Source organism: Halichoerus grypus, chromosome 10 (assembly GCF_964656455.1).
Source record: "Halichoerus grypus chromosome 10, mHalGry1.hap1.1, whole genome shotgun sequence".
NCBI classification, from domain to species: Eukaryota; Metazoa; Chordata; class Mammalia; order Carnivora; family Phocidae; genus Halichoerus; species Halichoerus grypus.
The window spans coordinates 116,025,982-116,147,877 of NC_135721.1; the positions used below are offsets into that span (position 1 = coordinate 116,025,982).

The 121,896-nt window shown below is 41.9% G+C and overlaps 6 protein-coding genes and 1 pseudogene across 20 annotated transcripts; 3 read left to right on the plus strand and 4 right to left on the minus strand.

Moving 5' to 3' along the window:
- Positions 1 to 5,170: 5,170 nt before the first annotated feature.
- Positions 5,171 to 9,563, plus strand: SPAG4 (sperm associated antigen 4). Of its 2 annotated transcripts, none has more exons than XM_036084398.2 (12): positions 5,171 to 5,480; positions 5,978 to 6,082; positions 6,374 to 6,440; positions 6,608 to 6,669; positions 6,910 to 6,953; positions 7,271 to 7,296; positions 7,417 to 7,525; positions 7,786 to 7,861; positions 8,034 to 8,149; positions 8,501 to 8,668; positions 9,177 to 9,266; positions 9,379 to 9,563. In XM_036084398.2, the coding sequence occupies exons 1-12, from the start codon at positions 5,171 to 5,173 to the stop codon at positions 9,526 to 9,528; spliced, it is 1,323 nt and encodes a 440-aa protein (XP_035940291.1). In that variant the 3' UTR covers positions 9,529 to 9,563. The 2 variants fall into 2 exon arrangements, with proteins under 2 accessions (XP_035940291.1, XP_035940285.1); XM_036084392.2 differs by having other exon boundaries at positions 5,330 to 5,461.
- Positions 9,564 to 12,636: 3,073 nt separating this feature from the next.
- On the minus strand, positions 12,637 to 47,865 carry CPNE1 (copine 1). 8 transcript variants are annotated; one of them, XM_036084386.2, is made up of 17 exons: positions 47,664 to 47,742; positions 42,103 to 42,155; positions 18,441 to 18,569; positions 18,163 to 18,342; positions 17,939 to 18,013; positions 17,784 to 17,855; positions 17,550 to 17,630; positions 17,292 to 17,381; positions 17,092 to 17,178; positions 16,874 to 16,960; positions 16,721 to 16,780; positions 16,511 to 16,644; positions 16,354 to 16,408; positions 15,819 to 15,870; positions 13,576 to 13,709; positions 13,187 to 13,423; positions 12,637 to 12,986 (listed from the first exon to the last, which is right to left on the minus strand). In XM_036084386.2, exons 3-17 carry the CDS (start codon positions 18,567 to 18,569, stop codon positions 12,846 to 12,848), a joined length of 1,614 nt encoding a protein of 537 aa, XP_035940279.1. In that variant the 5' UTR covers positions 42,103 to 42,155; positions 47,664 to 47,742; the 3' UTR covers positions 12,637 to 12,845. The 8 variants fall into 8 exon arrangements, with proteins under 8 accessions (XP_035940279.1, XP_035940281.1, XP_035940280.1 ...); XM_036084388.2 differs by lacking the exons at positions 42,103 to 42,155; positions 47,664 to 47,742 and adding an exon at positions 47,782 to 47,865; XM_036084387.2 differs by lacking the exon at positions 42,103 to 42,155 and having other exon boundaries at positions 47,705 to 47,819.
- On the minus strand, positions 34,053 to 39,161 carry RBM12 (RNA binding motif protein 12). The gene has a single exon (XM_078057139.1). It carries the CDS (start codon positions 39,159 to 39,161, stop codon positions 36,345 to 36,347), a length of 2,817 nt encoding a protein of 938 aa, XP_077913265.1. The 3' UTR covers positions 34,053 to 36,344.
- A 2,655-nt stretch (positions 47,866 to 50,520) lies between the features above and the next one.
- On the minus strand, positions 50,521 to 73,967 carry NFS1 (NFS1 cysteine desulfurase). Of its 4 annotated transcripts, XM_036084418.2 has the most exons (13): positions 73,832 to 73,967; positions 73,110 to 73,219; positions 72,267 to 72,383; positions 70,662 to 70,745; positions 63,526 to 63,678; positions 60,287 to 60,380; positions 59,481 to 59,615; positions 55,813 to 55,970; positions 55,011 to 55,116; positions 54,850 to 54,931; positions 53,880 to 53,963; positions 53,391 to 53,480; positions 50,521 to 51,202 (listed from the first exon to the last, which is right to left on the minus strand). In XM_036084418.2, exons 1-13 carry the CDS (start codon positions 73,926 to 73,928, stop codon positions 51,139 to 51,141), a joined length of 1,374 nt encoding a protein of 457 aa, XP_035940311.1. In that variant the 5' UTR covers positions 73,929 to 73,967; the 3' UTR covers positions 50,521 to 51,138. The 4 variants fall into 4 exon arrangements, with proteins under 4 accessions (XP_035940311.1, XP_035940315.1, XP_077913270.1 ...); XM_036084422.2 differs by lacking the exon at positions 63,526 to 63,678; XM_078057144.1 differs by lacking the exon at positions 59,481 to 59,615.
- ROMO1 (reactive oxygen species modulator 1) lies at positions 73,951 to 75,610 on the plus strand. The gene is made up of 3 exons (XM_036084423.2): positions 73,951 to 74,091; positions 74,280 to 74,410; positions 75,421 to 75,610. The coding sequence occupies exons 2-3, from the start codon at positions 74,280 to 74,282 to the stop codon at positions 75,527 to 75,529; spliced, it is 240 nt and encodes a 79-aa protein (XP_035940316.1). The 5' UTR covers positions 73,951 to 74,091; the 3' UTR covers positions 75,530 to 75,610.
- A 2,649-nt stretch (positions 75,611 to 78,259) lies between these two features.
- On the minus strand, positions 78,260 to 108,525 carry RBM39 (RNA binding motif protein 39). 4 transcript variants are annotated; one of them, XM_036084409.2, is made up of 17 exons: positions 108,205 to 108,525; positions 107,519 to 107,582; positions 105,714 to 105,763; positions 101,079 to 101,273; positions 98,660 to 98,725; positions 98,510 to 98,563; positions 96,454 to 96,571; positions 95,855 to 96,007; positions 93,850 to 93,987; positions 91,430 to 91,495; positions 88,037 to 88,241; positions 87,558 to 87,635; positions 83,398 to 83,430; positions 81,246 to 81,327; positions 79,197 to 79,302; positions 78,604 to 78,682; positions 78,260 to 78,514 (listed from the first exon to the last, which is right to left on the minus strand). In XM_036084409.2, the coding sequence occupies exons 2-17, from the start codon at positions 107,567 to 107,569 to the stop codon at positions 78,414 to 78,416; spliced, it is 1,575 nt and encodes a 524-aa protein (XP_035940302.1). In that variant the 5' UTR covers positions 107,570 to 107,582; positions 108,205 to 108,525; the 3' UTR covers positions 78,260 to 78,413. The 4 variants fall into 4 exon arrangements, with proteins under 4 accessions (XP_035940302.1, XP_035940301.1, XP_035940304.1 ...); XM_036084408.2 differs by having other exon boundaries at positions 83,398 to 83,448; XM_036084411.2 differs by lacking the exon at positions 98,660 to 98,725.
- Positions 108,526 to 112,664: 4,139 nt separating this feature from the next.
- LOC118530760 (cytochrome b-c1 complex subunit 9 pseudogene) lies at positions 112,665 to 113,094 on the plus strand (annotated as a pseudogene).
- Positions 113,095 to 121,896: the final 8,802 nt, after the last annotated feature.

Genomic DNA, 121,896 nt, shown 5'->3' on the forward strand with positions numbered 1-121,896 from the left:
TTAACTCTTATCATCCTTCCATTCAAAGTTCAACCACTACTTCCTCAGGGAACCCTAGCTGACCCCCAAATAGGTTACATCCCTCTGTTATACACTTTCCCAACCCCCTACCAGCTCTTTTGTAACACCCATCAGTGACAATTTTGCATTTATTCGTGTGAATATTTGTTTAATGTTTGCCTCTCTCTTTAGATATAGAATTCTAAGAGGACAAATCCTTATCTGGCTGTGCTCACCACTCAATCCTCATTGCCTGGCATAGCTTACAATCAGAGCTCAACAAACAACAGACTGAAAAGTTCAACATTTCCTATGACTCCACATAATGTAAATGAGGAAACAGCTTAGTGAAGCTAAATAACTTGTCCAAGTTCTCAGCTGGGAAATGGTGTATCTGAGATTGGAACCCAGGTCCATTGCTAGCAGGTTATATGACCCTCCATGAAACACCAGGAAAATCCAGCCAGGTTCATATTTGCCTCCCAAAAGAACTTAGTCTGGTCCCAGGCCAGGGAGCAGAACAGAACTTCTCTTCCGCCATTGCCACACCCCTGGTCCTCAGAGCTGAGCCTGGCCCTTAGCCCATGTAGGGGCTAGCCCGTGTAGGGGCCACAGTGAAAGGAGTCCTGGCTGGGTGGCCTTGTTATCACTCCTGTCTGGATCTCAGTTTTCCCCTCTGAAAAATGGAACTCTCTGTCTAGAGGGACTCTCAGGCTTGGGGATGGCAGGCTGAGGACTGGTGGGACTCACCGGGGTCACTCACAGATTCTCATCCACTAGGGCCTCCCATAGCACCAAATGCCCAGTACTCTGTAGCTGCTGCAGGGAGATCACCAGTGTCCCGAGAGACCTGCGGGTGTGGCAGGGAGCAGAAGAATGACCCAGGGGGATGGCCCCACGCCACGTCCAGCCCTACCTGCATCCTTGGCTCCCCCAGGCCTACTCACCTGGGGCTGAACACATGGCTGCAGTTAACCACTGCACAGACAGGCACTCCCCAACCAGCGGAGCCCCATGGTGTGGCCAATGGAACAGCTGCGGACAGGAGGAATCTTGGGATACACAACACTGGGCTGACCCTGACCGCCAGTCCAGAGCCTATCCTAACCCTGAAACAGGATCCAACCCTCCAAACTTGGAGCTAATTCTATGACTAATGTCCCAAACCTGGAACCAACTCCCCCTTCCCCAACACAGGGTTGACTCCAAACTAGGGCTGATCTGAGGGTAACTACCAGTCAAGAACTAATCCCCCCCAGTCTTGATTCTGACTGGGTCTGGCTTCTCAAGCCTGAGACTGACCCCACTTCCTGAGAATACAGCTCCCAAAACCCAGGAATATGCCCCCAACTCATAAAGAGGGACTGGGATGGAGCAGAGATCAGCTTCTCCACATCCAGGACCCAACCCCACTCACCTCACCGATACCTGCTTCTTGACCACAGTGAATTCTCCTTGTTTTTTGGGTGAAGCCTGCTCAGAATTGAAATAGTCATTTATCAGTCCCTCCCCACAAAAAAATCACACACACACACACACACACACACACACACACACACACACCACAGACGCCCAGCCCAGGGTCCAGTCCCCCAGGGTTCACCCTTAAAGAAAGGTAGAAGATGGACAGGGAAAGAGGCAGAGAACTGGGCTGGGGGAGGAAGGAGACAGGCTAGAGAGATGCCTAGGCCCTGGACTGAGGGCCTAGGAAATGGAGAAATGGGAGCCCCCCCAGTTCCAAAATCCTTAGAGCACCCCTACAAAGCCTCACCCCAAAAGCTGAGCCTCACTTGTCGGTCATGGGTGCCTGGCAGCCCTGTCAGTCGCCGCACACATGCAGTCAGAGCCATTGCTCCAGGGCCGCTGGCTCTCCCTCTGCCCGTCTGCCCTCCTGCCCACCTGCCCACTCACCCCATTCACCTCTGATTCAAGTGGACTCACCCAGCAGGTTCAGCAATCCCTGCCCTTTAGTCAAACACACAGGCAGGCCTGGAGGTCATGGGTGGAGAGGGAGCCGAAGGACTGAGAGAAGGGGGTAAGGTCCCTGTGGTCAGCTCAGTCCTCCCTGCCTGCACCAGCTTTAGCCTCCATCCTGCATGCATCCTGATGAAGTGGGAGCTGGGATAAGGTGGAGATGGAGTTAAGGAGAGAGACAGAACCCTAGTCTGTCCCCACTAGCCAATAAGACCTCAAGGGCACTGGTCTCATGATGCTCCTTAATCATCTCTCTGTCCTCAATGCCCCGCTGAGGGTCTGGTATGTGGTAGACCCTCAAAAAACTGACTAAATAAATGGATGGATTAATAAATGAATCCCCTAGCCCCCAGCATTAGTTCGGTAGGCACTCAACACATTTGAATTAATGAGTGGTTGAATGTATGTCCCTAGCTTGCACACAGCAGGTGTTCAGAACATTTCTTAATCAGGAGCCAGAGGCCCTTAACTTGGGGACTTGGGGTCTTACTAGTGGGACCAGAGATAAGCTTCAGGGTGTCTGAAAATTCTTGAAATTGTCTATAAAATATTGAACAATTGTGCGTTTTTCTGGACATAGAGCTCCTTGCTTAGGTTAGTAACCCTTAAACAGATGTGCAGTACGTTTACCGAATGAAGGAATGAATGTATGTGGGAGTCTCTAACCATGTGTGATTGTAACTGTGTGTTGAGTGCATATCCTGGCCATCCATTTAATCATTCTGTTTAATGACACCTGCTATATGCAAGACTTGTGCTATGCCACCATGTAGGGGAAGGGTGCAGCCACAGAGGTGAATCAGACATGTTCTCTGTCTTCCAGTAGCTTCACAGATTCCAACACCAAACAAAGTGTAGGAAGACTGCAATTCCCATCAGACCACGATAGGGTCAGGACTCAGGAACTCAAGAGGAGGGAGGCCAGAGGCGCTTTCCCTGAAGAGACAGTGTTTAAGATGGGCTTTAGAGGGGACACCTGCCTGGCTCAGTCGTGGAGCATGTGACTCTTGATCTCAGGGTCATGAGTTCAAGGCCCCCATTGGTCATGGAGCCTAGTTAAAAAAATAAATAGGTAAAATAACATGGGCTTCGAGGACAGGAGTTGAGCAGAGAAGGACATCCAGGGGAAGGAATGCAGGGTGGGTTCCAGAACCTGCGATTTGTCATTTTGGCCTGTGTACAAGGAATGTATCAGGCAGCAGCAGAGATAAGATTAGACCTTCAGAGGAGCTGGGTCTTGCTGTGTGGCCTTGAGCCAGACATAGTCCCTCCTTGTGCTTCAGCTTCTCCAACTCAACAGAGGGGTTGGAAAGCCCTGTTCTACCTGTTTCCCAGGTGTTAGCTGCTCAAATGAGCTTTGAGGTCTACAGAACACCAGACAATCCGGCATGGGTTGTTCTGTTTTTAAGTAAGGTCCAGGTTAGACCTTAAGGCCCCAGATGTTGGGGGAAGGCTTCACCTCCCCAGTTGACAGATAGGGGCAATGGGATCCAAAGGAAGGCAGAGAGGGGACCAGAATTCTTAGCTTGCCGTGCCTTGGCCTTTCCCTCCCTTCACCCCTGAACTCTGTGGCATCTAATCAAGCAGGGTATTGATGCCACCCCTCTAGAAACTAATGTGGGCATTTCCCCTTCTTTTCTTTTTTAAGATTTTATTTATTTGAGAGGGAGAGAGAGAGCAAGCAAGAGCACAAGAGCAGGGGGAGGGAGAAGGAGACTCCCCGCTGAGCAGGGAGCCCCATGCTGGGCTTGATCCCAGGATGCTGGGATCACCACCAGAGCCAAAGGCAGACGCACTCAACCAACTGAGCCACCCAGGCATCCTGGGCACTTCCTCTTCTGGGCAGGAACACAGCCTGGCAAGTTCTCGCTCCCCCTCAACCCCTCTAAGAACTGTCACTTTCTCTTCCTAACATTCCAAAGAAGATGGGATGTGGCAGAAAGTACTGGGCTCGAGGGCAAGATTTTGGAATTCTAATCTCTATCATACACTGTGTGGACCCTAGAAACCCCTTTCCCCTTTCTGGATCTATTTACCTAGCTGTGTAATGTGCATAGAATGTACTGCATTGCTTTTCAAAGTGTGGTCCTTAATCAGGATCAACATATGGTTGTTAAAAATGCACATTCCTGCTCCCACTCAAGAAATGCTGAAGTAGAACCTCAAAATGTACCTGGGAACCTGAATTTCTATTCTGTTGCACAGTAGGAGTGTGGGAACCTCTGGTCTCTTGGCTGTGACCATCTGGGATTCCTCATTCCATTTTCCGCAATGCAAGACGGATGGTCTGAGTGTGGGTATGGTGGTTGATGGGTACTGAATTCTCACACCACGGACCTCTGGTGAATATGGGTTTGAGAGAGGGAAGCACAGATCCCAAGGTCAGAGTTCTCTGGCCTGAGGACTAGGACGAGTGGAGGGGCCTGAAGGGTCGGGTGACTCCCTGCCTCTTCTCCTTCTCCTTCTTCTTCTTTCTCCTTCTCCTTCTCCTTCTCCTTCTCCTTCTCCTTCTCCTTCTCCTTCTCCTTCTCCTTCTCCTTCTCCTTCTCCTCCTCCTCCTCCTCCTCCTCCTCCTCCTCCTTCTTCCTTTTTTTTTAAAAGATTTTATTTATTCATTTGACAGAGAGAGAGCGCGCGCACAAGCAGGGGGAGCAGCAGGCAGAGGGAGAGGGAGAAGGAGGCCCCCCACTAGGTCCTGGAGGATACACTAGTGAACAAGACAAAAATCCCTGCCTTCATAAAGTTTACGTTCTGGTGGGTGTGACAGGCAATGGATATGATATGTATGTAAGTAAAATATGCAGCATCTTGGTGATATGAGCTGAGGAGAAAAACTAAGCAGGAAGAGGGATAATCTTTTATGACAAGTGCGTAAGATAGGGCGTTCTAGGAAGTGATGTGATGTCATCTCTTGCTTTAACATGGGAAAGAATAAGAGACTGCCATGGCTCCCAGGGACGTCACGACTAGCTCTGTGACGCACCCTCAGGGAGTTCCGTAGAGACCCTAGGCTCCTTTATGACGTCAGCAGCCAGGCTCAGCTACAGGGGAGAGGGCTGAATCCGGCCGGGGGGCCCGCCGGCTGCACACAGGGTCCGTGGCGTCCCGGCCGCGCACATCGGCTGAGGGAGAGCCGAGGGCCTTGGCGGCGGCGGCGGCGACTTTGGCGTCCGTGAGAGGGCGTCCCGGGGTCAGGATGCGGCGGAGCCCTCGCCCGGGCTCAGCCACGTCCCCTCACAAGCACACGCCCAACTTCTACAGCGACAACAGCAACAGCTCAGTGAGCGTCACCTCGGGGGACAGCAGCGGGCACCGGTCAGCTGGGCCGGGGCCCGGGGAGCCCGAGGGCAGAAGAGCCCGGGGCTCGAGCTGCGGTGAGCCCGCCTTGAGCGCAGGAGTGCCCGGAGGAACCACATGGGCTGGAAGCTATCGGCAGAAGCCGGCGCCTCGGAGCCACAATGGGCCGACCGCCTGTGGCGCGGCAACCGTGAGGGGCGGGGCCTCGGGTGCGGGCGGGGTCGAACCCGGGAGAGCTGAGGGAGGGGGCGGGGCCCAGGGGCGGGGCCTGGCATGGAATCGGGATTAAGTCTATCTGGACACCTCCTAGGGGGCGGGGCCTGTAGGGCGAAGAGGGGAGGCACCAAATACGATTCCCTAAGGGGCGGGACCTCGGGGTGTTGGACGGTCCTGGGAAGGGGCAGGGAAATCCTGTGATTGGACACCACTGAGGAGGCGCGGCCTCGGTGTTAGCATAAGTAGCTACAGAGAAATAGGGCAGCGCCAAGACTTGCCTGGGGGCGGGGCCTCCGTTCCGCAGGGGGACCAACGTCTTGATTTAGCAAGGGGCCTCAGAGTGCTGAGAGAGACCTAGGGTGGGGATGCGGTGGGACCAGTGCCCGTGGAGGCTGCCCCGCTTCTGGGCTGGGGAACCTGCGGCGCGGTCTCGGGGAAAGAGTAGACCTGCCTTGCGCAGGGCCCCAATGGCGCCCTTGGGCTCCCGCAGAACCGGCTGGCTCTCCCGTAGTCTCTGAGGAGCAGCTCGACCTTCTCTCAGCCCTGGATCTGAGGCAGGAGATGCCTCCACCGCGCGTGTCCAAGAAATTCTTGAGTACGGGCCAGGCCAGCCTGGAACCCCTCTGACCCTCTGGCTCCCCTCTCTGAACTCCAGTTCTCATTTCTGAGAGACCCTGCTCGTTCTGAGTCCCGATGCCATGTCAGTCTCCAGCCCTTTCCCTGAGCCCGATCCACCTTCCCTGAGCCTGAACTCATTCTCCTTGCCCCCATCTAATTCTCCTAGACCACCCCTCTCTTCCCAAGCCCCTCCTGAACCTCAAACCCCACGCTCTCTGAGCCCTTCTTCATCCCTGCCCTCCCTCTAAGCCTCCTCTCCTCTCCCCAGACCTGCTGTTGCAGGTGCTGAGCGTGTTGCTGTCCCTGGTAGGAGACGTGCTGGTCATTGTGTACAGGTCAGAGGGAGGGAATGGGGCGGGGAGCAGGGCCGGACCCGCGGAGGCTTGACCCTGACTCAGTCAGACCCGGCTGAGTCGTGTCCGCGGATGCTGGGTCTAGGGCCCCGCATGGGGCTGCGGGGTGCATTAGGGTCCGGGGCCTCAGTCTCCCTCTGGTTCTTCAGGGAGGTCTGTTCCATCCGCTTCCTGCTCACGGCTGTGTCACTGCTGAGCCTCTTTCTGGCAGGTGAGGGGGTGGAGAATCCCCTGGGGCCCCAGCCCTGGCTGTTTTGCAGCCAAACCCGGCACATTTTCTTCTATATCCCTCAGCCCACTCAACAACTTCAGCTGCTCACAGTCCCCTTCAGAGCCCGCTAGCCCCCTCAGACGCAGCAGCCCCCCTCAAGCCTTTTCTCTCCTCACCACCCCTTTATGCCAGGGAAACCCTCTCCCTCGGCTTGCCCTTAGACCACTCCTCTTTCTCCAGCACTCTGGTGGGGGCTGCTGTACCTGGTCCCTCCTTTGGAGAATGTGAGTCAGGGCAACTGTATCCCAGGGTGGTTGGTTGGCAGGGTATGACCCTGGAGATTGTGGGGGTCCCCTTGGCTGGTGGGAGGGGGACAGCGCTGGAGGCTCTCATCCTAAGGAAGGGATATAAACAGATCTCTGAAGGACTGTGCCCAGAGATGGTTGGGGGTCTCTGAGAGGTCCTGGCAGGTCAGGGAAGGGAGGGGGGCAGTCCTCAAAAAGAAGGCCCTTTGAGTCCAGCTGCTCCCAGGCTGATGTGGGAGAAGAGAGTGGGTGGGAGCTGAGCAGCGCTGTATTTTGTCCCTCCCTCCCTCCAATAGGAACCTAAGGAGATGCTGACTCTAAGGTGAAAGAGGGCTACTGGGGTGGGGAATTAGGGGGCTCAAAGGCGCTTCTGTGCGGGGCCTTACGGGAAGTGCCCAGGCAGACAGTGAGCCAACCGCGCGCGCCAACCTCCCGCCCGCAGCGAGTACCACGAGCGCGTGCGCTCCCAGGGGCAGCAACTGCAGCAGCTCCAGGCCGAGCTGGAGAAACTACACAAGGAGGTGTCCAGCGTTCGCGCAGCCAACAGCGAGGTGAGGCCTGCAGCCTCCTGTCTGTCCAAAGTGTCGCCGCGTGGCTCCGCACACTGCTTAGTCCAAGGTCCACCTTGGAAGCCCCTTGCGGAGCCCCGTTCCGTGGGTCCCGAGCGGTAAACCCCGCCCCAGAGCCCTGACTTGGGATTTCTCCCAGGGCCCACAAAATCCAACCCAGAGAACCGAGTCCCAGAACTCTGCCCCCCAAAAAATCTGCCTGCAAGTTCCATCCCTCCAGGACCCGCCCTCCCTCTTTTCAGAGAGTGGCCAAGATTGTATTCCAGAGGTTGAATGAAGACTTTGTGAGGAAACCCGACTATGCGCTGAGCTCTGTGGGTAAGACCCAGAGACACTGCAAGACTGAGACTCAGAGACACGGAAGGGGGCGGAGACATTGACACAGACAGACCTACGCACATGCCCGGACAAAGAGACCGACCTCGGAGACCCTGCCCCAGCTGTCTGTCAGGCCTGGGAGCCTCTGAATGATTGCTTCTCCCTGCTCCAGGGGCCTCCATCGACCTGGAAAAGACATCACACGACTATGAGGATGCGAACACTGCTTACTTCTGGAATCGCTTCAGCTTCTGGAATTACGCGCGGCCGCCAACGGTTATCCTGGAGGTGGGCCTGGAACCTGGGTCCCAGAACCAGACCAGGGGCGGGATGCTTGGGAAAGGACCGCACAGCTCCTTGGAGGTGGGACCCAGCGGAACTGAGGGCGTGGCGCTAGGCGGGGCCCTGCCTGGCAGAGGATGGGAGCGGCTGGAGGCGGGGCCTGGTGGTGCTAGGGACTGGGGCACCGAACAGGATCTGGCTGGACACACACCCGGGCTCCGGGTGGAGGACTGGGCGGGGCCGACGAAGACGTTGAGCTGAGGGGGGGCAGGGGGGCTACCTGAACCAATGCCCAGGCTGGGGAAGGGCCGAGTAGCTCTGTCGGTGGGTTCTGAAGGTCTACCTGCTCGCCTGCAGCCAGATGTGTTCCCTGGGAATTGCTGGGCTTTTGAGGGCGACCAGGGCCAGGTGGTGATCCGGCTACCGGGTCGTGTGCAACTGAGCGACATCACCCTGCAGCACCCACCACCCAGTGTGGCACACACCGGGGGAGCCAACAGCGCCCCCCGCGACTTCGCAGTCTACGTGAGTGGGGCTGAGGCTAAGGAGGTGGGGGATTTTGCCTAGAAAGTACCAGTCATGAAAATTGGTGTCACTATCTGAGTCTTCGCTTGCTTATCTATAAAATGGAGATACTACCACTCGCCTCTCAGGCCTATAGGTTATAATTACAACCATATCCAAACATTAGGTATGGCTTTATTGAGCGCTTATTCTGTGCTTTGCTTTACATGGATCATCTCCTTGCATCCAGTCAACAACCTAAGAAGTGCTATCATCTCCCCCCTCACTGATGAGGAAAGTAATGCTCAGAAAGGGGATCTTATTTGCCAAAGTCACATAGCTAACAATTGGCCAGACTAAACTGCAACCTGGTTTCTTGGAGCCCTCATCCCACACTACACTACCGTAACACCAAAAGAGAAATGAGAGCGTGCATACAACTACTGCCATAGTAGGTCCTCCATGAAGTTGCTTTCTCCCTCTCCCACCTGTGCCTCACTGTTCCCTCTACTCACTCTTCACCCACCAGGGCCTCCAGCTTGATGATGAGACTGAAGTTTTCTTAGGGAAATTCACCTTCGATGTGGAGAAATCAGAGATTCAGACTTTCCACCTACAGGTGTGTGTCTCTGGGGGCGAGGGTGCTAAAGGAACGGGCCAGCAAAGGAAGACTGGAGAGGAAGGCAGCCCTTGGGACAGCAGGCCTTGGCATGATCCATTTGTCTCCCCAGAATGACCCCCCAACTGCCTTTCCCAAGGTGAAGATCCAGATTCTAAGCAACTGGGGCCACCCCCGTTTCACATGCTTGTATCGGGTCCGAGCCCATGGCATGCGAACTTCAGAGGGGGCAGGAGACAGTGCCACAGGGGAACCCCATTAAACATGCTGATTGTTGAAGTAGAGTGCAGGTCTGTGTTCAAAGAAGCTGGATCCATGCTGAGGTGGGATGGGGAGGGCTCTGGTTGCCTTTGGTATATAAATATGGTGTGTGGGGGGGTCTACTTTACAATGCACCCTCTTAATTTGGAGAAGTTCAGATCAATATGATAGCAGCTCATGTTTATGGAGTACTTACCATGTGCAAGAGATGGTGCGCTGGACATTCTACACATTATCTAACTAATCCTCATAACCCCAGAGGGGGAAACCGCCCAAGTCACAAAACACTCAAGGGAACAGTGCCACAGTGGAACCCAAATCTACCTTCTTCCAGAGGCCACCCTCTGTAACTCAGAGCTGCCAGTCAACCTGAAGCCATATTTGTGCACCTCGCTTCCTGCCCCTACCCTCTGGGAAAGTCCCCCCAACTCCTGCTAGGTGCAGGTGGAGAAGCTAACTACCCCTTTTCTTGAAGTAAACACTCAAAAACTAAGGAGTCTTGAGAACCTCTAGGAAGCATCAGAGTCAGAGGTGATGCAGGCCTGGCAGCCCCATCTCAGGCTGTCTTTACTGCAAGGCCCAGTACAAGTGGTGTAGTGTTCATCAGTCCCTGCCATCAGGGAGCCTGACGGGAGGGAGGATGCTCCAGCAAACAATTTCTTTATTGATCCAAGAATTCTTTACTCTAAGGATCAAAGTAGAATTGGAAGAATAAAAGATGGAGACAGGCATCAAAAGATTAAGGAGTTCTACCTGGGCAGAGAATAGAAAAGGGGGACCAGCTTGAGCAAAGGAACATGCACCATCTTGCCTCTTAGGATCCTTCCCAGTGTGTTCATGCATTGGAAGAATATACATATAGATTATGAACAGCGGTTACATCTCTAGGAAGTGGAATGCATGAGTATGTGTTAGGGTGAACCACATATCCATTCGTTTAAATTTTCAGGATATTACTTTTGTAATTTAAATTACTCTACTGAGGGGTGCCTGGGTGGTTCAGTTGGTTGAACATCTGCCTTCAGCTCAGGTCATGATCCCAGCATCCTGGGATCTCCCTCCTGCTTCTCCCTCTCCCTCTGCCTGCTGCTCCCCCTGCTTGTGCTCTCTGTCAAATAAATAAATACAAGATTAAAAAAATAAAATTAAATAAAATTAACTAAATAAATAACTCTACTGAGTGCTCTCAAAGCCTAAGTTTAGAAATATTAACTAATACAGCTTTTCTGGAGGACAGTTTCACAAGAGGAACCAAAAGCCTTAAAATTTTTTACATTCTTTAATCATAGTAATTCCATTTCTAAGAATGGAGCCGAAGGATATATCAATGTAATCAAAGATAATACTTTTAAGGATATTCATCACACTGTTGTTTATAAAGAGAAAACTGGAAATAGTATATAAGAAGATAAACCAATTTTTTAAAAAAGATTTCATTTGAGAGAGAGACAGAGACAGAGACAACACGAGCAGAGGGAGGGGTAGAGGAAGAGGGAGAAGCAGTCTCCCCACAGAGCAGGGAGCTTGACATGGGACTCAATCCCAGGACCCCAGGATCATGACCCGAGCTGAAGGCAGATGCTTAACCAACTGAGCCACCCAGGCACCCCATACAAGAAGATAATTTATGCTACAAAAATGTGTCCAAAAGAAATGGTAACATTTAAGGGAATGTTTAATATCATGGAAATTAATGATATATGGATAATTTCTTAAAAAGCAAGCTAGATTGGTATACATAATAAACTTCCATATCAAAAGAGTTCTACGGATCAGAAGATACTATAAATGAAAAGGCAATAACTTGGGAGGAAATATTTTCAACATGTATAAGAATAAAGGCTTAAACAACAAAAACACCTATAAATAGGCTATTCAGAAGAAATATAACTCACAAACACATGAAATGGTACCTCGCCTTCAAAATTAAATAAATTCAAGCTAAAAATGAAAGTATTTTTTGCCTGTCATGTTAACAGATAAAGGGACAAAAGACTGTTGTTATGGAGGGCAATTTACAGTATCTATTAAAAGTTTAAATATTCATATTCCTAGCATTTCTACTTCCAGGAACATCCTTCAGAAATATTGTGGTAAATGTACAAGGATATTCATTACAGCACTTTGTAATATTGTAAAATTGGAGGGGACCCAAATCTCAATAAATAAGGGATTGGCTAAATAAGCTATAAGATACTCATACACAGAATAATATATATGCATTAAAAAGAATAAGGTCACCAGCAAGTTCTAATGGGTAAGACACCCAAAATATTATAAAAACAAGGTGCAAAGAGTATGTATAATATCCTTAGGAAAAAAAAAATGTCAGACCTAGGAAAGAAAGGAACCCTCACTTGCTCTGTTATACAGTATTTATATTTGAAATAATTTTGTACTAACTAGCAGACATTTTAAAGCATCTTAAAATAGTATGTATAGGGGGCGCCTGGGTGGCTCAGTCGTTAAGCATCTGCCTTCGGCTCGGGTCATGATCCCGGGGTTCTGGGATCGAGCCCCACGTCGGGCTCCCTGCTCTGCGGGAAGCCTGCTTCTCCCTCTCCCACTCCCCCTGCTTGTGTTCCCTCTCTCGCTGTGTCTCTCTCTGTCAAATAAATAAAATCTTTAAAAAAAAAAAAAAAGTATGTATAATATGATCCTATTTTTATAAAATAAAAAAACATGTATACAGTTTTGCATGGTGGACTAAAAAATACGCACCGAATATTTTTTTGGCACATGGGAGTTTGGATATAATTTTTTCTGTATTTTTTTTATATGAAAATACATATTAATTTTCTAGTAAGAAAAAAATTAGCTGTTAAAAAGATTCAGGCTTGTAGCCTATCTTTAGGATTAGAACCACCACCGCTCCCTCCTTGTCTGTGTTCCCAGCTCAGCCCTGTCCTAAGGCAGGGCAGGCTGGGTGTTTGGCTCACATTCAATCCTACAGAAGTGTCTCTAGGCTTCTGGCCTGGAATACCCAATTTCTTTGCCTAGGGCTATGATGTCAGAGGCATCCTTCACTCAGCAACCTCTAAGGGGGATAAACTGAGACTCAGGGAAAATAAACACGGCTAATAGTAAACTCCCACTCAAAAACACAGAGTGGTGGCAAAGCAGTGGTCTTCACTGATCTTTATTAAATGAAGGATTCCAGGGGCAAGCAGGAGGGATCAAGAGCAACAGCAAGAGCAAATATAAAAGTATAAAATGTAAAGTGCAGCACTGGGCAATGTGTGCAGGATTGAGCCATGCCCACAGGGACCTTGGGGACACAAGGCTGAGGACGAGCCATAGCCCACCCTCTAAGGGAATCTAGGCCTGAGGAGCCTGTGCAGGGCTCTTGGCTGGGGGTGGAAGTGGCTTGAATGGGGCCCAACCTTGGGCCTTGAAGTAGGAGACCAGTTGTGTGGGTATTTCTGCGAGCACAGTCTGTGCCAGTGTCTCCCGAGGGGCCTGCCAGAAGAAAAAGGGCAAGGTCAGTGGTGATCCGTAATAGCTTCCCAAAGTTTACATTTCATACCCAAAAAAGGATACAAAGGATATAAACCCCAACACCCAACCCTGCCCCAATGCAAGGGTGAGTATCCCCACTCGAGAGAGGTGGAGGGATAAACTCCCAGCTCTGGTCTGCCCCCAGGCTTGTCCCCACTCACATTCTGGAAGCGGCGGTAGGGCACGAACTGCACTATGTCACGGGCAGCTGCCTCCCCGGAGCGTGCACGCAGGGGCCCATCATCAGCATCCAGCTGCTCCATGGCCTTGAAGTCAGCACCACCCACACCCACGATGATCACTGACATGGGCAGGTAGGAGGCACGCACCACAGCCTCACGTGTAGCCTCCACGTCTGTCACAGCGCCGTCAGTCAGCAGCAACAGCACCAAGTATTGCTGGGGATAAGTCCATTCACAAACTGAGGCAGACCTTCTAAACACCCCAGCCACACATTCCCATACTGATAAGAAGTCTCTTATTACATATCCCTGAAGGGAACCCTTGACCAAGACAGCACACCACCACCACTACCTCCCATGATCCTCACCGAGGCAGTCCTCTGATGTGCAGCCTGGGTTGCCAACCTGGCCACATGGTTGATGATGGGTGCAAAGTTGGTGGGGCCATAGAGGCGAACTTGGGGCAGGGCTTGGCGGTAAGCATCCACAATGCCCTGAATGCCTAGCAAACGAAGGCAAAAAACACTGTAAAATACCAATCTTGACATCAACCCACCCTGGCCGAGGAGATTTGGGAACCTGGGTGCATTTCATTCAATCACCCCTATAACCCAAGGTACTTAACTTTATCCTACAGATGGGAGAACTAAGAACAAAGAGAAGGGCACTTGCCCTAAATCACAACTTGAGTTAAATCTGATTGAGGGGGTCCCCTGAACAAATCTAAGATAGTTAAGCATCAGATAACCCACTTAATAAAATAATGAATTATAATCCATTTAATAAGAATCTCTACATAATTAATTAATGGGAAAGAAGAGGAAACTCTTAATAAATGTAGGAGGAATTACAAAATCTTTGACAATCACTGATTGCAAAGATCATCAATAGGTGCTAAAACTATAGGGTACTAGTTAATGAGTAACTGGATTTTTTTTTTTTTTTTAAGATTTATTTGACACAGAGAGACACAGTGAGAGAGGGAACGCAAGCAGGGGGAGTGGGAGAGGGAGAAGCAGGCTTCCCGCGGAGCAGGGAGCCTGATGCAGGGCTCGATCCCAGGACCCTGGGATCATGACCTGAGCCGAAGGCAGACGCTTAATGACTGAGCCACCCAGGCGCCCCTGAGTAACTAGATATGGATATAGCCTCATGCTATCTTCCCCAAAGATACTTATTAATTACAAATAGCGGACAAACCTGGTGGACTCTACCTTAACCAAGTGATCAAAGTTAACATGACTGGTAATAGGATAAATCAACATCAGGGCCTCCTGACATGGGGTACTAAGAGAACACGTAGCATCGCTTCTATAATATGCCCACCAAAAGTGCATAATCTGAATCTAATCATAAAGAAATATCAGGTAAACCCAAACTGCAGGACATTCTACAAATTATCTAGCCTGTAATCTTAAAAAATGTCAATATCATGAAAGACAAGAACAACTCTGGAAGACAAAATAAACAAATACATTATGTGATCTGAGATTTTCTTTTACTGTAAAAGACAACTGGCAAAATGAATAAATCCTAGATTGGATAATGGTATTGATGTTAATCTCCTGATTTTGAGAACTGTACTGCAGTTACATAAAAGAATGTCTTTGATTTTAGGAAACATACACTGAAATATTTAAGGGATGAAGGGTGCAAAGTTGGTGGAGGGAGGGAGAGGAAGGGAGATGGAGAATCTGAGTGACAGAGAAGAAGGTAAACAATAGCCCCTGTGACCCAGGCCCTGACCCCTGAGCTCCAATGACCTAAATCCCCTATAACTACTCTCACAACTTTTCTCTAAGTCTGAACTCAGGTCAAAAACCCAGGTCAGATCAGGTCAAGTTTTCCCCTTTAGTTTGTTGCCCACGTGGGGGTAACTGGGGAATCATGAGGTTTGGCCATCTCTAGACAAAAGAGCTTGGGCAAAAAGCACCCTGAAAAGAGCCGCACCAAGGCTTCCACTGATGCCCAGACCGGTACCAGTGAGCTTCCAGGCAAAGATAATGATAACAGCTACCATTTTTTAGAGAGTGCTTAGTATGTGCCAGGCTTACTGCTTCAAAGTTTATATTAAATACTCAATATCCTATGGTATTTATCGTTTTTATGAGGCCAAAGCACACTGGTCCCAAGTCACATGGTTTTAGAAAGAGGCAAGATAAAGATTTGAGACCTAGATTTGAGTCCAGAGACCTAGCTCTAAAATCCACTCCTTGGGGGCGCCTGGGTGGCTCAGTCGTTAAGTGTCTGCCTTCGGCTCAGGTCATGATCCCAGGGTCCTGCTCCGCGGGAAGCCTGCTTCTCCCTCTCCCACTCCCCCTGCTTGTGTTCCCTCTCTGGCTGTCTTTCTCTCTGTCAAATAAATAAAACCTTTAACATAAAATAAAATAAATAAAATAAAATAAAATAAAATAAAATAATAAAATAAAATGAAATAAAAATAAAATAAAATAAATAAAATAAAATAATAAAATAAAATAAAATAAAATCCACTCCTCTGGACAACGGAGTCAGGTATCTGCCCCATTACCCCCACACTCCCTTGTCTGCATAGGCTTGGCCTTCTAGGTGTGGACAGATCTGCCTTATGGTGGAGGTTGAAGGAACTTACCTGGGCAGTAGGGGTTACTGGGGTTGAAGTTCAAGGCAAATTCATGCGAGACCTGAGGGCAAGAATGAAAATGAGGTTCTTTCTCCATGACCATCTATGTGCAAAGAAAAAGGACACTATGGTATATTCCAAGCATTGTATAGGAGCTATGTAGTCCTGAACATTTATTTATTTATTTTTTATTTTTTATTTTTTTTAAAGATTTTATTTATTTATTTGACAGAGAGAGAGAGAGCAAGAGAGGGAACACAAGCAGGGGGAGTGGGAGAGGGAGAAGCAGGCTTCCCGCAGAGCAGGGAGCCCGACGCGGGGCTCAATCTCAGGACCCTGGGATCATGACCTGAGCCAAAGGCAGACGCTTAACGACTGAGCCACCCAGGCGCCCCTGAACATTTATTATACACATGCCTGTAGGGATGCATCCCTGCATCTCCACATCCACATGTTGGGTGCCACACAGCAAGTCGACCACATCCCCCCAAATCAGGACCCTGACACTGAAAATAGGAGTTGGGGAGGCAAAAAGAGTGCTCACCTGCCAATCGGGGGGTACCTGGGCCCCAAATCCAAATGCTGGGAATAGCTTGTCCCTGTGGGAAGACAGTGAGTTGGAGAAGAGACAGGAGGGGACTGTGAGCCCAGAGGCTTAAGCATCTGCAGGGAGGGGGATGGGCAAGAGAAAAGTTACTCACGAGTCATAGTCCTGAATCACACTGCCCACACTCCACAGTGCTGTCAGGTACTCGTTGACCCCTGTTGGGCTCAGGTAGTGCAGGGAGTCCGGGGAGGAAGGATCTCCATTGGAGCCTGTGAAGTCAATGCCTACCTAGGAGGGGAGGTGGGGAGCTGAAGACCACTCTGAGACCCAGATCTGTTCTCTTATCCCTGATAAAGCAACTTACAGTGAAGTTGATTTGACAGCCTCCCATCACATAGTCCAGGAATGAATACTGTGTTTCTACCTGCAGATGAAACCAGGATCATGGCTGGGGTGAAGGGGTTGGGGCCATGGAGCACACGGGTCAGAGCCTGGGTCACATGGGCTATTGCCTCACCTGGCAAATCTTGACACAAACAGTCCCAGAGTTCTTGTAGCTTTTCTTTTTCTGCTGTTTCTCAGGGTGGATACATTCAAACTCAGCCTGGTGAGGAAAGAAAAATTAGGGTAGGAAACTCCCAGAGCATCAGCTGGAACTGGCCTGCCCTCCCTCTCCCCCTGGGGCTGCACTCCTTTAGGCCCACCTTAATACCCCTGAGCAGGGCTGGCACTCACCGGAACTGCTTGCAGCTGGGCCAAGCTGGTGTAGAAGGTACCAATGAGATCATGTGAACCATCACTGTCATAGTCTGAGCATCGCACCTGTGTGTGTCAGGGGAGTGGGGGAAGGTGTGTATGTGTATACAGAGACCAGGGGTAGGGGGCAGGTGAGAATAAATCCCTCCCCATGTCCAGTCAGGAGGCAAACTCCTCACCTGGATGGGTGTGCTGGGGTCTCCCCCACAGAAATGCTGAAGGGGAACAGAGAAGCGCTTCCATGTAGGGTTCAAGTTGTTCTTGATTACCTGAAGGTGGAGAGCAAGGCCTCTAGTGAGCTCTGGGCTGGCATATGGGGAGCTGTCATCCTTCTCTATCCATATGCAGTCTCTTTCTCCCTGTTCCAAACCTTGGTAATCACAAGCCCCAGGAGAGTCTCTCCTACCCCACTCCACCCAATCCCAGGGGTCTCACACCTCAGATCTGTATGCCAGGTGCCATTTCCCATCACCCTGACAGAAGAACTCCAAGAACGGGTCCGATTTCCCCAGGAAGTCCTGTCAATGCCACAGAGACCCCAGTATAAGACTCAGGGAGAGATAACCATTTTGCCAGTCCCCAGCCCCACCCCCCCCTTAGTTCTTAAACCCCCAGGAACACCATCCCTGCCCCTTAATTCTTAAACCCCCTGGGCTTCCTTCCAGACACACCTTCTTATCTAGGTTTCTGGCCTCCACCTCCATGGTCACTATACGATTATCCTTCATCTCTTGAGCAGATACCTAGGAAGGGGAGGCAGGAGACTGTATCCCCTCATGAGTTCCTCATTGATGTAACCCTCCTCCCCCACAGAGTTCTTCCTTACCGTGATGGTCCCCCGCCCAGCAGGTTTTCCAGGCTTCAGCATCAAGGGTAGAGTTATTATCCCGCTGGACACAATCTGGCGCAAAGCAGGGGTGGGTGGGGGAGCAAAATCTCAGGCAGGGTTAGGTCTTGCTTGGCCCCCACCTCCACATTCCAGACAGTCTGGGCTGTTAGGGCTCTTACTGAACATATGTCTAAAGTATTTTAATCCCTAGCCCTACATACCTGTCCTAGGGAACACTCAGCCCCTCCTAGGAAGTCATCATCCCCCAGCTCAGGTGTCTTGTTGTCTATGTCATAAACGCCAAATCGGAGCTTCTGGACTGTTTCAAAGTGGTACTCAAGCTGCAGAGTCTTGGAGAACTCAGGGCTCGAGCAGTTCCGTACTCGCTCAGTTCGGCCAAGCTGTGGGCAGAGGCCAGTACCATCACAATCACACACCCTCTACCCTCAAAACAGTTCTAACCGTCCTCCACAACTTTAACCCCCAAGGCCCTTCTCACCTCAGCCCAGCTGCCCCCTCCCACATCCTGTAAAAGGACGCAGAGTGGGTCAGACTTGGAGCCGATGTCCTTGTCAATGAGGTGGTCACAGGAAATGGATAGTTGAACCAAGGTCACGCAGTGGGCCATCTGGGAAAGAAAGGACCTGAGTCAAGCATTGAGGACCCTTCTCTACCCTTCCCTGACTATATGTCCCAGCTTGGGAAGGCCAGCAGGCTTCCCCCAGGCAGGGCTGAGCCTGTATCCAGCTCCATGACACTGAAGGAAGAGAAGGCCTTAAAGCCTCCATATTCCTCTAATCCCCTCAGGTGAGCTCAATGGGACAGGACATGGTGAGTACAACCAACCCTGATATGATGGGAAGATGCAGAAAAAGTATATTGGCCTTCATCAACAACTTTGAGCCCAAACTGGTCCTCACCCCAAAAATCCCTATAATGTTCCCAAGACCCAGAATCCAACCCTGATCTTCTGAGACCAATGAATCTCACTCTGACCCTTTACTGGCCCCAGATCAGACCCTAATCAAAATTCTAATCCCAACATGACCATGATCCAGATCCAACTCCCCAAAAAAGTTTCTTCCTCCAATGATTTCTCACTAACTCTCAGGCCCTGCATCTTGAGGTGGTGTTAGGATCCCAACTGATTCTCCTAGTGGGTAATCAGCTACTCATGGCCAACTCACTAGTCTCACTGCCACTACACAGTCCAAGCCACTGGGCTTATCGCATTAGCCTCTTTAACTGGTCTCCCTTATCCTACGCCATCCCCACCTCCACCTCCATCCTCACACCAACAGACTATTCCCAATACAGCAACCAGGGTGATCCTGTTAAAACGTAGATCAGGGTATGCTACACATCTGCCCAAACCCTCTAATGATTTCCCATTACTTAGAAAAAAATGCAAACTCTACCATGGTCTCCAAGGTTTTGAAAGATCTAGATCTCTCTAACCTGATTTCCTAACACCTCTCTTGCTCACTCCATTCTGAACACACAGGTCTGCTTGCCTGCCATTCCTCAAAGAAGCTTGTTTCTTCCCTCATATTATCCACATGGCTTGCTGTTTCCTCACTCCTTCTAAGTCTTTATTCAAATTCATCTTCTTATGAAGAAAAGGCTCTCCTTTTCTAGGTACTTAACATTTCAACCTTACTACTACTGAGCATCACATACCCGTTTCCTGCTTTTTCTTTTTAGCATTTATCATTGATTGTCTAATATATAACCTCTCTTCCCCACTAGAATGTAAACTGAAGGAATGTAAACGTGAGGGAAGGGATATTTGTCTGTTCTGTTTATTGCTCTATGCCAAGCACCTAGATAATATTTGCTGAATGAAATCCAAAAGGCCATCTGCAGCCTCAGCTCCCAGCCCAGCCATCTCCAAACTGGCAATCAAGGAGCACCAACTTTTCCAATTTACTCATCTCCTCGGCTGAAACACTATCTTCTTGCATGGATCACCATAACTCCCATGTAACCCCTCCTCCTACAGTCCCCATAACAATTACCCTCAGACTCCTTACTATCCCTGCGTCCCGCTGACCCATACACCTGCAGACTGTCTGTACCAAAAGTGCAGATGACGTCAGATCTCTCACCCAGCTTCACTCAGCACTCCAGGTTTCCCAGCGCTATACCCCAGGATGCCTCCAGCCTTAGCCTCCCCTAAACTGACCCTCAGTCAATCCTTCCCCCAACCTAGCCCACAGTTAGTGCTGTTCCCATCTTGGCGCCTCATGGTCTCCATCTGGAGTGCTATTATCAACCAACATTGGAATGACTCTTACACTTTGGCTTGCTTCACATACTGCCTGTTCTTAGCACCTCAGTCTCTGCTTGAAAGCATCCAATGATGGAAAATCCACCACTCTTCTAATCCATTTAGATAGTCCTGCTCCATAAAGTCCTACCCAAACCAACTCAAGTCTGTTGGAATTCTCATTTCTACACATTTGTCCTATTTCTCCCCAGTCTAATCTTCCACAAGGAAAGCCTTATTCCATCTCCCTCTGAGAACCCATCTGATACTTGGAAGCAGTGAAATCCCCAGCTAAAATCTGGAAAAAGAGCCCCAGTTCTTTTCAGTGTTGCCCCTAGAATGTGGCCTGTAGACTCTGACCTGCCTGACCATCCCCCCTTTGGAAGTTCCCTACGAACAGATCCAGAGAAAAACACATACTCCCAAAGGAGTGGGACCACAACTTCCCCAAGTCACAATCTGACTCCATGCTTCTCACTTCACATGTTCTCTGAGGCAGTGTTTGCACAGAACAGAAACAAACGAAGAATGTTCATTTCATTATTGCTGAAACCAGTAAAACACCTGAGAACACTTAAAGGTCTATCTATTGGGTACTAAGTAAATTATGGTACATTAAAACAATGGAATGCTGAGTAGCAGGTAAAATACAAGGCAGAACTATATTATATTGGTATTATATGAAAAAAATAAAGTCACAAAAAATGGTAAGAAAAGTATGACTCCATTTTAAACTTCAACTGTATGTGTATATACAATAGATTTGAATAGGTACACAAAATAAATATACAGAAAAATGGAAGGCACACCAAAAATTGCAACTCGGAGGTACACCTCAGGGAAGGGGAATGAAGGTGAGGATTTTATAATCTCTATATACTTCTGTATTATTTCAATATTTTATAGTTTATTTTGTGTTTTTTAAAGGACTTCATTAGCTTTTTCCCCCAATCCACAACTCAAGTCCTCTTGACTATTCAAAGCCCTCTGGTTTAACAACCCCTATCTAACTTCAGGGCTCAATGTCTCTTGCCTCCTCACTGGCTTCTCCTCCTTAACAATGCCTCAGCTAGTCTTCCTTGTGTCAGCTTCCAGAGTTTCTACCTTAACTAGAAGTCCTGCACAGACACCCATGGCCCTTAGGTTCAGAGCCAAACTCCTCAGCAAGGCCACCTTGTGGCACAACTCCAGAGAGTACATCTGCACAGAATTCAGTAGTTGTGTAATATGGTGACCCTGCATCCCTAATTCAACCTTCAAAGCCCTTCCCAGTCTGCTCTACCTCCTGCTATTCCACCACCCAACCAACTAGTCATCCAAAGCTATTTCTGGTTCCTGGAACATGCACATGCTGATACCTCTGACTTTCCTGTCTAACAAATGCCTTGTCATCCAAAGTTCTGCTATATTATTGCTTTATGAAGCCTCGCCCACAATCCCCAAGTAAAATTTATTGTTTCTCCTCTAGATGATTACATGGTTTCCTCATCATCTTCCTTCAAACACACACAGACACACTTCTGTGTTTATTAGCCAAACAGAAACTAGACCATACCATTTCTCTGTTTAAAACTCTGGGATGGCATCCCCAAACACTCAAAAGTCCAAAGTTCTTACTGTGGTCTACAAGGCCTTCCCTGAAAGACCTGACACTTAACTAATCACCTAGCCACACAAGTATGTTCCAGCCAGGTTTCATTTCTGACCCACATACACACAACATCAATCTCATTCCCTGTATCAGAGCTTCTGCACTGTCTTCATCCATAGACACCCGAGAAAGTAAGCTGTATTAGAGTAGGAACCATGTCTGGTTTGCTTAATCTCTCTATCTCCAGTATCTGTAACAGTACCTACCCAATAGCAGGTACTCAGTAAATTAAATATTAGTGATATAACATTGAAACTGCCATATCAAAATTTTGACTTTTGTCTACCTTCATAATCCATGGGCTCCTTGGAACTAGGGCTGGGTATTATTTCTGTATCCCTAGTATCAGTGCTTAGTAGGTAGTTAGTACCCATAACCATTTGCTGAATAAATGGTAACATTTGCTTTTGCTCAACTCAAACTTTGAGGCCTTTTCCATTTGAAATACTGTTCCAGCAGTAAGTCTTCTCTATCCTTATCTTATACAACTGAGCTTTAAAATTTAAATTCAGGACTCCTGGAACTCAATATTAAGTGACAAATTTAAAATGGGCAAAAAAATTTTGATCAGATACTTCATAAAAGAAAATAGATGAATTGGAAATATGCAAAGGAAGAGTGATCAACAGCACTAGTCATCAGGGAAATGCAAATTAAAACCACAAGATACTATCACATACCCACCACAATGGCTAAAAGTAAAAAAACTGACAATGCCAAATATTGGCAAGGGCATGGAAATCTCATACATTGTTAGTGAAAGCATTAAATATACCACTTTGGAAACTGTCTGGCAGCTTATTAGAAAACCAAACACACATCTAGTCCAAGAGCAATTCCACTCCTAGATTTTTATCCGAAAGAAAACATTATGTCCACAAAAAGATTTGTACAAGAATGTTCATAGCAGCTTTATTCATAATAGCCAAAAATTTGAAACAGCTCAAGTGTCCATCAATATGAGAATGAATAAACCATCATGTTTATACATGTATTAGAAAACTGCTTGGTAACAAAAAGAAACAAACTATTAATATCTGCAACATGGATGAATCTGAAGCATAAAATACACAGATTCCACTTATAAAGTTTTAAGACAGGCAAAACTAATCTACAGTGAAAAAAATTCAGAATACTGGTTGTTCCTCCCATGTCCCCCAGGGGAGGGGCAGGTATCAACTCAGAAGCAACAGGAGATAACTCTAGGGGGAATGGAAAAGTTCCTTATCTTGATAGGAATGTGAGTCATGAATGCATTTTTCATTTTCATCTAATGGTACACTTAAGGTGTATACATCTTATTGTATGTAAATGTTACCACCTCCCCCTGCCCAACAAGCCTGTACGAAATAATCAACGCAAGACATGTTGAAATATTTATGGGTGAAGTGTGATGTTTGCAATTTCTTGAAATGCACCAAAAAAATAAAATGGATGGTTATGTGGTAAAACAAATATAGGAGCATTTAAATTGTAGAATCTATTTCCTGTATAATTTTTTTAACTTTTCTGTACACTCAAAGTTTTCACAATAAAATGCTGCGGAAAAATTTAAGTGGAGGACTCAAAGTGGAGAACTCTGGGTTTATCCTTGACACTTTGTTGAGAACTACAAAAGTATTAGCAGTAATTATCTGTGGTGGTGAGGTTACAGGCAACAACGGGAGCTGCTGCCTTTTCCCTCACTCTGACTTCTCAGAAGATCCCAGACAGAGAGGCTTTTGATCTGGGGAAGACACACGGGCAGTGGGCCAGGCGCTTCTTCTGGTGCTAGGCCTCAATTTCTGGTAGACAAGAGCATTCTTTCCTAGTCTATTACCATGTCTACCCTCTCTTTCCCCACGATTGGTCCTGTTCTATCCTTTCTCAGTTTCTTCTTGGACCAGACTAAAACCCCAACCAGAATGTTGTGGGCCTGCATGTGCATACGGGACTGGATTCCATTTCTAAGAGACCAGAACTTCCTGTGCTACCAGTTTTATTCCCAATCTCCTTGCTTTGCTTCTCATTGGAATTAGCAATTCTTTATAAGCAAATCTTTACAATATGTACTTTTCTATCCTTTGAGTCATAGTCCCTTTAAATTATCTAATGCCTGGGATTATTAATCTCTCCCAAATCCTGTTGATCTCCTTTAGAATTTATTTCTAAGCCTACCTCTGTTTAGAAATCTTACAGAATTAAAATTCCTAGTTCATGTCACTCTTCTGTCCTATATCCTTTGAACAGCTACATCCTTAAGCCAGACTCATTTACTTTTCACCTAGTGCCATCATAATTAATCTCATGGGGGCTTTTACTCCAATTTTACAAAACCATATTAAATATCACATTTAAGTGAGTCAATAAAAGTATCAGAAATTTTCTCACTTATTTCTGTAAGAGAGGTCTGGCTAATATTTGCCAGGTGTGTGCGCGCTCTCTTCTGAACCAGCATATCTTGCCTGGATGCCTGTAAGTCTCCTAACTGGTCTCTTCATTTCCATTCTCAGTTCAACAAAGTCACAGACCTTCTCTGACTCCAAACCAACAAAACTCAGCTTCTCATAAACCTATCAAAATGTGCAACTTGTTTATCTATTACCTCTAGTAGACTATAAATTCAACAAGAGAAGGGACCAGAGATCTGTCTTGCTCCCATTCTAGTGACTCACACATAGCAGGTGCTTTGTAAATATTTGTTGAATTACTGCTAGGAAAGGAATGATAATCCAAGGATCTTCGAAATGACCCAAATCTAGTCCTAGCCTGCTGCTGAAGCCATCAGGGGAGAAATGAGCTTTTTAGGAACACTCAACACAGAAGACTAGCTTATTTCTATGTGCTCCCAACACCCCCAACCTTTCCATTTGGTGCTAGTCAGGAATTGCAAACAGAAACCACCAAGTATATAGCACCAATCTTTTCTGCCTTTGCTTTCTAACACTTGAAGCTTTGTTCCCTTCTGCTCTCCCTTGCAGGTTGCTTTCCTCTGCTCTTCTCCATTGTTAGAAATAAAAAGGAACCGAGTGATCCTTTAAATCCAAGTCCCTCAATTCAAGTCAGAGAGATAAAATGTGATTTAGCTAAGGCCACATACATGGCTAAACAAAATGAGGACCAAAACTCAAATATTCTGACTCCTATCTCGTCTAGAACTTTGGACTATAGTCATACCCTCCTCTCCTGAAGAAGTTTCCTTCTTATATCCAACAGCAACGTGATGTAGTGGGCAAGAGTATGGGTCCTGTGGTGAAGTGACCAGGCTCCAAATACTGGCCTTATGTCTCTCCCTAGCCACAATGAGATACTACTACACACCCACCAAAACGATGTCCTACCTATGTAATTTAGGCAAAATACTAAGCCTTAGGTTCCTCAAAACTGGGGGATATTATCTTTTTTTGGAAGATTCATATAATGTATGCAAGGTGCTTAGCACAGTCTAGAACTATTATTACCAATCAGTGTTAGCTATTATCATCATTCTTCAAGCCTAGCTCTCATATGCTCTTTTTCACAGTATCTCCATCACTCAACAATTTCTCACTCTGGACTACTATACTCAATCCACACCACAACTATACTGTCAATTTTTCCAGCTCCTCACCTGTCTGTAAAATAACATCCTTAGAACAAACACTGCTTCAGCATCTCCTATTTCGCACAGCATAGACCTAAGCACATGATAGCAATTCAAAGCACCTCGAGGGAGGCTTGCAGCAGTGTGCTGGAGCAGGCTTGTATGGTTTTACAAGAGACAAGTGTTAAATATTAAGTAATTTTGTAAATTAATTTGGTAAAGTTTTAAGCCACAGAAATTGGGCAAATGATAAAATCAGAGCTTTCCTTCCCACAGCTAGCTGGTTTACCATTGTTGATAGGGAAACCCACTCTGCCAAAAGGGAGTGACTTGTCCATTTTCTAGGGCATCCCCTCCCCTGCCTTGGAGATTCTAATTCTGGTCTTCATAAATCCATGAACACATCTCTTCTCCTGGATCCAATTCAGTGCCAGTCAAGCTGAAACTCATTGGTCTTTCATGCTCAGGTATTACACTGCCCTCTTCCCTTCCCAAAAGCCTAACAAAGAAAGGAACCAGCCTTCAATCCCATTTCCAGGCTTTGAAGAGGAAGAATACAGCACCACAATGTCCGGGTGCCAGGATCACTCCTTCAACAAACCAAAGCCATGATCACACTCCTGTTGCCTACCTTGGCATGCTGGAGCAGCTCAGATGCTCGATCAAGTCTTGAAAGCCAATCAGGAAATTCTCCACAGGCTCCCAATGGGCAGAGCACCACCCATGGAATACTCTTTTCCCTTCAGATTGAAAAGATGAACTACGCCCATCACCACTGTTCCTTTCCTTCTCTGCCTCAAGGGACATGGGTAAGGTCGACAAGTTTTTCTTTACCCCTGCTTATCCCTTTATAACTCAGAGATTCCCCAAATTTAAATTAGCAGCCCCAAAGACAGTCCTCACAGGTCACAAACTGAACCAAATATGTAAATCCTTACTATAAAACTATATTCTTTTTTCACACATATGACTACAGGCTATAAAAATTGTGTTTAAACTAAAATTTTAAGCAATAATTTAGTTTAGATCCACATTAATACTAAGTAGTCTGGCTGCTACTGTATTTGGCAATTCTAGAACGCTTAAAATGTGAATGTCACACAAAAAGTGAAAAGCAGGAAAATATGGTACAGTAAATGGTCATAGGGTGTCCCATCCCGCTATATTCTGTGAAGGTCAAAAAAGTTTGGAAGTCAAACTACAACATCCCCAGAAGACTTACCCAAAGTTGAACAACCTGTGTCCAACTCTTCAAAGAGAACCTAGCTTGAGGAGCAAATTGGATATGGGGAAAGAAGCAAACTGAAGAAGAACATATGGCCTTCAAGCAAGACAGGACAGTATCGGAGTGAGAGTTCTTCTCTGCCCTAGGACTCTGAATGTGTTTACACGAAGCCTCCACCCACCTACTTCAAAATAAACATCGGAGTACTGGAGCAAGACCAGAATCCCTTCCCCAGCAGGCTCAAGACCGCTGACAGAAGAGTGCTGCCAGTGGCCTCCCACATCTCCCAGAAGTAAGGGACAGGCAATGGTTGAAGGAGGGGCTCTGCCTCTGGAGTCAGGCAGGCAGCCTATGACTGAATAATCTCGGTTTACCCTTACTATTAATGAGACTTTGAGCAAGTTACTTTGCTTCTCTTCCCCTGGATTTCCCCACTTGTAAGGTGGGGAAAATAATAATAGTGTCAATTTTACAGGGTTATTGTGAGGATAAAATGAGGCCAACCATGCAACCATGCAAAGTATCCCCTCCCTGACACTAACAGAGTAAGTGCCCAATAATGTGTTAACTGCTCCTCTTCTCAGGGCTCATAAATGGATCCTTTGTACCATTATCTAACTTGTTGGTTCATGGGACAACCAAGAAAAATGCCTCTGGTCTACCTGCTCCGGAGGACCTAACTGGAGGGAATGAAGAACCTCCCTACTCTTCTCTCCTAATGAAATTCTCAAGCTGCAGTGTGAGACTGTCCAACTCAGAAAAAGCAGCAGAGCAGTAACCAGACCAAAATTTTGAGTTCCACTGGCCTTTCTGTAGTTTAAGGTTCAAATTACCTACAAACTTCCAGAAAGAAACAGAATGTCTGGGTTCAAAGAATCACAGAACCTTGAAACTGGGCATAATAAGATTATCTCGTTTAATCTTACCTAAAACACTGAGGCCAGAGAAAGGAAATGACTAATCCTGGGACATACAGTAACTAATGAACCACAACTCTTAAGAATATGATTTCTATTCCATCCATTTTAGCAACAGCTCACACCTTGTAATCCAATCTGAAATCCACCTGGCCACTACACATGAGCAGTGAGGCTCATGTGGCCTCTTCCCATGACCTATACCAACTAGCCTTATACTAGATGGAAAAGAATTCTGCATCCACCACGTTTCCCCTATTTGTCCGTCAGGGCAGGAACAGAGGAACTGCTAGACTCCACCACATTTATAGGACTAGAATTTAAGTTTATTCAAAGGAATAAACCTTAAATAACAAGCACAAACTCTGCAAAGTAGAGCTCAGCTGAGGAAAATGGGATTTTTATCAAAATTTTCAGAGAATATCTACCAGGCAGCCAATTCTGCCCCCAGTCTGCCCTGCTGGAATCTACAGTCCGTTAATCTACCTTCTTTAAAGAGCCTAGTAGGGTGTATAAGACAACAGTACTGGACCACCTTCCTGAGCATCTCCTGGGCAAGGACATCAGCAAGAGCTTGTGCATTTCCAGTGTGCAATGTAATCTATGGCATAAAGAAGCCAAGTGAAAAGCAGCAGACCGGAGCCTTGGGAAAAGAAACCTACCTATTGTTCATAGTGCAAGTCCCTCTTGCACCATGCAAGTTCACAGTGCCAACTACCCATTTCATAGTGCAAGGAATAAATCCACTTGGGATACATAGGAAGTCTTAAAATGGGTTGTTCTTCAGAATTTGTACGTTAGGGAAGTTGAGAAAAGAGAGGGCTTTAATAAGGAAATTGCATTACAGACACACAATGACTTGCCCACTTGCCATTGCAAATGGGGTGCAGGGCGGGGGCCGGCGGGGGATGGGGAAAATTCTAGTTCTGCTGCTGGATTCTGGTGGATTAATAATTTCACAATATAAGACCCTTTAGCGAGTGAAAAAGGTAACTGTAGTCCATGAAAACGGTAACTGAGGTAAGTTAACTGCTTCAAAAAAACTGCCAACATAACAGGAATGGGGAAGGTTAGGAGGAATGCAATAAAATTCAAATACTCAAAAGTAAAGAAACAGCTGAAAGAGGCAACACAGCTAAGAGAAATGACGGGATAACTTTTCTCATATTCTAAATCTGTACTGTCCAGAAGGATGGCCTCCTACCCACAAGTGGATATTGAGCACTTGAAATATGCTTAGTTCAAATCACAATGTGCTGTAAAGTATAAATTGAAAACAGTACCCAAAAAATCTCAGTCATTTTTATAGAGTATATACTGAAATAGTAACATTTCAGATATACTGGGCTAAAATTTATTAATTTCACTTGGGTTTTTTTTGCCTTTTTCATAGCTACTAGAAAAATTTAAATAACTTAAGTGACTCTTACTTCTATTGGTCAGTGTTGCCTAGCGTGGTGATCTCCAAAGACCAGATATGGAAGAGTAAATTTTCTGTTGCTCTGTGAATCTAGAATTGTGCTGTTCAATATAGCAGCCACTAGCCGGCTTTTTAAATTTAATAGTAGCTACAGTGGTGAGGCGCCTGGGTGGCTCAGTCAGTTAAGCATCCAACTCTTGACTTCAGCTCAGGTCATGATCTCAGGGTCATGAGATTGAGCCCCACTTCGGGCTCCATGCTCAGCGTGGAGTCTACTTGAGATTCTCTCTCTGGCCCTCTGCACACCCCCCCCCCCGCCCCGCTCACAAGCTCTCTCAAAATAAATAAATAAAATCTTAAAAAAAAATTCTCTTGGAACAGCACTGGTGTAGAAAAACAAGAACAAAGAGGTGGACATTTAATATAGAAAAGCTGAAACTCTATTAAATCAATGCAAAATTAGAAAAGAACCAATTTCAGATAGTGGACTGTGTAAGTGGTGAAATGGATGGAGAAATTCACTTAATTCTGAAGCATTTATGAATGTCTTATTAGGCCATCTGTTTGTAAGAAGTGGTAATATGGCAGCTAATCAAAGGGTTATTAAAAAGATAAAACATTCTATCCCTCTGGTAGGTCAGGACACCCCAGTACAACCTTCACCTGCCTGCCTTACTCACCATTCAGCTCAGTCACGCCACTCAGGCTCACTGTTATAGCACAATTTTAAGAGCTTCCAGGACAAACACATTTTAGATAGTGCCACTGTGTTCCCTCACACTATTAAACATCTCATTTTACTAAATTAACATATTGTGTCCCCAAGAATCTTGGTTAGAGATCATGCCTTTCCTCAGCTTACACACAAGGCTTCCATTATACTTCCATCATACTTGTTCAGCAACTATACAGGAAACCCTTATCCATCCAGTTCCTGTAGGTTATGAGTGTACCTCATACATGCACAAGTACAACAGAGCACTTACTTGTATAATTTAAAACCTTAGGTCTTTAAGAACAAGCATCTTATTTTGCTTCCTTTTCTATCACAGAGTGGAAGTGCTGGGTGTGTAACACTGCTCAAAAAATTTAGTTAACATGGGTTACTGCTATGGCAAAGCTGATTATCCATGTAAAACTGTCTTAAAAGCTTGGAGGCAACAGACATTTCCAATTCCAACCTGTCAATTCAGTGGTCACAGAAGTAAAGATAATTGACAATATCTACTTCAGAAAATAAGAGCTGCATTAGTCTTTCCACTTTAGCCAGATTTAGAGCAGAGGGACCTGCTGGTCCCATAGGCCCGTACCACAGAAGGGAGTTATGTATAAAGGACATAACCATCTCTGTACAGCAACACCGTATGTGGGGGAGTGTAGTGGAGGATAGCATTAACTCACTCCCAAGTGGAACAAAAGAAAAATGAAAGCAGCAACAGCACCAGTTAGTATGATTTAAGAGCCCTTAAGTAGCTGAATATCTTTACCCTTAAGCCTTCCCCACTCTGCAAGGACTAACAGGTGACTTACGGTAGCACAATGTGGCCGTTACATCTGGCATGTAACACACATGCTTAAGTGATAAATCTTATTCACTAATCAAGAACTGTGAGTGAGCTCACATTCCTCCCCCCACCCCACCCCGAGTTAGGCGGCTAGGCTACAGAAATAGCAGTGAGAAACTCATAGCCCTGGTTACCAACAGACTTACTATTATAAGCAGGGAAAAGGGAAAAACTGGCAGCATCAGCACAGAGAGGGAATGAAACACTAAGGGGCAGCCTGTTTGAATATAGCACAGCTCACTCCTGGGAGTGTTTTATGCTTCTTCAATATCTGACTGTCCATATTGAATTATGTTCTCTTGCTGGTTATGGCTCTATTTTTCCCCAATAGTCACCTCCTCCTCCTCTCAACATGAAATAGCAAGCCACTGGCTCACCAGGAAAAATGACCTCAAATATTAAGCTACTAAAATCAGAATCCACTTGTCTGGTACAGCTGGGATGCCAATTCCAATGTCTGCTGTGTCATTTAACCCACAACTGGTGTTTCCTTAGTCTCTAGGACTTAACTATCAACATTTTCACTAGGGGAAGGTCCCTGGGCCTCTCGGAATTAAAAGATAATGGGTAGGGGCACCTGGGTGGCTCAGATGGTTAACCATCTGCCTTCGGCTCAGGTCATGATCCCAGGGTCCTGGGATCAAGCCCCACGTCTGGCTCCTGGCTTGGTGGGGAGCCTGCTTCTCCCTCTCCCTCTGCCTCTCCCCCTGCTCATGCTCTATCTCTGTGTCTCAAATGAATAAATTAAAAAAAAAAATCTTTAAAAGATAATGATTAATGAGATTTTCCCCAGCACTATTTGCTGCCCCCAGATTTTTAGAGTGCTACCCTTCTGCCCCTGGGGCTAGAATGCTTTCACCAAGTGGCTTTTTTGCCCCTTCTGGACTCTTCAGTAGTAGAGCAGTATGTAGAAAAGCAGTGCCACCTTAGTTGCTCGTTGTTAGTTATGTTGATCCAGAAAAGGAGCCATATTCTAAGATGCTTGTGAGATCCTCTGGCACAAAGTAGCACAAGGCAACAAGAATAAATCCAGTAACAGCACAATAAAGAATTAACATTTACATGAACAGGCACCATTAAGAGATGAACTTGCTCATACTGTCGGACAGAAGGGTTTTTCCAGAAAAGTCACTACAGCATCAGAGAACTGTGCCACCACCAGAATACACTCATTCCAGAAATTTTAGAGTAAGTCAATGTGATCTATCAAATTTTATACTAAAAAGACAAAACTGCAATCAAGCAATTTTTTCAGTCGTAAGTTTGGACTCTATCATATCCTATAAAAGCTCTACTTTTGCGGGGTAAGGAGAATGGTGGCGATGCTCATAACTGATAAACCATTTCTTGTTGTAAAACACTGGAAAGCAGACAACAATGAATTAAAGTGAGAGTTTTCTCCTGAGCAAGAAAACAAAACATATTATTAGCATACAGTCTATCCTTTTAAGATGGTAAAGGCCATTCTGGGTATCTGTAGGCAGCTGATTTCACTCTGCGATTTTTCAAATGCTTAGTCAAACCTTCATAATTTTAGAACAGTTCAGCAACCACCTGGAATTAAGTATGTTTAAGTCTAAACCCCTCTAAAACAACCTGGGTATTGAAACTCAAATACAGGCTAAAAACTCATGATAGAGATAAAAGTTATATATATTTTTCAAGAGCTTTGGTTAAAAGGAATAGCCCACTAATTTCTCTGCAACTCCAATCCAGGTTTTTTTAAAAAGGACTCTGGAGTTCATGGAAACTTTTCATTTGCTACTTTTTTTTTTTTAGCAGTTGAACAAATGTGGAAGGGACAAAACCAGAACATTAATGTCAGAAAGCAGCAGTATTTTTGATTCCTCTCCCCACTTCCCCACCTCAAAATACATACTAATGCAAGAGTAAGTAAACAAAAAAGAAAAAGCTCTAATTAGAAGTATGTGCAATTGACAATGTATTCTGAAGATTTCTTTTCCCATTTCTTAAAGTAATCCGTTTTTTAAAAAGACAATTCATAGCCTCCTTTAAGACACCTTCTGTAAAAAGGAGCACCTGGTTTCTGGTTCTTTCTGAGTCCACATAACGAAGTGGCTTGCTAGCAAAGCATACAAGATAAAAGTCTGAAAAGGTGGATACCACAGATTTGACCTAGAATCAAGTTTCCTCCCTGCCGTTCCAGGTATCTTCTTTCCACACTTGAGCATTAGCAGACAAGGATAGCAACAATGGTTACCTCCAAGATCACCAAATCCACCTTTCCAAAGGCACAAAATATTTGTAGGAGTTAAAAAACAACAACAACAACAAAAAACCTGATGGTATAGCTCAGTAGAGTACTCTTGTGTAAAGCATTAAAAGCATCAGCCTCTTTTATTTTGTGACAAGTTTATTGAACAGTATTCAAGACTTCATCTTTATAAACAAAAACCTCTGCTGAATGATGCCACGGCAGTATTTGCTGGCAATGTTGTGGCCATATTGGCAATGAATCATTTTATTGTGTTTGGTTTCTAACGCTTGGACTACTATAGAACTGCCAGTAAAACTAAATGTGGTAATTTTGCAAGAGTGGGAAATAAGTTTTAAAAGTGATCACTGCTAGAAATTCTTTACAGATTTAACTAGCAGCAACTTTATGGTTTCTTTACTCATTAAGTGTTCTTGAAATTGATGAGTGGATTTATTTTTAAACATTTGACCCACACCTGTACACAATGACAGAATCCAATAAAAAGGACTTTGAGTTTGATTAAGGCTTTCATGGATCCTTATTTTATCCAAGGTATGTTTGCTTATGTCCATATACAGCCCTAGATTTTCATCCAGTGGGTTAAGACTGACCTAATTACACTGAACATTACTCTCTGAAATTTTGAATAAAAATTTCCCTAATGAAATTTTCACGGTTGATGCTTTGACAACTTGGAGCACAAAGCTAGGACCTACATTTCACTTAATAGTGTTGCATTTTTTTTTTTTAAGCCACTAATAATTGTACATCCAAACTACAGTATTAAACACAGAATACACCTCCAAATTTTGCTTGTGAACTAAATGTTTCACTGAAGTTCAGAAAAAGTTTACAAATTTGCTTATTTATAAAATACATTTCGTAGATATCTCTAATCCTTTGAACTAAAAAAATCCAAAAACACCCCGGCAAGGGGGTGGGAGGAATTAAACCTAATGGAAAAGATTCTCTTCCATTCATGTCAGTCACCAAAGACAAAATTTACACATAAAATTGAAAATATCATGATAGTGTTTACAAATGCACACAACTTTGAGCAAAGCTTTACAAATCCTTCATACCATACAAAGCAAATGAGAAAATAAATTCATTTTCACCCCAAACCTAGTTTTTCTGAGAAAGTTTGCAGGAAGAGAGGTATGAGTGATTGCACAGAACGTATTTTCAAGAATTTTTTTTAAACTCAAACTCCAATGCCCATAACAAGATGAACAGTACGCTTAGCAGTTAGCACTCTATTAATAAGTCTCAGATACACAAAAATCAAGTTCCAGAGGGCAAAGCATTTAATTACATTTCACAACGAGAGAAGCACTGTTGTGACTCAACCAAATATGAAACATAGTTCTCTCCAAATTCTACACAAACCACTATTTTCTTAATTTATTTAATTTGATGAACAATGAAATCAAGTTTTCCTTTTCAGCATTTATCTAAGATGTAGAAATAACAAAGTAGTTGCAATAAAGTATATGAAATATTTAATAAGATTGTACGAACATATAACCAAAATAAACTGTGAAAAAAGATAAAAGGCTTTCATCTTCAAACAACCCATTTTTCTAAAATGAAAATAGTCAGCTCTCCAATGGGAAAATAATCTGCAGTTGAAATAAGACTCCCAAGCAGCGCTGAAGTTTTCTGCACTTGGTCTTTGGAATGAGAAATGATTACTTAACAGAAAACTTAATTGAACAGCATATATAAACATCATATTGCTTTTTTAGTTGAGGAGGCAATATCTAGTGATCTGTCAAAGCAAATTTGTATTCATGAATTGTCAAAAGACCCACAACACAGCCATGTCTTCTTTGAAAGTCTAAACAATCCTTTCCCTAAACAAAAAATCCTGTACTGTCAATCCTCTAAGATTGTAGTGATGAAAAGGCTTTCCAAATCTTATCACGCAATGAAACTGCTGCCACTCTTAACTCTAAATTACACGAGACGCTGTATTTCAGTGTTCCACTAACTTGCAACACCAAAAAGGCACTATTTTCTTTAATAGGAAATACTTCTTTTAAAAGGCTGACCCCTTTGTAAGTACATTGATTTGCAGGAAATGTTGGGGATATTTCAAACCAAGACAGAGGCCCATGTAAAAGACAAAATTTGTTTTTCATGATATCTCACCAATCTCCCATTCCATATGTTTATAATATAATGTGACACATCTTTAGAGCATTTTAACTAAGAAGGAAAGTAACCATAAGTAGAGCCTTTTGTAGCAGTGAGCAGGATGTTGTAAGGCAAATGTTTTCATGACAAGGACACTTACCAACCAGAACCCATGTGGTCCTCCTGCCTTAGTGTCCTGAATACCAAAGAAGAGTATGAAAGGGCAAGGAGTCTCAATTCTCTCCCCTCTGGCAGCTGCACTTGTACTCTGTATGAAGAATTTTTATGAACAGGCTCCTGATCAAACAACTAGACCAAAAAGCCTCCAAGTAACAGGATTAAATGCACATCTATGGAACAGCTTATGAATCTTTTATTCTATAACACTACTGCTAACAAAGCTAACAATTTCAACTTCAGTTTTTAAAAAACCTAGATATAATGCTCTTTCTTATAAATGGACCCTCTTTGTTTAGTTACAGGCCAAAATTTCACACAAATTTGGGACAGAAGGAAATTGCCAGAACATTAGTCCATCATGGACAGGACTTCAAATCTGGCATCTTAAACAATGATTAGAAGTGGTTTCTGGTTTTCAAAGCCATCTAAACAACATGAACAATTTTTAAACTGACTAGACTAAAACATGGCGGTCAAACCAAAAAGGCTCTGGTAGGTAGAGGACTCCATATTTTATTTTTGTGGCAAAAGTACTTATTTCACACAGTTTTAAGTGTGACATTAGAAATCAAAGTTCAAGGTTATAGGACAAACCAAGTGTGGAGTTTTATATTAAAACAACAACAACAACAACAAAACAGTTCTGCTCATTTACAAATGAGTCAATTAGGCAAACAAAAAAGCAGCAACTTCAGAAGCAGGACTGTCTATACAGCAAGAACCCTCAAGAAGCAATAAAGGTACATACAGTGAATCTGTATACAGAGATTTTATTCAATTTTAAAAGAAAATGAGGACTTTAGACAAAGCTTTGACCCTATAACAAAGCAAATCTGTCCAGCTTTAAACCAAATTCCAAGAGTAGCCAACTTCTATTTTTCAGCAGCTGGCAAGAGCACCCTTAATGAGCTCTATTGACATTTCTATTTTCTTCATCCCATATGGTATAAAACAAAACCAATCTAAACTCCTTGATAAGCTTTATGTGGTCATTTGTGTTTTACAAATGGTTTCTCTAATGGTACGCCAAAATCATTTTTGTGTTCTCTCCAGACAGCTTTACTGTAACATACAGCAGTATTTATCCTGGTAGTGAGTCTTCTGTAAACAGTCAACCAATGCTCTATGTTATAGAAACCAATCTATATGCAATTGAAACAATCCACAGGTTCTAACCTGGAAATACTAGGAAAACAATCTGGATGCATTAATCACAGCACTATGAAAATCTACCCTATAAAGAATTGATGTGAACAGCTACCCTAAGACAAGTTTTACTTTCCTTGAGCCTATAGGTCTGTCATTTAAGTCAATGACAGCAGCTGTGGCTTCATCCCGAGATTCGAAGGCCACCATGGCTTCGCCTGTGGGCATACCTTTTTCATTGTATTTTAAACACACTGAGCCTGGGATCACTTGATAGCCATAAAAGAAATCTAAAATCTCATCAATAGACACAGTGAAGGGCATATTCTGCACTTTAATTACTGTTGGTCCTGGTTTTCCAGAACTAGATCCAAAGCCAGGGGGACCACCAATGTGAATTGGGCCAGGGCCAGGCCCAGGGCCAGGCCCAAAGGCTGGTGGCCCACTCAAATGCCCAGGGGCACTTCCAAGACCAGGAGGGCCACTTCCAAAGCCAGGGGGGCCACCTAAACTACCAGGGCCATTTCCAAAATTCTGAGGGCCTCCTCCAAATCCTGGCCCACTTAAATTATTTGGTCCACCTCCAAAACCTGGAACATCCAGTCCTAGACCAGGCAAACCACTATTTCCAACTGAAGGCATACCAGGCCTAGCATCACCAAAGGCCCCTCCTAATCCTGGAGGAGGGAGTGGTGGCCCAAAGGCATTCGACCCACCAAAATTACCAGGAAAGTTAAATGGAGGCCCATTGCTGGCCTCCTTAGATCCTACAGTCAGGAAGGCATGCTCTTCACCTCCTGCACCGGGCATTCCTGCACCGGGCATTCCCGCACCAGGCATTCCCGCACCAGGCATTCCCGCACCGGGCATTCCCGCACCGGGCATTCCCGCACCGGGCATTCCTGCACTGGGCATTCCCGCACCGGGCATTCCTGCACTGGGCATTCCCGCACTGGGCATTCCCACACTGGGCATTCCTGGAACTGGAGGATTACCTGGCACAGGCATCTTTAACCCTTTTTTTCCTTGGGCAGGGGGATTTTTTTCAATCTCTCTCATATCTTCTAGAGTAACTACATGAACAAAAGCTTCTCTCCCATTAAGTTTTTTACGGTGTAAGCGTTCAGACTTACGTGCATCATCTTCATTTTTAAACTGAACCAATGCCTGTCCTAGACCTTGCCCATTGTTATCAACAAGAACATGTACAGCATTTTCATCCACTGGGATTCCTTCTAGGAACTGAAGAACATCCATCTTGGTAATGCTGAATGGTATATTTGTTATGTGAGCACAGACTTTGGCAGAGCTGACATCCCCCTCTGGATTTAACATCATTTCCCTCTGGTCATAGCTGAAGTTCTGCAATCTTTTACGAATCATATCTATCTTTTCTAGCATACCTTTCTTAGTAATTGGATGAACTTGAATAAAGCGATTGCCCATGTACTGTTTATGACGACAGAGAGCAGCCTTATAGTCAGCCTCATTCCTGAATTCTACGAAGCCTTCACCAGTTGCTTTCCCATTGGGTCCATAAGCAATATAAATACTATCTTCCACAATATCCAACTTTTTAAAAAAATCAATGACATGTTTGTTTTCCGCTTCAAATGGTAGCCCTTTCAAGTAAACACAAAAACCAGCCTCATGTGGTGATCTTGACCTTGACCTTTTCTGCCCACTGGGCGATTTTGACCTGGGAAGTGTCTGAGGAGGGGGATGGGTTTGTCCAGAAGGTCCTATACTTTGCTTAAAAGTGATATGGCCTCCAGCAGCTACCCACTGTCTCTCTGTGGCAGGACTAACTTCCACATAGCGTTGAATCATCAGCATTCTGTTTCGTTTCAAAGCTTCAAATGTATCTTGAGGGGAGAGAAACTTAACCAATCCATTCCCATTATTTCGACCTACATGATCTTTCAACAAATGCACTGCATCAACACGGAGCCCATGGAAAAAATCCCTGACATCATTTTCCATTGCAGAAAAGGGCATTCCATGCACACTGACATACAGATCATCGGGGTTGATGGGAAGCGGTTTCACACTGCTTTGAGAGTTCATCTGGATAGGGTTAACAGGATTCAATGGACCCAGAAACACAGGGTTCAAGTTATTGTTCAGATTCATAGGTGCTCCAGAGCCATTCATTCCAGCAGGTAGAGGTGCCACAGGTGGCGGGTTCAAGGGTGGCATGCCAGACATGGGTGGCAGTGGGGTCATGGGTGGCACAGAAGGGACTGGGGGAATAGGGGGCACAGGAGGCACGGGAGGCAATGTAGGTACCGGAGGAGGAACTGGTATTGGGGGAATGGACGGCATTGGTGGCAAAGATGGCATCGCTGGGATTGGAGGAATTGGTGGTGGTGGGACTGTGTTCATTGGAGACGCTGTGCTCGGAATGGTTGAGCTAAACGTTGGGCTCCCAAATGAAGCCCCCATATTTGGAGGAGCCGTTCCTATGCTGGCTGTGGAAAATGTCTGTATGTTTTTGTTGCTTTCATGAACAGATGTGGCGGCAGTAACTACACTGGGTGAAGGATTATTAAAGTTAGGTACTGTTGTAGGCAAGTTTACCCTGCCACTCATTCCTGAGCTAGGTGGCGGTCCTGATCTACTAGCATTTGCTGGTGGTATATCTAAGTTGGCAGTTTCAAAACGCCTACGACTCAGTTCAATCATATTCTGCATTTCCGTTTTACTACTCAACAAAAGTGTTACTTTTGACCCTTTAATTGTACCACCTGTGCGCATCATACCAAGCCTTGCATCTTCATCAGTGGCAAAAACGATGAAAGCCTCACCCAGTTCACCCCCTACAATATGCACGCCCCCATCAGGGATGGTCAATCCAGAGAAGAAGTGGCGAATGTCCATGGTCCCCGCCACAATTGGGAGACCTTGCAAACGGATGACCACAGCCATGCTGCGCTGAAACCACACACACCTGCAGATGAGAAAAGGCAACGGCCAGGTCAGACTCCTGTTTATCACACCAAGTTTTTAACTACAAGAATGACCAGCTACCATATTAGGCCCTCAAATATACCCTCAAACTATCACAAGCAATGCAGGTTTTTTTTTAATTTGAATATCCTAAAAACTGAACATTATGTGCCATTTACAATGTAAAACCTAGACAATTTCAACTTCCAAAAGGCATTAATTCTGTAAACAATTAGAAGTTCAGTCCCATGACTCAAGAGTTTCAGGGAAAAAAAACCACCATAAGAAGTAGAATCACCAATTGCATCATTCAGACCACTAATTATTCAGTAAGATTTAAAAGAAATGTGTAAGTCAAATCAGGACACAAAGTTGAACAATCTGCAGGGGAAAAACATGCAAAGGATGTATCAAAGTTAGTATTTAAAAGTGGCTTAGCATTTTCCTTATAAACATGACAACTTTGTAGAATTATCAGTGTCATTTTATATGACTCAATCTCAAAATGCAAAAAAGAAAGAGAAACCTGGAATACTAATGAATTACAAATAATACTTAACACTAAAGTAGACTCAAGTCTCAAAAGAGAATGGACTCCATATTCAACCTAAAACTCTTCAATCTGCATTACAGCTCTATTTATTAAAGAAAACTATATATGGAATTATTTATTACAGACAAGGTTAATACATACAAAGAATCCAAAAGAAATACTGAATAAAATAGCCAAAATCTTAGTTATCTATATTCATCACGCCAAAAAGTAGAACCTGGTTGCAGTGCCATTCACCATAGCTGTTTTAATTAAAACTCAGATCCAATGACTTATTTCCAAACTCACCATTAAAAAAAAGAAACAACACACACATACACACTGAAAAAAGTCTCGTTTTTCCCAAAGAAGGCTGATAACGAAAAAAGGGTATTTTTTGGTTTTGCTTTTGTTTTAAAAAGAACAAGGGTATGAACTTTATTCAGTGACTGTTATAGTGTTTACTCAACATAACTCCTGTGGTATTTCTGGGAGCCCACTGGTCTCCTTAAATAAAGTCTCATTCTGAACTTTTTCTTTTTGAGAAGTTTCTCCCCGATTTAAATAAAATTTCAGTATTTCAGTTCTTATGGCTTCCAAGAGCAAATGCAAGGGAAGCCCTTTGTAAAGTGATATAAAACAAATTCTTGGGACTGGAAAAAATATTAATTTGAAATTTATGTGATCAACAACATGGGGTGTTTTCCAAGCCATCTTAAAAATCAACTTTTAGGGACGCCTGGGTGGCTCAGTCAGTTAAGCGGCTGCCTTTGGCTCAGGTCATGATCCCAGGCTCCTGGGATAGAGTCCTGCATTGGGTTCCTTGCTCAGCAGGGAGGCCTGCTTCTCCCTCTGCCTGCCGCTCTCCCTGCTTGTGCTCTCTCTCTCTCTGACAAATAAAATTAAAAAAAAAAAAATCAACTTTTAAATATAAACCTCTTAAACCAGTTCTGTGACTTCAGAAAAATTATAAATGATATGAGCTTTGGTTTTATCACTTCCCAAACAGGAACATTAAAAGAGCTACTGCAAGCTCTAAGAATCCTCTAACTCCATGAAAGCAGTTTTTCAATGTTAAATATTGTGTGAATATTAATTTGATAAAACAAAATCTGTAATTATATCTCAACGAATATGACTGCTGTACACAAAACAGAAATGTACTGTTTGGCTTTGATAGTTTTCTCACACACATACACAAAAATAAAAGCCACTTTCAAATTTAATGAAGAAAGATGGACTGGCAAACAGAAAATGCTCTTTGTGAGACCATTATAAAACACTAGAAATTTGGGGGAGGAGGGAAGCTTTTCCTTTTTGGTTTGCAAGAGTCAACAAGAAAAATTAATACTAAAAAAAAATAAATCACACCAACAAACTCTTTTCTTCTTATTTACGACTATTTAGCAGTCTATATGGAAGCTCATCAAGAAGATTTCAAGACATTAAATCAAATTCTCATTCCCTACTGTCTGTAGCATATTGGCTACATGCAAAATTAAGACAGCATTCCTGTTCAACTTCAAAAAAATGCTTGATCACTTTATCACTCAATCATGGGTAAGTAATCTAGGCACCCAAACACTTGAGAGATAGAGAGATGTTAGTTTGCACTGGGACAGTAAAATGGGAATTTAATATAGTCCCAAGAACACAAAAATTAAACACAGGGCTAAAGAGACATACACAGTAATTCTTCAAAACACCATCTGCTACTAAGAGAAGGGCTTTAGTGAAGTCTGCACAAGGTACAAATGAAAACATGATATTGAAAAATCTGCCCAGATTACCAGCTAGAAAAGGGCTGAGGATTAAACCAAAGAACACAAGAGTTATTCATAAAGCCATCTAAAGAGAAAAACAGTTTTTAGGTTCTGAAAAAATATGAAATAAGATATGCTATTCTTCTACCAAGTGCCTGTTTGACAGGTAAGTCATTTCAACTATCTTGAGCCTACCTTTGTTATTTAACAAGAGGGTTAGATTCCAATCACTAAAGTTCCATCTAAAGTCAAAATAGGTACTCTAAAACGTATGACCCATTATCTACACCTTTACCTCTAAGGAATATTAAAAAACCATACCAATAACAAGCACCTATATTTGTAATGAGTCTGGAATGCTACCCTGAGGAAAAAAAACAGCTTACTGCCTAATCAGGAATTCAGCAGAAGAAATGCATCCATATAAAACTGAACCCCGAAGAAAGCAACAACTGTTCAAGGCACCCAGTCCACCCCACCCCCATCCCTCAGATAAGACTGTTAAAAAAAAGAAAAAGAAAATCCCCCACAATTCAGTCAGTTACTACACATATTTTCATGTTACTAAATAAGCTGTCTCATTTTATTTTGTATAAAAACAAACCCTCTATTCAAAATCTCTTACCTGATAAAACAAGAGATGTATTTTCTTAACAAGAAGTAGAGGCCAAGTCAATCCTGTGGGCAACCAATTAAAACCAACTTTTAGACTGCAATAGAGAATAAACGGAGGCAAAAATCAATGCAGGAAACACAAAACAACACGCACAGGCCACACTGAACTGTATATTATGAAGGCGAGTCTGAAACCACCACAGAGTACTTCATTAGAATGAATATTAAAAAAACAGAACGAAAGAAAGAAAGAAACACATGTACCAAAATCCCACACATACTTGTTACTTGGTTTCAAATTGCTTTCAAATTTGAGTATCTCTCAAAACATTATATATTTACATACATCAAGAATGTGCCATAACTTAGTCCAAGAATGAATCAATTAAAAACTAAAACAGTCATAAAGCTCAGCTTCACACCTGATAATTACTTTTTTCACTTGATGATTAAACCAGTCCAGAAAATTCCATTAATACAAGTCCAACTACAACCTATTTCCTCAGGTCCCACCAAACACTTGATGAAAAGCGCAAGTTCACACATAAACAGTTCCAAGACAAATGACAAAGTCATCAATTCAAGGGTTCTTATGGAAATTCTTGCAATTGCTCTTTCAAAATATTTTCCTTTGTACCAAAATAGCATCAAGCACTGAGAAACATAAATGAAGTGAAAGTTCAGGCTATAATGATTAATTCCTATTTAAAACCACTGGGGTTCGAAATCTTAGGGAAAAGTGCTTTCTTTACCTTCTAACACCAAACTGTTCCAAGAAACTTGTAAAAAAAAAAATTCCCTAAAAATGTCTGGCATATTAAGAAGACTCCCCAAAGTAAAAACGAGTCACTCATCTCTTACTGGAATTTCTCCCAAATTGGTGAGGTTGTGAACAATTCACAAGCAATATATAAGACCAAATAATTAAACAACTACATTCAAAAAGATCATTTTTTAATTCAGAGAAACAGAAGAAAATCATCACTGTTAAGTATAAAGATTACCAACAGAACACTACTTAGAATGATGCTCATTTTTAACTATCTTTCAAGTTCGAGATACCACCTGTGAGCTTAATAGTCATCACCAAAAAGTAAAACATATTAAAAAATTTCGGTGTTACTCCAATTTTTTTCTAAAGGACAAGCTAAACATCTTCTAGACAACTACTCAAATTACTGAAGAGTGAGACTGTTTTGTCACAAAAGCTACGCACATATGTCATAAGCAATGCTTTCAAAAGCCCAGAGCACTGTATTAATTTTTTATGTGTTGTACAAATCAGTTCTAATTAGGTCTAAAGAGTTTTAAAACTATTTAAAAGCCACACCTAGAAGTTTATCTGACAGGTCACAAAGGGAAACATGAAACACACAAAAAAGCCTGCTTTTAGGTAAAGGCTATGCTCAATGAGGAAGAGCATGAATTTTGTAATATTTTCTAAATGTACAAGTTTGACTCTATAACCAACAGAACCACAGTAATTTTCTAGTTAAGCATTTATGATTAACAGATGATCCCTCACTGGAGATTACAATTCAAAAGGTCTGGTATGGGGCCAGGATATGTGCCCTGAAGGTAAGGGAAACAGGTTCCTCAGCCTCTTCCCTTCCAGACCCAAGAAGCCTCCAAATGTCCATCTGGATACGAACAAGTTTAGAGTCAGCCAGTTACACCCAAAGGCAACACACTAGACCTACTATCAAAAATTTCTAAACGGTTGCCAGAAATTACTATAACAAGAAGGAAAATCTCATTCCACAAGAAAAAGTTGACATTCCAGCTGAATTCGGCAAATGCCTCAAATTTTACGTTGTTCAATTTAAAGTACAAAATCAATCTAGAAATAAACTCATGAATCTTTTCTATTTAAGCAAAGGGGAAGAAGGCCCACATCAACCCATACCAAAGAAAAGTACGCAGAAAGTTCAGGCTGGAAGCTAGAACTTTGTAACTCTTGGTGTTACACTTCTCCCTTCAAATGGACAAAGTAAATAGAAACTGAGAACTGTAGTAGTACTTTTGTTTTCAACACCTCACTTTGTAAAGAGCACAATAATTTGATAGAGGCACCACTGTTCTCCAGGAACTACTCATTCCTGTGTTCTAAATGTCAGCTAGCAACAGAATGCAGGATCCCAAAATGAAAAATCCATTCCAACCACATTAAGACTTGGTGAATTTTAGAACGGTAAGACTGAAACAGTTCTATGCAACAAAAACAATCTAAAACACATGTTTTACCTATTTGTAAAGCATAAAGGTACAAAGGAGAAAATGGGCCTGATTTGCTATTAAATTCACTGATACATTTCAGAAGATCTAAAACAAAAGGTTGCTCTAGTATACTTTTCCACTTTGTTAGGACTTAGTCCTAACATAGTGGCTTTGCTTCAGCTATAGAAATACCAGATACATGAACAGATTACAAATATCTGCTATGAACATTCAGCATATTATTATGACACGGCGTATTATTTACTAGTCATTTCAATCACTTGGAATTTCAGAGTAAAATGTCTGACAACAATCCTCTTTTATCAGGAAGCCAAAGCACAAATCAGTTGCACTTAACCGTTTCCACTCTTCATCTGGTGATAAACATCAAAAAGTGAATTTTAACTTTGTTGTCAGTCTTTAATCAACAATAACCAGGGTACAGCAGAGCTAAGTTCTTTAGATTGAAAAAATACAAAAACCAGCACCCCTCAAATATTCACCTCAGAGAACCAATCATAATGGGCACAATGCTATAAGCCGCATAATCATATTATGGTAGGCATTATGGAAAAAAACACAGCTTCATCCACTTGATTTTGTCCCCATCCCCAAATGAATCACATTTCAGATTCTGGGATCATTCTTAATGAAACAATTCTTCTGACACTGAGGGACATAAATCCTTTAGACAGCTCATTATTCAACTTTCCCATTAACCTCCAGAGAGTTCTCAAAAGTGGCAAACCAAAAGACATTTCTAAGTAAGATATATATTCTTCCTGCCAAAAAGACTATAATATTAAGTTATTTTTCAATCCCCCCCCCAAATGCCAACAAATATGTTCATTATCTTGATTTAAACTTAAAAGCAACAGTATCACTTCTAACCTAGCCAACCATATTCACCCTCACTGTTGGTCTTAAGACTTAAAAGGTTGCTTGAAACTTAATGAAATAAACTCGCTGCAAACCAAAATGTATGAGTGGTGGTAGTAAAATCTGATAAACTATAAATTAGATCAAGTTATTTTTCTGCTTAGTTGACCTAAACATTTAACAACATTCATTTATACTACGAACATTTATTAAGCACTTGTGGCCGGGACAGGAGATATAGAAATGGACGACAGTCCCTAGATTTTAGAGAGAGATATCTAAGAGCATCTTTTGTGCAATTACTGACACTTAGAAATTCTTTCTACAACATCTATAGAAGAAAATATTCATCTAAACCGAAAGATGGAGTGGCTCTCTACAAAATGGAATAAAAACGTTTTGAACATTGTCACTGGATTCCAGCACCTGGAACACACTGGTCCACAAAATCAAGTTTCACATCTAAAAACTGTACCAACAACCCCCAAACTCTCAATATGCAATCATCAAAACATTTGGCATGTCACAAGAAAGTGAAAGAAGCCAGAAGTATGCCGATATTAGCACATAACAATAGGTTCCAAGTAACTACCACAATGGTTTCTAAAGCTTCACATTTTTCACCTAACAGATATGAACACAAACACAAATTATGCATTACAATCCATAAACAAAATAAGTATTTAATCGAGCATATAAAGATGATATAAAATGCATTCCGTTTCGTTAAAAAAATTTCCAGCAATAATACTGAGCATGTCCTCAACCTTTATATAAACACGCCAAACATTTCATTTTCTAAAAAAAATTACCATAAAATTATTTTAACCACCTGTAACAGTTCTTCCCAACTTTTTAATATTCTTGGAAAATGCCTGAACACAATTACTTCCCACTAAATCCAGAAATGGTCTATTCGGTCAAAACCACCAAAGTTCAAAAACGAGTACAACCAGTCTTGTATTACGTTTCTATAAAACAAAACAAACAAAATCAGCCCGTATGTCCAGACTTGTAGGACATTTTTGAACAGCAAATGCTCTGAAATACATCAACAATATAAACTAGGTAACAAAGTCCAATGCAATTCATTTTACTAATACTGCATTTTACAAAAACTACACGATTTTAAACCATTGAAGCAAGAAGCTCTAAGAACACTCCAGTCACAAGTCCCTCCTTCAACAATCCCTCAGCTGCAATTACATTTTTTCTCAGGTTATACTGACTGAAATTACACTATTCTTGAATAATACAGAATGGTTCCTGACAACTACCACAATTTACATTAAATCATCTCTGGAAATCCAGGAGTCAAGGACAGTTTGAGTCCAGAAACCTCTCCTACGGAGCCTTCAGGTCAGGGTACAAAACTCCCAGCATGTTTTGTGCTGAATAACCCAAAGTTATCTTCACCGGAGCCGCTGATATTTTTCACTATAAAGTACACATTACATGCACACATGAAGTCCATGCATTTACAATCTGGCAGCTAAGCCTCCTGCACTGGTATCCATCCCCGACACTAACTGCAGATTCTCAAAGCCCCACCCACCTATTTCACGTGGCTGCCAACTAAAACCTCCAGCCTCCACTAAAGAAAACTCCGTTCACTGATCAAAAGCACCCACCCTCCACCTCTTATTGAGCCTGCTCCTCTTTCAGTGCTGGAGGCTCTCTCCCAAGGGATATGTAAAGGTGCTGCTTTTTGCAGCTCCTTCCCTGCTTGGGGATCAAGGGCCTGGCATCTTACTACTGTTCTCAGAGGTTTGGGAGGCGTACTCACCCCCTTTCTCACAACAGAGGCCGGCTTCTCAAATCGCCGACACCCTCGAGGGTAAACCCCGCCCAGCGCTGAGCCTTGGAAGCATTTCCCTGCAAGCCCCTCCACCTTCAGACCACGAAGGCGGCCAGTTCTCAGACTTCCTTCCTAGACTCACAGGAGTGTACCGACTGCAGCTTCCTCCCCACAGGTGTGTCCAGACTCTAGTCCCCTTTTCCTGTTAGGCCAGAGGAGCCTCCTTTCCACTTCGGATGGAGGGAGTGTCTTCACTACGTTTATCTCCTCACTACGGGCCACAGAGATGTAGTTACAATCTCTGTCCCTTTTGGGAAGCATAGAAAATCTCGCTCATTCGGGATGTAGGTGTGTTTTTACTGCAATCCCCGTTAGTTCGCAGGCCGCTGGGCCACCCAGCTGTGGCCTCCTCCCTCTCAGACCACGGGGGCATCCTCCCTTTGGCCTCGTCCCCACTTCGGTATGCAGGCTCATCCTCTCTTGCGTCCTTCCCGCATCCTCTCAGGCTTCAAAGGCGCAAGCGGCTCCCCAGGCCCCCCCGCAGCCATGCCGCGACCCTTTTGTGTGGGGCGCTTGCTGCGGCGGGCTAGGAGGCCTCCGAAAGCCCCGCCCCGGGCCACCAAGGGGCGGCTCGAGCCCCGCACAGCCCCGCCCGTTCCGGGCTGCGGGAGTCTTACCGGGGAGAGCTGCGCGGCACCCGAACCCAGACCCGAGTTACCCCCCGCGCGAGTGCCTCCGCCCCGCGGCCGACAGCCCCAGCCCGAACGGCTTCCCGGAGCCCACAGCAGCCACCACCTCTTTCGCCGCTTCACAAAATGGCCGACAGCCCGCTCAGCACCTCCGCGTTCCAGAAGGGGAGGGACGGAATGGAGACGTCACGGGGCGGGGTGGCGCAAGCGCGCTGAGGTTCTTGGGCGATCTCCCGGAAGTTGCGGGTATTTGTGGCGAGAGGAACTTTGAGTCTGTGCGTGCGACGTTTGCGCACTAACCCCGCCTAAGGAGAGTGACGCTGCGGCGTGGGTTGGGTTAAGAGTGGGTGGTTCGAACCCTCACTGCGGGACTTTGTGCAAGTTACTTTTCTTCAGTCTTATGCGAAAGGGAATAAATAGTCCCTTCTTCGCGTGATTGTTTTGAGGATGAAATGGACCACAAAGTAGTGCACGGTTCTGTTGATGATGCCCTGGCAGAACCGAAACCTGCTATTTTTTCCCATTTAAAAATTTCAGTCCAGGGGCGCCTGGGTGGGTCAGTCGTTAAGCGTCTGCCTTCGGCTCAGGTCATGATCCCAGGGTCCTGGGATCGAGCCCCGCATGGGGCTCTCTGCTCCGTGGGAAGCCTGCTTCTCCCTCTCCCACTCCCCCTGCTTGTTTCCTCTCTCGCTGTGTCTCTCTCTCTGTCAAATAAATAAATAAAATCTTTAAATAAATAAATAAATAAAAATTTCAGTCCAGGAGCCTTACCCACCAGTCCTCATTTTTTTTAAAGATTTTATTTATTTATTTGAGAGACAGAGACATAGCGAGAGAGGGAACACAAACGGGGAGTGGGAGAGGGAGAAGCAGGCTTCCCGCTGAGCAGGGAGCCCGATGCAGTGCTCCATCTCAGGACCCTGGGATCAGGACCTGAGCTGAAGGCTGACGCTTAACGACTGAGCCACCCAGGCACCCCAAGACTGACTTTAAACTGAACAATTTTCCCCCCGCTCTTCCTCATTCTTAAAGCTTCTCTCTTCCCTTCACTTGTTTTTCTGTGGAATGCTTTGTTCCAGGAACTCCGCATCAATGTTGACATCTTGCTTACCTCAAAGTATACTTAGGAATGAGACTCAGATGGCCATTGCCAGCATTAGTCATGAAACCACTTTGAAGACATAACCAATAGGGCTGGCAGTACTACCAGATTTCTATCCAAACCGCCCAGACCTTGTATTTTCCTATAAACCCCTCAGCCTTTTACACAGAGCGAGTCTGCAGTTTTGAAGGCATTAGCTTGCTGCAGCCTCTTTTGCCTGGAAGTAATAAAACCGTCTTTCCTCTTAACCCCAAATCTCTACCTTTGCGTTCTATCTCAGCTCTGGAGCACAGAGCCCGGTTTTGAACAACATGATGACTATCACCAAAATTGAACTAATCTTCCAAATCAGAAAGTGAGGAGACAACTGAGCAAGAAAATCAGGGACTAAGTTCCCACAACAAGTTTTTGGGAAGACTTGTGTGGTAGACTTGTCTGGTGCTAGCCCCGTATGCCAAAAACAGCAAATTAGAAAACCAGGCCACTTTTTTTTTTTTTTTTTAAGATTTTATTTATTTGACACAGAGAGAGAGAGAGCACAAGCAGGGGGAGCGGCAGGCAGAGGGAGAAGGAGAAGCAGTCTTCCTGCTGAGCAAGAGCCCGACGCGGGGCTCGATCCCAGAACCCTGGGATCAGGACCTAAGCTGAAGATAGACGCTTAACTGACTGAGGCACCCAGGCGCCCCCCAGGCCACCTTTTTAAACTGAACCTATACTTTGTTATATATACTCTTTGCAGGTATAGTATAGTGCACTGAAAACAAAACCTACTAAATGCAATGTTGTATGCAAGATTGGCTCCTGGAATAGAAAAGGGGCATTAGTGAGAAAACTGGTGAAATCGGAATTAAATCTGAAGTTTAGTTAATACTAATGTACAGATGTTAATCTCTTAGTTTTGACAAATATACCATGGAAGTTTTATATTAGATGTTAAAATTAGAAGAAATTGGGTGATGGACATCTAACTCTGTACTATCTTTGCAAACTTTACATCTAAAATTACTCAAATTAAAAAAATTGTTTAAAAACCTCCTCCCCCTATCCATCTGCATTTACCATACTTCTAGCTAGTAGCTTTCAAACTTTTTTGACCATCACTCACATAATACATTTGCAACCAGGTATACACATTCAAATATAAAATCAAAATAAAATGCTTAAGGGGTGCCTGGCTGGCTCAGTCAGTGGAACATGTGACTCTTGATCTCAGGGTTGAAGGTTGGAGCCCCACATGGATGTAGAGATTATTTAAAAATAAATAAGTAAGGGGTGCCTGGGTGGCTCAGTGGGTTAAGTGTCTGACTCTTGATCTCAAGGTCAGAGGTTTGGGCTCCACACTGGGTGTACAGCCTACTTATTCATAGATAAATAAATAAATAAGCAAGCAAAATACTTAAAATATGTGTGATATACTCTATTTTTTTCTCTTGCTTTTTTTAGTGCTGGTAACTATTCACCTATAGTGTCAGACCCACAAATGGAAAAACTACTCTAGCTATATTAGCCTGTTGGTTTCTCAAACACATCATGCCTTTTTAAACCTCAGGCCCTTTATTCTTCCAGCTCCTTTTCATTTCTCATTCATCTCTAGTTCTTTCCATGGCTGGAAATCACGTTTTTGCTTATGTAACGCCTCCTTAAAAAGTCATTTATGGGAATCAAGTGGAGTGGTAGTTTGTTCCTGATTCCCAACCACAGGTTGGAATTTTCTCTGAGACTTTCATAAAGTCACAAATTAAATACAGGAAGGTGATTTTATTTCTCTGATCTGCAAATTAACAATTTTTAAAAAGAAACAAAGTATTAGAATAGTGGGTGGAGTCATATAGATATTTCTAGCTCCATTAGGTCAAAAAAAATAAGGGGGGACAAGAACAGGAGACAAGTCTTCTAAGAAACTTGCTGTCAGTCTATAATCAACATGAAGAGGTGGGCTTTGGAGCCAAAAAAGAAATTAAATAGTAGTTGATTATGCTTGTTCCTGAAGGAATTAGTCTTGCTGACCAGTAGTAAGCAACAATTCAAATGTCCACATAGAGCACTGAGGTCTCTGAACAAAGAACCTTCTTCTAGTTCCTCTGGCTTTCCCCACCAAGAACATCCATTCACCATAAGACCAGAGAAGGACTCCTGGAGAGAAATGGTGAGTGTCCCCCCCTAAAGGAGCTGAGGCTCAGGAAAGATAGTTTTCTTGTGTTTCTATCTTAGGCTGATGGTGGGCTGATGCTGAGGTCAACTGGGCTACACCAATTTTGGTTTGAACATGAAACATCCACTGGATATAACAAGGTATCCAGATGTGCAGGGGTTGGTGAGGCAGGAGAAGCGAGGTCAGCACAAAGTCAGAGGCCCACTCTTCTAATGTTGGGTCCACTTGATGCTCTTGAGGTCAATGCCATCCTGCACCATCTCCCAGAGAGGGCTGCCGAAAGAAAGAGACATTGGGTGATTAAGGGCTTAGACAGGAAACAACCGACACTGGTCTCTGACCCCTGAGCCCTGAATTCTCTTCATCCATTCTTGTCTCTCCACTTTCTTGCCCTGAGAGACCCAACATAGTGGTTAGCAAGTCTTTCCCAGCTCTCTCCCTTTTTTTAAAGATTTTATTTATTTATTTGAGAGAGAGAGTGAGAGCACGAGCAGGGGGGAGGGGGAGAGGGAAAAGCAGACTTCCCACTTAGCAGGGAGCCAGATGTGGGACTTGATCCCAGGACCCTGGGATCGTGACCTGAGCCGAAGGCAGACGCTTAACCTACTGAGCCACCCAGGCGCCCTCCCAGCTATCTTTAAATCCTTGTCAGCTTTAGCCTCTCCACAGCTGCCAACAAACAATAACTGGATAGCCCAGGCTCAGCTCCAGTGGGGCCAAGCCAGTGGCATCAGGTTGTGGTCATATTCAAGAAGCTCTCATCCCATTCATGACAGACTATGGACACAGTTTCCCTGGTAGTACCAAGACCCTTGGAACCTGTGTAAGCAGCAAGTTTCAGCCTCTCAACTCATCCCTATCACACATGGACCACTTTTCACACTTCTTTATGGGTTTTGCTCTACTTCTCTGTTAGGTCTAGAGCTTAGCCATAATTACCTAGGTATGTAGCACCCTTAACCAATTCCTATCAGCCTCATCTCCCCAGAGTTGGACTGTGCTTCCAACATCCCTGGTTCCAATTCAAAAGTACCTTTTGGATATTAGAACTGAGCATCCCATCTCACACAAGAACTGCTGCTGATAAATCTGCTAAGCTCTGACTCCTTCAGCTTGAATGCCTTAGATAATATTCCCAGACCAGATATTACTTTAATGTGTTATGAATATGGGATTCTGGTTTGGATTTCCCCAGTTAATATTCTTCTACCCAATTTCATTCTGTTCTTGGCTTATCCCTCTCCTTTATGCCATGCATTCCCAGCATGCCTTTCTATGTATGACATTTTCCATGGCTCTTAAAATTAGCCATCTCCTTTCTGTCCTTTCTCTTTAGAGGTCACTTATTGTCATAGACTCACATTGTAAAGCTTTAGCTGAGGGCTAATCAGACCAGGCTGAATTCAGTTTGTAAAGATCAGAAGAAACAGGGTGAAGATGCTGAAGCCACAGATAAGAAGAATAAGGCTTTGCAGCATGGTCAGTAGAAATGCCCTTTGAGTGTGCCAAAGAGTACCAAAAAGCCAAGCCAAGGAGGAATCTTGAGCCTAAGAAAACTAAGCAAGCTGTAGATATTTAAGCAATACAACTAGACCCTGGGAAGGAAAATCCAGAGCCCAGAAAGGCCTAGGAAAGTTCATAAAGGGAAGAAGGGCATATACCCGAACTTCCTCACTCTCAATAACTAGACCAAGAGAATCCTGAAAGTTGAATTTAACCAGGATGGAGCCAGACTCTGAAAAATTCCAGAGGCCTCAATGTCCCCAAGAAGTAGAGCTCTATGGCTATTAAGGGAAGCCCCGGTGGCAAATGGCTGACAAAGCATCTCTTGACCTTGCTTATAAAGCACCTTCACAAAGAACATTCTGAAGAATAGTTCTTAATCTTTTGAGAATTTGATGAAAACTATGAACTTTCTTTCAAAGAAAATGCAAAACAACACAATATTTAGCATACAATTTCAGGGCTATCATGTACCTCCCAAAGTCTAGCCACACAACCCAAATTAAGAATCCCTATCTTAAAGAGAGTTTTTCTCTACTTAGTCTAAAAATCGCTAATTTTGTATTGATATTAATACTATAATAATGAAAAACATCTGAATTTACATAGTTCTTTAGTTTTTAAAAACACTTTGTCCTATTCCGAAAACAAGTAGCCAAGGAGATCCACTATCTGGCTTTGTGGAACTTTTATTTATGTATATAAGTATGTATGTATGTATTTATTTTTAAGTAAGCTCCATGCCAAATGTGGGGCCTGAACTCACGACCCCGAGATCAAGAATCACATGCTCTACCGACTAAGCCAGCCAGGGGCCCCAACTCTGTGGAACTTCTAAATCCTAAAATCCAAGTATTCTCAAAGGTTGGTTTCTGGCAGTGTGAATACATAGCCGGAGGACAAGAGAGGAGCCAGCACTACAATTTCTTCCAAAGGCTCTCTGGTGCATAGTGCATACCTCATTTCTCGAAGACGCTTCACATGGTGAATGCACTTCTCTACTGTGTAGTCCACTTCCTCCTCTGTAGTGAAACGGCCAATGCCAAATCTGAAAAAAGGCACAAGAGAAGAGCTCTGCATCTGAACTCTGGCACCAGGGTAAATTCATTCAGCAAATACTCAATGAGGATCTATTCCACAAAAGACATGGAAAGAACATAGCCAGAGTTTCTCAGAACATCGGTCTGTGGATCACCCACAATAGCGTCACCAGAGAAGTTTCTTATACCTCCTCCAGTCCTAGTGAATCAAAATCTCTGAGTGTGGGACTCAGAAATCTTCACAAACTTCCCAAGTGATACTCAACGAAGTCTGAGAACCACTGCTCTAGAAACTTTCAAGAAGAAGCAAGAAGGGATAAGGAAAACAAGTCTGAGGAGACTATAATAGGAGAAGAATAATACAAAAGAGGATGCTTTTCATAAATGTTGCAGCTCAACTGACTGACCTGATAGAAGAGTGAGCTAAATCCTCATCAGTGCCAATTGCTCGAAGGACATAAGAGGGCTCCAGGGATGCAGAGGTGCAGGCACTGAGAAAGACAAGGACCTTGTTCAGTTCATCATCGACATCTGCTTTTAGTCACAAACCCCTAGTCTTTTTTATTTTATTTTTTTTAAAGATTTTATTTATCAGTTTGAGAGAGAGAAAATGAGAGACAGAGAGCATGAGAGGTAGGAGGGTCAGAGGGAGAAGCAGACTCCCTGCTGAGTAGGGAGCCCAATGCAGGACTCAATCCCGGGACTCCAGGATTATGACCTGAGCCGAAGGCAGTCGCTTAACCAACTGAGCCACCCAGGTGCCCCCACAAACCCCTAGTCTTGCTCCCACCCCCAGGTCCCTGAAGTCATTACAAGAAGATAAAAGAGACATTCTAATCTGGGAGAGCTAAAGGGCCCAATGCTGCCTGCATTTTCTGGAATGTGAACCTAGCTCCTCTGGCCCTTATGGAGGATATCCTTCTTGGGCAAGGACATTACCAAAGTATGAAAGAACATGATACCACATGAGCTGCGTCTGACAACCAGGAGCAGCAGAGAACCAAGTGCTCACTCCCCTACGATTGAACACACCATCAGTACCAGCCTAGATGGCAGCTAAACCTTTGGTGGCCTTTGGAGCATCCTTCAATTCTGGAGGTCTGCAACAGAACAGCTAGTATAACACTAGAACAGATGCACGCATCTCCTGGGGCCACAAAAGGCCAAAATTCTACCCCAGGAAGCCTTCTTAAGGTGGCAAACTTCAGCCAGTGCCAAGCCAGCTAAAAAATCAGCACTTACAAAATGACCTTTACACTTAACCAAGAGCTCTTGTGCCTGTCATCTCCACACTAAGAAGCTTAATAATCTGTTATGCCACTTAGGGGCCAGGCTAATGAGCCCTATCATAGTTCCTGTCTATCCAGTCCAACTCACCTCCCTGAGGATAAGGCGACATCCTTCAGTGCCATCAGCAGACTCTCCCCTTCCACATATGCAAAGGAGAGGTTGATACAGCCTGGAGAGAGAATCACTGTAAGAGGAGGTTCAAAGTCTTAGGTTCTTCCAGAATGGGGATAGAAAGGGCATGTCCATACCTGGGTAATGGTGCTCAGGGTCCCCATTCATCACCACGTCCGGAAGGCTCTTCATTATCTTCTGTGTCAGCCGCTCTGCTAACTTTGAGATCCACTTATGGTCATACTGAGGAGCAGGCAAGGGAGGACTAAGCATAGTGACCATTAACACCTCAGAAACATACAAGATGAGGAGCCCTATTCCTGTGCTCAGAAGTGACTGTGCATCAGGCCCACCTATCATCCTGTGTTACTCATGGAGACCACTGTATGCCCAGTACTGAGCACAGCACCTGGCATGCAAAGGTGCTCAATAACCGGACACATGGTAAAAATGAAGGGGGGGAAATTGGAGGGGGAGACGAACCATGAGAGACTATGGACTCTGAGAAACAAACTGAGGGTTTTAGAGGGGAGGGGGTGGGGGGATGGGCTAGCCCGGTGTGGGTATTAAGGAGGGCACATATTGCAAGGAGTACTGGGTGTTACACGCAAACAATGAATCATGGAACACTACATCAAAAACTAATGAAGTAGTGTATGGTGACTAACATAGTAAAATTAAATTAAATTAAAAAAAATACAAATAACTGGACACATGGTTCCAATAAGCTAGAAATAAATGAGCCGATAACTACTAAAAGGACCTGGATTTTGGAGCCCATAACACCTCCCTCAGAACAAGATGCCAGCAGCACTGGGACAAGGATGGGTTTCCTAACCCTCCTCTTCTAGCAGAGGTCTGACTCAGTTGTGCTGAGAAGCCTCAATAGGAGACCCGAACAGGGGAAGAAGTTGCAGAAGGGAATTGCCCTCCCCATACCTCCATCTCTTGCTGTGCCACCTCACATGCGGCCCCCAGCCCCACCACCAAGGGTGTGGGCACTGTCCCAGACCGCATACCCCGCTCCTGCCCCCCTCCACTCTGCAGGGCCTCCACACGCACACGGGGCCGGCGGCGAATGTAGATGGCACCAACCCCTGGGAAACAAAGTTTGTTACAAAAGAGAAAAAAAATGCAGATGAAACAAAGTATCACTTTCAAAAGGGGTCAAAATATTCTTTCAACTTTTCTGTAAGCTTGAAATTCTTCAAAATAAAAAGAAATGGAGGAAAAGGAGAAACAGCAGTAAAAGCATAATATTTATAAAAATTATTGGGGCGCCTGGGTGGCTCAGTTGTTAAGCGTCTGCCTTCAGCTCAGGTCATGATCCCGGGGTCCTGGGATCGAGCCCCACATCAGACTCCCTGCTCAGCGGGAAGCCTGCTTCTCCCTCTCCCTCTCCCCCTGCTTGTGTTCCCTCTCTCCCTGTGTCTCTCTCTGTCAAATAAATAAATAAAATCTTAAAAAAAAAAAAATTTAACATCAGGAAGGTAAGTACTAGGAGTAATAACCGAATGGTTTAAACTAGCTCCCTATGCATGTCTGAAATGACATCATGCAATGTATCATTATTCATAAGAGCAAAATATCAGAAACAACTCAGATATTCATCATCAGGGGAATGGGCAAATAAATTATGATATAGTCCACACAATGAAATACAAAGCTGGTGTATAAAAGAAAGAGGAAGCTCCTTCTGTACTGCCACTATAAAATTTCCAAGATACGCTGTTAGAAAACGGGTGAAATCTGAATAAAGTTTGTACTTTACTTAAAAAAAAAATTATTAGGTGAAGAAAGGAAGATGCAGAACAATGAGTATACTATGCTATTTTTTTAGTAAAAACATAGGGGTAGGAGGAGAAATATATATGTGCTTGTAAACATATAGAATAATTCTAGAAAAATATTCAAAAAACAGCCTCCCCAGAGGAGAACTACATTAATGGTAGAAAGATGTGAGAGACTTTCTGGCCTTGTACTTTTTTGTAGCTTTTGAATTTGGAACCATGTAAATATACTACCTCGTCTAAACAGAATAAATTTTTTTTTAAAGATTTACTTATTCATTTGAGAGAGAGAGAGAGCAAATGGAAGAGGCAGAGGGAGAAGGAGAAGCAGACTCCCCACTGAGCAGGAAGCCCGACATGGGGCTCGATCCCAGAACCCTGAGATCACGACCCGAGCTGACAGCAGACGCTTAACCGACTGAGTCACCCAGGCACCCCCAGAATAAATTTTTTTTAAAATGGGCGGGTGACTGGCTGGTTTAGTCAGTGGAAAATGCGACTCTCGATCTCGGGGTTATAAATTCAAGCCACATGTTGCGTGTAGAGATTATGTAAAAATAAAATCTTAAACAAAAACAAAAACAAACAAAAACAAAAGTCTTTGGGGGAAAAACAGAAAGATCAGAGTGGAATTAAAAATTAGCACACTCTCCCAAAGTGTATCAAAGCTTAAAAATGGGGCGCCTAAGTGGCTCAGTCGGATGAGTGTCTGACATTTGGTTTCAGCTCGGGTCATGGTCTCGGGGTTGTGGGACTGAGCTCCATATCAGACTCTGCACTCAGCAAGGAGTCTGCTGGAGATTATCTCCCTCTCCTTCTGTTCCTCCCCCTGCTTGTGCACACTCTCTCACTCTCTCTCTTTCTTTCAAATAAATATAAATAAAATCTTTTTTTCCCCAAGATTTTATTTGACAGAGAGCGACACAGCGAAAGAGGGAACACAAGCAGGGGGAGCGGGAGAGGGAGAGGCAGGCTTCCCGCGGAGCAGGGAGCCTGATGCGGGGCTCGATCCCAGGACCCTGGGATCATGACCTGAGCTGAAGGCAGACGCTTAACGACTGAGCCACCCAGGCGCCCCAATAAAATCTTTTTTAAAAAAATGTATATAACTTAAGACTTGGCAAACCAACTTATAGGAATTTCATGCCAAAATATGACCATGAATGTGCAAAGATAGTCACAAAGTAGTCACAGGTTTTAAACAGAGTGGCCACTTGGTGAAGTTCATCTTCTTCCATCTGCAACTAAGAAGTTGCAGAACAACTTCTTAGGCAGAGATTGTAGGTACTATCTACCAAAACTAAGGTAGTACTCCCCAAATTTATTACAAAGGACGCCAGTTTTGAAATAATTTATGTAACAAACTACACTTAATTAAGAAATATTTCATTTCCTCATCAGATTCAAGTATCCTCACTATGTGAATCTCTGCAGTTCCCAAGTTCAGAGAGCACATGCTCTGACCCCACATCTGGATAGTGAAAGATACCATGTTATCTAAATCCACTGAAATCCTGATTTCAGAAAGCAGGAGTTTGGATAGTGAGAGATACCTATACACATTTAAATGCTGATCAGAGCTTCTGCTCAATTGGTTTTGTCAAAATACGTATTCCCATAATAAAAGCCAATAAAGGCAACATATTGATTAAAGATAGAATGCCTATTGTGTTTTTTATAATAAAAGCTCACAGAAACACGCGATAACCTCTGGGAACCTTGAGAAGAAGCCATCTTACATATTTCCAGCAGCTATCACAGCTTTTTCCTCAGGGTGTATACCCCAATGACATACCCTATGAACATAGAAAGTGTACCAGCATTACCAACCCCCACAGGCCCTCACCCCAGAAACAGAGGAATTTTATGGCTACCTCCATAAAATAGAAAACAAGATTGGAGTGAAAAGAATTCTAGCTAGGAAACAATCCTGGGCCAAAGAGGACCATAGGGAACAGATAAGTATCCTTTTTTTTTTTTTTAAAGATTTTATTTATTTGATAGAGAGAGACACAGTGAGAGAAGGAACACGAGCAGGGGGAGTGAGAGAGGGAGAAGCAGGCTTCCCGCCGAGCAGGGAGCCCGATGCGGGGCTCGATCCCAGGACTCCGGGATCATGACCTGAGCTGAAGGCAGACACTTAACGACTGAGCCACCCAAGCGCCCCGGGAACAGATAAGTATCCTTGAGAGACTAACAGGAACACATTAAATATAGACATAAACACCAAGAGATGTAAAAGCCCAGTCTTCCCCTAGGCTACAGAAAGACACAGGGAATGGAGGACTCAAAGCACATTGCTCTGAATATCATAGTGGGGCAGACAAGATAGCTGGCCTTATCTAGCTAAATTTGATATGATAAAACCCTTTGTTCCTCAACCAAATTAACCTTCACTTGCTTTCTAAGGATTTTCTTTCTTTTTTTTTCTTTTTTTTTTTAAGATTTTATTTATTCATTTGACAGAGAGACACAGCAAGAGAGGGAATACAAGCAGGGGGAGTGGGAGAGTAAGAAGTAGGCTGGGATCATGACCTGAGCCAAAGACAGCCACGTAACAACTGAGCCACCCAGGCGCCCCTCTAAGGATTTTCTAAAGATACCATGGAACAATGGACTACTATATACAGTTAACTGCAAGAGTCTACAAATAGGCAAGTGTTCTTGGTTATTGCTAAAGGACACTTGCATTCTGCAAGACACTATGATTGTACAACTTCCTCTGAGAGCAACAATAGTCCCAAATAAGTTCAAGAAACACCTATCAAGGAGTTTACTGTGAGGTCTGAGAGAAGAAACTCTAGGAGAGGCTGGTACCTTTGGGACCATAGATTTTATGACCACTGATGCTCATGAGATCAATTTTCATGTCGTTGACGTCAAGTGGGATTTTTCCAACAGCCTGGGCTGCATCAGTATGGAAATATACCTTTCTGGAACTGCAAATCCGCCCTGAGGAAACAACAGAAGGGAAGAATCATAGCACAATGCTGGGAAGTCACCTGGCAGTGACCCAACAACATACCATGAGTTCTAAGGCAAAACTGCATCTGGCATTAGCCTTTAGCCATACAGTAAATAACTTCTCACTCTCTCTCTTCCTTCTCTCTTCCTCCCACTCTCTCTGTCATTCTCAGCTAGTTTCCTTCACTAGAAAAATTAAGGGCAAGTACACATCACCAAATCAAAACATCCCTGATATTCTGATGTGTAAGACTCTTCTTACCTTGTTAACACGGGCCTTTCCATATATCAGACCAACTTTTATATCCTTCTTAATTTAAAGGAAGCAAAGATTAGCAGAGCTATTTGCTAATGTGCCTTAGGAGTTACAGGGTGAGTCTTGGGCTCTAAGTGAGCATAATAAAGAGATGTACTAAAGTGACAAAGGTGAAAGAGGAAGAGAAAAAAGGGCGGTGTTTTGTTTTGGGCAGCAACTGCAGTTAAATGAAAAGAACAGAAAGAATACTAGACCTGGATTCAAATACTGCTATGCCAAACACAATAGGTCTTTGAACAAGGAACTAAAACTCCCTTTCCCTTGATCTCCCTCCTAGACCACTCTTGCTCCTCATATGGATCCCAGTGGTGGGCAAGCATCAAGGTCCACCCATGGTACTCACCTATTTCCGCAATGGGCTGCTTCACTCCAATCTCATTGTTCACAGTCATGACTGAGACCAGGCTGGTATCTGGCTGGATGGCAGCCTCTAGTTCCTAAGAGTATCAGGAGCAAGGAGACTATATAGTACCAACAAAGTCCTACCTAACTCAGAATGTAGGCAAGCTTAGTCTTGGAAAGGGGCCTTTCACCACCCACTTACCAGTATGGTTAAAATAAAAATAGTGACAACACAAAATACTGGCAAGGATTCAGAGAAACCGCATCATTCACACACTTGGTTATTACTACTAGTAGGAACGTAAAATGGCATAGCCACGCTGGAAAACAGTTTGGCAGTTTTTGTCTCTTACTAAACTAAACATGAAATTACCATATGGCCCAGTAAGTGCACTGTTGGGCATTTATCTCAGAGAAATGAAAACAGATTCACACAAAAAACCTATACATAAATGTTCATAGCAGCTTTTGTCAGAACAGCCAAAACCTAGAACCAACCGAGAGGTCGTGCAACAGGTGAATGGTTAAACTGTGGTACTTCTACCACATGGACTACGACTCAGCAACAGAAAGAACAAACTACTGAGACATGTTAACAACCTAAATGACTTGCCAAAGACTTATGCTAAGTGAAAAAAGCTAGTCCCTAAAGGTTACATACTTTATGATTCCATTTATATAACATTATTGAAATGACAAAATTAAAGAAATGGAGTTCAAATTAGTGTTGTTTTTTTTTTTAAAGATTTTATTTATTTATTTTTTGACAGAGAGAGACACAGCGAAGAGAGGGAACACAAGCAGGGGGAGTGTGTGAGAGGGAGAAGCAGGCTTCCCGCTGAGCAGGGAGCCCAATGGCAGGGCTCGATCCCAGAACCCTGGGCAGACACTTAACTGACTGAGCCACCCAGGCACCCCCAAATTAGTGGTTTTAAAAGAACATGAAGCATCACTGTGGTGATAAAACTAATTTGATGGTGGTGGTAGTTACACAAACCTACGTGTGATGAGTGAGTAGAGGTAAAACTGGGGAAATGAGAATAAGATTGGCAGACTGTGTCGATGTCAATACCCTGGTTGTGCTATTGTACTATACTTTTTCAAGATATTACCATGGGGGACAATGGGTAAAGGGTACATGAGATCTCTCTGTACTATTTCTCACAACCACATGTGAATCTACAATCATTTAAAAATTAAAAGTTTAATGAAAAAAGAGAGAGAGAACCTTTCCTACATAAGGTTGTCAGAGTAAGCTGCAAACAACAAAGTAAGTAGCAAAAAACAAGGTTATTGGTGACAACACTGAGGTAGGGACCTCATTGGACTAAAATGTTTCTCATAATGGAATTATTAATCAGCCTCCCAACATCTTGCTTTCCCGGACACTGGTCTATTAGAGGGGCTCAATGTCATATTTCTCTCAGCTTCTTGTTTGCTTCCTTCATAGCATTTATCCCAATTTGTAACTACTTCATTTATATGTTTGTTTATATGTTAACTGTCCCCTTTACTAGAATGTAAGCTCCCTGAAGGCAGGGACTAAGCTTGTCTTGTTCATCCCGCTATCCCTAGTGCCAAGCTCTATGGAATAATAAATACTATAAGGCGAAAGAAAAGCAAATGTTAAGTATTATGAGAAATAAAAAGCCAGAAAATACATGCTCCTAGTATTCAAGAGACTTAACCTAGTAGAGAGATAGACATAAACATATAACAGAGCACAGTAGTAAAAAACAATAGGAATTTAAGGAATTTAGAGAAAAAAAATATTAATAGGGGTTGGGGCAGCCAAAATGATTTCACCAAAGAGCTGAACTTGAGCTAAGTGGTTAAAAGAGGGAGAGAATTAAGGAAAGTGCAAAGAAAAGGAGAAGATACCAAGGGTGAGGGGCTATGTGAGAAGAGGCCCACAACAGGATTGGCCAGGACCGATCAGGGAGATGTGAAGGCAGTGTGGCTGAAGGGGACGGTTTTATGAAGGGGCACAGTGGTCAACAATATTGGAACACTAGGTGACAACCACCATGTCTATTCTGAGACCAGTATTACCCTGGTACCAAAACCAGACAAAGATATCACAAGAAAACTACAAATCAGGATCCCTGAGGACTATAGATACAAAAATCCTTAACAAAACAATAGCAAACTGGGGCGCCTAGGTGGCTCAGTCATTTAAGTATCTGCCTTCGGCTCAGGTCATGATCCCAGGGTCCTGGGTTTGAGCCCCGCACTGGGCTCCCTGCTCAGCGTGGAGCCTGCTTCTCCCTCTCCCACCTGCCCTTGCTCTCTCTCTCTCTTAAATAAATAAAATCTTTAAAAAACAAACAAACAAAACAAAACAAAAAAACACTAGCAAACCAAATCCAGCAACCTATCAATCAATGTATACACCATATTAAGAGAGAACAAAACCCCATAGCTACCTCAATAAACACAAAAAACCAACTGATAAAACCAAAATACATTCATGATAACAACAACAACAAAAAATCAACAGACTTGGAGGAGAACTTCTTCAATCTAATAAAGGACATTTATGCAAGAACGGCTATGAAAAATCCAGTTAACATCATACTTAATGAGGAAATCTTTCACCCAAGATCAGGAACAAAACGAGGGTGTCTGTTCTCACCACTTCTATTCAACTTTGTACTAGAAGCTCCTGCCAGGCAATTGGGCAAGAAAAAAATAAATAAATAAAGGCATCCAGGTTGGAAATGAAGTAAAATGATCTCTACTTGCATATAACACGGCTCTGTCCACAAATTGTATCTTAGGATTTGACTAGGGATGCTGGTATCCAAAATCTGGTGAACAAGATGCGTGAACTCCCTACCCAAAATATACATATAAGGATATGGGCCACAAAGGGAAATACTCTTCACAAAAACTACACCTCCTCTTTAGAGGGATGAGAAACATCAGTACAGGGGAGGAGGAGGAGGCCAGAGCTTTTCCATGGTGAGTGTTGAATCCCTAGCATCCTGCACACACACCCAGTGGCCCTCAGACAAACCAGGAAGCACTGACAAAGCTGAGAAAAACTCCTCCAGAGAAAAAGAAGATAGTACACACTCAGGGGGAACATATGCTCAGCTTCTCTCCCAGGCCTATTTCTCTAAGCTCCCCCTCACCATTAGATCTAGTCCTTCAAGCTCCAGCTGAGGCTGAAGACAGATTTACAGGCTGAAGTCAAGCCCCTCCTATTTTGCCCCTCCTACCAGTAGCCACTCCTACCTTCAGGTCGATGATCCCACTCTTCTTCACCGGGAGGTACGTGACCTGAAAGCCCTCAGCTTCCAGTGAACGGCAGGAATCCAAAACACATTTGTGCTCTGTCTGAGTGGTGATCAAGTGCTTCTTCCGTGACCTATAGAACCTGGCCACCCCCTAAAAATTGGTGGTGGTGGAAGGAAGGAAGGTATACTCAGGAGAAACAGCAAGGACTTCAATCCCACTTGAAAGAAAAAGTGGGAAAGAGTTGTATGTTCCAACATCAATTCTGTGACACCAATGTACTACAATCAACAATTCTGACATTAACTACCGTGAGTTAGTCAAATCCTGCAGATTAAGGGGCTCAGTCCCACAAGACTAACCCCACTTCAGATGTCAGCCACAAGGCCCAGGTGTCACAAGCCAGCCTCCAGTACTTTTGCCCAGCTGGCTACAAATTTTGGACTTCCCACAGCCCCCTAAGGTTCAATAATTCACCTAAATGACTCTCAGAACTCGCTGAAAGCACTACACTATTACAGTTTTATTATAAAGGATACAATTCTGGAACAGCCAAATGAAAGAGATGCATAGGGCGAGGCCTGAGAAGGGGATAGGCACAAAGTTTCCATGCCCTGTCTTTGTGAATCTAGGCATGCCACCTGCCCAGCGCATCCATGAGTTCACCAACCTGGAAGATCCTCTGAGCCTTACTGTCTGGAGTTTTTATGGGGGTTTCATTACCGAGGCATGACTGATTGAATCACTGGCCACAGGCCTGAACTCAGTCTCTGGTTCCCCTCTCCTGCCCTGAGGGAAGTAGGGCTGAAAGTTCCAGCCCTCTAATCACAAGCTTTGTTCTTCTGGAGCAGCCAGCCAGTCCCTTGCAACCAAGAGTCCACATGAGTCACTTCATTACCATAAATTCAGAAGGTCCAAAGAGGTCTGTTATGAATAACAAAAGACACTTCTATTATTCAGGAAATCCAAGGATTTTTGAGGCTCTGTGCCAGGAATTTTTATATAAAAAAATATATTTTTTATGATACCACAGGTAGAAAATAGGGAACATGCCTATCCTTGCATCCCAGGAAAAAGCTTCTCTCTTTATTTCCACTTAATAGTAAAACATGCAAATATGGTGACACTGATACCCAAAGCTGCCAGTGTAGAAGTAAAACTCATACACTCACTCCTTGCTGATGGAAGTAATTATGCTATCATCTCTTCAGAAAATCATTTAGAAAGATGTCTTAAAAGCTGTATTCACAGTCTTTAACTGTGATTCCTCATTTCAGGATTTACCTTAGGGAAATATTTCAAAAGACAGGTCAAGCTATAGAGATGAAATATGTTTTTGCTGTATTTACAATCTTTAAAAAAAATGGAAAGATTATTGCTAATTGAATTTAAATTTTTTAAAAAAGGAAAGATTAAACACATCCAACAACAGAGAAATGAATAGTAAAGTATGATAACACAACTCCATGAAAAAGAAGGTAGTTATATTAAAAATTATAAAGTTTGGGGCATCTGGGTGGCTCAGATGGTTAACCATCTGCCTTTGGCTCAGGTCATGATCCCAGGATCCTGAGATCAAGCCCCACATCGGGCTTCTGGCTCAGCGGGGAGCCTGCTTCTCCCTCTCCCTCTGCCTCTCTCCCTGCTCATGCTCTCTCTCTCTCTCTGTGTCTCAAATGAATAAATAAAAACTCTTTAAAAAATAATAATAAAAAATAAAAATAAAAATTATGAAGTTTGAGGGATGCCTGGGTGACTCAATCAGTTAAGCATCTGACTTTGGCTCAGGTCATGATCTCAGGGTCCTGGGATCGAGCCCCACGTGGGGCTCCCTGCTCAGCGGGGAGTTGGCTTCTCCCTTTCCCTCTGCCCCTCTTCTCCACTTGTGCTCTCTCTCTCAAATAAATAAATAAAATCTGTAAAAAAAATTTTTTTAAAGGAAAAAAAAGAAATAAAATGTGGTGGGGCGCCTGGGTGGCTCAGTCGTTAAGCGTCTGCCTTCAGCTAGGGTCATGATCCCAGGGTCCTGTGATTGAGCCCCACATTGGGCTTTCTGCTCAGCGGAAAGCCTGCTTCTTCCTCTCCCACTCCCCCTGCTTGTGTTCCCTCTCTCGCTGTCTCTCTCTCTGTCAAATAAATAAATAAAATCTTTCAAAAAAATAAATAATAAAAAAATAAACCTCCAACTCTTGATCTCAGCTCAGGTCTCAATCTCAGGGTCGTGAGTTCAAGCTGCACACTGGCCTCCACATCCAGTGTGGAGCCTACTTAAAACAAACAAAAACCATGCAACCCCATTTCCCCCACAAGCTTATAATAGAATACTACTTTAAAAGCAGAATATAGGGGTGCCTGGATGGCTCAGTCAGTTAAGTGTCTAACTCTTGGTTTTGGCTCAGGTCATGATCTCAGGGTCCTGGGATCCAGCCCCTCGCTGGGCTCCGCGTGCTCAGTGTGGAATTTGCTGGAGATTCTTTCCCCTCACTCTCCCTCCCCCTCTGCTCCCTGCCTGCACCCTCCCTGCCCTCGCACTCTCTCTCTCAAATAAATAAAATCTTTTAAAAAGCAGAATATAGGGGTACCTGGGTGGCTCATACAGTTAAGCATCTGCCTTTGGCTCAGGTCATGATCTCCAGGTCCTGGGATCGAGCCCTGCAACAAGCTTCCTGCTTGGCAGGGAGTCTGCTTCTCTCTCTCTCTCCCCCTCTGCCCCTCCCCACTGCTCATTCTCTCTCTCTTTAATAAATAAATAAATAAAATCTTAAAAAAAAAAAAGGCAGAATATAGGGGCGCCTGGGTGGCTCAGTCAGTTAAGCTCGAGTCATGTTCCCGGGATCCAGGGATCGAGCCCTGCATCGGGCTCACTGTTCAGCAGGGAGTTTACTTCTCCCTCTCGCTCTGCCTCCCACCTGTGCTCACTCTCTCTCTCTCAAGTAAAAAAATAAAATCTTTTTTCTTTCTTTAAGATTTTATTCATTTATTTGGCAGAGTGAGAGAGAGAGAGCACAAGCAGGGAGAAGAGCAGGCAGAGGGAGAGGGAGAAGCAGGCCCCCGGGATCATGACCTGAGCCAAAGGCAGACGCTTAACGACTGAGCCACCCAGGTGCCCTAAATAAAATCTTTTTAAAAAATTAAAAAAAATAAAAATAAAAAAGCAGAATGTAAAACGAATTAGGCCAAAACTATAACTATATAAAAACTGTATGTTCTTGAGGATAAGGAACATAAAAAGGAAAACATTTAAAAGTTCCCCACCCCTGGGCAACCCATTCAGGACCCCTCTCACTCTAGAGAGCTTTTTTTTCTTTCCTTTCTGTTCTCACCTTCACTTAATAAACTTTCACTTCACTTAAAAAAAAAAAAAAAGTTCCTTGGTGGCGCCTGGCTGGCTCAGCTGTTAGGCGTCTGCCTTCGGCTCAGGTCATGATCCCAGGGTCCTGGGATAGAGCCCCGCATCCGGCTCCCTGCTCCACGGGAAGCCTGCTTCTCCCTCTCCCACTGCCCCTGCTTGTGTTCTCTCTCTCACTGTGTATCTCTGTCAAATAAATAAAATCTTTAAAAAAAAAAAAGTTTCCCCACCCCCTTCTATCCTCTCCTATCTCAGTTACCCACAGTGTTGAATCCTGTAACAGATTTACCCATTCAGGAGACTAAGGGGAAAACTGATACAACTAGTCTTAGCAATCCCTGGCCTCTAGGTTTGGGGACAGTAGAGATTTTCAGTTTTAAAAACGCTCCCCAGGGGCGCCTGGGTGGCTCAGTAGTTAGGCGCCTGCCTTCGGCTCGGGTCATGATCCCAGGGTCCTGGGATCGAGCCCCACATCGGGCTCCCTGCGCAGCTGGAAGCCTGCTTCTCCCTCTTCCACTCCCCCTGCTTGTGTTCCCTCTCTCGCTGTGTCTCTCTCTGTCAAATAAATAAAAAAATCTTTCAAAAAAAAAAAATCATTAAAAAAAATAAAATAAAATAAAAAAACAAAACGCTCCCCATTCCAGAAATCATCCCCATTTTTGGAGGGATCTCCACCCTGGTTCTGTGGTTTCTGCATTCCAAAGGCAGGATACCTTCCGGCTAATAGAATCAGGCAGGGTGCTGACGACTCTAGACCTCCTCCCAGGCCCCCTACACACAGTCTAAGCTCCGAAAAACCAATACCGGCAGCACAGTTGAGAGACAAAGGTGAGAGGAGGTGCAGACAGTTGAACCTAGAGCAGTACACACTTTCTCAGAGCCTTGGTATTCACACAAGTGGTTCTGGCAACCAGGCCCACTCCAATGTGATTAAGTTGCATGAAAAATACCAGCATGACTACTGAGAGTGGAATTTTACTTTTGTTAGCACCAAAGACCCAAAGATAGAGTGACTGATCTCAGAATGGGTGATGAATGTAGAGGTTGCTTTTAGACAACAGGCTTGAGCAATGGAGACTTGATCAAGGTAAAAGGGCCCACAGCGACTCCCTTGCTGAAAACAGACATCAGGAGACCCACCACAAAATATCCACAGGCCCTAACTAAACAATGGGCTACTCACAACCAGGCACAGTTGCCAAAAAAGGGGAAATTCCATCCATCCCCATACCTCCTCACCTCCCCTTTAAAAAGTAGCCCCCACCCACTGCCTTCTTGCAGACCATCTCTCCTCTGCTGTCCTGCCCACCACTCCCCTGCTGTGTATTCAATAAACTTCTATCTCCTTTGTTCTGCCTCAGGTGCAACCTTTCACCACCCGCACCACCGACTTCAACCCACATTTTGGGGGCCCCCATCCAATCGAAGAGAGACACCACAATGCAGTGAACGCCTGCAGAAGCACAGCAACCAATACCTCAAAATGGGAACATCTAAAGAAACAGGAAGGGCACTTGGCTGGCTCAGTCGTAGAGCATGCAACTTTTAGTCTTGGGGTTATAAATTCAAGCCCTAAATTGGGTGTAGAGATTACTTGAAAATATAAAATCCTGGGGCTCAGTCGATTAAGCATCCGACTCTTTTTTTTTAAGATTTATTAATTTAGGGGCGCCTGGGTGGCTCAGTCGTTAAGCGTCTGCCTTCGGCTCAGGTCATGATCCCAGAGTCCTGGGATCGAGCCCCACATCGGGCTCCCTGCTCAGCGGGAAGCCTGCTTCTCCCTCTCCCACTCCCCCTGCTTGTGTTCCCTCTCTCACTGTGTCTCTCTCTGTCAAATAAATAAATAAAATCTTTAAAAAAAAAAATTATTAATTTATTTTAGAGAGAGAGCACAAGCAAGTGTGGAGAGGGGCAGAGGGAGAGAGAGAATCCTCAAGCAGACCCCTGCTGAGTGGGGAGCCCAACATGGGGTTCAATCCCAGGACCCGGAGATCCATGACCTGAGCCGAAATCAAGAGTCAGCCACTTAACTGACTGAGCCACCCAGGCGCCCCTTGGTTAAGCAACCAACTCTTGATTTTGGCTCAGGTCATGATTTCAGGGTCGTGAGATTAAGCCCTGCATTGGGTTTCAGGCTGGGCACGGAGCCTGCTTGAGAGTCTCTCTCTCCTCTTCCTCTGCCCTTCCTTTACCACCTCCCATTTGTGTGTGCTCTCCCAAAAAAAAAAAAAAAAAAAAAAAAAAAATATATATATATATATATATATATATATATATGTACACGCACAAAATCTTTCACAAATTAAAAATTTTTTAAAAGGGGTGCCTGGGTGGCACAGTCAGTTAAACGTTATACTCTTGGTTGGACTCTTGGTTTCAGCTCAGGTCATGATCTCTGAATCATGGGATCGAGCCCTGTGCTGGGCTCTGTGCTCAGCATGGAGTCAGCTTGGGACTTTCTCTCCCTCTGCCCCTCCCCCTTCTAAAATAAATAAATCTTGGGCGCCTGGGTGGCTCAGTTGGTTAAGCGACTGCCTTCGGCTCAGGTCATGATCCTGGAGTCCCTGGATCGAGTCCCGCATCGGGCTCCCTGCTCGGCAGGGAGTCTGCTTCTCCCTCTGACCCTCCCCCCTCTCATGTACTCGCTCTCTCTCATTCTCTCTCTCTCAAATAAAAATAAATAAAATCTATAAAATAAATAAATCTTTTTTTTTTTTAAGATTTTATTTATTTATTTAATTGACAGAGAGAGAGAGAGACAGCGAGAAAGGGCACACAAGCAGGGGGAGTGGGAGAGGGAGAAGCAGGCTTCCCGCCGAGCAGGGAGCCCGATGCGGGGCTCGATCCCAGGACCCCAGGATCATGACCTGAGCTGAAGGCAGTTGCTTAACTAACTGAGCCACCCAGGCGCCCCCCTTTTTTAATAAACTTTAAAAAAAAAAGAAACAGGAAAAACTTGCTGCAAATAGATCTCATCAGAAGAAAAGGGAAGGTGGGAGGAGGGCAGCCCTGAAACCGCATATATAAGTGTAAAGCTGGTAACCAGAAGCAGAGAAGCATGCCCAATTGCAAATGGATTTTGGACTTCACTGTGATTAGATCAAAAGGATGCTGAAGGGGCACCTGGCTGGCTCAGTCAGTAGAGCGTGTGACTCTTGATCTGGGGGTTGTGAGTGGGAGACCCACATTGCATATAAAAATTACTTAAAAAAAATAAAATTTTAGGGGTGCCTGGGTGGCTCAGATGGTTAAGTGTCTGCCTTTGGCTCAGGTCATGATCCCAGGATCCTGAGATCGAGCCCCACATTGGGCTCCTGGCTCAGCAGGGAGCCTGCTTCTCCCTCTCCCTCTGCCTCTTCCCCTGCTCATGCTCTCTCTCTCTCTCTCTCTCTCTGTATCTCTGTGTCTCAAATGAATAAATAAAATCTTTAAAAAATAAAATAAAATCGTAAAAGAAAAAAAAGGATGAGGAAAAGGGTTGAGTCACCATTATCCACTCCCTGAAGTAGCTGCCACCCATAACACCAGGGTTAATGGTTAAAGAGCCACCTCCTTTCACGTCCGACTACCTCACTAAACTTAGTTCAACAGGAACAAAGATTTAAGATGGAGTAGATCACAGAGGATTGAAGGAAGCAACAAATCGGAAAAAGCGTATGTTTGCCTGTGTCTTTTTTCAAAATAGGGTACGGGTGGGTAGCTGGGAAATACATTTATGAGCCCAAATGATGGAGGGACACCATCTCCCAAGTCAGGAAAGCCCAGATATGCCCTCTGGTTCTCTTACCTTAATTGCTATGTTGTTAGATTCAGTAGCGCCACTAGTGAAAATGATCTCACGAGGATCAGCCCCAATCAGAGATGCTACTTGCTGCAAACCAAGAAACAGAGATAAATGACATCAGTTTCCCAGGCAGGAGTGCAACTGCAGACACAGCTGGGACAGGAGCTCTGGTTCAAAAAAAGCTCCACTGCATCCTATCAACTGCCCAGGAAGAAGCTGTGCACCCACTAAGGTCAGACAATGGGTAGATTTAGTTCCATCCCAGATCTGAGGCTCTTTCCCTGCCTAATACAAAATAATAATAATAATGGTTATTTATTTTTTAAAGATTTTATTTTATTTTTTTTTACAGATTTTATTTATTTGAGAGAGAGAACACGAGCAGGAACAGGGGCAGAGGGAGAGGGAGAAGCAGACTCCCCACTAAGTAGGACCCTGGCGGGGCGTCTGCCTTCGGCTCAGGTCATGATCCCAGGGTCCTGGGATCGAGCCCCACATCGGGCTCTCTGCTCAGCGGGAAGCCTGCTTCTCCCTCTCCCACTCCCCCTGCTTGTGTTCCCTCTCTCGCTGTGTCTCTCTCTGTCAAATAAATAAATAAAATCTAAAAAAAATAAGTAGGACCCTGGGATCATGACCTGAGCTGAAGGCAGAAGCTTAACTGACTGAGCCACCCAGGCTCCCCAAAGATTTTATTTTTAAGTAATCTCTACACCCAGCGCAGCGTTCAAACTCACAACCCGGAGATCAAGAACCACATGCTCTACTGACTGAGCCAGTCAGGTGCCCCAATATTGGCTTTTTATTTATGTATGTATGTATTTATTTATTTAAGATGTATTTATTTATTTGAGAGAGAGAGAGTGCTCGCAAGTGAGTGAGCGTGAGCGGGGGGAGGGGCAGAGAAGAGGGAGAGAGAATCTCAGGCAGACTCCCCACTGAGCGTGGCTGAGTGTGGAGCCCAACATGGGGCTCCATCTCACAACCCTGACATCCTGACCAGAGTCGAAATCATGAATCTGATGTTCAACCGACTGAGCCACCCAGGTGCCCCACAGTACTGGCTTTTTAGAAAGCACTTATTGAGGGGTGCCTGGGTGGCTCAGTCAGTTAAGCAACTGAGTCTTGATCTCACTCAGCTCAGGTCTTGATCTCAGGGTCATGAGTTCAAGCCCTACATAGGGCTCCATGCTAGGCGTGAAACCTACTTAAAAAAAAATAAAATAAAATTAATAAAATAAAATAAAATAATAAAATAAAAAGCACTTATTGAGCTCTTAGTATGTATAAGCATGTGTTAATAAACACATCATCAGCAGTATCTCATTGAATCCACACAAAAACCCTAAGGAATAGGAACTATTACAATCTCCATTTTCAATGTGTGGAAATTGAGGCTTAGAGAAATTAGATAACATTCCAAAGTTCATTTAGTTAGGAAATGTAAAAACTAATAAAATGCCTTCAGAGAGACTCCCAGGCCTGCTCTCTAAATCTCTTTCTGAAAGAGCCCCAAACCACTTCCATCTCCACCCAGAGCTATCAAGGAAATGCCTCCCACAGTCCACCGAACCTCTGACATCAGAACCTCCTAGAGTCTTCTATACTAACCTGGCGAGCATGTTCCATGGCTGCCTCACTCTCCCAGCCATAAGCATGTGTCCGGGAGTGTGGGTTCCCATAGTAGTTGACTAGGTAAGGGAGCATGGCATCAAGCACCCGAGGGTCCTGAGCACAAGAGAACAGATCAATCTCCTTGAGTCCATAGATCACTCAGGCCCCACTCCATCCCCTCAGACCTGCCCAACCTGCCTCAACACACTCCCAACCCTTCACACACTGCCTAGATTGAGCTTCAAACATTCTTCCATCCCCTCAGGTACTAAACAAATATCAGCCTAATATACTCCCACTCTCAACCCACCTTTAATCATTCTACCAGATGATTATTCTACCATCTCCTCAGGTAATCTACAAACTTTGCCTTGTCCTGACAGCTGTTTCTGCACGTGTTTCCATTCCTACCAGGTGATGGGATCTATAAGGGCCAGGATATGACAAGAGTCCCCATGTTGATGAAATCTTCCACTAATATTGAAGTGCTTATCATGTGCCAGGTTCTGTTTAAAGGGCTGCTTTATGTCTTTTAATCTATTTAATACCTACCCAAATTCACATAGTAAGTAGCAATCCAGCTATTCCAGAGCCTATGCTTTTACTCCTACTATAGTGCCTACACTGAAGTGATTTCACCAAGGTCAATAGCTAGTAAGTAGTAGAGCCATTTCTAGTTCATTACAACTTAAACCTCCTGACTTCTGGCTCATTGCTTTTCCCAACACACACTTCGAAATGGCTCTCACTTCTGCAGGATCCAGTCATTTCTGTGCATTGTCACTTCTGCAATATAACTGTTATAAACAGCATTGGGGAAAGCTGTCCCTCCATCCTTACCAGAGGAGTTGTAGCTTGCACATCCATATACAGAGGTCGCAGCATTGACTCCGCCTGTGGGGCAGTGGCTGTATCTGAGGGAACAGCCGACTGAGGAAAATGGTCTACAACTGACAAAAAAAAAAAAAAAAGGTATGGAGTGGCCAAGCGTGAGAAAACCTACGGACACAGAGTATCCAAGACAGCAGAAGGTGAAAGCTGGATGGAGGTGAGATGAGCTGAAAGGATGCTGGGGTTGAAGCTCAGTGGAAAAGAAAACAAAACATCACAGAACTTAAACTGTAAAAGGAAGGGAGACAGACCATGATCTTGGAGGGGGATGTTGGGACAATATTCGAATTGCTTCGTTGGGAGCTGGGAGGGATCCGAAAGGGCAAAGCCATTTACAAGGACTAAGGAGACAGAGTAGGTAAGATCTCCCTCAAAGATTACTGGCTGGACGACCAGCATCTCTTAAAGTTGGCCAGGAGAGGTCTGAAGGCCGACCGAGCTTCCAAGGATCCGAGGGCCTGTGGGGCAGGATCTGAAGGGCGACGCGGCGAAGTCAACGGGTCTGAGCGCGAGCCTGAGGAAGTTTGAGGGGTGCAGCCAGAAGGCAGGGTCAGGGGGTCTGGGTAATGGGCGTAAGAGGGAGGCTCCGTAATACTCAGGTGCGTCGCCACGCCAAGGGGGAAGGCCCGCGCCTGCAGGGACGGTGGCGACGAGCAGGGCCCGGAGCGTACCGCGCAGGCGCAGCCCCCGAGTGGGCGCATCGGACTTGGGCTCCGGAGCGACCCGCACAGCCGCGGCCACCCGCCTCCAAGCGGTTCGCAGCAGCATGGTCCCGCAGGCAAAGCCCCCCGCCCGAAGCGGCGGCCGTCCTCAGCTACACGCTCCCGGAAGTCCTGCTCCGTGCCCCGGAAACAATTCCTCTCTCCGCGGACGCGCTCCACCTCGCGTTCTGTGTGAGACGTAGAGTTGAGCGACCGAAGCCGCGAACGAGGTGAGGTGGGGGGCACCGCGGCGCGGGGACCCGAACGCTAAGAGGGTGATGGAGTCGGGCTACGTGTTTATTTTCCTCTCTGGACTTCCCCGAACCCTTGGATCCGCTCCCCACCCCTCCTCCTCCGGCCCCCGCCCGACTCGGGCAGGCGGCTAGGCCCACACTCCCCTAACCTTCGAACCCCGCAGATGCCGGTGGCCGTGGGGCCCTACGGACAGTCTCAGCCGAGCTGCTTCGACCGCGTGAAGATGGGCTTTGTGATGGGCTGCGCAGTGGGCATGGCGGCCGGGGCGCTCTTCGGCACCTTTTCCTGTCTCAGGTGAGGGGCGCGGGCGGTGATCTCTGGGCGGGACTACCGGACCTTCCCGTCCCGCGCCACTTGGCCGGCAGCCTGGATAGAGCCTACTTCGTTTCAATTCCCTCGCTGTCCTTTAACGAGCGAGACTGATTTTCTACTCATCTTGCCTCGGCGCTTGAGAATACGAGTTCTGACTCAAACTGAATGTCAGAAAATCTGACTCTACTCCTGTAACCTTAACCACGTTATAGTTTGGGTTTTCTTAAGAGTAGAAAGAGGTAACATCTACCTCATAGAGTTGTAAGGATCAAATCAGAGCAAACTTAGGACAGAATGTGGCATTATTAAGTGCTCAATAAATGGTTGTTGCTGCTGTCGCTGCTGTTATTTCCAGTTGCGCATAGTGAAACAAAGTTGAGCAGTTTTACTGTACTGCAAACAAGGTATAGATACCGAGCAGATAAACTCTACACCTACATCCTAAATGTCATTTTCACATGTAGTAGAGATTATTATTCCCGTTTTTCCACAATGTAAGTTACCATTTACTGAGCACTTACCCAGTGTGAATCACCGTTCTAAATGCTGCATGTGTTCTCCTGTGGTTATGATCCCCATTTTAGTTAGCACAACCTGTAAATTGCACAGCTGGGGCACGAACACAGATCTGACTCCACAATCATTGCTTTAACACCAGGAAACCATCAGACAAATTGGAGCCTATGGGTGTGTGTGTATGTGTATATATCCTGGAGGTAAAAGCAAAACAAAAAACTAGTTTCACTATATACTTTGCATCAGTTGCCTCTCACAAACTGAAGGCAGGTCATAGGATATTCATCAGAATACCCCTAGAGACCCTGATGCATCTTTTTCCTAGTCATTACCTGCCTCGGGTGGGAATAGATAATGTCTTGCCCAGCTTCAAGAGTGCTTGATTTACTTTGAAAACAAATTGGAAAAGGGCAGTTAATGCCGTTTCTTGTATTTTTATTCCCAGTTGGCTCCATATTCATTTCCTCCTCTCTTAGGATCGGAATGCGGGGTCGGGAGCTGATGGGCGGCATCGGGAAAACCATGATGCAGAGTGGCGGCACATTTGGCACATTCATGGCCATCGGGATGGGCATCCGATGCTGATAAGGGCAGTGGTTGCCCAGTACAGCTACTCCTTCCCATCAGTCCCAGCTCATGTACTATAATAAAACAAGTCTTTGAGTAGTCGGAGTGTGTTAAAGGCATTTTTTTCTTCTGCCTATACCCAGCTTAGAGAAAGCTGCTGAGATGGGCCTATGAGTAGGTTTGGGGTCTGTTTCTCAAATCCTGTCTCTGTTAAATCCAAAGTTAGAAAAATTTTCCATGCCTGGAACTTTTTGTAGATTCTAATAAACTCTTGTTATTCAACCCCATAAGGTTGATGCTGTTCTCACCATTTTAAAGGTGACGAACTAAGTCTAGATTTCCTCAAAGTTGCACTGCAAAAGGTAATGTTAACCCAAGTCTCATTTCCAAAGATATGTTCATTGTCCTTCAGATTTTGTGCAGACTTAAGAAGAAAAAGAACAAACCACCCACCAGGAAACAAATTCAGACTGACACAATATAGCTTAATGGCATAAACCTCCCAATTTTCTAACCAGCCATCCATGAGGATGTCAGTTGTATAAAATGACCCACCCCCCATATACACACAATTCTGTTAATTGGGTTCCGAAGGTAGGTTCCTTGTAATAAGGACAAGTGCCTCTCCCCTACTCTGGCCACACAGCCCTTGACAGATTGTGCTTTAAACTGCATTGCCCCTCAAGGAAAATGGTAATGTTACGATGGACATAAACTACACTGGCATATTTGGGGGGTCATGAGGACACTACCAGAATAGCTACAACAGCTAGAGTTCCCAGAGTGGGATGTTCTCTCAGGATGGATTACCTCTAAGATTCACTGAGAATTCATGTGAATTATTTTCTGTCACACTATTCAAATTACTTGTACTACATTTGCTTTAATACCATTTACAACCCAAATTTCATTGTGGCAGTGGGGAAATTTTTACTTCTCTTTTGCCACCTCTTTTTAACATCCACCTTTGCTGACCCAGCTCCCTGGAAAATGACAGAACAAATCAGATAGGACACTTATCAAGAATAAAAAATTTAGTGGCGCCTGGGTGGCTCATTCGTTGAGCGTCACCTTTGGCTCAAGTCATGATCCCAGGGTTCTGGGATCGAGCCCTACATCGGGCTCCCTACTCCACAGGAAGCCTGCTTCTCCCTCACCCACTGCCCCTCCTGCTTGTGGTTCCTGCTGTCGCTGTGTCTCTGTCAAATAAAATCCTTTAAATAAATAAATAAATTTAATTACGAAGATACTAGGAGATATTCTGGAAAGAAAAAATGCTGACGTAAGTCTGCCCCAAAGAACACTGCTGCCTATTGTTGAAAAATACTCAAATCTTGAAAATTTTCTTTAGGTTCAGTAACTGAGGTAATTAAGGAATTTTAACTATCCATCAAAAGGGTTGGCATAAAAAATCATGCCTCCAAATTCAACTGATTAAATATTCTGACATATGAATAAACCTATAAAATTTGTGCCTTAACACTAAGAAATAGAGTAGAAAGAAAGGTGAGGAAGTCAATACTGGAAGTTAACCATTCCAGTAGGAGCAACACTGCCTACTCAAAGGTTCAAGGTACATACAAAAACTTGAAGCAGAGTTCAGAATATAAATGACTCATTGCCCAAATGCAATTAAAGCTCAAATTTCTTAATAAAGTAACAAATGCGACTAAATCAATTTGGGAAATCAGTTAAATGCTTGAACTTAAACCATTTTTCCGGTATTTAAGTAAACAGAGATGCCATAAAAAAAAAAAACCCAGGTTTAAGGCCTAGGTGGATTTGTTTGGTTTTGTTAGAAAATCCCTAAGATTTTGATACATTACCCTATAGTAAGTACAGTGCTAAGATACAGTGAAATGGAGGAATATAGAGACAACTTGAGGGCAACAGTCTTCCCAGACTCTGCACACTAAGAATTTTCCCCAAGCAGCAAGTCTTGAATACTACTAAAAGTCAAAGAAACTAATATTCTACTTTTGAGTTTCTATGACTTTAAAACACTTCAAAAATAAAGATTTCTTGTGGCCTTTTTAAGAGAATTTTATTTGAGTGGTTCTTACAAAGGTTGTTGCAATATGAAAGTCATTTGTTTGATAGAAATATCAAGCTGTCTTGTCAAACACACTGAAGTAACCCAAAAATATATTTCAGAGCTCACAGAGCTTAAAAAGAGCAAAGATTATATGCAACCAGACAAAACCTATTTCTGCATTTCCTATTTCTTGCTCAGACTGCTTTGCTTACCAGACTGTCACTAAACATATCTTGAGGAAATGCAGGGATCATTTTGTTTGGAATCTTAGACACACCAGAACACATAATATTTACAAAGAAACTTTTACAGATACATTAATTGAAAAGATACCATCCAGAAATGTAATCTTGAAAACTCCTTTTCTTGCCAATTGATCACGATTGCAAGATGAGATGTTAATCAAACAGCCCTTTAGCTGTCTTGAATTTCCATACACTAAATGTGTACTCCAGAATCTCCTAAACCATTAGCCAAGTATCAACATTAGTGAAACGTGAAATGTAACTGCTGTGTAAAAAGTTAGGCTTCTGAAACATTAAAAACGTAATTACATCCCTGTCTGCCTTTTTACATTAAGCACATTTGTTCCCCCCAGAGCTATTCCTATAGATCCTTAATGTAAATTTCTACATGTACATTTAAAAGGCAGAACAAGAGAACAGCTTTGTATACAGTGGGATTTGCTAGTTAGGGATAATGAGCACACTGCATTCCTGTTAACAGTTTTATTTTTTCAAGGTAACAGGAATTGTATACAAATGACAGTAGACCCTTGCCTCTTTATTTTTATCTAAATAAAAGATAACTCAAGATGAATTCTCAAGAAAGAAAAAAAGCTATGTACATAAGGGACTATATCTTCCTTCATCGTCTACTTGGAACCAGTAGTTGTGTTGCTGTCATAGAATCAGGGAAGAGGTTGTGGTAAGTTGGAAGAGGTACATATGCTGCTGTTATCATTTTACCTGTTGAAAGAAACAGATACGAGGGTTTAGCATTTTCACTTAAATTACATCTTTCATAATAATCACTCAGAAAAACAGATCAAACTCACCAGCAAACCACCTGCCATGCAATGCATTGACAGCAGCAATGGCTGCAGCAATTGATGGGCACTTCACATACACGTTGCCCTGAAATACAACAACAAAAAGATAAGGGGCGGTATATGATTTTTACAAATTGCCTGTTAAAAAACCCTCAGAGCTCTATAACCAAATACTTGTTTATTAGCTAACATGTACACCTAGAATTTTATTGAAATCATTTTATCCTCCCCAAACTTGTATTCTTTTTTTTCTCTGACTTGAAAGCAGAGGAAGAATGAATCAAGATGCCAGATTTCATGCCAAACTTTCAACACTACCCAGCAACACTACTACACAATGGCCTGGTCCAATCTTCACTTATTAGAGGACTGTCCTTATGTTGGAGGATATATAGTCAGTCACGATGTTAAAATTTCTTTCAGAATTAAAAAACAAAATAACTTCCCGGGATGGGACAGTGGTAATCTGCCCCAAGTATGTGTGAAGGCTGTCATAAAAGAGGAGCAACACCCTATCTTTATTAGTATCACAACACCTGAAGTGAGGTACATAAAGGGCAGATTAAACTTTTCTGGCTTTAGGGAAAAAAATAAAATACCTGAGCTGAATTTTTGTCAACATAAATATGAATAACTCCTCCATGTTTATTACATTCTTCAATCACATCATCCTTAATCTCTGTATCCCATCCAACTTCTTCTTCTCTGTACAAATAAATATTAAGGTCTATTAGATACCATTCAAACTTACATAATGTTACATACTCAAATGTATAAAAATATTTTAAATATGAATTCACTTAATTTAAAACTTATTGATGTTAAGAATGTAGTGCACTGGAGAAAATCAAAAACAAGATATAAGGCACTGTTTCGAACAATGCTTATGAATTTCTTTTTTTAAAAGACTATTTGAGAGAGAGCTGGCATGGGTGTGTGCACGTGAGCAGGGGAAGGGGCAGAGGGAGAGGGAGACAGACTCCCCACTGATTGTGGAGTTCATCACGCCAGGCTTGATCTCAGGAACCTGAGCTCATAATCTGAGCCAAAGTCAGACAATTATCACCTGAGCTACCCAGGCATCCCAGCTTATGAATTTAACTCTAAATTAACATTTAAAGTACTTATTGACATATATCAAATGATTCGTATACCAACAGTTTATCACTTCCCAGATAAAGCTAAAATAAAGAATCTGGTGTTCTCTGGACACCTGCGTGGCTCAGTAGGTTAAGCATCTGCCTTCAGCTCAGGTCATGATCCCAGGGTCCTGGGATGGAGTCCCACATCAGGCTCCTTGCTCATTGAGCCTGCTTCTCCCTCTGTCTGCCGCTCCCCCTGCTTGTGCTCACTCTGACAAATAAAATCTTTAAAAAAAAAAAAAAAAAGAAATTTTTTTTTTGCTGTTACCAAAAGAACACAAGAATCCAAGGCTCTCTTTCTATGGTAAACCATGAACTAATATAAACAATGCAAAGAGCATGTAACACATTATTACATAAAACATATGTGTTATATATATAATATAATGGTTCATTTATCCAATCAACTGAACAGGTATCTACATTTACCTTGGAATGTATTATAACAAAACAGAAGAGTTTGGACTGATAAATAAATGGCATTCTAATCACTGTGCCTAGGCATTAGGAAAGAGAAATTCCTAATTCCTGGCCTGCATTAATCTAAGAATATTTAAAAAGATCTTCTCCTATAAAAGATTAAAATAGTTATTAAAATTTCAAAGCCAAGAACTGGTAGCAGAGTAAACTGACAATAGAAATAAACACAAATACACATAAGAACAAACAAAACAAGCAGAAACAGACCCATAAACAGAGAACAAAATGGTGACTGCCAGAGGAGAGGAGGGTCTGAGTAAAATGGGTGAAGGGGAGTGGGAAGTACAGGCTTTCAGTTAAGGAAATAGTATGTCAACAACAATGAAAAGTACAGGATAGGGAATATAGTCAATGTACTGTAACAGCCTTACATGGTGACAGATGGTAAGCTACACCTATAGTGAGCATATAGCACAAGGTGTGGAGTTGAAGAAGAAATGTTATGAGGCTGAAACTAATGGAACACAAAGTATGTAAACTATAAGTGATAAACACGGATACAAAACTTCTGAGAAAACTACTAATTGGTAAACAAAATCTGCGTACCTTTTACTTCATTTCCAATCTTACAAACATACCCAAATGATTTAGCAATAAAAAAGTTATTAAATTACCCTAAAAGGATAAAACTGTTGTTTACTATTTGAACTGTAAAATATATTGAAGTATCCAAAACGTTAACTTAAAAATGCTGAATATTAATACTTTCACAGTATAGTTAACCACTGAACAACATGGGTTTCAACTGCACAAGTCCACCTATGCAGTACAGCACTATAAATGTAGTTGCTCTAAGATTTTTTCTCTAACTTTATTATAAGAATGCACTACAAAAGACATGTAACATACAAGATACATGTTTATCAACTGTTTATGTTATTGTAAGGCTTTAAGTCAACAGTAGGCCCTTAGCAGTTAAGTTTTAGGGGGAGTCAAAATTTACACACGGATTTTCGACTGTGCAGGCAGGAGTCTGCACTGGTAATCCCCGCATTGTTCAAGTGTCACTGGTATACCCTTACTTACGTTTGAGGGTTAAACATGTTAGAAAGTTGGAAACACTGTGTTGCAAGAGGCTGAACAGAGGCAGCTGCAGCTAAAGCTGAAGCTAAAAAAAAAAAAAAAAAAGAGAGAGAGAAATTAGTTTCATGGAAAATGCATCAGAATAGCCCTGATGAATAAAACAAAAAAACCCCACTAAATCGCAACTGTGAAACTAAGATAGTCACCTTCCCTAATTTACCTTACTTATTAATAGTGTGATGGGAGTGTGTAACGATACCTGATTTGAGTTGCCAGGAAACTGAAGCAACCTAACATTTGAAATAGCCAATCTTCACTGAGTTGGAAATGTTATTTTCAGAAGGGAAATTAAACTTTACGTGTGATCAAAATTCATTCAATTAAACAAGTATCAGTACAAATCAATCCAGAAAGGCAAAGAATAAAATAGAAGACTGATTTTGTAGAACTGCTTAACCCCAAGAAACGGGATGATGAAAATACAATCTTTTCTTAGGTTTCTGCCCATGAATATAGTTACATATTTTCTTTTAAATAAACATTATAAAAGGATTGTTTAACAGAGAAGATGCAGAAAACCATCCAACCATTTACAATTTAATATCCCAGCAATATAAACCCTATTTCAAAATCAAATGAGTATTTTTTAAATGACTAGGTCTGTCAGAGCACAACACTAAAAATAGCATGTATCGATAATATTATAATACTCACTATTAAAAATAAAAAACTACTAGACACTAATATCCAGAAAGAACATTTTAAAGCCATACTGGTTTTAGGTTTGAAGTGAGAGCACTGTCCAAGACAGCTGCCCCATAGCTTTTATATCTGATTCACAAAACATTACCAGTAGCTGTTACAGAACTCACCGTAATCATTTTATTTGACCAAATTTCATTCCAATATATAACAACAAACAAAGCTAAGGATAAAACAGCGCATTAGAAATTATGGTAATTAAAATTACATCACCTGAGGAAGTATCAGAAATTATTTCACTGAATAAAAATTAGGGCCATGCATGAAATACATCATAAAAAATTATTTGTTATAATTACAGGTGTTTTGTCCCTTTATTACTTCAATAGTATTTTCTTTCATGAAGCTTTGTATTAAAATATAAATGCTAAAAAAGCAAACAAATGTCATACTCCATTCAGAAAAGGTAAAGATGTATGATGCTTATGTTACAATGAATATGAAAATGAGGCCCACTGTGTACTTTATCATAAACAAATGGAAGTATTCTTGAAAATAAACACTAGGTCATTACAAAACAACTGAGGAGTACTTTATTTTTTCCATTTTCTTAAATGAATTAGGAATACTGAAAAAAATTTTAAAAATATCTGATAGGAACATTCCAGCTCAACCTAGATGAATGCAGAACACAATGAATTCAGCATAGAAATATAGCTAACAGAAAATTCCACTAGTTATACTTTTAAATATCTGCTGCGAAAAAAAGGATTGAGTGTAACGGTCTCACTTGCTGGAAAAAATTAAAATACGCATTTAATTCCTATCAAGGAACATGGTAGACCTTTTCATATAGAATCATTCTCCTAAACAACTTTTAATTAAAACCTATGAAACATGGATACTGAATTAGCTCAAGAGCAAAATGCTCTAAACAAATAGCAGAGATTTGGTAATCAAAAATAAGAAAAAAAAGCCTACTTTAGAAATAATTATTTCAATCTCTGAAATATGCATGCAATTTAGTTCTGGGTAATTGTCTCATTGCTTGGTACTATTAATACATATCACTGAAGTTAGAGTCCTTAACCTTACTACGTTCATTAAGTTCAGACTTCTGAAAAGATTTGTGTACTAGAACAAATTCCATTTTCTGACTTCTATACAAAACTAACAATCAGAACACAAAGATAAGCATACAAGACTAAAAATAATTCTAAGCAAACTAAAGCAAAAAATGCACATGCACATTTTAATTTTAACACATATAGTCATAATGATTTGGATTAAGCCAACTGAAATATACATTAATAGATGGCTTACTGTATATATACCATACTATGTCATTCTTCAAAAACAATCCAAAATACAAAACGTTAACAAGTGATATAATAAACACTATGTCTTGCTACACTGACATGTATTTCAAAGACAAATAAAAAGCTCAACTCACCTTCAGTCTGTTGAGAAAGTCTTGTTTGCAAATCTATAACAAAAGAGAATTCTACAGCTCAGTGCAGGAACAATGAAGAGCCTCAACTAACAGGGTAAATGTCAGGAAAGCATTAATAAAAGAGGACTACATAGCAGGGTTTATCAAAATAAACTTATAGTAAAACCTGGCAGCCAAACCTCCTTCCCCATTCCTCATTGACAAGGCTTTGGGGCCTTTTTCTTTCCTCCTATCCTAGGAAACTTACTTATGCCTCTGTCTCCCTACTCCTAGTACTCTTCCACATATCCTATGTATTCCACTATACTACCCTTCACATGGGAATAATGGGAAATGGGGAAAGGGAAGCACACCGGTCAGAAAATCCATGAAAACCCTGATCTTGAGAATTCAATTCCAAGTACTTGGGATATTCAACTCTGGCCAAGAAGATGACAGTTTAATTAGGTCTGGTTTCCTGGCATAGTATGGAAATTTAATGAAGCAGGAATAAACTTTAACCAACTTTACTATAATCTATGAAATACAAGAATTTAATCATCTAGTCACTATTAAAAACAGAATGGGGATTTTTACCTATATATTTCCCCGTTTAATCATTAAATTCTCCACTGGAAGACAAGTTAACAGAAAGCTGCTTGGCACTCAAAACAGCAACAAGTGTAAATAAAAAAACAAAATGTCATTGTGCTATCTTGAAGCTTAAAATTATAAAAACACACACTATATAAAAATTGTTTAGATCCAGTAACCTAATTTTCATTAACATGTGATTCAATTGCAACACTTTATCATCTGGGTGTCTTCCTGAGTACAGAAAAAAATTAAAAATGGGCAAAAACGGCACCTGGCTTGCTCAGTCAGTGGACAGTGCAACTTGATCTCAGGGTTCTGAGTTCAATCCCCTCAATGGATGTAGAGATTACTTAAAAATAAAATCTCAAAGGGGGGGGTGGCAAAAAGGAAAAGGGATCGGTACCCCCAGTTATGCTGGGATAAAAAATACCTGGTTCCTAGGTGCTCAAAACTGGTATACGAGGGAGATGAAGAAATTTAACTGGTATATTCTGAAGGAACATGAAGTTAGGACCATAGAAACCCTGTCAAACTTTCAATTATAACCCAATTTATCTTTTCTTTCCATACAATAGGAAAAAAGGTACAGATATAAAAAACCTATCCTATGGGATGCCTGGCTGCCTCAGTCAGAAGAGCGCAGGACTTTTGATCTCAGGGTTGTGAGTTCGAGCCCCACATTGGATGTAGAGTTTAATAAATGAAAACTTAAAAAAAAAAATCCACGCTATTTTAAGGGTATGTAAGTAACTATCAAGATTTCAAAAATGACTTTATAGGTCATTTGGGACAAGTTAGGAAACAAAGCATAGGTTTCATAAAGATAAGGAATCTATCTTAGAAACAACTTGTTAAATTTCTAAAATAAAGTGCATAGAGTGATGACTCACCCTCGGTTTTAAAAAACAGCTTTAAAGAACTTAGGAGAAAGGGCTTTGGACACATTAACACTCAGCAATTTACAGCATTTCAACAAAAAGTAAGGTTTCAATGATGACTATCTGGAGAAAAATAACGAGTTAATGTAAATATTTACCTAAAAATTGAGTGATTATTAATTCAGTAGCAATAGCAATCTATAGGAAGTGTAAGAAGACAGAATCAAACTTTATATAATCATCTCAATAAACACTAGTAAGGGTGAAAGTAAAAAAATAGGATAACTGGCTATTTAACCAATCCACATTCACCTTTATAGAATTCTAGTTGATCACAATCAGCCCACCTTAACTATAAACTTGCACAGTAAGTGTGCCCAAGTTGTAGCCATACATCGTGCATCGAGAAGTAATGGCTAAGAAAAGTAATAAGGTCTAATTTTCAAAAATCTTCAATTAGGTGAAGATATGGTTTATGAAGAACATTGTGAATCAACATATTTGACACCGCACCCAGGATATAACATTTTAGAAACGAATCCCATGTTACTACACCAAATCCCTGAAGACAGCGGACAAATATTCACTAGCCTCTAGTAAATACCTAGAATATGATAAACAAGCATTTTCTAAATTATTAAAAGAATGATCTGAATGGAAAGTAATAGGAGGATTTAGTTTTCAGATTTAAATAGCAAGTTTATTTATTTATTTATTCATTTTTTAAGATTTTATTTATTTGACAGGGAGACACACAGCGAGAGAGGGAACACAAGCAGGGGGAGCGGGAGAGGGAGAAGCAGGCTGCCCGCGGAGCAGGGAGTCCGATGCGGGGTTGGATCCCAGGACCCTCAGACCACGACCCGAGCCGAAGGCAGACGCTCAACGACTGAGCCACCCTGGCACCCCTTAAATAGCAAGTTTAAAACCATAGACGGAGTTACATTTCTGGAAGGGATGGGTTCCTTAAATGTCTTTGATTATATCAAGTGGCATTCTTTGGCTATTTGGTCACTCAAGAAATTAAATGTCTAATACTTGTTTATAAAGTCAAAACAATTTAGTGATACTTGGGGGAGTTACCCAGTGACAAAAAAATACAGAAATCCATTAATGGTTATGATTTCTTCCCCACAAGGATAAACTAGCATGGTTTTATCAGAAAAATTTTTAAGATTTATTTGAGAGAGAGAAAGAAACAGCATGAGTGGGAGGGGCAGAGGGAGAGGTAGAAAGAATCTCAAGCTGACTCCATGCCCAGTGTGGAGCCCGACTACGAGGTGGGGCTGGATCTCACAACCCTGAGATCATGACCTAAGCTGAAATCAAGAGACCGATGCTTAACCCGCTGAGCCACCCAGGCGCCCCAGTTTTTTCAGAAGTTTTATGAATACCTATCAGATTTCAAAATAAATAATATAATCTGACAGGTGAAACACAAAAACACAAAAGGCAGATTTTCTAAACTTACTCACAAACTTGTAGACATCCACTAAAAAGAAAACACTGAAAAGGCCTTTCTCTCTTAATAACAAAATATAAAAGCAAAAATGATCCTCTCCTTTAATTAATGAGCTTTTGATTTAAATGGAAATCATGAATCAACCACATGGATCTTTATTGTATATTCAGATGCAGTACTGTGATCTTAAGATTGTCAAGAGTCTCACTTTATTTATTTTATTTTTTAAAGATTTTATTTATTTGACAGACACAGTGAGAGAGGGAACACAAGCAGGGGGAGTGGGAAAGGGAGAAGCAGGCTTCCCGCAAAGCAGGGAGCCCGATGCAGGGCTCGATCCCAGGACCCTGGGATCATGACCTGAGCCGAAGATAGTCGCCTAATGACTGAGCCACCCAGGCGCCCCTCACTTTTTTTTATTATTATGTTATGTTAATCACCATACATTACATCATTAGTTTTTGATGTAGTGTTCCATGATTGTTTGTGTATAACACCCAGGGCTCCATGCAGAACGTGCCCTCTTTATAGATAAAATTCATTAATACAAAGTGCGATACTTTCTTGGGATATGTATTTCCTGTCTTCCAAGGTCCAAAATACAAATGGCTCTTCTTAGGTGTTCTAAAAGCAAGGTCTTCATCAACATTTCAAAATTAAATGCTACCCTAGCTCATAGATTGAGTTAGCATCAAGGTTTATAAAAGCAAACTTGAGGTACTCAAGCCATAATGAAAACCATGTTTCACAAACTAAACCCCTTGTTACACAACTGTAATAAACCATCACTTCTCTATTTTCCTACCCTGTTCAGGAGCTCCCATTCCCCTAAGTGAAAATCTCAAAATACCATGTAGAAGAAAGCAGTTTTCTTTGCACTCTTGATACTGTAATTATTTTATATAAAGCTTGATTTAAAGGCCCCTGATAGTTTTCTCAACTCAACCATTACAAAGAAACATTTTTTGAAACAATGGTGTTTAAGAAAAGTCATATATTTAAAAAGGTCCAACAGGCAATTCAAACTAAAAAATAGTATGTAGTATTCAAAAAAAAAATGCCCTGATAGCCTATTATTATTAGTGAATACTTCCAGTCTATATCTCCATTTCCTTTAAATTTACAGGCTAAAAAGTACTTATGAATTGAATTCTCAGTAAGTCCTTTTAAATGCAAAAATTTGGCAAATTTTCGAATTAGGTGAAAAAACAATGATTTCAAATTAGAAGAGATTCAATTCCTACCTGCCACAGCACCAAATGCCAAAGAGCCACTCATTTGTAGAGCCTGCTGTGCTGCTGGTGGAATCTGCAAACCTGTACCTGTGTAAAAGAAATAGATCTCATAGTCCTTACCGTGGTAAGGGCAAAAACCCCCCAAATTTCCGGCTTACTACTACTACCAAAGTCACTTCACCAGAAGTATTTACAAGCAGGACACGGTATAATACTGGAAACTAAGTTTATTAAGTATGAGAATATAATTATTATAAGAAAGCAAAAGGAATCCTATAATGTATGCTGTGGCACTCAAGAAGCACCACCATAAAGTAGATTCCATTAGAACCTTAAGTAACCTCATCTATGAAATTGCAGTATACCACCCAAGGATAAGGTCAACTCCAAAATAAGAAAAAAATATTTTTTCATTTATTAGTCTGTGAGGGTTAGCTTTCCATTACCATATCCACAATAAATCATTCACAACACATGGAAAAACTTACCTTCTGCAAGTCTTGCCATTAACTGGAGACGACCGGTTGTTCCCAAGTCAATTCCAGTCCTTTCCAGTTCATCACTGTCCAAAAATGAGCTAGCACTGGAAGCATCAGTACGTTCAGTAACATGACCAACTTTCATTGGTCTTCCTGCTAACTCAAATCCATTAAGTTGTTCCAAAGCCTTCTTGGCACATTCTGAATCGGAAAACTATAATTGAGAGAGGGGTAAAAGTAAAAAGTCCAGTTTGTTAGTTCACATATATACCTAAGATAAAGAAATGGTTACTTATTAAGTCTAGTCTATTCAATAATTATACAACTGGGTGGATGATTAAGTGGAAATTTCTAGCTTTAAGTAATATAACCTGTATGATCAGACCACAAGCTCATTCAAATCAGCTTTGCTGATGTGATGGTTTGAACAGCAAAATATTACCAAACAATGACATCTATCTTTGGAAATACAAAATCTTAGTAACAGAATATGTAAAGTAATTTTTCTAACATCAAAACACTTTTTCTTTTAAGATTTTATTTATTTGAGAGAAAGGAAGAGAGAGAGCGAGCGCACAAGAAGGGGGAGGGTCAGAGGAAGAAGCAGACTCCCTGCTGAGCAGGGAGCCCTATGCAGGACTCCAGGATCACAACGTAAGTGCAAGGCAGTCTCCCAACCAACTGAGCCATCAGGCGCCCAACAACAAAACACTTTTTAATGTGCTGGAATAAACTAAAATAGTGCTTTGTTTCCCTTTCATAAAAAAACAATTATTTAGAAAAATTAAAAGTTCACTCAGCTATTATTTTTAATACAAAATTCTGGGTCATTTTATTGCCAATAAAAATCATAAAAATTGTTTTTTTATTTAAATTGTGAAAATTCTTAATTCCCAGGATGCAAACACAAACTTCGTTGCACACTGATTTTCATTTAATGGGGAAAAAAAAATACTCCCAGGAATCCCACTGCTTATCTTTCATCAGTATGACTCAAAACATTTTCTCTTATTCAAAGAGGAAAAATTACGGATACTTACAAAACATTTACCAACACACAGCACCATGTAAATTTAAATAATCTAGCTTTGTACACAGATCACTAAATCATAGCCAATAATTCACACACAGTTAATATTAAAAATGTTTTTAATAGGGGCACCTGGGAGGCTCAGTTGGTCAAGTGTCACCTGCCTTTGGCTCAGGTCATGATCCCAGGGTCCTGGGATCGAGCCCCACCCAGCAAGGAGCCTGCTTCTCTCTCTGCCCCTCCCTCTGCCCCTTCCCCTGCTTGTTCTCTCTCTCTCAAATAAAATCTTTAAAAAAATGTTTCTATTAAAATGCTTTGGGGGGCGCCTGGGTGGCTCAGTTCGTTGGGCAGCTGCCTTCGGCTCGGGTCATGATCCCGGAGTCCCGGGATCGAGTCCCGCATCAGGCTCCCTGCTCGGTGGGGAGTCTGCTTCTCCCTCTGACCCTACCCCCTCTTGTGCTCTCTCTTTCACACTCTCTCTCTCTAATAAAATAAAATCTTAAAAAATAAATAAATAAAATGCCTTGCAAAGTTCCTTTATTCTTTTTTTTTTTTTTAAGATTTTATTTATTTATTTGACAGAGACAGAGACAGCGAGAGCAGGAACACGAGCAGGGGGAGTGGGAGAGGGAGAAGCAGGCTTCAGGCTGAGCAGGGAGCCCGATGCGGGACTCGATCCCAGGACTTTGGGATCATGACCTGAGCCGAAGGCAGACGCTTAACGACTGAGCCACCCAGGCACCCAGTATTCCTTTATTCTTTACCTAACATTTAATAAGGTTTCTAGTAAAACCGCCTATTGACTAAATATTTAAGCACCAAACCTATTACATAAAAAACTACTTTAGGTCACACATGGTAAAATACTCAATTTAATACAAGTTATGTGTAAAATCCCTTGACCACACCATTTTGAGGAAAAAAGAAAAGAACCACACTCATGTTATTAGGAACAAAATGTTATTGGGCACCTGGGTGGCTCAGTGGGTTAAGCATCCGCCTTTGGCTCAGGTCATGATCCCGTAGTCTTGGGACTGAGCCCCAAGTTGGGCTTCCTGTTCAGTGGGGGAGTTGGCTTCTCCCTCCCTCTTCCCCCTGTTCCCTCTCTCTCACTCACTCACTCTCAGAATCTTTTTTTAAGTTATTAACAGTTTTATAAACTTTTCTTTCACCAGTATATAAAGATGAAAATCCCAATGACCAATAAAACTTTACCACTAAAAAACATGTATATGTGTGTGTGTGTGCGTGTGTATATATATATATATATATAGATATATATATATTTTTTTTTTTTTTTTTTTTTAAGAAAGGAGGAGAAGGGAAGAGAGAAAATCTCAAGCAGACTCCATGCCCAATTTGGAGCCCAACGCAGAGCTGGATCTCACGATCCTGAGATCATGACCTGAGCCGAGATCAAGAGTCAGATGCCTAACCTAGTGAAACACTCAGGTGCCATATTTGGATATAATACAATTATATAACTTCTTGATTACAACTGGTACCTATCTGTAAATTTTTTTTTCTACGGCAGCAGCAATGGTTAACAATCTGCATTTTATACTAGAAATAGCAGTTTTCAGAACCTTCCAAAGTTCTAACACCAAACATTCGAAAAACTGCTATTATGTAATTGAATTGCATTGGGAAATAAAAACATAAAAGGGTTTACTTTTAAAGGGGCACCTCCATTCACAGTTATTCCAGCTGCCACCTAACACTCTCATCAGGGAATGGGCTGCGAAGGTTAGCCACAGACTTTTTAGATTTCATTTACTTATTTAGAGAGAGCACACATGTGTGAGCATGGGGAGGAGCAGCAGGAGAGGAAGAAGAGAATCTCAAGCAGACTCCATACCCAGTGCAGATCCCAATGCAGCACTAGGTATCAGGACCCTAAGATCAGGACCTGAGCTAAAATCAAGAGCCAGATGCTTAACCAACTGGGCCACCCCGGACCTCCCCCCAAAACACTTACTTGATAAACTAATTCTGATTGTGGTTGTGAGATGCATACATATAATAGTAATTTTAAGTAAAACAGAATATCAACACACTCATTCAACTGACAAAAACATATCATAAAAGTATTACAGACCAAAGAACTCATAATGAGTTCATAAATTTCAATTACATGGTGACTTAGCTATGCAAATTGACTATATACAGGATAATAGAAAACTGGCTAAACGGCAACATTTGGTAAACATGGCTACTAAAGGGAAACCAATTTAAACCATTCAAAAATATTAACCATGAACCCTTCCCCACTATCAATAACTAATCAACTTTTACTATGGTACTTTGATCTAAAACCTTAAAGTCAATCAATCAAACCTTTAAGTCACAATGTTAATAATGGTAATGCTTACCGTAATAAATCCATATCCCTTAGATCGACCTGTTTCACTATCCATCATGAGTTGAATACTTTCAATCTAAAAATAAAAACAATTATGTAAGTACAAAGGAGGAAGCAAAAGCATATTACTCCTTGAAACATGATTTTTTAAAGTCTCTCCCCCTAAAAACAAAAACCATCACAACCCCTCACTTCCAAAAGAACTTCTGAAAGCCTAGATACTTCCCAAACAAGAAGTTTGCACTGTGGAGCAGGAAAAAAAAAAAAGTACAATCTTAGTCTTTTGCCTCAAAAACAAACCACTAAAAACCAGAGGTCCCTTGTAAACTACAATCAGGTGTTAGAAATAAAATTAACGTTTTCTTTCCTTTCCATTATGCCAGAAACACCGAACATTAATTCTCAATAATACCAGACATGATAAATTGTCCAAGATGTTGGAATAACTAAAATAGAGCACCTGGCTGGCTCAGTCAGTAGAGCATGTGACTCTTGGTCTCAGGGTTTTGAGTTCAAGCCGCACAGTGGATGTAGAGGTTACTTAAAAATAAAAATCTTGGGACGCCTGGGTGGCTCAGTCTATTAAGCATCTGCCTTCAGCTCAGGTCATGATCCCAGTGTCTGGCATCAGACTCCTTGCTCAGTGGGGAGCCTGCTTCTCCCTCTGCCTGCCACTCCCCCTGCTTGTGCTCGCTTTCTGACAAATAAATAAAATCTTTAAAAAATAACTAAATCTTACAAACAAGGGCGGCTGGGTGGCACAGTTATATGTCTGACTCTTGGTTTCAACTCAGTTCATCATCTCAGGCGTTGAGAGATCAAGTCCTGCATGGTGCTCCACGCTCAGCTTGCTTGAGACTCTCTCTCTCCCCTGGACCCCCCCAACCCTGCTCTCTCTAATAAATCTTAAGAAAAAAAATCTTAAGAATAAAATCAACACTGATTGTAAGTAATCACTGCACAACTCTGTGAACACATTAAAAGGCAATGGATTGTTCGCTTTAAGCAGGTGAAGTATAGTTTGTGTACATCACAGTATCTCAATAAAGCTGTTCATACACAGAAAGCATGAAAAATTAAAACACAGCATGGGGGCGCCTGGGTGGCTCAGTTGGTTAAGCGACTGTCTTCGGCTCAGGTCATGATCCCGGGGTCCTGGGATCAAGTCCCACATCGGGCTTCCCTTGCTCTGCTGGAAGCCTGCTTCTCCCTCTCCCTCTGCCTGCCACTCTCCCCACTTGTGCTCTCCCCCTGTCAAATGAATAAAAAAAAAAAAATCTTAAAAAAAAAAAAAAAATTTTTTTTTTTCCGGAATGGATGTACTACATTTCTTCATGTCCTGGTAATTTCAGGAATGCATTAATTTTGTAGTGACTGACCAAAAAAACAAACAAAAGAACACCATTTGTACATCACTAGCGTGTGCATATTTCTAATTTAAAAAAACACCCACAATCAACACCCAGCTTTTACCATTGATTCAAACAGTTTAATGGAAACAGTGAAAAAGTATATCCAAGGGCAATGAAAAGTAGTAGTGGATACAATATAACAGTTACCAACATTTTTATTCATGGCCATATAACGAATCTTTTAAACTACAACTTACTAGTATTAACATTTATTCTAAAATAAACTGTTCATGCTAAAACGAGGACCAAGTGGACAGAAACAGTCTAACTCCTTAATTTAGTAGACAGAGAAGCTTCTCTACCTACCCCTAAATTTTCAGTAGGTAAAAAACAGGCATCCAAAAAAACATCAACAGGGGGGTGCCTGGCTTGCTCAGTCAGAAAAGCACGCGACTCTTGACCTTGGGGCCATGAGTTCAGGCACCCACACTGGGGAGGTAGATTGTACAAAAAAAAAAAAAAAAAAATTCCCCCCCCCCAAAAGAAAAAATATTTTCTTGTTCCAAATGCACAGGATACTCTTATCATTCATGTTGACTTGAAAAAAAAGATTGCTTCTGATACTCTATACATTTCACTGCAGCATTATGAATGACAACACTAACAGACTATCTTCAAATGTTACCTTCTTTCAGAGATACTATCTTAATCTACGATGCCACAAAACCCTTTCAGAACCACCCTTCCCCATCTTAGTATTAACCTCACTAAAACATGACAAAGTAGATATGCAAAATTATTATGAAGTTATATTTCGATAAGAACCTATTAAGGATTGGGGCGCCTGGGTGGCTCAGTCGTTAAGTGTCTGCCTTTGGCTCAGGTCATGATCCCGGGGTCCTGGGATCGAGCCCCGCATCGGGCTCCCGGCTCGGCGGGAAGCCTGCTTCTCCCTCTCCCATCTCCCTGCTTGTGTTCCCTCTCTTACTGTGTCTCTGTCAGATAAATAAATAAAATCTTAAAAAAAAAAAAAAAAAAAAAGAACCTATTAAGAATCATTGAAGATATTGGCACTTACCCTTCCAAAAGGCTCAAAGATTCCCCGAAGCATATCTTCAGTTATGTTAAAGTGTAATGAGCCCACATAAAGCCTCATAGGTCCAGCACTTCCCTTTTGTAGATTGTTTGCCATTGCTGCAGCTCTGTTTTTTTCTGCCTACAAGTTGGATAAGACAAAATGCACATCACACAGCACTAATCCAAATCATTTTAATCATAGTAAAATCCCATTCACTTCGGGTTTGCTTAATGACTAGTGATGGCCAAGGTTAGTGATGAAATTACGCTAAGTTTAGTAAGTCATATACAGGACAAATATTCCACTTACATGTGACTGTGATTAATGGCACTGAATTAAAATTTTAAGAAAATGGTTCCAATGCCAATTTTCTAAACAAAAACTTCAATATTTTATTCAACTTAAGATATATATATTTTGCCACAAAAAACTTTAAAAGTTTTACAAGCATATGCAAGTCATATATAAAGCAATCATACACTCCACTTCATATGTAAAATGAAATCAATCCTGAAAGTACACTATGCCATCTCAATGATGCATCCTGGTATCAGACATGCTAAATGTGGAAAATAAGACTGTCTCCTGGAATTTGTAAATATATTTGTTATTATTATTAACGTACTCTCAAAATCACTGTTACTCAAAGTACAGTATACACCAACTGGCTGGCTGCCATAAAGGGGTTTTGTCAATATAAAATCAAATCAAGCGAAGCATCAAGTTTAGCTGTCATTTTTTCCGAAAGAAGTCTTTCTCAAAGGTAATGGTTATTAATTCATATTCTACCATAAGCTCCTTTCAACAAATTGAGACATTTTGAGTATCTATGTCCAAAGGAGGTTAAAGTTGAATGAATTCAAAACCTCATTTGAGGATTCTCAGCCCTCTTCAGGCCAATCTACACACTATTAAATTTGTCCTCCATTGCAAGAAGTGAATCAAGGAACTAATTTTTCCCATTTCCTAACAATTACTCTCCTATTGTTTACATATATTCAAGTGATAAATACCCAATATTAAGTACTTCTAAAACACTAAATAGGACCTATTATCTTTTTTTAGATATGACAGAAGCTACTAACGTGATCAATGTTACATATAGCTTATTAACAGTGAGTAAAACTGGAAAGTCAGATCTGGTTCCAAAGCTTGTGCATAACTTTATAATATCATGTAAGTTTGATGAAGTAACCAGATTACTGAGGAGTTACAGAGTACTTATTTCAGTGGTTTGGAAGGCTATCAACATGACTATTTTATTTGTTGTTCGAAAATATTCTTTAAATCCTATATTCTCCATTAAAAAAACACCTGAGCTAGCAAGCAGTAACATATCAATAATGGTCTTAATAAAAATAGCTACTGATGAGATATCTTAAAAATACTTTCATATAATAAAATGATACATCTCAATTTTTCACATTTAAATGAACTGATATTATTAAAGCTAATTTCATTTCCCAAAAGCAATACTGGATTACTATATAATAAAGTACCAGCAAAGAGGAATTAAACAGAAGACATTTTAAACAGAAAACATTCTCAAGATTAGTTTGACACATCTTACCTTCAAGAAATGCTAGAAAACGACAGCTGCTCAAACTACTCTTAACATTTTATAAAATTTTATGCAAGAGTGTATTATCACTGAAAATACTGAATTTATTAAAAATGTCAAAATCACTCCATTTGAAAGAAAGGATAAACATGTTCTTAAATGCTTCTATCCCCAACCAATAAATTATCACAAATCAATAAAATTGTAGACCAAATTCTCAGGTCTTTTTCATGAAATAGATATTTACAATTTATATTAGAACAGAATGTTGTCGAGAATATACTATTATCAAAGTAACCAAGACAAAGTTTAAAAGAAAAAGCTGTTCTGAGAACATCTAACTCAAATAATTAATGATTATATAACACACTATAGTGTAACACTAAGCAACAGCAGGTTTCTTCCACGATCACTGATCAAATTCCTAACCAAGAAAATAATTACCTGTGAAGCTTGTACTATGATTGGCACTCCTAAAACACGTTGGCCAGTTAATCCTATTGCTAGAGGCACTGAGCTAACATCAACAAACTCCACATATGCAATTCCTTTGGAGCGTCTTGAATTTCTATCAGAAATCATTCTCACATCTCGAACCTAAAAAGAAGACACACACTTAACAGAAGCTTCTGTTTATGCAACCGTCCACCATAAACCATTAAAAGAAATTTTACTGATATGTGGTTTATTTACTTTTAAGTAATCTCTATACCCAAAGTGGGGCATGAATTCGTGACCAGAGATTAAGAGTTGCACGTTCCTCCGAGTGAAGTTGCCAAGTGCCCCCCAATGTTTTAAATAAGTGAACTTGTCAGTCCACTTCTACTTTTGAATATGTGATAATAGTTATTAATTCCAACACTATTAATTTCCAACTGAGGCAAAATAGAAATGTTACGCAAAAGTTTCCCTAACTGAATTCTACTAAGTCAAAAGATTTGGTGTTTAAATATTCTCTAATTTAATCAGGCATACTGACAATTATTAAAATGTTGTTCACAATTCCCATTTACTCGACCTCCCTAAATAGACTAAAAACTTACCTTTCCTACTGTGGAGAAAAACTCTTCCAAATCCCTTGGCCGAATTCTTGCTGCCAGCTGCATGCAGAAAACTGTCCTTGCATCTCTTTCCTCAGGAGTTAGATTATCAATAGGTTCCCTAACAGGAATAAAAAATAAACAATTTTATAAATTATATTCTTAAAATAACCTTATAAAGTTCATTTTCAATAAACAGAATAAACTTTACCAGAAGTAGTCACTATTCCCAAGCCCATTTTTTCTTTTAAAATTTTATTTATTTACGAGAGAGTGAGGAAGAGAGAAAGCACGTGCACAAGCAGTGTAAGAGGCAGAGGGAGAGAGAAGCAGACTCCCCCCACTGAGCAGGGTACCAGGTGGGATCATGACCTGTGGAAGGCAGATGCTTAACTGTCTGAGCCACCCAGGTGCCCCTCCCAAGCTCATTTTCACTAAGATTTATACAAAATGTCCATAAAATAATTCAATGTGACTCAATTCCTTCAACAAGATAGTTACTTAATGTTTCTTCTGCTAATATCTTACATGGTATCAGGACAAAAGTCCATTACCATCTCAATCTTACAAATTGTAATTTCTGCAGAATAATGAAAGACCAATCCGAAGCCTGAGAGTTTAAGAATAGTCACAGAAAATAACCACTTACTAGCTACAATGTCAGAATGGTCCAAATTAGTGGAAAGGATGACTTTCCATAACAAAACCGTAAGACCATGAAGTAACCGTAAGACCATGAAGGCAAATAAAGTTTGACAATCATAGATGACCAACTTGATGGTGAGAACTATTTTATTCTGATTTTTCCCCTGAATTTAACAAATTGAGATAAAATATAGGGAATCATGGTTGCTTATTCTATCAAGTCTTACAGACACTACAAATTTAGTGTCCAAAGCAATGTTTCTTGATGGTTATAAAATACAGAAACAATACCCATATACAAATCAAAAATGAAAAGCAGGAAATTATCTAAATAAATACCAGTACTAGGATTCAATTTATTCATTTTTACAGACAGCCCCGAAGATCAAGAGCGCTTATTATATAGAGGAAACTAAAGTGTTCAAGTAAAAGAGCATGAGATGAAACTTAATTTCATGAATTTCAAGGAAAAAAATTGAAGTGCCTATTAATGTTACTTATTAAAAAACATCACTAAAGGTTAAGGTTCTAAGTGAAACCCTAAAGATAAAAGCACAAACATGCTCTTATCCACATTCTGGACATTTTCAGGAAGGTCCTTTTGAAATATTCCACCTACAAAATTCTGGTACATTTCCTTGGTAAATCAGCAGGTAATGTGAAACTATAAAACAGAGGTACAAAGCTAGACTACCTCCAGAAAATGAGAAAAGGGGATTTTCTTACAAGAGTAAATATTAAAGAATGTAAAAAAAAGCTCAGTAGGTTACAAAAAAAAGAGCTTTTAAAATCATTAAGGTTTTCACATCAAATTCTAGAATTAAAATATACCAAATAAGGAACTCTAAGTTAAAAGGTGCCCTTTAAGGAAAGCCAGAAAGAGTATCAGTAAACAATGCTGCCATTTATCAAAATTTTCCTTAAGCCAAAATAAATGGTAGGCTTCGTAAGTGACTCTTATATTTAAGAGGAAAATAACTCACAAACATTTGATAACAAGACTACTACTAAGAAACAAGTCAACTTGGTTAAGATTTTGGAAATTAAATACTTTATCTCAGCAGAGAGAGCCAGATTAATAAAACTCATGACTGTACAACCAATTTTCCCATGAGAGTATTTTAGTAACTCAAAATTTATTAATTCCAAAGATAAGCAGAGGCAAGTCTATTTAAAGTTTTCTGTAGTTACCATTATTTAAAAGGGATTTAAAAGCACATGTAGTACCTTACACCTTAAAATTGTAATCACTGCTCCGTTCTTATAGAAAATTAAAATGAAAACTTAAAGATCCACATTGATTTAACATAGTCCAAATTACTAAATATTAATAAATTTAACAGTAGCATAAGTTGCAAAAGCTTTACAAAAGCTGAAAGTGCTAAAGATAAAAAAAAAAAGGGACAACAGCTACCTCACGGGACTCTTGTCTTTTCTGAATGGACTTTTGCTTCGAGAGCGTCGTCTGCTGCAAAGTTAAAAAGTTCCAGAAATTACCCAAACAAGTACACCACATTAGTTCCTTGAAAAACAATTTAAACAATTCAGAAGTATGTTTAAAAACCTTAATTTGATGCTATGAGGCAACCCAATCTTTCCTCGGATGGCACTGTTAAATTTTGGTCCGGAGCTAAAAAGGAAACACAAAATTACACTAGTTACAGGGTTAGGGTCTTGCTAAGATTGAGTTCATGCGCTCTCCAGCAAGTTTAACATTGTTTAGGCTGTTTTTTTCCACCTCAATTATGAAGAGGAAATTAAAGACTTTTTTTTTCTTAACTCTATCCCAGGCAACTGCTCTTAGAGTTATCCATCCTGGACCACTGAGAGGTGCCGAGACCAAAGGTTACAGCCTCAATATTGTTAAGATTCTGAAAATTCTATCATTTTCAGTCTATTGTTTTTTCTTAATTACACATTTATGAATACATTCCTGAGGATATTTTTTTAAAGTGAAAATAAATCACCCTGAATTTCCCTCACACCAGGATAACTACAGTTAACAATTTGGTGTGTATCTTTGCAGATCCGTTCCCAGGAATTTATGTATTTATATATTTGTATATACACAAAATTCATAATGTTTTCTTGTTTGAGGAATTTTTAAAAGGGGACTAATTCTTTATCGTGAAACTCCCAACTATTCCATTTAACAGTACGTCTCAGAGATTGCATGAAAGCAGTTTGTGTCATACTTCACTTCTTTGTGACAAAATATTCCGTAGTAAAGATGTGAAGAAAATAAATTAGTATTTCAAAAATTTTTTGTCAACTTGACTATATAATAAAGGAATATTTTCAAAACACATCATAACATTTTTCTAAGATCCAGTTTTATTCTGAATTCTAAAAAGGCCTAATAGTTTTGGGGCCTTTTTTTTATTTTGAAAGACCAAATTAACTTAAAGGGACAGGTCAGATGTCCCTTAGTGCTCATCCTACTCTCCTTTTCAAGAAGGGTAGCAAAATCAAAGTATCTAGTGGTATGTGATCCACATTTGGACTCATTTTCATGGACTCTAAGTATACCTGCCAACACCCAAGCAGCTCCAAATAAAATTTTGTATTAATTGGGTCCTTCACAATTCAGACTAATAGTCACAATTAAGAATACAAATTTACTGAATAAATTAAAGATCACATGAAACTACACATAAGAACTAAATCATTTTTAAGTCAAACCAGGATTATAGGCCGACTTCAAGTATTCATCACTAAAACAAGAGATAAATAATACAGAATTTATTAAGGTAATCCCTTTCCTCCTATTTAATTCGGGTAAAAACAAATATGGTAAGTTTTAGTAAATTAGACCAAAAAAGTATTATTAATCATTCGGAATTAAAACACTGTGGTCCTCTTTCAGCTCTTAAATGTTTGTGAAATAAGCAGCTAGGAGGAACTTAGAGAACAGGAGTTCAATCCTTTTTATTTAAAGGTTAAAGAGCCAGAATCAGAACCCAAAGTGTTACTAACTTTAATGGCCGCAAATAATACCCAAGCATTTCATGAGTAGCAGGTAAGTATTGTGGGTCCTTTATTTTCATTCTCTTGTTGATTCAATACTCATTAAAGTTCATCTGTCAGTTGTTACCTCTTTCTTAAAAGACGAGAAAACTAAAGCTGAGAGTGTTAACTTGTCCAAGTAGAAGAGTCAAAACTCTTATTCAGGTCTGTTTGTCTTTCAAGTCCATTTCCAACCATTCAAGTGCTAATTATGAGTGCTAATTTTAATACATTCCCCCACAGTTTACAACAATATATTCATTAAGAAGAAAGAACAAGGTTAAAAAGGGCTAAGGACTGCTAGATTCAATCCTTGCCTAAGAGTTGTAGGTACGTTCCTTCCAAACTTAACATAGCTTTTTAAATGACATAATAGAAGATGTTTCCAATTTGTTAAACCAAATTTCCATAGTGATTTCAAAGCACTTTAGTATTTTACTATTTTTAAAAACCTTAAATATAAATGTGATGAGCCCCAAAATTCATCATTATCAAGGAGCAAACACCAAATTCACAAAGGATCTGTCATTTCAGCTGAAAAACAGCCAAATTACGTATTTCACTAATTATATGTATTTATAACATCTATTTGGGCTTTAAAAATTTTAAATTTATGTTCAGCAAAGAGTATCTGAAATAGCTCACATACCTTTTAAGCTTTCAAATATCTGGCACTACAGTATCAAGTCTTTTAAGCACTCTAGTGCTTTGGTCTAGTTTAGACTGGCATACAGTTAGAATATTTTAGATGGAGTAACAAAAAATAATCTGTATGCCTAGTAAAACGAAAGTTATGTGTTGGTCCACACACTATATTTCTACTTTGCTAGTCTTTTCAATGCCAATATCCTTATTTAATGTTTAACTAGTCATATTGAAAAACAAATTTTACAATGCAAATTACGCAGGTTTAATTGTTTTCTGGATACCCAGAGAATGACTCTCAAACCAAAATCATCATAATTATAGTTACATACTAAGGACTTCTGTAGCGGCCTCTGAATCTGCGATCTCGACTTCTTGAGCGGCTCCGTCTCCTTTCTTTACTCCTACTTCGCTTCCTTTCACGGCTTTTGCTCTTTTTCCTTTCTCTATCTCTACTTCGTTTCCGTTCCTTACTTTTGCTTCTTTTTCGTTCATGACTACGACTTCTGCTCTTGCTTTTTTTCCTCCTGAGAAGAAAAAAAATTACCATTATCTTGCTGGTTTAAGAAACTGTCAAAATATACTTCCTTTTATGGTCAGAAATCTTTTTGTAAGTTTATCTTGCTATTTTTACTATTATACAATGATACATAATCATACTTATGGAAAAATAATTCCTAGGTAAGGTAAATAGCACCCCACCTTTGCCTTCTACTACTGAAAATCAGCAGTCAGTTGACAATCAGTTGAGAGCAGGAACTATAATGATCGCTCCAGAGACCTGAGAGTCAGTTACAGCTTTAACAATGAAATCATTTGTTGGGAGGTAGATAAAAACCTGAACTTTTAAACAGTTTGACCAACATGTAACTGGCCAACGAGTTATTACTGTAATCCACTAGATACAGTAATAAAGATCAAAGTTACAATAGAATATATTAACATTTAAGTAATAGTGGGTCATATAAAAAATTTTTAATTAAAACCACTAACTTCCTTTATGTGAGCCAATTTTGACCCAATCTACACATACGAGTATTTTCTACTTCAAAGGGTCATACAAGCATCAATACTTTGGTTTTCATGGGCAAACTTACAAGTACTGACAAAGAACAATAAAACTAATGCAATGACATGCATTCTGACACACCTAGAACTTTTGTGACCTTTTCAGATATATCTATTTAAAGTTATAATGAGTACACCAGAAAATGGAGCATGCCAGTTTATACAAGCCTGTGGGGTGCAATCAAAAACAAGGATCAACACCTTTATCAATCTTTATAGTATCTCAAACTCTGAAAAGTAAAAAAGCCAGTCAGTCATATCTTTCTGTTCATTTCTGTATTCCTCACAGTATACCACCCATTCATTTCATAATTAAATCTTACCATCTGTACCTCTGTCATCACCCAAATTTTAGAGGTGCCTTCAGATATTTCAATATAAATTCAAAGACATTTAAAAATAAACTTATTCCGCTAAAATGTCAATTTGTAGTGGCTAAAAAGATAAACATTTTGACAACTCTACATCATTTGGAAAATTTAATTAAACTCTTTAGTCCTTATCAAAGCAAAGTCAGCACAAGAGCAATTGAAGTCTGCCTCAGAGAACCTGTAAGCAGGTCATCTTAGAGTGCATTGAAAATAGAAAATGAAGACACCCACCTTCTGGAATCTTGAAACCCACACTCCAATCACAAGGAGATGTAGAGCTTTCCAAGGAGGCAGAAACTTTGTCTAAAATTTCAAGATAATCCACCTGACTGTCAGAAATGTATATGCTAGGTAGCACATGACAGAAAATTAGGCTACACTCATTATTTATATAGAAGTCATCAAAGCAATGCCCAGAAGGGCAACAGATTACATTCCAACTTTGTTGCCTGAAACACCTGACACTATGTCTTAGCCTATGAATTCTGTGAGATAGCTATAATCAGAAGTCCTACATATAATCAATCAGGGGACAAAGTAACTCCATCGCCCACAAAGGACAGACAAAGTATTGCTCTGCTCAGAGAAGGCCCACAGCAGAGAGGCAGCCAACCTCCCAATCTACCTTTTTTTAGGCCCAAAACTTATTCTGCCAAAGGAAAAGACTGGAAAATCGGAGAGCTAACTTCAACTAAAAGTCTTCCTAGAACTTTTTACAAATGAGTCCCCACCCACATCTGAAGGCAACCCCAGACAGGTAAAAACACAGCAACATACTAATAAGACATTCAGAAGCACGATCCTCTTCATAAAAGCCCAGACAAAAATTTAAGAAAGCAGTATTCTTCTCTATAACAAAATGCAGCTTGAAAGAACATTAAGTTAACTAAAGAAGGGTTATCAAAATCCACACTAATAGTCAAATCCTGTTACAACTTAAAAGGGACTTTCCAAAGTCTTTAGTGGCAGTGGAATTTTGTACTGAACATCATTGAAGTAAATGGTCCACTGGGCTGGGCCTTTGGACTTTTTGGTTATATGGCCTCTGCTGTAAAGGTGTTTTGCTATAACTGGATTTGACCTCTTCCATGTAAGAAGATCTAAAATTTAAATGCAAAGTACTCTGGAAAATAAGAAAAAAAATAGAAAAGTCATTTATTCCAAAATTTATAGATAATCCACACACAGTAGCCAATATATTTCAACTGTGTCATTTTATTGTTATCCTTTTTTGAGTAATTCCTAAAGAGCTTAACTAAATGGACGCTGGTTTAGATTTTCCAAAAATGGTTACACTAACAAATCGTACTCCCATGAAGGCAAGCTCAGATACTTAAAAGGTGTACTTTGAGGTCTTGCCAAACTCAGGGGTATAGCTCTTCAGAAAGAAGGCTAACTGATAACCAATTTGTGTTATATTTAACTTAGTTCCTTCTACTACTACCAGAATACAACTGAGTGTATGTATTGAGAATCAGAACTATTTTTAAAGAAAACATTTACCAGTTGATAAACTCAGTTTCTCAGAATGTCCATTTTCCTACTACCTTAAAACTATATCCCAACACTCAACTGCTTTTAAGACAATGGAGTTTTAGGATGAAAAATGCAACGTGGCACTTTCCTTTAAGAGAATTTATGCAGAACACTAAAGCACAGAACACTGTTATTTGTTTTACATTTTATCTAACCTTAAATATGAATTTTCTTCTAGGTAACTTTGAAATTAATTTGAAAGATCAGTTCCCTTTAGAAAAATAAATGGGTGAAAAGTTCCTGATTGAACAAAAAAGCCGTTTATTTAAGCAGCTTTAACTGAGAATGAGAAGTATGACAGAAATAATTTGTACATTTAAAAAGATACTAGATGGTAGTTGGGATGTTTCAAAAGGACGTTCCCTTAAATTGGCTATCCTATAGACAATGGAAGAAAATTTCCCATTCTTCTATTCAGTGTCACAAGACTACTTACATTAAATAAAAGCCACAAAGCATCAGTCACAGAGAACTTGATGCTAAATTTCCTGTAAAAGCTTGGTAGCCTTAATGAGCTTAGATGCAGAATGAAACAAGTATAAACTGGAGATCGAGTTAGTAGCAAGGAGTGACATCTGAGAATGGTCGAACAAAGAAAACTCTGTGCCCAAAGTGCATGTCCTCATTGTTTTGGCACTTAGGATGAGATCTTTACCCACCCAACAGGCCTGATATCTAGATTGGATAATTTCAATTTATGTGGATACTCCTTCCTAGGTTTTCATTACGAATTGGGTAATTTAAAAACATTAATTAGGAAACTTACTTTGGTAAAACGTCTAAAACCAGGTGACATTAAACCATGCAATAATTGGTTGATTACCTTAAACCATAACAATTCAAGACTAAACCTCATGTGATTAATTCCCACAATCTGTTGTGATTAGACTGTAACAGATCCTCTACCCAACTTTGAACAACGACAAAAAAAAGTAAGACATTTTCTACAAACTGCATCATTTTAAATCCATTACTACATTTAGGGGAATTTTAAGAATTAAAAAACCCAGCGTAACAAAGCCTGCATAATCCAATCTAAGAATTTTCTCATCAACCTACCTAACAAAGTTGTGAGGATGTTGAGGTAGCGTATTATGAAGCATTTTGAGCTCTTATTAGGAAAAGAGCCACAAAAAAAAAAAAGTAAGTGGCTATATTATTTTTCATTAGATGGCGTCATGTACATGACAGATTATTTAAATGACATCACAAAATAGGCTACTAAAACAATTTAATGCTTGTAACATGACCACATGATGTTAAGAATCACTAATTTTTAGAGCAGAAAAGAATACTCCAAAAATAGGATCTGACTTTACAAAGTGGTTCTCGCTTATACAGTCATTGAGACTTATCATATACTGTATTCTATACTAGTCTGTAGCACTGAGTTCCTGTTATGGGTTACACATTTAACCTAGTAAATTACATTAATATGCACAATTTTTAAAAAAACTCCATTTCAATATTTAAGTCTATTAGAGTTTAAAAAGCTTAAAACAACAAAAGCCACGTTAAAGGCTAAAAGTACTTAAGTATGCTATAATGTTGCTACAAAAAGGGCCTTTAAGCAGCAAGGAGCATCAATATAATTCACAGCTCTGACTCCTTCTGTGATTTAGAGCAAACAGTATCTTCCATGGGCTGGTTATTTGTTGATAACACACCACCAAAATATTAAGCCGAAATTTATAAATTTAAGACAAAAGACAAACTCTAATACAGGAACTCTTATCCAGATTGTCATGGACAGACTTGGAGGGGAAGGTGCCCAAAAGGTCCCTGAAACTATATCCTGAAATCTACGGAAAGAATCCATATCCTCAAATAGTTTCTCATCCCTTCAGAAGGTAAAGAACGACTTTTCTGAGAGAGACAAGGAAAAGCTTCTGAAGAGAACTTTTAGTTTGATGCTACAGCCACAGGAACACAACTTAAGATCTCAATTGCATAAGGGTCCCCCCCCACCCCAGGTCCCTTCTTACAACTTACTTTTTGCTACGTTCTTCATGGCCGTTAGCACTGCTCAACTTGTTCTCATCCTAAGCAGGGTTGATAGAAGAACATCATGAGGACGAAGTGGTAACATTTCAAGTTGTCAAAGGGTAAAGGGAATAGGAATAAGAAAATACAAAACAATTTTAAAACTAATTACTTGTTTATAGTTTAACATGGAAGGCTATAAAAAAATTTAGATGGGTATGTGTTTAACCACTTTGTTGCTTACAATTAAGTCATCAAGATACAAAAATAAAAATGCATATTAACATGTTAAATTTTACTTTCTTATATAGTTAGATATTAAGTTATCCAGATTTACAGGGTTGAAGTGGTTAAATAGAATTTCTATAAAACATGAATGAAGTCCTGTTTTGAGTTTTATTCCATGTGCTATGGTCCCTTTGGTCAGTACCATGGCTCTATTTCTGCCTAAGCCCCAAGTGGCCATGCTAGCAGCCAGCCACTATCGATTTCCTGTGACCGATGCCATTCCTGAGATCTTCGCCCATTTCCGTTGGAGGGTTGGGACTGTAAGAGCTTGATGCCACCTCTGTCACACATCTCGCCCTGAAGCAAACAGGGATTCACACTGCTTTAGTAATGTTGACTCCCAAGAACCCAAGAAAGTCAATTAATAATCCACCAGTCCAGCCTAAACATTTCCTACTTCCATACCTGTTTACATGGAATTACATCCATGTTAAACTAAGACACAAGAATCTTAACATTAAAACAGAAAGTAGTTCTTCGAGTCTAAGCATCATAAAACTACATACACTATTTAAACTAAAAAGAATTCTTCCAAATTGGTACCACATGGTCGTGCTATACACTCCAAAAACAGATGTATTATTTCAAAAGGTTTAGCGCAATGTTTATTTTTAAAGTTTGATCACATCAGTTATAGAAGTATAAGTGCTAACTCACAAAGCTTACAGTTTGCGACACCAGTGATAATGCATGCATACTGCTATTTTCACCACCAACTGGTGAAAGAATGAAAAGACACTTTACTTTTACTGTGATACTGAAATGGGTCAGACTATACTACTAGCCAAAATAATTCCTTTGTAGCTTTTAGTGTGAAATATTATGGCAGGGACTAATTAAAAATAAAACAACACGGAGCACAGTAAAACAGTCATCAAGTGACTCTAAGTTGTGATACTGCCTCCTTTGCTTTAAAAAATTTTTCTATTCAGGGATCCAAGAATTTCAGTAATTTTTAACTGAGCAGATCATCACCTGCCTGTTTCATTATTTACTATTACCAGTCATATATATATATATATAAAAATTTTAAATCTCACCCATTTCTTGTAAAACTTAAAAGATTTGCTTGCCACAGACTGGTTATGCTTTGTTATTCTTGGACCCCTGCTATTTTCCCAAACCACTACATTCACCTTTTTGCTATACCAAACTGGAGCTGGTAATTCTTAGTTGAGTCATTTTACCTAGGGGACCACGGTACAGCGATAAGTCACTCAATTACTACCTTATGATTGACAGTTCACACTGGAATCAAAGGTGAATTCATGGGAGTAGAGGTGAGATATCGTTAGGCAAGTCTACAAAGAGAGATAGATGGGCATTTATTCATCACGCTGAAGTGAAACTACTGCACAATATTATTACATCAATAGCATATATTTACTTTTCTAAGTTACACGTAATGCATCTCTGATAAGATAAATCAAGAGGGCTCCGGGGAGGTTAGTTTACATTTCAGCAGTAGTTTCGTGATAATGCTAAATTAAGAAATATATGAACCTCACCGACATGTTTTTTCTCACCTTCTTGTAAGGAGCCTCAAGCATTGCTTCAATATCAATATCGTCTGCCATTTTCTCTAAACGTCTAGAAAATAAGAAAGGTAATTCAGTGAGTAAACATTTTTCAATTCCGATCAGTCTCCTCCTTACGCGACAAACTCCGAAACTTCAGAAAAACCTTCAAAAAGCCCTGGAATGACTAAAGTGGCAGGATGCACTTTACCAGGCTTAGTAATTAAATCTGAAATGTCTCCAAGACTGAACACACGGAAATACATTAAATGTACGATTAAAAAAAAAAAGCCCACAATTAACTGCAAAAACAGAACCCGCGCGCGAGTAAGAGCGCCTCTTTCCGCGCAAAACCCGCGCTGCCATTTTAGGGGCAAAGGGAAACTCCCTCGGTTGGGAGGGGTTGTGTGCCATGGTAGCGTACGGCTGGCGCCATGTTGGGAGGTCGCGGCCGGCCAGGCCTGGAAGGAAACGGTCGCCATCCGCTCGAAGCCTGTCTGGAGTCCCTGCCACCCAAGAACCATGAAATCTACACGACCGGAAAATAAGGGCGCGGTCGCCGAAATGGAGCCGATTTCTCGAGCCCCCCCCCCCCCGGAGTCGTTAAAGACCGCCTAAGGAGTGCCCCTCAAGCCAGATGAAAACCAGATCTTTGAAAAGCTCTGACAATACACAGGCCTGCGACATCTCCTTACCTGTGCGGGCTTTCGGGCCCCTGGGATGCTTGTATTCGGAAAGAGGGGGGCTGCTGCTGCTGCCGCTGTTGCTACTGTTAAGCCGCTAGGCCCAGGCCGAGGTTCCGCCCAGCCCGAATTTCGGGCTCCGAGGGCGAATAGGCCCGAGCGAATCTAAAAGAAACAATGGGATTAAAGGAGCCCGCGCGGAAGTTCAGGACGGCGGCTTCGGCAGCTCAGGATCCACCCCTGCGACAGCTTCAGCAAGCTCTCTGAAATGGCGGCCGCTGCTTCCCCGTACTCACATCCACCAACACACATACACACACAAACACACGGGGCCTCACAGAGCGCTCAGCACGGGCTCTCGCGAGAAGCTGCCTCTAGTTCCAGACAGGAGCAGCTGAAATATCGCGAGATATAAGCAAGGCCCGAGCGACCATGGCCCAATCTCGCGCAATGATTGCGCCACAGATATTCCCATCCCCCACTCAGAGCGGAGCCTTTGACACCCCCTCCACATGGACGTCCGTATCTCGCGAGACCGCGCAAGACGCTAGAGCAAAGACAGTTGGTACACTTCCTGTCAATCTTTTTAAAAACTGAACGCTGAGTGGAGCTCCGTGGTCGCCTCCTCCTTGTGGCACCTCCTCACAGCTATCTGAAGGTTTCTCTCCCAGCGCTGACTGCCTTTCCCCTCCCCCGGGCCTCCCACCCTGGTGTCTGTCAAGGTCGCCATAAGGGAACCTAGTCCATATGGCGATAGAATGCAACGAAAACCGTCATGTATAGATTCTCCGCCAAGAGTGAAGAAGTGAAAAGCATGTAAAAGGGAAGGCAAGAAGAGACCGTATAGGGCTAGGAGGCTATGGGTGTAGAATAAAAATTAGATATTCCGGCCTTTTGGAGTCAGTGGGCTAGGCACGACTAACTAAAGACCCTTGGAAATAGTGGAGAAAAGCAAAGAGAAGGTGAAAAAACAAACTGCTTCCGTTGGCAATGGATCAGCTTTATGCCCTGGATTTTATAGTCTGGCCTTGTGTCGGGTTGCTGTTGTTTCTTCAAAAATGTCCCCCATTCCCTTGGGACTTGGCTTCTCGCCCCTTAAGTTTCCCAAATACCTGGCAGTTAAGAGTATACGAGCACCACCTGTTCTCTGGTCAACACTGAAAAGAGGCAGCAGAGAGGTTGACTATAAGGCTTTTTCCTCCAAGATAAAAATACTTGAAAAAAAATATTTGAAAAACATTAGAGGACTTACAACCAAAAAATCTTACAGATAAGTCTATTAACAGCTTAGCGATTGACGGTTAAGATTTGACATGAGATAATTTGGTTCTTGTAAGCTGCTCCAACACTGTGTGACCTTGGACAAGTAAATTAATCTCTCAGAGCCTATCCTCCATTTCCTCTTATGAAGAAGGGGGTAGCATAATAACTAGACTAAGCTTCTTGAGATTGACCTAGGCTGATAATGCTCAGGTTGATAATGCTCACAACTGAATTCTCAGTGCTTAGCCTGGTGCCCAGCCAGGAGGACACTCAATAAATGAATGAAGACCTAATAGGAGTATAGTGAGGATTAAATGAGATAGTGTCTGTAAAGTACCTGGCAAATATTTAATCCTCAGGAAAGCTAACTTCTGTTACTGCTAAATAGAGGAAATGTAAGTGTAAAGGGACTTTACACTTCTGGTTAATTTTCCACACAGGTGTTTCTCTTAGAGGATTAATAGATGTTACATAGTAATATTCCCTTACTCCTTTTCCTGAAAATTCAGATCCTCTTTTAAATTTTTTAAGTATTGAAAATCATCACAGAACATTAAAGCATAATATGCTCAAGCTAACAAAAAAAACAAAGCTAACCTTTGCCTTCTCTTTGCCCCTTTAATTCTATTATTGTGACTTGTTAATTGTGCAAATATCAAACCAAAAAGGTGGTCGCTTAATAATTTGTTTGGGAACATGACAACACAATTTGACTTTAACCTCTAGACTTATTTGGGAATAGGAAAGTTTTAAGCTTTCAGTCACTTGATTATTGAATATCTCTTAAATTGCTTTCTGTTCAAGGATGATCAGAGTGAACCTGGAAATTTAGAGCACAATCAAGAAACACCAGCTGGAAAACTCTTCTCTAAAACAAAAGTATTTTTTATGTTTAAAAGAAAATATTAACATAATATGTTTTTCATTCATTTTGCAAAGCCTGTCTCTGTCTGGCTTATGGATATTCTGTGTAAATTAATTCCCCTTTCATCATTTTGTTCTCATTTGAACCAGAACGTCATTGGTTTAAATCATCTCCACCATCAAAAATATTATTCTGTTTTATAACTTATAGAGAAGAGGTCACAGAATAACCAAAAGCCTGGAATAGAGGAGGTAATAGATAGAGAATTTGACTTTAAATTTAAAATATTTTGCCAATGTCAGGACACCTGGCTGGCTCAGTCTGTGGAGCATGCAACTCTTCATTTCAGAGTTGTGAGTTCGAGCCCCATGTTGCATGTAGAGATTACTTAAAATCTTAAAAATACATTCCACCATGGGGTGCCTGGGTGGCTCAGTCGTTAAGGGTCTGCCTTCGGCTCAGGTCATGATCCCAGCGTCCTGGGATTGAGCCCTGCATTGGGCTCCCTGCTCCGAGGGAAGCCTGCTTCTCCCTCTCCCACTCCACCTGCTTGTGTTCCTTCTCTCGCTGTCTCTCTGTCAAATAAATAAAATCTTTAAAAAAAAAAATACATTCTGCCAATGTTTTTTGATATCAGTGTATGACTTTTATGGGCAGAGAGTGCTATTTTTTTTTTTAAGATTTTATTTATTTATTCATGAGAGACAGAGAGAGAGAGAGGCAGAGGGAGAAGCAGGCTCCCAAGGAGCAGAGAGCCTGATGCGGGACTCGATCCCAGGACCCTGGGATCATGACCTGAGCCGAAGGCAGACGCTTAACCATCTGAGCCACCCAGGCGCCCGAGAGTGCTATTTTTGATGCTTGCATTTTTTTTTTTTTTAATTAAGTAGGTTCCACACCCAGCATGGACCCCTAAGCAGGGCTTGAACTCAACAACTCTCAGATCGAGATCTGAGCTGAGACCAAGTCAGATGCTTAACCGACTGAGCCACACATGCACCCCTGCATTTTTTTTAAACAAATGTCTATTTTATTTTTTAAAAAAGATTTTACCTATTTATTTGACAGAAAGAGAACACAAGTAGGCAGAGCAGCAGGCAGAGGGAGAGGGAGAAGTAGGCTCCCCACTGAGCAGAGAGCCTGAGCAGGGCTCCATCCCAGGACCCTGGGATCATGACCTGAGCCAAAAGCAGACATTTAATCAACTGAGCCACCCAGGGGCCTGCATTTTTTTTAAGTAGGCTCAACACCCAGCATAAGGCTTGAACTCATGACCCCAAGATCAAGAGTTGAATGCTCTACAGACTGAGCCAGCCAGATGTCCTTTGATACTTGCATTTTAAAAATTAATATTCGGGGCACCTGGGTGGCTCAGTTGGTTAAGCGACTGCCTTCGGCTCAGGTCATGATCCTGGAGTCCCTGGATTGAGTCCCGCGTCGGGCTCCCTGCTCGGCAGGGAGTCTGCTTCTCCCTCTGACCCTCCCCCCTCTCATGTGCTGTCTCTCTCACTCTCTCTCTCTCAAATAAATAAATAAAATCTTTAAAAATAAATAAATAAATAAAATAAAAATAAAAATTAATATTCAATTTATAAAGTAAGTGCATTTTAGGGGCACTTAGGGGGCTCAGACGGTTAAGCGTCTGCCTTCGGCTCAAGTCATGATCTCAGGGTCCTGGGATCAAGCCCCACATTGGGCTCCCTGCTCAGCTTCTCCCTCTCCCTTTGCCTGCTGCTTCCCCTGCTTGTACACACTCTCTCTCTCTGTCAAAAATAAATAAAATCTTAAAAAAAAAAAAAAGTAAGTGCATTTTAATAGTTATCTTTAAAACTTAAAGACTCACAATTTTAAAATTGTATTTTTGAAGCAAAAATTCTAAAATCACCTTCACTTTATTTTTTTATTTTTTTTAAGATTTTATTTATTTATTTGACAGAGAGAGAGAGAGAGACAGTGAGAGAGGGAACACAAGCAAGGGGAGTGGGAGAGGGAGAAGCAGGCTTCCTGCTAAGCAGGGAGCCCGATGCGGAGCTCGATCCCAGGACCCTGGGATCATGACCTGAGCCGAAGGCAGACGCTTAACAACTGAGCCACCCAGGCGCCCCTCACCTTCACCTTATCCATTCAAGTTGAGCATGGGACACCTGAGTGGCTCAGTCAGTTAAGTGTCTGCCTTCGGCTCGGGTCATGATCCCAGGGGCCTGGGATCCAGTCCCACATCAGGCTCTTTGCTCGGTGGGGAGTCTGCTTCTCCCTCTGCCTGCTGCTGCTTGTGCTCTCTCTTTCTCTCTCTCTCTCTCTCTGACAAATAAATAAAATCTTTAAAAATATAAATAAATAGGAGAAACATGGCGGCCCCAACGTTTACTGCGAGGTTGTATTCGCTGCTGTGCCGCAGGACTTCCACCTTCGCCCTCACCATCGCCGTGGGAGCCTTGTTCTTCGAGCGCGCTTTCGATCAAGGCGCGGACGCGATCTACGAACACATCAACCAGGGGAAGCTGTGGAAACACATCAAGCACAAGTATGAGAATAAGGAGTAGTTCCTTAGAGACCCCTACCCATGCCAAAAGGACCAGGTCCACCCACCAGCTGTTTGCCCAAAACCAGGGCCTCAGCCCGAAGATGATGCTCAGATTACTCTTCATCGACCACCTTTAGCTGTTGGCAAGAAGCGGCTTCACCTGACAGACTCTTTAACTTCTGCTGTTTGAACTATGTTTAGTCAGAGTCATCAGCAAATAAATGTAATTGTCCTTGAAAAAAAAAAAAAATATATATATAAATAAATAAATACAGCTTGAACAGACAAAACTCTCTTCAAAAAAATGAGTCCCATTTACTTTAGACAAATTTCCTCAAATTTAGTACGCTTTTATCATTTTTTAAAAATGTATGTTCATTGGCTCCCTTGGTTTTTTTGTTTGTTTTGTTTTGTTTTGTTTTTTTAAGATTTTATTTATTTGACAGAGAGAGAGACAGCGAGAGAGGGAACACAAGCAAGGGGAGTGGGAAAGGGAGAAGCAGGCTTCCCACAGAGCAGGGATCCCGATGTGGGGCTCGATGTGGGGCTCGATCCCAGGACCCTGGGATCATGACCTGAGCCGAAGGCAGATGCTTAATGACTGAGCCACTCAGGCGCCCCCTTTCATCATGTTTTTTGATGTCAGTTCTACACCCAACATGGGGCTTGAACTCACCAGCCCAAGATGAAGAGTCACACACTCTACTGACTGAGCCACCCAGGCACCCCCTTTCATCATTTTAACATGTATTATTTTGAGCACTTTAACTTTCCCAAGTATGTAAACAATTCTTCTAAATCCAAGATATTAAAATTATAGAGGGGTGCCTGCTGGCTCAGTTAGTAGAGCGTGTGAATCTTGGTCTTAGAGTTGTAGGTTCAGTCCCATGTTGGGTATAGAGATTACTTAAAAAAATATATATATATTTTTTTAAGAGAGGGAGAGAGGGGGGTGGAGGGGCAGAGGGAGAAGGAGAGAGAGAGAATCTCAAGCAGGCTCCATGCCCAGTGCAGAGCCCAGTGTGAGGCTCAATCTCACAGCCCTAAGATCATGACCTGAGCCGAAATCAAGAGTCAGATGCTCAGCTGACTGAGCCACCTAGGCACCCTAAAAATAAAATCTTAAAAAAAAATTACAAATATAGTTAGTCTTAAAATTTCTTAAAATCTTCTGACGTGGTTTCCTATACCTTTCCACATAAAATCACAAATCTCAATCATTCAATCATACATATTTAACTAGAATCTTTAGTATGCAAAATTCTCTTAAACATTACAATTTAATTTATAAATATATACAAAGTACCCCTAAACTTAATATAAAAGTTTTAAGGGGCACCTGGGTGGCTCAGTCAGTTGTGTGTCCGATTTCAGCTTGGGTCATGATCTTGGGGTCATGAGATCCAACTCTGCATCCAGCTCCACGGTCAGCAGGGAGTCTCTCTCTCTCTCTCTAAAAATAAAATAAATCTTAAAAAAAAATTTAATATGAAAGTTTCAAGACATCATATCTATATTTAAAATTAAACCTCTCTGTATAAAAAAACACCAATAAGAGAAGGATTTTATTACCTGAAAAAACTTGTGATTGACATTACAGAAGAATGCAGATATGCAGACACTAACTCAGAAGACCAAGGTTCCTTTTTGACCAGAGTTTTTCACCTGGAGCAGAGACTGCAGTGGCATAGTCTGCCTGATAGTTTCCAGCAATATTATTGAGCCACTCTCAGGCACAACGAACCTTTGTTTTTCCCTAATTATGACAGCAAGAAACTCAAGCCTCTTCATATAGATGGAATTAATTTTGCCACCTGCATTCGGGTGTATGAAATTATCATTCCCCCTTTAGTACTTGATTGTCTAATCAATTTACTGATTGAATTTGGCATTTGTTTCAAAAACTTGTCTGTCTACTGGCCATAATGTCAGGGGCATTGTAGTGACATATCCCAGAGGAATTTTCATCAATTTGAGAATGATTAGTCCTTAAAAGAAGAGGAGCTGTTTCAGGGGTACATCACTAACCACTTATTTAAGGCTGATACCATGAACTGCAACTCTCATAATTTTGCTTGGTATCACCAACAGAGAATCCTGTCCCTCAAACTCAAGATGAAGTTTTTTTTTTTAATTGATTTTTTTAACGTGCAATTTCTTAAGATCCTATGTGAACTAGATAAGGAAACAACAATTGATGTTTTGGCCGGAGTTTAATATTTGGTTAAAAAATTACAATGTCAGGGGGCCTGGATGGCTCACTCGGTTAAGCATCTGCCTTTGGCTCAGGTCATGATCCTGGAGTCCTAGGATCGAGTTCCGAGTTGGGCTCCCTGCTCAGTGGGGAGCCTGCTTCTCCCTCTTCCTCTGGCCCTCCCCCCAACTCATGCTCATGCTCACCCGAGGACTCTCTCTCTCTCTCTCAAATAAATAAATCTTAATAAAAACAAAGTACAATGTCTTAACTTCCCATATTTATGGGATCAAGAAAATTAAGGGGCACTCATGAATAAGGTGATAATATAGCCCATTTGTCCATTCCATGGGCAAAAGAATTGTCCAAAATATTATTTTAGCTTGAAAACAAAAGTGAAAAAATTCAATATAACAAAACATAATTTAGAATACTCTTTTGGAATTTTATTAGTGAAATATACCGTTTACTAATTCATTCAATAAATATTTAGCACCTTCAGTGTTTTCAGCACTCTGCAGGACAATTTGTGGGTACAAAATAAAAGCACAGTCTCTTTCCTTCAAGAGTTTCCAGTTTAGGGCGCCTGGGTGGCTCAGTCATTAAGCGTCAGCCTTCGGCTCAGGTCATGATCCCAGGGTTCTGGGATTGAGCCCCACACTGGGCTCCCTGCTCGGCGGGAAGCCTGCTTCTCCCTCTCCCACTTCCCCTGCTGGTGTTTCCTCTCTCACTGTGTCTCTCTCTGTCAAATAAAACCTTAAAAAAAAAAAAAAAGAGTTTCCAGTTTAGGGGCACCTGCCTGTCTCAGTCAGAAGAGCATGTGACTCTTGATGTTAGGGTGGTGAATTTGAGCCCCACATTACGTGTAGAGATTACTTAAATAAATATTAAAAAAAAAAAGTTTCTAGTTTAGTTAGAAAATACCTGAAGGAACAAAAATCATGTTCAAGATAATGTTCTGTAGGGGGAGTCTGGGTGGCGCTGTTGGTTAATCGTCAGACTCTTGGTCTCAGCTCAGGTCCTGATCTCAGAGTCATGAGATCAAGTCCCACATCAGGCTCTGTGCTCAGCGCGGAGACTCTGTTCCTCTCCCTCTGTGCCCCAACCCTGCACACTCTCTCTCTCTAAAATAAAATAAATCTTGGGGCATCTGGGTGGCTCAGTTGTTAAGTGTCTGCCTTCAGCTCAGGTCATGATCCCAGAATCCTGGGATCAAGCTCTGCATCAGGCTCCCTGCTCAGCGGGGTGCCTGCTTCTCCCTCTCCCACTCCTCCTGATTGTGTTCCTTCTCTTGCTGTCTCTCTCTCTGTCAAATAAATAAATAAATAAATAAATAAAATCTGGGGGTTGGGGGAGCAAACCTCAAGTGACTGGGCCCAAGGGCTGCTGTGGGGAAGGCACTGGCCTGATGTAAAATCTGTCCTTGCCTCCCCTCAGTGTGACCTGTTAGCAGATTTTTTCTTAAGATATTTTATTATTGGGCACCTGGGTGGCTCAGTTGGTTAAGTGTCTGCCTTTGGCTCAGGTCATGATCCCAGAGTTCCGGGATTGAGCCCCAGGTCAGGCTCCCTGCTCAGTGGGGAGTCTGCTTTTCCCACTGCCTCTCCTCCTGCTCATGCTCTCTCTTTCTCAAATAAGTAAATAAAATCTTAAAAAAAAAAAAAAGATTTTTGGGGGCGCTTGGGTGGCTCAGTTCTTAATAGTCTGCATTCAGCTCAGGTAGTGATCCCAGGGTCCTGGGATCAAGCCCTGCATCCGGCTCCCCACTTGGCAGGAAGCCTGCTTCTTCCTCTCCCACTCCCCCTGCTTGTGTTCCCTCTCTCGCTGTGTCTCTCTCTGTCAAATAAATAAATAAAATCTTTTTAAAAAAAAGATTTTTTATTATTTTATTTTATTTTTTTATTTGCGAGAGAGAGAATGAGAGAGAGCACGAGAGGGAGGAGGGTCAGAGGGAGAAGCAGACTCCCTGCTGAGCAGGGAGCCCGATGTGGGACTCGATCCCGGGACTCCAGGATCATGACCTGAGCCGAAGGCAGTCGCTTAACCAACTGAGCCACCCAGGCGCCCCAAGATTTTTTATTATTTTAAAGTAATCTGTATATGAACATGGGGCTTGAACTCACAACCCCAAGATAAAGCATCACCTGCTACACCAACTGGGCCAGCCAGGTGTCCCTTTAATGCTTTTCAAAATAAATTATAGGTATCAGTACATTTATCACTAAACACTTCAGCATGGCATATTCCTAACTAGAGTTTAATAGTTACAATTTTTTAATGAGGTAAATATTACAGTGAAATGCACAAATCTTAACTGTACTAATAGATAAGTTTGACAAATACATACAAATCAAGTAATATTTCAAGTGAAGTAGGGGGACTCCTGGGTGGCTCAGTCAGTTAAGTGTCTGCCTTCAGCTCAGCTCATGATTCCGGGGTCCTGGGATCAAGTCCCATGTCAGGCTCCCTGCTCAGTGGGGAGCCTGCTTCTCCCTCTGCCTGCCACCCCCCCCCGCTTGTGTTCTCTCTCTGAGAAACAAACAAACAAACAAACAAACAAACAAACAAACTTATAAAGTAAAGTAGGGGCACCTGAGTGGCTCAGTCAGTTATGTGTCAGCTCTTGATTTCAGCTCAGGTCATGACCTCACAGGGTCCTGAGATCAAGCCCGGAGAGGGACTCCATGCTCATAAGGGAGTCTGCTTGGGATTCTTTCCCCCTTTCTCTCCATCTTCCTCTGCCCCTCCCCCTATTTGCACTCCCTTGCATGCTCTCTCTCAAAGAAATAAATAAAATCTTTTTTTTTAAATTTAGATTTTATATATTTATTTGAGAGAGAGACACACACAGTGAGAGAGGGAACACAAGCAGGGGGAGTGGGAGAAGGAGAAGCAGGCTTCCTGCTGAGCAGGGAGTCTGAAGTGGGGCTCGATCCCAGGACCGTGAGATCATGACCAGAACCGAAGGGAGACACTTAACGACTGAGCCACCCAGGCACCCCATAAATAAAATCTTTAAAAAAAAATAAAGTGAGGGAATGGTAGAAACAGACATAGAGGACCAGATAAAGCAATATATATATATATATTTTTTTTTTTAAGATTTTTTATTTATTTATTTATTTATTTGAGAGAGAGAGCACATGAGAGGGGGGAGGGTCAGAGGGAGAAGCAGACTCCCTGCCGAGCAGGGAGCCCGATGCGGGACTCGATCCAGGGACTCCAGGATCATGACCTGAGCCGAAGGCAGTCGCTTAACCAACTGAGCCACCCAGGCGCCCTAAAGCAATATATATTTATCCTAAAAGATCCTGGTTTGACCACCAGAGAACTGGATAAAACACTGCAAATTAGGAGAAAGAGTATTGTGGGTTTTTGTTTTTGTTTTAAAGATTTATTTATCTAGGGGTGCCTAGGTAGCTCAGTTGGTTAAGCATCTGCCTTTGGCTCTGGTCATAATCCCAGGGACCTGGGATTGAGCCCCACATCGGGCTCTCTGCTTAGCAGGAAGTCTGCTTCTCTCTCTCCCTCTGCACCTTCCCCCCACTTGTGCACTCTTTCTCTCTTACTCTATCAAATAAATAAATAAAATATTAAACAGATTTATTAGGGGCACCTAAGTGGCTCAGTAGGTTAAGCGTCTGCCTTCAGCTCAGGTCATTGTCCCAGGATCCCAGGGTCCTGGGATCGAGCTCTGCATCTGGTTCTGTGCTCAGCAGAGAGCCTGCTTCTCCCTCTCCCTCAGCTGTTCCCCCTGATTGTGCTCTCTCACTCTCTCTGTCAAATAAATAAATACAATTTCAAAATAATAAAAAAGATTTGGTGTGCCTTGGTGGCTCAGTGGTTTAAGAGTCTGCCTTTCGGCTCAGGTCATGATCCCGAGATCCTGGGATGGATCCCCAGGTCAGCCTTCCTGCTCAGCCTGGTGTCTGCTTCTCCCCCTCCCACTCCCCCCTTCCACTGCTCATGCTCTCTCTCTCATAAATAAATAAAAATCTTTAAAAAGAAAGAGTTTTGGCGCCTGGGTGGCTCAGTCGTTAAGCATCTGCCTTCGGCTCAGGTCATGATCCCAGGGTCCTGGGATCGAGCCCCGCATCGGGCTCCCTGCTCCACGGGAGGCCTGCTTCTCCCTCTCCCACTCCCCCTGCTTGTGTTCTCTCTCTTGCTGTGTCTCTCTCTGTCAAATAAATAAATAAAATCTAAAAAAAAAAAAAAAGAAAATGTTGTATGAAAAACAAAAGAAGTATCAACCCACAATGATTTTGAATGAAAGCATGTGATTACTTGATATGAGTGAATGGCCCTATACAATGAATAGCCCAGAAAATAAGGATGTATTTAGTAGGCTCATTCTTTTCTGGAGCCAGAAAAAATAGATCCCTAACAATTATTTTCTGAAGGAGGGCCAAAGAGACATTATTTGTCTAAATATCTCTAAGTAACCAGGTCCTACCTCCATATATAAATGAAGCATCTGAGTTGGAATATATGACTTGTATGCAGTGGTTGTAAAAGAAACAAGAGATGTCAGCAAGAACATGGAAAAAGTTGAACCCTCAGACATTGCTGGTGTGAATGTAAAATGGTACAACTCCTGTGGAAAACAGTTTGTCAGTTTCTCAAAAAGGTAAATATGGAATTAACATATGATCCAGTAATTCCATTCCTAGGTATAGACACAAGAATTGAAAATATATTTTCAGTGGCACATGGCTGGCTCAGTTGGTAGAGCATGTAACTCTTGATTTTGTTTAAAGGCATATATATATGTTTTCAAACAAATACTTGTACACAAATTTTCATAGCAGTACTATTCATAGTAGCGAAAAAATAGACAGAACCCAAATGTCTATCAACTGATGAATGCATAAGCTAAAGATGGTATAGCCATACAATGGAATATTATTCAGCCATAAAAAGGAATGAAGTACTAATATGGGCTACAAAGTAAACGAACCTCAAAAACACTATGCTAAATGAAAGAAGCCAGACACAAAAGGTCACATATGTAGTATGAAACATTCAGAATGGGTAATTCCATTCTGCAGACAGTGGTTACCAGGGAATGTGGAGAGGGAAGTATGGGGAGTGACTTTTTTTTTTTTAAGACTTTATTTATTTATTTGTCAGAGAGAGAAAGAGAGTGAGCACAAGCAGCGGGAGCAGCAGGCAGAGGCAGAGGGAGAAGTAGGCTCCCCACTGAGCAAGGAGCCCAACACGGGACTCGATCCCAGGACCCCAGGATCATGATCTGAACCAAAGGCAGATGCTTAAACAACTGAGCCACCCAGGGGTCCCAGGGAGTGACTATTTAATGGGTATGAGATTTCCTTTTGGTGTGATGAAAATGTTCTGGAGCTAGCTAGTGATGACGGTTGCACAACGTTGCAAATGTAGTAAATACCAAAAATTAGATCCATTAGTATAGTTAATGGTTAATTTTATGTTATGTGAAATTTACCTCAGGAAAAAAGAAGGAAAAAAAAAGCGATCTTCTATGGACCTCTAGAATCTAGAGCAAGATGCTGGAGGGAGATACTGGAAGTAAAAAGCCCTCAAATCTTTGCTTTCTACTACACATCTCTCATCATGTTATGGCTTCACTCTCTCTTTTCAGGATATTGAAATAATTCCTCAGGCAAATATATACTGAAGTTTTACAATGTGTTAGTTACTAAACTAGGCACTAGGAAAACAAACAACGGAGTACAAACACAGTCATGGCCTCTGCCCTCCTGGAACTTACAATCTAGTTGGAGGAGGCAAGCATTGATCAAAGGACCATATCTGTAAAAAGATATACAATTGTGACAAATGCTACAAGAGAGGTTACAGTGTTATGAAAACATCTTAAAGGAAGATTTAGTGTGAGAAAGAGCATTTAATAGGTGAAGAACATTCCAGTCATAGATTAAAATATGCAAAAGGCCTTGTAGCAGGAGGAAGTATGCTGTCCTTAAGCATCTGCCAGAATGTCATGTGGCTGTAGCAAAAAAGCTTATGAAGGGGCGCCTGGGTGGCTCAGTCATTAAGCGTCTGCCTTCGGCTCAGGTCATGATCCCAGGGTTTTGGGATCGAGCCCCACCTCAGGCTCCCTGCTCCGCGGGCAGCCTGCTTCTCCCTCTCCCACTCCCCCGGCTTGTGTTCCCTCTCTCACTGTGTCTCTCTCTGTCAAATAAATAAATAAAATCTTAAAAAAAAAAAAAAAGCTTATGAAAAAAAGCCAGGCCATACAGAGCCTTCTGACCAGGTAAGGTGAGTCATTACTAGGTATTTTCTCACCTCTAAATCCACCCTCTGCTTTAGGATTTTTGGGGTTGGGACTCTGCAAATATTTCTCCTTTCGTAGTGGCTCTCTATTAAGGTCTCCCGATAGAGACTACCAGAAGAACACTGCAAGGCTCAGGAGGAATGATGGAAGCCTCCTTCCTGTTTGCTTCCTGTTCCTATCTATGGCATCCAGCAAAGCTTCTCAATTCCAGCAGTGGCAGTCCCTTCCCATTACAAGCAGCTGAATCAGAATGCAGTTTTTCCAATACTTATAGAAGCAGTCTCATTATTCTGTCTTCAGAGACACCAGCACTGACTGCCCAGTGCCTCCTACTCGTGCAGTTCTGGGTCTCAACCCCATGGAGCCCTTCCCCCCAATTCAGAGACACAAGCAGTACCTCCTCTTCAGACATCCAAATTTCAGCTCTGTTTGGCCCTTCTTTTAATTTTCTTTTTTAAGTTTTACGTTTTAGTAATTCCAACTTCTACCCTTTATTTCCTCAGCCCTAGAGGTGGTAGGTGTTCCTACAATTACTACCACCATGATACCTTAGATTTCTCCTTTTACTTCTTCAGTTATGTAGTTAA

What these genes read in the sequence shown, in the direction of transcription:
- RBM39 (XM_036084408.2), bottom strand. Translation starts at nt 107,569, where the DNA reads ATGGCAGACGATATTGATATTGAAGCAATGCTTGAGGCTCCTTACAAG. An exon ending in TTGAGGCTCCTTACAAGAAG is followed by an intron (nt 105,764 to 107,518) that starts GTGAGAAAAAAC and finishes AACCCTGCTTAG; the next exon opens with GATGAGAACAAGTTGAGCAG. An exon ending in CCTCATAGCATCAAATTAAG is followed by an intron (nt 98,564 to 98,659) that starts GTTTTTAAACAT and finishes TTAACTTTGCAG; the next exon opens with CAGACGACGCTCTCGAAGCA.
- NFS1 (XM_036084418.2), bottom strand. Translation starts at nt 73,928, where the DNA reads ATGCTGCTGCGAACCGCTTGGAGGCGGGTGGCCGCGGCTGTGCGGGTC. An exon ending in TCGGGGGCTGCGCCTGCGCG is followed by an intron (nt 73,220 to 73,831) that starts GTACGCTCCGGG and finishes TTTTTTTGTCAG; the next exon opens with TTGTAGACCATTTTCCTCAG. An exon ending in TAAAATCTATGGTCCCAAAG is followed by an intron (nt 55,971 to 59,480) that starts GTACCAGCCTCT and finishes TTTGTTTCCCAG; the next exon opens with GGGTTGGTGCCATCTACATT.
- ROMO1 (XM_036084423.2), top strand. Translation starts at nt 74,280, where the DNA reads ATGCCGGTGGCCGTGGGGCCCTACGGACAGTCTCAGCCGAGCTGCTTC. An exon ending in GGCACCTTTTCCTGTCTCAG is followed by an intron (nt 74,411 to 75,420) that starts GTGAGGGGCGCG and finishes CTCCTCTCTTAG; the next exon opens with GATCGGAATGCGGGGTCGGG.
- RBM12 (XM_078057139.1), bottom strand. Translation starts at nt 39,161, where the DNA reads ATGGCTGTGGTCATCCGTTTGCAAGGTCTCCCAATTGTGGCGGGGACC.
- CPNE1 (XM_036084382.2), bottom strand. An exon ending in ACCTGGCATACAGATCTGAG is followed by an intron (nt 17,382 to 17,549) that starts GTGTGAGACCCC and finishes CTCCACCTTCAG; the next exon opens with GTAATCAAGAACAACTTGAA. An exon ending in CCTACCGCCGCTTCCAGAAT is followed by an intron (nt 12,987 to 13,186) that starts GTGAGTGGGGAC and finishes TTCTTCTGGCAG; the next exon opens with GCCCCTCGGGAGACACTGGC.
- SPAG4 (XM_036084398.2), top strand. Translation starts at nt 5,171, where the DNA reads ATGCGGCGGAGCCCTCGCCCGGGCTCAGCCACGTCCCCTCACAAGCAC. An exon ending in AAGGAGATGCTGACTCTAAG is followed by an intron (nt 7,297 to 7,416) that starts GTGAAAGAGGGC and finishes TCCCGCCCGCAG; the next exon opens with CGAGTACCACGAGCGCGTGC. An exon ending in CTATGCGCTGAGCTCTGTGG is followed by an intron (nt 7,862 to 8,033) that starts GTAAGACCCAGA and finishes TCCCTGCTCCAG; the next exon opens with GGGCCTCCATCGACCTGGAA.